The sequence below is a fragment of the Mytilus galloprovincialis genome, chromosome 1 (assembly GCF_965363235.1).
Source record: "Mytilus galloprovincialis chromosome 1, xbMytGall1.hap1.1, whole genome shotgun sequence".
Taxonomy (NCBI): domain Eukaryota; kingdom Metazoa; phylum Mollusca; class Bivalvia; order Mytilida; family Mytilidae; genus Mytilus; species Mytilus galloprovincialis.
Genome location: NC_134838.1, coordinates 38,790,255 through 38,929,370, shown reverse-complemented (window position 1 = coordinate 38,929,370; position 139,116 = coordinate 38,790,255). Strand labels below are relative to the sequence as shown.

Genomic DNA, 139,116 nt, shown 5'->3' with positions numbered 1-139,116 from the left:
TAAATCATGGTGTGAAATTTTAGATGACATCCGAGATGTAACAGTTAATACGAAAATCGCACGACATTATTTCAACGATCAAAATGAGAACGAAAGCAACGAGAAAATCACATTACATGTCTTTGTTGATGCCAGCCAACGCGCTTATGGAGCCAGTGCCTACTTATGTAAAGGAAACACTTCATCTCTCGTAGTTGCAAAAAACCGGATCGCTCCGCTCGCCAAAATGACATTACCAAAGCTAGAATTGATGGCTGCAGTAATAGGAGCTCGAATGGCTAAAAACCTCACGAAAACCCTAAAACCACAACGCACAGTACTATGGAGTGACAGTCAGATCGTTCTGCACTGGATTTCGTCTTTAAAATCATTTGGAAGATTTGTTCAGAATCGTGTGATAGAAATTAAAGAAACGACACAGCACTACGACTGGAAATATGTACCAACAGACTCAAATCCAGCCGACCTTCAAACTCGAGGAATATCATCAACACAATTCAAGGAGTCGACTTTGTGGATGCAAGGACCGTCATGGATATCGGATGAGAACAGTTGGCCTACATGGACCCCACAAGTTAAACAAGAGACTCTTTTGTTAACGACAACAGATGACAACGAAAAGATGAATCCGTGTGTATTAAATGGAATTTCGAAAATAATCGATATATCAAGATTCTCGTCATTGAAGAAGTTACTACGAGTTACATGCTACGTGTTTAAATTTGTGAATCTATGTAAAAGTAAGCGACCGTATAACTTGAGGAAATATGCTAGATACGGAAAATATATTACGAAAGATGAAATCGACCGCGCAACTCGTACATGGATTACAGATATTCAAAATGGAAAATTTAGTAGTGAAAAGGAGCAACTCGTGAACCCGTCAAAGGACAAGAATCTACCTTTAGTAAGACAATTGCGCTTGTTCATAGATACAGAAGGTGTTATTCGATGCGCCGGGCGCATACACAATTCACCTTTAGACGACTCCGCGAAGTTTCCAGTGTTACTACCGAAGAAAAATCAATTTACGGACTTAATTATATTGAACGCGCACCTGCAGATGTTACACTCAGGAGCTGGACAGACAATAACGCAAATCCGCCAATCATATTGGATACCTTCCATTAGACAGTGCGTAAACCACATCGTACAAAAATGTGTAAAGTGCCGAAAAGTGACAGGAAAAGCGTTTCCACAGCAAATTTCACCTCCGCTACCAAAGGATAGAGTCACCGATATGATTCCGTTTACGACAACTGGTGTTGATTTCGCTGGACCACTATTCGTTAAAGATAATGGACTTGTTACAAAATCGTATATTTGCCTATTCACATGTGCTTGTATTCGTGCCGTTCACCTAGAACTTGTTACAGATATGACAATCGAATCATTCAAATTAGCGTTTAGACGATTCGTTAGTAGGAGAGGAATTCCCAGTACTGTGTATTCCGACAATGCACCAACCTTTGTTTCCGCTTCACATGATATTCCGAAGGAAATGAACATTCAGATTAATTGGAAATTTATTCCGAAAGCAGCACCGTGGTATGGTGGATGGTGGGAGAGACTAGTTGGAATTACGAAAACGACATTGAAAAAAGTGCTCGGGAAATCTCAAGTAAATTCTGACGTATTACGAACAACTTTGATAGAAATTGAACGTGTAATCAACGATCGTCCGATTACATATGTGTCGTCCGACATCCGAGATCCAGAGCCGCTAACGCCGTCACATCTACTGCAGGGAAGAAGATTATCACAAGAGAACAATTCTGATTCAGAGGACAATAATTTAAATTTAGATTTCACAGAAGCAAACAAACGTTTTAATCATAAAGTAACTTTAATTGAACACTTTGCAAAACGATGGAGAATGGAATACCTCACCGGATTAAGAGAATTTCATCGCGTCGCCGGAGACCAAAGCGCACATGTGAAAATCGGTTCCGTCGTACAAATCATGGACAATTCACCGAGAATGATGTGGAAACTAGCTGTTATAGAAGATTTGATCACCGGGAAGGATGGAGTCGTAAGAGCAGTCAAACTACGTACACCAAATGGACTGATTACCACGAGACCAATTGTGAAACTGGTGCCACTGGAAATATGAACTTTAATTGTTAAAAGTGTTTTTTCAATACCCTTTTTATGACCAATACATGAACAGTAATTGCATTTTGCGGCCCCCAGAATGTTGTGAATTAGTTTTAGTTTCAGTTTAGCACTTTATCACTTTTATTTGTTTAACGTTTTACCGCCATTTACGTAACAATAGGCCCGCAACGTCGTCACTTGCCAACGTCTCTCTTGTATATTATAGACTCTAGTAAAGCATACGAAACATTGAAGACGCTTTTGTGTTTACTCGCCTTTATTATTGATACGTCCAAAACAGTCGGTATTCCAATGGTAAAAAAAACTGTGCCCCTCTACTTGCCGACTTGTTTCTTTATTATTATGAGGCTGACTTCATGCAGGAACTTCTTAGGAAGAAAGATAAGAAGTTAGCAATATCCTTTAACTCTACTTTCCGCTATATAGATGATGTTCTTTCACTAAATAATTCAAAATTTGGTGACTATATGGAACACATCTATTCCATCGAGCTAGAGATAAAGGATACTACAGATACAGTTAAGTCGGCCTTATATCTTGACTTACATCTAGAAATTGACAATGAGGGTCAATTGAAATCAAAATTTTACGACAAAAGAGATGATTTCAGCTTTCCAATTGTGAACTTTCCATTTCTAAGTAGCAACATTCCAGCAGCACCTGCATACGGGGTATATATCTCCCAATTGATACGATATTCCCGTGCTTGCATTTCCTATCATGATTTTCTTGATAGAGGGTTGCTGCTCACAAGGAAGCTATTAAACCAAGAGTTCCAAATGGTGAAGTTGAAATCATTCCTTCGTAAATTTTACGGACGCCATCACGAGTTGGTTGACCGTTATGGAATAACCGTTTCACAAATGATATTGGATATGTTCATTACGTCGTAACTACAATCCCCTTCCCTTTTATGAATGTGACCTACCGAATTAGACTATTTACCGGATTTGTTATCACATAAGCAACACGACGGGTGCCACATGTGGAGCAGGATCTGTTTACCCTTCCGGAGCACCTGAGATCACCCCTAGTTTTTTGTCGGGTTCGTCTTGTTTATTTTCTATGTTGTGTCATGTGTGCTGTTGTTTGTTCAATGGACGCAACGTCAGATATTGCTACCATTTAGTGTAACAGAAAAATGACGTTAAATTGGAAACGCGCACTATCTAATTCTTCCTGCTTTCCTTTTTGGGTAAATGCAAAGTATAACAAACATGTATAAATGCCGTGAGAATCCAATCCAATATGATTTTATAATTAACATAGGATATTCAATTTTAATGCTAGTAATTATGTGTTTTTGGAGGAATATTGCTGCATTATATATTCAACCCGAGTATATATATGATTTTATTCAAGCAGTGACATACAATAGATTATTGTTATGATACTGACGTTTTCTTACTTTTTGATCGTCTTATAGATGTGTATTTTTGTAATGTGTGTATCATTTCGTTTTGTTGAAAGCAGGACATTTATATTTAGTGGAGGAAGGAACACGCGAATGCAGTTCATGCCGTCCCTAGCATATTACGCTTGTGGCGACGTCAAATTATGATAACGGACAAACTTGCAAGACATTTTCATTAATCCGTATTTTTTATAGATAACCCTGTAATCTTAATGCTATTTGGTGTACCAACTTCAACTTTAAAAGCACTTTTTATTGGTATAGTTATCAAAGCCGAAAAATAATCTTCACGAAATCAAATCTCTTTTTTTTTTGGCCGTAAAAGTTTTGTGGAGGCATGAAAGTTTAACTCAGACATTTCCGCAAGACATTGCAAATCTATTGTTTTGAATTGAATATGTAGCTCAATTTATTTTTCAATTCGAATTTTGGGAGCTTACACTTAGTACAAAACGATCGTGCTTACAATTTAATGAATTATCTGTCAAAATTTTATTTTTTAACTGAAATGTTTCAAGTTTCCAAATTAACTTTCCAATGTGACATTTCCGTACATCATATTCTTTTGAAAATATGTATGCAAATCTTAAAAGGAGACAGCCATGTTAACCAGTACTGAAATATATCACGTCATAGAACATTCATGCAAAATTTCGAAGAGTTGCGTGGACATTTCGCGAATTGTTCGAGTTTTATGTTTCGAGTTTGTTACATGGGACAACGCTAAGTAAACGTTTTTTCGGATAATCTGTGTCTTCCTAAGACTATGAATACTGTATTTTTATTCTTTCTCTATCATAATGTGAAAATTCAAGAATCAATCTTTATTTTCATGTATAATTTGAAATATCTATTTCAGCATTTCTATAAAAATTTTCCCGTCAAATATTTACTTAACGCAATTTTTCGTGGTAGTAGCAATATCTAACGATGCATCTTGTCTTTTTCATTTTAAGCCATGGCGTTGTCAGTTTGTTTTAGATTTATGAGTTTGACTGTCCCTTTGGTATCTTTCGTCCCTCTTTTTTACTTTTCTCTTGTTATGTTCTTGTATTTGGAAACAATGCTGAATATGCCTTTTTCAGCATTCTAACTTTACTTTACCTCAATCAAGATACACAATGCATATTACCACCAAACACAGATCATGTTCGTTTTTTTTTTGTGGCATCACTTTTACTGTTTTCCTGTTATGTACCTGTATACGTGGATTTGTTGTGGTAATTTGTGGAGGAAGCCGGAGAACCGTCGACCTTCAGTAGCAAAACTTAAAATCTTTGTTTATTAATAAATGATATAACTTATATGTCATTACATCTTTCTTCAGGCAGGTCCAATCGTGTCGACCCTTTATATAAATGCATAATTCCATTTTGACGTCTCATTCAGAAAAACAAGTTGCTTTCTTTAAAAAAAAAAGAAAAGCAATACATGAACCTAAGAGGTCACCAAAAGATTGTTGCTGAATTTGTGTTTGCTTTTGAATTGAAATAATTGACTGTGAATAGAAGAAGCCAGTTGAAAGTATATATTTACAGCTTCTATTTGAATAGTTATTTTAAAGCTCGATTATTTTATTTATTACTTGGGAATGTACATAATTTTTCCGATTATAACCCTTTGGCAAATCCTAATTTCTACTAACCGGATGACTTATGCAAATTGCACAAACCTACTCAGTTTGTAATATAATGTGGAATTCTGGATGCATTTATTTTATCTATCATATCTTTATATTTTGTTTCCTACATGAATGCCTTTATATTCTCAACTCGTATTTGAAGCTGTCTTTACTCATGGTAGATGTTGTATGCGGTGAAACCTGTGGCATACAATTGATTGGGACCTCTTAAGAGACTGATTTTGGTCTCATAAAACATCTCAAATTTTTTAAAAGGATTTCCTGATTTTACGTAAATCAATTCAAACATTCTACAGTGAAACTTAGTTTTGCCGAAGAATTTCTTAATTCAGAAGTTTATGAATACCTGTACACACTTTCAAAATAACCAATTTATATAAAAAGGTATGTAGATATAAAAAGATACCAGAAATAAAATGATATACGCCAGACACGAGTTCAGTAGACACAAAAAAAGCACCATGCCAGTGACGCTCGACTGAAAAAAGTTAAAAGGCTAAATACATTACAAAGTTAAGGAATCTATTCATTGTGTAGACAATCCTTAGCTTTTCGAAAAGGTCAAAGTTTATAATAGGACAGTGACTCAAAAAAGAAACAAAAGAGAAACAACTCGAGGTCAGAATACCGTTAGAAATGATGACCGTGCTTGAAAGTCATATGTGAAGCTCTTTCTTCCGTGTCCTGAATTTAGATAACAAAAACGAAAATAAGCTTTCACGAGTGAATTTAATAGTATTGCATGCAAGTAGTATCTTAGCGCACGAAATAGTAAATAGAAAGCATCTCACTGATACTAAGGAAAAGAATACGCATTTGCATCATCACATATCTTAATCTAATAGTTGAATTCGAATGTCAAACGGCCTACATTAAATGTTTTGACTCCGGATTCATTGACATTTTATCCGGAATCTTTGAGAACGGAAACCGATAGTGTGCATGCTTTTGAAATGTGATCTATAATGTGAATGCATCAAGAGGTGTAGGATAGTTGGTCAACACATTGAATACAATTTTCAAAACCGTACCATATAGTACAAATATGTAGATGCTATACGGTTAAGGCAGCAATACACAGTTAGGAGTTTAGTTTCGCATTTTGGCCCCTGTGGATTTTTCAAATAGGAAAGTTATTGTGTAATAAAATTCATTTTTAGACAGATGAGTGCTAATTTAGCCTTCAAAGATGGTTTATAAGTGCACCAAGATTATTTTTTACATGTTTTATGGGCTGTTTTCTGTTTGACAATCCGTATTTTCATAGCTAGACCGGCCATCGGTCCAGAAATTAATGTACTGTTTACAAACACTCTTTTTCTACACGAAGTTTTTGACGCAATTTTACAAAAAAATGAGACGAAAGACATATGATTTTCATTGGATTTGCTGAATGATATATGTACACAGTTTCAGAAAAGGTATTACTTCAAGCGATTGAAATTCTACTTTTAGCCAAATTTTGGGGAAATATGTGACATCTTTCCCCCCTTTTTTGCAATATTTTATAACAAATACATGCAGATTGTTGCCATGGATACACCGAAAAGAAATTATATTTTACCATTTTATATACTGGATATAAAATCTATGGAAGATTCTGATTACATACATATGCCCATATATGACACAAACAGTAAGCTTGATATTGCAAGAAAGCAATGAAAAGGGGATGGTAAAATTCATGAGGGCAAATTTTAGTATTTTTTCCTAACTGTTTATTGCTACCTAAATTATTAAAACAAACAAAAATTGAATTAAAATTTTATAAAAAACTAACGTTCCTGTTATTATTTTATTTTCAAATTCTTTTGAATATACATTGTATATAATATCAATAAACACGAACGTCAAGTATTTACGGATGGACAGTTTATTTATCGAATGAATCTACTTTTAAATTCTAACATTCCACTATGTGAATAATATATTACTATACAAAATATAAGCAAAGACTTCTAAATCCATACTAAAACGGTATGAAATAATCAACATTATGGTTGTAATTAAATTTTGTTGTGATTATTGTAAATTATTTTTACGGTTGTTGTGAGTTGCAAGGATTTAAAATCATGCTTTATGAATTAAAAACACACAAGTATTTTTATTCACGACCGTTTAAAATTTAAATATTTACTAAATTTATCGTACTTTCCGTTTTATGGATATATTACAATACAAAAAATAAATAATAATTACTCATTAAACCTATATACTGAAATGGTATGAAATAATTAACGTAGAAATATAATGATTATTGTTTATAAACATTTCTTTTTTGTAGGATGCAAGAATTTATTTAGATTTAATTTTTATGTTTTCTTTACAAATGAATATTTAAAAATACCAAAGCAGAGTATCTTGTAATATAAAATACTTATTTCTTAATTGCAACTCTGAAAATATTCTGATTTCAATCATTGTTAGTTTCTTCAGAAACATAAATACAGTATATATTTTGTATATATTTCTTTGATTCCGATTGAATACTTTTGATAAGAATATTATGTTTTTTTTTTTTCCGATCTAATATTAATATGTTAACCAGAATTAATCTTATATCCCATAAGTATATGATGAAATACACAATCAGTATCCTGTGGTTAAATCTTCAAACATAATTAGTTCACATGTTATCGAGACAACATACAATACCACGTTATAATTGACCCAGATACACACAGTGTACAGTGGTCGTTTTAAAACAAATATAATTGCATCGCCAAGGGCCATCAAGGGACCATATCAAAGACGTAGATAACAACCTGTATAATTCAAAAAACGATTTATCAAACTACAGCTTCATCCTTTTCCTGACGTTTGTTGCAAGAAAAGATTCGCAAAAATGCCTGAATGTTTGCTGAAACTGAGTTTTTCTTTCCGTCATTATCAATGTTTTCCATGGTTTGCGACTCTTTCCTCTTTTCATCTTTGTTTTTCTTTGCCTCTTTCTTTGTTTTGTTTTTCTTCATAGCCTTTACACCATCTTTATTGCGTGCCTCTTTCATCTCCTGACCCTTATTATTTTCTGTCTCTTTCTTTGTTTTGCTTTTCTTTGTATCATGTTTTTTGTCCTTTTCAACCATAATGGGGGTCTTTTTCTTCTTTTCATCTTTTGCATCTACTTTCTTTATCCTCTTCATTTCTGTAAACACAAGTGTTAGTATATCATGCATTTTTAAAATCATAATATTAAACTAGGGAAAATATTAACTGAGACCACTTATTGATTAAAGACCAATAAACAAAAATGTATTTTTTTTTTATTTTTGCATTCAAAATTTTAGTTAAGTATTAACTTGGTATCAGCTATGTAATCCTGTTTTACTATACATAAAGTCATGTTTGATAAAGAAAAAGCTGCTATTCAAAGAACATGAAACACTACAATATATATTGCACTAAAAATGAAACTGGACAAGGAACTGAACTTTTAACAATTTAATGTGCTTTTGTTGTACTTTTTAAAATTTATTAGTGTGCAATAGTAAAAAAAAAATACAGCACACCAATTTTTATTTCAATAACCGCTTAAGAAACTTGCACAATCTTATTATACACACGGCGACATATAAAAAATCGAGGAGCAAGTGATGCGAACTTATTTTAATAAGATTGAAACATGCAAAGATGTGATTATATTATGATTATATTTCGTATTTACACATGTAAAACATGATGGTTGAATTAAAAATAATAAAAAAATTCTAGTTTGTACTATGTTTTTTTTTTCTTCAAATATCATTAGCATGTCCTTACATTTTAAAATATTACTCGTCCTGTTAAAGGCGTCCATATAGAATCGTTTAAGGAAAAAAAACCTGGAAGTGTACATTTCAAAAAAATGAATACCTTTCTCCAACATCTTTTGAGCTTTTATCTCAATCTTGTCAATCTTCTTTCTCCTTTGTTCTTCCTTTTTTCGTTGTACTTTGATGTCCTTGTTGTACCTTTTCATAATTTGATCTACCAACTTAAAGTGCAACTGTACAACTTTTTCCTCTTTTTTAGCAATTTTTTCTCTTAATTTCTCGTCTTTCTTAATATTTCTTTTTATCCTCTTTTTGTCCTTTTTTGATTTTTGGCTAATAGCTCCATTCTGTTTAGAATTCTGGACAATATCCTATGAAAATATCACAACATGTATATATAATTGTTATAATATAGTTGTACAACATGTTACACTTTCACATGTATTGTGTTTTGGGGAAAATATCTATAAACCATATCTCATCAAACATTAAAAGCATAACAGGAATTATACTAAACATATTGGACAGTATACAAGATCCCACCAACTATGCATTCCGTCTACGCCGAAGAAATAAGTTGATTGATTGATGGTTGCTTAACGTCCAGTGGAAAATATTTCATGCATGTTCTGGACGAGAACGAGTTGACAATAAATACAATACTAGATAGGTCTTGTAAAAGAGGCCATCCGTAATGATGGTCGGCGAAATTTGGATTGCCATTGGAATAGAGGGTATTTGGATAGGGACAGAAATTTTGACGTGTAACAGGCCACCTACGGACCCTCAAACAGTTGTTGTTGTTGCAAGGATTCTTAACGTGCAGAGAGCATGTCACTTTCTTTACACAAGGCATCGGATTTAGTGTCCCCATTCTGATCGGATGTGGCTGTGTACTTGATACATCCCGCACAGCCAAACGGAAGCCCCACTTCGGCAAGCGTTTTTACTGCCGGTCGGAAGAACAATAAGCGGCCATATTTCTATTCCCCAGTAACCCTTGTGGCCCGAAGAAGTAAAAGACACAATACAAACAATAGAGAACAGCACTGTCGCTCGTGGTAAAATATTAAGAAAAAAGTGCAAAACCGTGGACAGATCAGAATAGCTCAAACCCCCAGGACTTATTTCTTAAATATTGTATTGTACCTGGAAAAGATATCCGGCATTCTTTGGCGATTTTTCTGTTGGTCCTAAAACATCTAAAAATAAAATACCCTCATGAATATAACTATATTGTCATTTTCATTTTAAAAAAAAACTACAAAAAAAAACCTGACAAAATAACATAAGATTTACAGATCCAGCCAATGATGATAAGGATTTTCACTCTCTAACGAAAACACCGAAAACGACTTAACATTTTTTTTAAATATACTAACAGAAAATATGCTACTAATCAGGTAAGAGTAAAAAAGATCAACAAAAACACGGACATATTAAGGTAGAACTGTTTATGAAGTTAAAGTGTAAAACAAATCAGAATTAAAACTATTAAAATAAAACAAGTGGCAATGGAATTAAGAAATTATGTCATTACCTGCTAATTTCATGTATGCCTCTTTTTGTTCTTCTACACTCATAGATTCCTCTTGTTCTGCTGCACTCGCAGATGCCTCTAGCTGTTCTGGTGCACTCAATGATTCCTCTTGATGTTCTGCTCTAATTAATGCCTCTTGTTGCTCTGCTGCACTCATAGGTGCACCTTGACGTTCTGATCTTATAGATGCCATCTGTTGTTCTGCCACGTCTAATGCCTCGTCCAAGTCTTTCAATTCGTCAGATATATCACCGGTGTCGTCTTGAACTTTCAACCCATATTCTCCCCTTTCTAAATCTTCTTTTTCGGTTGTGCCATGTTCTTTTAATTTGTCTAAATAGAGCAACATGAGAGTGTAATTTTAATTTTCTTGCACATTTAGTGCTGCCAGAGACATATATTAATGCGAAAGCAGGTACATTTCAAAAATTAGACAACAACCTAACAACTCAAGAAAAGTATGATATCTGGGAAATTAACATTTCGTATAAATACGATTTTGACAGGATTTGGTCTACGGTTACGAGAAATATAAGTAGTTCGAAATGATTATAATAGACAATTTTGTATTACAAAATTCAGGGGTGGGAGATTACTGACATACCTAACTCCTTTATCAGGGCAGATTCCCTATCCTCAGCTGCTCTTATGTCTCCTTCTACATTTGCCCACTGTTCGTATGTGAATTCAAATGTCGCAACACAAATGATTGCTTCACTGAACCCAGCTACTACTTTATGTACTTTTTCTTCTTTTTCTGCTGTCCACTCCATACTGAAGTTGTCCTGTTGATTATCTTTTCATTATTCTGCAACCAAAGTATGGAATAATTTACCACTCGAAATAAAGAAATGTCCTAATGTGGAATTATTCAAGAAACATAGTTATAATCATTTTCTTGAAAATTATATGCAAGTCAACTAATTTGTTTTCCTCTAACAAAACTATATCAAATATTGTCATTTATTACCCTTTGTATATTTCAATGATTGAATTGTGTATATACTAGTAATATATATTGTAAATTAATGTATGAATGTATGAATGTTAACTGTATGCATGTATTTTGTTTGAGGGCCTCAATGAAAATTAGACTATTTCTAATTGAGTTACCCTCTTTAAATAAAGAATTTATTATTATTGTTGAGTCAACTGCAAATTAAAAAAGCATTATGAAATCCGTTTGAACCGCTTCCCTTTACCCCTTTAAAAATTTGAAAAACAAAACAAAGAACTTAAGAAAAATACTTTAAAGTAACTTACCACTCTCCGCTTACGAAGTCTATTTTCTTCAGAAATGCTGCACGAGATCAATTTAGACGTCTAAAAATTTATCCTTGTGCAATTTATCGACGATACATCGACGATAACGTTGTCAAAAGAGATGTTTATGACGTCGATGAATGGTATAGTCACTATAGGGAGCAACCAATATACGTTAAAAGGGGTGGGGTATTGCTTTTTGTTTGAGTCAGAAAATTTTATTTATTTTTTTAACGCTATCAATCAAATTATTTGCTTAAAATTTAACACTATAAAGTATGGGGAAAATCTGGATTTAGAATACTTTTTTTTGTTCTCTGATTGTGATTGAACAGAAGAATATTTGTTCCATCATTTTGGCAATACATGTAAGAATACCTTTTTTACTATCCCCCTCTTTTCGAAGTAAAATGGTTCCTCACAAGAGCAAAGTTTTTTTCGGACTTTCTCAGATTCCTATTTTGTGATATAAAGATGATAAATTTTCATTTTCATTTCATTTCTGAATTGTTAGTACATAGTTAATTATATCTCATCTTTTAGAGTGACAAAGGATTCCGTCTGTTTGTTTGTCCGTATGTTGTTGTATATCCGCATCTGCTGGACAAAAATTACATTTTTCCCCAGCAGATGCGGATATGAAATTTACATATAATTTTTTTACTAAATACTATTGAAATTATTTGTTTTTGCACCTATCATATCATTTTGTCATTTGAATACATTTTTGGTTTGATTTTAAATGACATCATATCTGCCCATAATAATAAAATGACGGTGTAGACACCTTTCCTCCTAAACCTCTATTCAAACTTAAAAAGAAATCTTAACCATATAACGATTTTGTATTCTTTCTACGTTTCTTTTTTTTTTTTTGGATTGTGGAGGGGCGCGGATTATTCTTAGTAAAGAACCTTGCCATTGCATAATGTTTGGTCTACCGATATTTTTTCATTCGATACTCCTCTTAAACCCCTTATAACAATTTATCTGGGAACAGTATATATATGTTCCTGAATTTATCAAACTCTATCACAATCTTAATCATAGACATGCGACCTCAATTGTTTCATCATAATGGTTTTGGGGTTTCCCTGCCAATTGTAACTTTTGCAAGCCGTTGGGGGTATAATTTTGTTAGTTCTGATCGCGCAGTACTTCTAGTTTTTATCAAAATTATTATTTTCTTTTCCCTGTTGTACATTGTATCTTTAATATTCTGTGTAGTGTTGTACGCTGGTAATCTTTTTGTCTTTGTGTTAGTCTGTGACGTGTGCAATCTCGTTGCCTTTTCTACTTCTAAACATTTACCCATAGAATTAAAATGTTATTCAGCAGTGACAGATTCATAGGGAAAGTAAGGGTATAAAGGAGTACGTAACTCTTCGTCATTTTCATTTCCCAAATATTTTTAAAAAGGCAGTGGCTATTTGACCGGCACCGGCAAAATAGCAAATTTGCTACTTAACCGGCTCTGATTAAATTATATCTTACTGGAATTAAAATGGAAGAATAATAATTAAATATCGAAATTTTATATGTAAAAAACTTTTGTTACTGATACTCAAATCAACACTTAAACTTTTAACTATCAAATTAAATATATTCTATGTGTTCTATCATATGTACACCAAAAAGAGTGAGGAAAATGTTTCAAATTAAAAAAAAAGAAGATGTGGTATAATTGCCAATGAGACAACTCTCCACAAGAGACCAAAATGACACAGACATTAACAATTATATGTCACCGTACGGTCTTACACAATGAGCAAAGCCCATACCGCATAGTCAGCTTTAAAAGGCCCCGATATGACAAAGTAAAACAATTCAAAGGAGAAAACTAACGGCCTTATTTATATATAAAAAAAAATGAACGAAAACAAATATGTAACACACGACAACCACTGAATTACAGGCTCCTGACTTGGGACAGGCACATACATAAATAATGTGGCGGGGTTAAACATGTTAGCGGGATCCCAGCCCTCGCCCTAACCTGGGACAGTGGTATAACAGTACAACATAAGAACGAACTATATAAATCAAAGCACAAAATACAGGGAGACAAAAATACTGTTACAGCAAATTGCAAGTCTTGCATCCGAAGCTACTGGTGGTGAATATCAATAGAGATTATATGTTATTCAGAGGGAGAGTGGAGTGTTCATAGCTGCTAAAAGTGAACTCATAACAACAGAGATCAATATACAAACTGATTGTGAGATTGTGAGATAGTCTGGGCTCTACTTACTGTTCAAGGCAGCTACCAAATTTACATAGGTTCCTACTACAGAAGACCTTCAAGGAAAACCGATATGATAGAGGAACTGGAGAAGTCAATCGAACAAATGACATTAAAGGTATTGTTTTACATTGTCATTTCGGGGCATTTTATAGCTGACTATGCGTTATGGGCTTTGCTCATTGTTGAAGGCCGTACGTTTACCTATAATTGTTAATATCTGTGTCATTTTGTTCTCTTGTGGAGAGTTGTCTCATTGGCAATCATACCACATCTTCTTTTTTATATATACCTATCTACATATGTAACATATGCACACATGACGCAGATTCAAAGGAAACCAGTGTAATGTGTAGTTCTTCCAAAGGGCCGGGCAAATAATTTGTTTTGTAACAATTGCAAATGTTAAGTCCATTTGAAATTCACATCAAAAGACTTTTAATATTGTCTGTCATGTCTGTTTTATGATGTAGTTTTACATACCACTTTTTTTTATCACATGACAGGATATTAAACCATAGATTTTACAAAGATTTGTGCCGGTCAAATAGCAAATTTGCTATTTTGCCGGTGCCGGTCAAATAGCCACTGCCTTTTGAAAACGTTAAGTTGCCAATTACTTTTTAAATGGATTGAAGCAACCGTAGGTCGACATAAAGTCTTCAACTGAGCAATTCTCGTACCATAAAGCAAGCTTAAGTGTTCCAGGAATGACAAAAATGAATCCCATTTAATAAAATTAACGGTACCAATTTCTTGCACCAGATGCGCATTTCGACAATACATGTCTCTTCAGTGATGCTCGTGGCCAAAATATTTGAAATCCAAAGCTTATATAAAAGATGAAGAGCTATAATCCAAAAGTTCCTAAAAGTATAGCCAAATCCGTGAGGGGAATCAGAGCTTTGCATGAGGGAGATACATTCCTTAATTTATAATAATTTCTATCATTTTGTAACAGCAAATTTTAATTACATAAAAAAAAATCCGTATTTTCATGCCAGTACAGAAGTACTGGCTACTCAGTGGGCTGGTGATACCCTCGGGGACTAATAGTCCACCAGCAGAGGCATCGACCCAGTGGTAGTAATAAAATTAACGGTACCAATTTCTTGCACCAGATGCGCATTTCGACAATACATGTCTCTTCAGTGATGCTCGTGGCCAAAATATTTGAAATCCAAAGCTTATATAAAAGATGAAGAGCTATAATCCAAAAGTTCCTAAAAGTATAACCAAATCAGTGAGAGGAATCAGAGCTTTGCATGAGGGAGATACATTCCTTAATTTATAATAATTTCTATCATTTTGTAACAGCAAATTTTAATTACACAAAAAAAAATCCGTATTTTCATGCCAGTACAGAAGTACTGGCTACTCAGTGGGCTGGTGATACCCTCGGGGACTAATAGTCCACCAGCAGAGGCATCGACCCAGTGGTAGTAATAAAATTAACGGTACCAATTTCTTGCACCAGATGCGCATTTCGACAATACATGTCTCTTCAGTGATGCTCGTGGCCAAAATATTTGAAATCCAAAGCTTATATAAAAGATGAAGAGCTATAATCCAAAAGGTCCTAAAAGTATAGCCAAATCCGTGAGAGGAATCAGAGCTTTGCATGAGGGAGATACATTCCTTAATTTATAATAATTTCTATCATTTTGTAACAGCAAATTTTAATTACATAAAAAAAAATCCGTATTTTCATGCCAGTACAGAAGTACTGGCTACTCAGTGGGCTGGTGATACCCTCGGGGACTAATAGTCCACCAGCAGAGGCATCGACCCAGTGGAAGTAATAAAATTAACGGTACCAATTTCTTGCACCAGATGCGCATTTCGACAATACATGTCTCTTCAGTGATGCTCGTGGCCAAAATATTTGAAATCCAAAGCTTATATAAAAGATGAAGAGCTATAATCCAAAAGTTCCTAAAAGTATAGCCAAATCCGTGAGGGGAATCAGAGCTTTGCATGAGGGAGATACATTCCTTAATTTATAATAATTTCTATCATTTTGTAACAGCAAATTTTAATTACATAAAAAAAAATCCGTATTTTCATGCCAGTACAGAAGTACTGGCTACTCAGTGGGCTGGTGATACCCTCGGGGACTAATAGTCCACCAGCAGAGGCATCGACCCAGTGGTAGTAATAAAATTAACGGTACCAATTTCTTGCACCAGATGCGCATTTCGACAATACATGTCTCTTCAGTGATGCTCGTGGCCAAAATATTTGAAATCCAAAGCTTATATAAAAGATGAAGAGCTATAATCCAAAAGTTCCTAAAAGTATAACCAAATCAGTGAGAGGAATCAGAGCTTTGCATGAGGGAGATACATTCCTTAATTTATAATAATTTCTATCATTTTGTAACAGCAAATTTTAATTACACAAAAAAAAATCCGTATTTTCATGCCAGTACAGAAGTACTGGCTACTCAGTGGGCTGGTGATACCCTCGGGGACTAATATTCCACCAGCAGAGGCATCGACCCAGTGGTAGTAATAAAATTAACGGTACCAATTTCTTGCACCAGATGCGCATTTCGACAATACATGTCTCTTCAGTGATGCTCGTGGCCAAAATATTTGAAATCCAAAGCTTATATAAAAGATGAAGAGCTATAATCCAAAAGGTCCTAAAAGTATAGCCAAATCCGTGAGAGGAATCAGAGCTTTGCATGAGGGAGATACATTCCACGAGACTAATTACCTGATTTATGTTTAAAAAACAATAAACGAATAGTACAAGCCTGTGCTATTCTACAATATTAATGTGCTATTGTTTAATCCTGTGAAATTGTTAAATCCTGTGCTATTGTAAAATCCTGCACTATTGTACAATCCTGTGCAATTGTACTATCCTATGTAATTGAACAATCACGTGCTATTGCACAATACTGTGCAATTGCAATCATGACTCTGTAACAGTGCAATCGAAGATTTCTTGCTCTTGCCGAATACAGTGCAATTGTAGATTTCTTGTGATTGGGCAATACTGTGTTATAGCGCAATATTGTGCAAAAGAAGATTTCTTGCTTTTGCCAAATACTGTGCAATTGAAGATTTCTTGCTTTTGTGCATTACTGTGCAATTGGAGATCTCTTGGCTATTATCCAATACTGTGCAATTGAAGATTTTTTTACGTTTTATCCGTCGACGTCCGTTCTGTCCGGTGGAAAATTTTGAGCATGTTCAAAATTTTGAATGGATGTCCAACGGATAAAGTGTCCGTTGAACGTCCGGTAGGCGTCCGTTTTGTACGGTACTCGTCCTTTTCGTTTCCCTTATACAGCCGTTGGAGGTCTGGTATACAACTTCAAAAACGGAATTCTACAGTACCGGAGGTTTATCGGATAAAACGGATGCTGAACGAATGTGAAACTGACTTCTACCGGACGTATAACGGATGATGAAATATCTGAAACGGATAAATGCCAATTGAAAATTTCGCGTCAGAATTGCCAATTATTGGTATGTCAGATTTCTTGAGTGTCATGAATTCTTGATTATTCATAATCGATCTAAGTAAGGACACGTCTTCACTATCAATCAGCTCTTATTCAGGCCAGACACTACCCTTTGGTGGCATTTTGAAGAACAAACCAAACCAGTTACACAGAAAATTTTCGAATACATATACGATCTACATGTATCATTATTGTCGCCTTTAATTTTCCGTATAGCATCTTGTTCATCCGTTTTATCCGCTTCGCTTCCGTTCAGTGTCCGTTTTATGCAGTACTGGTACGTCCGACATTCCTTCTGTCCGGTACGTTTCCGTTTCTCGTACGTTGCATCATATCCGGTGTATGTCCTTTGTGCGTCCGTTTTATGTGGTCAGTACATCAATATAACATTGTAGTTCAGGGGTTGTTTACATGTTTAGTCGTATCTTATCTTGATGATAACGTATGTACATTTTTCTACATATTTGGGGGTCCACTCGACAGTCCGACAGTTCGTTCAATGGTCCGACGTAGTCCGACAGTTCTATAGTCCGACAGTTCGATAGTCCGACGGTCCGATAGTCCGACATATACAACCAAATATGATATAGACTAATCACAGACACAAGACGTTCTACCTGGCTTTTGAGACGCAACAGACCTAAATTTTCCAAAACTGAATCCCCGTTATTGTGATAGGCGGATCCAGCCCCCCTTTTTTTCGTTAAATTTGGTTGAATATATATAGGGAATCACTGAAGCATGACTGATAACTGAAGCGGGTCCCCCTTAGGTCAGTCAGCGCCCCCCATTAAGGACAGTTCTGGACCTACGACTGATTGCTTTTAACTTATTTCACAAATAATACCCCCACGATTCCGCCTTTGCCGTCGGTTTTAATCTCCATGCTTACCTCAAAATGCGTTCAATATCTTTTCTATAAAAATAATTTTTTTTTTTTTTTTTTTTTTAAATCGTAGATCCTTATAAAAGTTATCATGAAATCGAATACTGTTTCAGACACGTATGCCGTGGACTACCCCCCCCCTCCCCCCTCATTTTTTTTCTTTTATTTATTCTTTTTGTTTAATTTTCATAAAAAAAATATTCTTTCATATTTCAACCTATATTTTAAAATACTTTAGAATTTCACTGTTCACATGTGAACACTTTTTACATGCAGTACTTGAACGATGCATAGTGTGAGTTACCAAGTTGATGATGCCAGCACAGGATTTGTTTTAAAATTGACATCTTTGTGTGAGTTAAAAGTTCCCATGAAAAGATGGTATATAAAAGACTCTGCTGCCCTTTTCTATCAAATCTCTAAAATGGCTGCTAGGGTCATTCAGTTGCTGATCGCGCACCTAATATAGCTTAGTATTCTACAGGCTTTCCCACATACACATGAAGAAGACGATTTGGTTATAGGAAATGATACAACATTAGTTTATATAAACAAATATGTCGATATATAACATGTACAACAATCAAACATCAACCCACACCACACTGGCTGTAATTGAAAGACATCTAGAGGTCAATATACAGTTTCAAACAACAAACCAAAAAAGGGAAAATGTAGTGAACTTTGGAGAATTTATATTATTTCATGTAGATATAGGAATATGTGGTATGAGTGCCAATGAGACAACTCTCCATCAAAATAACAATTTATAAAAGTAAACCATTATAGGTCAATGTACGGCCTTCAACACGGAGCCTTGGCTCACATCGAACAAAAAGCTATAAAGGGCCCCAAAATTACTAGTGTAAAATCATTCAAAGGGGAAAAACAACGGTCTAATCTATATAAAAAACGAGAAACAGTATAAATTTCAAAAACAAACGACAACTACTGTACATCAGAATCCTGACTTAGGACAGATGCAAACATTTAGAATATATTTTTTTCACAATTTTTTAGTTTTAGGTTCCACCTAGCTACAATATTAGAAACTTGGATTTCAATGCTAGTCTATTAGAGGGATATTCCAGTGGCAAATCCAGAATTTTTCATAAGTGGGTGCCCACTGACTGCTCCAGTGTTTCTCTATATAATCAACCAATTTTTTTCCCAGAAAAGGTGGGGGGCCTATAAATCCGCCTTCGATTTCATTTGTTGTAGATATGGAATTTTATTTCATCATGAAGTCAGATTCGAACACGACTTGGGGAATGAAGGTGTAGTAAAGACCGAATGTCATTTTTATTATTATGTATGTACTTCAATTTTAGTCTTACATGTACATATGTGTACATATATCGCTGATTCAATGGCGATGGTGAATAGCTATATATAGACACTGACAAGTCTTAGATAACATTTTATAGTTTTTAATGTTTCTTCATCAATTGACTAAAATTAGGTGGAGGTATGTTTTTATTTCCAACAGAGGGGCACTCATGATCAAACTATATCAATTTGTGCATGAAGCGATTGATAGTTGCTAGATACTGAATTATTATATCACAAATTTGTGAAAATTTCAACCTGTGCATATATACTTAAAATACGATAAAAAAAAATCATGTCTTTTTCAGGACTTCTGATCCAACCATGTAGTATGGCATGTTATTGAGATATGATTAGATATAGTTCTGATTGATGGATGTTCATGAAGGACCTGTAGTACAAAGTATATCACTGGATTGAGCTCTCTGTTTAAGTGTATTATTAAAGTGCTTTGCTTTGAGCTCGGTTCATTGTTATGCAATTCATTCTTTGTGAAATAAAGATTTGACAGACATCTCTCATGTACAAGGATTTCTCAAAGTAGTATCATTTCTATGTACAATGTAAGTAATAGGGAGATAGAGCATTTTATTTTGATTTAAAAAAAAAGAAAAAATTTACCCGACAATGCCAATCCCGCTACTAGCAATATGATGCTAGGTTGTATTAATACATCTGTACTGCCTACTGATGACTCGGTCCTGCGTGTAAATGGTCATTCAATTATGTCAAAAGTAAGACCAAAATTTATAAGGCCTATCTGGCCGAATTGATTTCAAAAACTATATTTCATTGTACATGTTCAACATTTTTCACTCATTTAGTTATTTCTTAATTTGTGTGAATTAATATTGTAACAGTAAATGTTAATTACAACAGAATTACAGTAACACTTTCATACCACAACATTTACTGTATTGGTATTGATCACTTATATTTGTATTTACATAACCAAAAAAAAAATGAAAAGAGAATAATTTTGCAATACCATATTGAATACTATAACTTTTTAAATATTTAGACATATTAAGTAAATGTTCATAATATCCACTTGACATGCTTGAAATTCTATCAGATAACTTTTGGAGCAGTTATGAGACTTCGAAGCATGCTCACAAAGGTTCTTTCGGTGATAACATTTTCATATTGGTCAAAACGGTTTTTTTTTTTGTTGCTTTGACCAGCTTTGAAGGAGATATCAAAGAATTGATAAAAAAAAAAAAACAGCACAGAAGCTTACTTTCCAGCTCATCAGGCCCAAGCATCATGTCAGGCATTGTCATTACTAAAAACCAATAAATGTCTTCTAATCTGAGGATCAATTCGACATTTTAACAAGTGTTTTACTAATGATTCTGACGATCCACCACGAAGTAATATAGACAGAACCATACTAATAGTTAGCAAATACATATAAAAAAGATGTGATATGATTGCCAAAGAGACAATTTTCCGCAACAGACCAAAATGACACAGAAATTAACAATTACATGTCACCGTACGGCCTTCAACAATGAGCAAAGCCAATACATCATAGTCAGCTATAAAAGGTCCGAAATGACAATGTAAAACAATTCAAAAGAGAAAAATAACTGGCCTATTTATGTACAAAAATAAACGAAAAACAAATATGAAACACATAGACAAACGACAACCATTGAATTACAGGCTCCTTATTCATGTTCTAAGATATAAGCTCCCATTTTAAAAAATCACATGAAAAATTGAACCTATTATGTTTTGCTCTCCTAGCTCTGTCCACACTTGTAAGATAAATAAAAAAAAAAGCCGCGAGGAACATGCATTGCAGTGACATGTATATATTATGATGATTGTATTATATGTATTGCATGTGGTGAGACTCTATAGACAATAACTGTTTAGTGTCTTTAAATATCAGCTGTATTTGTACTCGGCTCGAAACAGGTGTAGTAGCTCGCTTTTAGCTTTTAGCAAGCTACTACACCTGTTTCGAGCCTAGTACAAATACAGCTGATATTTAAAGACACTAAACAGTTATTGTCTTTATCCTGCAATTAATTCTGTATATTATTTGTGTTTTGAAAGACATAAAAACACATGTTTTGCATTTATTTTCGATTTGAAATCCCTTGAGACCCGTGTAGTAAGATAAGATAAGATAAATACGTTTATTGCAATAAGCACAATTATGCTATAGCACATTTAAATAACAACATTATCATGTGTAAGCAACATGAAATTTATATTAATACCATAGGTATACAAAACTGCAGAGAACATAATTAACAATATGAACATTTTGTTAATGAAAAAGACAATTAGATGCATATATATAACTACGTTAATATTAAGGTTCTGAGTTTCCAACTTTCACGCAAAAAACACATCAAATTGTAAATAACAGTTTTTGTTTGAACTTGTAGTACATGTAGTAGTGAATACAGTTTGTTGATATTTGGCCATGTATGATAATATTTTGAGAAGTATTTAAGTCTATACTGTCTATATGCTGGACAAACCATAATAAAGTGATATTCATTCTCTATACATTGCATAGTACAACATTTACAAATTCTATCCTCCCTTCGTTGTTTTATGTTAACGACCAGTTTCCATATTTAGTTTTAATACACCAAATCTTAATAAAGACAACATTTTAACATTGATATTTTTCAATATATATTGTTCCATCTTAAAATCTGTTTTTATCATTTTGTACAATATTAATTTTCAGAGTTCTCTACAGACTCACGCCAGCTCTGATAAAACTGATCTAACAGACGTTCATTCAAAATATCAAAGTTTACATTAACATTCTCCTGTGCATACCATAAATAATTAAATCCAAGTTGAAAAAGTAAATTACGAACATTTGTGGCCTAATTTTCTTTACCATTATTGCAGTCAGCAACTAGAACTTGATATATTTCATATACAATATCTGGTTTCTTGTTTATTATATTAACCCAGTATTTCAACAACTTTTGTTTCCTAGTAACATACATAGGTAAATGACCAAGATTGCCAATAATACAACAGACAGGCGTGTTTTTTTTTTGGGGTACTTTTAAAACAAATCTACAAAATTTATTATGTACAGTTTCGATTTCTTTTGCATGATGAAAACCCCATACTTCAGAGGCGTAGTTTAAAACAGACATAACTAGACTGTCAAACATAGCACATTGCTGTTCTGGTGAAATATAAGTAGATCTTAATGAGTTTAACAATGCTGCAAGCGCTCTACTGCCCTGTCCCGCTAGGCGTTTTTGAGTTTGTTGAAATTTACCGTTGTAATGTAGAAGAACTCAATACGATACAGTAATCACACATTCAACTGAAGACGGGTTCGCACAAAAAGAATCTCGAATGGTCAACAATAATACATCGTTCAAGGTGAATAATTATCTATTTTAACAGAACAACTAATTTCAACAATAAAAAACAAATAACAAAACATTGTTCATTTTGAAACGGGAGTGTACGAGTTGTCCTACGCTCCAACATTCACGAAACATGCATGCTGAAATTGACATGGTTGTTTTTGTTACACAATCATACACATTTCCTTTATCATTCTCCTCGCACAGAATCTATTTCGGACATCACATGTTTCACAATATCATCAGGTTTTACCACATGTTTCGGTAAACAAATTTCGTCTTTTGGAATGCGGGCGTGTGTGAATTCGTGTTCAAATTTTGAAATCGATAGTTGTCATCGTAGAAAGACTGCTGCTCATTTTAAGAATTGAATGCTTCTTTTTGTAACTTTATTGGGGTGTAAAAGCGTTGACCGAAGTACATTTTGTGTGAAGCGAGGAAGCGCTTCATTCTCAAAATGTACGCACGGTCAACGCTTTTACAACCCTATGAAGTTACAAAAAGAAGCATTCAATACTTATAATTACATTTTTTAGCTAGGATAATGAAAACACGATTTTTTAATTTTTTTTTATTTAATTCACTTGTGTACTTTATTGTGGGACCTCGTGTTATCATGAATGATAAGTTTTATTGAGTAATGCAATTGCTTAAGGAATAACACGTGATGTGCAATTAGCCAATCAGATGATAACGTATTCTAATGAAACATACATTTAATGTAATTATGTGTGTATGTTATCAGAAAATTGGTGTGATTCTTATTGCCCTAAAGAAATGTTTGAAAACAAACAGATGGTATAAAAGTAATCATTAATACGTCATTGGAATGCGATTGCAATACACATTCTGAGGTCACGCAGGTTCATACAATACTCAGTCCGGCAGTGGGCGGAGCTTTAAAGCGATATCTGTATAGTATACAGATACAGCATAGCGATATCTGTGGGGCTATATCTGTATAGTAGGACACCCAATTGCAGAATAAAATAAAATGTTGAATCTGAATCTGTAATATCATTCCTTGCATTTATTAGTTTTACAGTTAGTTATTCAATGTGATCTATGGGAGTTGTACTGTATCTTAATACCTGAAATAATATTTGTGATGCCAATTTTAATTTGTAAATTCATGGATCATTTACATAAAGTGAACTCTGTTTATGTTGGACAATTTTGAATACTTCTTAATGCTGCGATAGTCCTGATTTTCTAATTTTCAATGGCAGAAATTTTCCTTTTCTTCCATATAAAAATCCTCAAAAGTATGCTTTTGATCATTATGAATAAATTGTAACGCTCTTTCCATTTTGTTTTATGTTGTTTTATCAATTAAAGTGCCACGTAACCGGACAAAACTAAAAGTTAAAAATATAAAAGAATGATACACCATAAGTCAGTCTGATCTATTCAAGAAAAATATATTTCCTTTGACATTTGGTTGTCTTATATGCAAATATTAGGGATCTGATGATATATTGGTAATCCTGAGGAACGTTTAAGTCCATCCTCGAATATATAATAGAATTGTCTTTGAAATTGAAAGATTTTTTTTGCATGAGGTTGACTTCTGCAATTGCATAAAAAAGTCGAAATCATCAAAAATTGACAATTGTTTTTTTGTCTGTATCAGTGTTTTTGATAGAAATAGAAAATGTCCTCTAAATCCATTTGAAAAAAAAACGGGACCTAGATACTCAGAGATTAGCACACTTTAACAAATTGATTTCTGTTTGGTAAACTATTTTCCAATACTGAATTTCAAAGATTTTCCAGGCCCATCATACATTCTTAAGTCAACTAACAATAAATCTTGATGGAGACGGTCGAACTCTTTCGATATAAAGTCCGTTAGTAATTATATAATGCAGCTATGTATGTGTTTTCGTGTATACTGTTTTGCTGACTTGTTTGCCTTTTTTATCATCTTTTGTTATTATGCATCGTCAGTTTTATCTCGCCTTATGAGTTTTGGAAGTCCCCTTTGTATATAAGACAGTATACTGAATAGCTTATTTATATACAGCATTTTTTTTGGTCTCGTAAAACTTGGAACTTTTCTTTGGGATTACTTCATCATTTTAGCAATCTGATTGAAATTAAGATCATTACAATTAACGTGCTTGTATGTATAAGCTCATACGAAAATAGCAAAATCAGATAAAATATAGAATGGAAATGGGGAATGTATCAAAGAGACAACAACCCGATCAAGGAATAAAAATAGATATCCATATTTTAATATTTTAATTTTGCTCGGAATTTTTATGTTTCAATGCTTTTTATAATCAGCAAAGTGAATGATTTTGGTATGACTGGTTTAGCAATTCTAAGATATTTTTTTTGAAGAAATCCCATCTTTGCCAATTGCCTTTTAGATATTGATTATCATGTGTTATGTTACATAACATCAGAGACATGACTCTGATAAAACTCATCCATCCTCATTGACTTCATTAAATTCAAGTGCTTTATTTCATGGCTATTTCATGTATATTCTCTTTTGAATTATTTTGACAAAGCTAGAGCGGGTTTCTTTATTTTCTTTTGATCCATTGTCCCATTAGCAAACCTTATAAAACAAAATAGTTATTAAAAAAAATTAATCTCTGCTTAGTGAAAAATTAGTTTGTACTTTTCTATAAAGACTATATGATCTTTAATATAGATTTTTCATTTATTGAATAGACATCTTAACAAGACTGTGTCCGTAGTACATGGATGCCCCACTCGCACTATCATTTTCCATATTCAGGGGACCGTGAAAATGGGGTAAAAACTCTAATTTGGCATTAAGATTAGAAAGATGTGTACTAAGTTTCAAGTGAATTTGACTTCAACTTCATCAAAAACTACCTTGACCAAAAACTTTAACCTGAAGCGGGACAGACGGATGGACGAACGAACGGACGAACAGACGTACAGACCAGAAAACATAATGCTCATAAATGGGGCATACAAATCAAGAGTGAATCTGATAACAAAGATCCATAGCTTGGCTGATTAGAGACATATTGCATTTCATCAACTGGAAAACAAAACAAAGCATTTATCATTCAAGAGCTAAAAAGGGATTTGTAGAGTGAGTCGCACTATACAAATCGTTGACCTAATGCAATTTAGTGTTATTTCTACTTTTTATGTTCGCCATTTTACCTTTGAATATGCTATGAAGTTAGGCACACAACTCTTCAAATTGTTTTCATTTGTTATTTTAACCACTTGATTGTCCTGGTGCAGAGACTGTATGTCTGTCTGAAGTACCCCAAAAGACGTACATCTTCCTCTCAGAATTTCTAGATTCATTGTATACCGCCATCTTGGATTGTACAATCGCAGTACATAATCTGTCTAGATAATTGCCCAAATCTGCGGAGGCAGATCGGCATTTAATAGTTTAGACTGTTTATTTATAAAAAGAAAACTTGGTGGTTTATTGCATTATTCAAATTGTTTAAATAAATACCAAATATTTGTGTTTTAGAATATTTTTCTCAAATTGGCCTTTTAAGGGAGATAACTCTTTTAGTAAAAAATTATACCGGACTGATAAGGACATTTTATTTTTTTACTTGTAGAAAGAAAACAAGTTCGATGACACCATTTTTTATTTTTATTTTCTTAAAGCATATTATAAAACATATTTTCTCATATTTTATTTCAAAATTCTATCTCATAGATTTCTTTTTATGCACACAATTTTTTTTTTTCATGAGCAATCTAGGCAAATTTGGGCAATTTCGTACGACCCGTAGTTTGAAACAATCAAATTAAAATATAGATCTCTGATTTCATTATATGTAGTATAACGAAATTAGAGAGCTATATTTTAATTAGATTGAGTTTGAAAAATAGCACGGTGACCCATACTTTTTATTATATTTTTGGAAAATTCATAGAAAAAGTTTTGGTCTTTTGTGGATAGTTGTCTCATTGGCAATAATACCACATCTTCTTTTTTATATTTAATTTGGCAAAGTATAACAAAATTCTATCTGAGGAAATATATATCTATGATCTAGCTTAATGATTTAAAATTCTTACAATTTCTAGTGAAATGATAAAGATTTTATATGGACTTTCCCCATATCACTCTTTGTGTTATCTGTTTCATTGGAAATTTTTTTTGATTGCCCCATGTCGATGCTTTCTCTCCTTCTTTTAATAGAAATTGTATCAAAACGCAAAATAACATTTTTGGGTCAAATTCACTTATCCCTAGTTTTAATGATTATCTTGACATATTTCATAGGATTATGTATAATGAAGAAGAAACTAATTGAGACTGGAATATGTGTTCCTCGCACAATATGCTTTTATCGTACTACCATATTTCCAAGGACCATGTTTAGTAGCCTAAAAATCTAAGGAATTAAAACCCTCATTAAGCATATGTTTAGAAAAATGTCACATCGCAATGATAATGAGTATCAAGTTTCTTGTTGGTATTGCCAGAACTTCATGGTATGGGTAAACCTCCTAAAACCCAAACTTGAAACCTGATTAAGAATGAAGGAGTATACTGACGGACAGGGAGGCGCACACCAGAATATGCAATGCCCCGCTACAATCGTAGGCATACATGGTAATATCATTTTCATTACATTTCTGTTTTAAATGGCTGCAATTGGGTAAAAATCTGACGGAAAAATGTATTTCAACTGCAAATCATGCAACCTTTAAAGTAACAAAATAAATACAACTGCAATATAATGTTCGCCGGCAATAAAAATAATTATGTTATACATATTTAGGACATGTTTAACCCCGCCACATTATTTATATATGTGCCTGTCCCAAGTCAGAGCCCTGTAATTCAGTGGTTGGCGTTTGTTCATGTGTTACATATTTGTTTTTCGTTCATTTATTTTTTTTACATAAATAAGGCCGTTCGTTTTCTCCTTTGAATTGTTTTACATTGTCTTACCGGGGCCTTTTATAGCTGACTATGTGGTATGGGCTTTGCTCATTGTTGAAGGCCGTACGGTGACCTATAGTTGTTAATGTCTGTGTCATTTTGGTCTTTTGTGGATAGTTGTCTCATTGGCAATCATACCACATCTTCTTTTTTATATTATACATTTGCTTACCAGAAACATGCATTTTCAAAGCTTTCTGATTCAGTTTAACGACTGTAAGAAAACGCTGGATTTGGCGATGGGTGTATTAGAATATACAAGTGGAATGTGTACGTGTTGAAATGCATCTTTACCATGTCATACAAGCATTATATGTATATTGACAAAGATGTATTTTGGCAGATTACACCTGTTGTATACTTAATTTGGAGACTTAAATAACAAATTTAATAACCAAAAATAGACTATGGTAATACTTTCACTTAAAGTACATTAAAGGGGCACTAGCTGTCAAATTCATGGTCACCGATTTGACTCAAATTCTCATATTTGTTTCATAACAATGTAAAACATTTATCCAAACTATCAAAAGTCTAAAATAAACAGTTTACAGAGCATGGGGTAGATACTATATAGGTTCGTTTCGTGTGTATTTTAGTCCAGACGCCATCTAATTAACTATCGATTTGACCTCAGATGACCATACAAGCGATGTAAACATCAATAAAGATATGAATAGATTAAACCAACACGTGCAATTGGATTTTTATAGGTCTGTTTGATTTTGTTTTATAGATTAAAAATAGATGTTTCTCATTGTTTTTAACCGTATAAGAATGATTTTATGTGCATCGAATTAGTAATCAAATGATTTACCGTAGTTTCACTTTCATTGCTGACGTTCTTTTTTTTAAATAACCAGTACACGTACAAGGCATGCGTTGTCAATCTCTAGCTAGGGGTTAAATTGAAGTCAATCTAATTAAAAACCGATCTCTCATCGCTTCCGTTTTCTGATATATCGCGTGGGAGATCTAACGAAACCCGCTTTGAGGTCACATGTGAGTGAACTAGAAGTTACGAATTTACAATGATAATGCAAATGAGTTGACGACCTATTAATAAGCCAATCAAAAAAGTTTCTGAATTATTTAGACTGACGATTTCGTCGTATATAAATGAGTTACATCCCTTCACCTTACGATAAACTTTCAAGATCGTGGAAGACTCAATTTCATTGGTCGAAAAAGACACACCTACGAGGTCACTCACATGTGACCTCAAAGCGGGTTTCGTTAGATCTCCCAAGCGACATATCAGAAAATGGGAGCGATGAGAGATCGTTTTTAATTAGATTGAATTGAAGTTCACATGAATACGGATTTAAAGAGGTCGACTCATTCACTTGCAAGTGAATAACTAATTATCAATGTTTCTTAGCGTAATTTGACAAAATTGAACCTTTTTGGCTGCAAAAAGCGAATTGATATTCACTATTTCACTATCATTATTGATTGAACAGAAAAAAAAATCAAACTTTAGATTTTTTATATATCTCGTAGCTAGTGCCCCTTCAAGGGAACGACCATTTGGTTTTCTGGGGTGGCGATTTACTATAATATCCAATTGTGCGTTGTGACAGAAACTTTGTTCAAAGAAGCATTTTTTATCCAATATAATCCCCAATGTCTCGACCAGCCAAGACAATTGTGTTAGGACAATTTCATTTGACGTATAATCAGGGGACGACAATTTGATTCTCTGGGGAATGGCAATTTATTAGTTCATGGTGTTTTTCGTAACAGAAAACATTTTATCATTCAAGGTTTTCTCCAGTCATAACAATCGTGTTTTACAGAACACGTACACTTTTAGCATGAACCCCCTTTTCTCGGTTTTTTGTTTTAGATTTTGCCATTAAACTTTATTTAATATTTGACCTTGTTTTTATGTGTTCTTGCACTTTAATATTTATTCAAAATTACAAGAAGAGAATGTTCAATTACCATCTGTTCAAAAGACTTCGGTGCACATCCAACAACAGAACATATAGAAAACATGATGAAACAAATAGCTAGGGGGCTCTAAAGAGACTGTGTCGCTCACCTTGGTCTATGTGTATATTCAACAACGGACACTCTCCAACATTGTAAACAAAAATAGAATTATGACAAAAATCAGTTTAGATGATCTTGTATTGATTGTTATTTAGCCTGTTTAGTTTCTCTCCAACTTTAGTTTTTGCTCAGAACACAAAAGAGGATAAACAAAATCCTCATTTAAGGACAATCACTCCTAGAAAGAGTCAGTCTACTTAATTATTTCGGCAAAATTTGAATTTGAATTTCTATTTCTATATATCTTTATCAATTGTAAGTAGATCTTGAATTTCTGATCATTTTGTGATTTTTAAAAAGTGTTACAGTATCTTTATCTATTTTAATTTCTATCAATTATGACAAAACGTAAAAATAAGGTGAAAATCGTCCAAAAGGAAGTCGTCTGACCATTTCCTCCATATTGCCTTCATTGTAGATTTTATTTTGCTAATCTATTTTGCCTAGCTAATTTTCTATCTGTCTCATATAGTTTTAAGATAGAAAGCAAAAAACGCAAAGATTGGTCAAAATCATCATTTAAAAGCAATAACTCTAATAAGGAGTATATAGACAGTTTTGACCATGTTGACCTATTTGTAGAACTTGTCTTGCTCATCGTCATCCCCTATATATCTATTATAGTTTTTTAAATAGTAGACAAAAATAAAAAAATATGAAAGTGGAAAAATTATTACACCCAATTGCATTTCAGTGTGTAGATAATGGTAATATCTTTGGTTAGCTTGCTAGCTGAATCGTGAAGTTATCATTAGGTTAGGTAAACCTACTCCTTTAAGAGTAAGCTAGTCCGAAAGATAACCAATCTATCTGTCTATAGGAATAGACAACTTAATTAGAAAGGAAAGTAGCATACCTTATCTAATAATGACTTCACGCATCAACTAGCTGCACGCTAACCAAAGATATTACCTTTTTCTCTACACACTCAATGCAATCGGCTGTAATTCATATTATACAGTCATTTACTCAATAGTTATAATGTCTGTGTCACTGATACTATCACAGTAAAAAAGATTCCGAGTGAAAAATGTTTTTTTGTATGATAATTGAATTTCCCTTGCTTAATTTGAATTAAACTCGTACATACAGATGGAAATAACAAAAGTGAAAGAAGCTCATTGATTTTTTTAGGTCAACAGGTCAAAGGTCCAAGTTTCCATTGTAAATTGTCAAACTATTAATATTTCTAAGGCAACTACTGTGCAAACAGATTGCTTTAATCACTGTATGTGCTTCTTGTCATCATTGATGACCTCTACATGTCTGTATGCTGTGAAGAGGCTGGACATGGCATATCTTTTTGAAAGAAACCCTCTTGACAAAGACGTAAATAAGGCTACAGTTTATCTGAAACATTTTTGAAAATGTGAATTTGTTATTGTGAGCAGGAAAGATGATGAAGGAATTATTTCTTTACTTGAAAGAAAACAACCGTATGAAAAAAGCTATGCTGGCTTGAGCTTTTTTTCAGTTGGGCAATCTCTTCTTTCCTGGTGAGTGGAATTCGTGGGAATATAAACACACCACAAAAACATCGCTTATTAGAGTAAAGATGTCAGTTTCTGCGCCACATTCAATAATGGAACAGGTATGCATATTAAGTTGTGATACATTGGAAGACTACGAACATCACACTAAACATTGGCTGAGTTGAAGAAGAAAGTGTACCTGTGTGTTTGTACAACTTCCTAGGTCAAAATTCAAGGTCAAAAACTTTGGTTTCATTTGACAACCCTGTTTGCTATGGTAAAAATCATATCCGCTCTCTACTCAGAACCGTTATGATTTCAAAGTTTATGCTTGACAGGTATATTAACCTACACCAGAGGGTGTCACATAATGTTTTGTATAACTTCCTAGGTCTAATTTCAAGGTCAGTTGACAACCCTGTGTCCAATGGTACAGATCATGTGCTTATTCTTAAGACTACTACGTTATAGTAGTCTAAGCCTCACTGTTTCTTGGGAACCGTCATGATTTCATAGTTTATACTTGACAAATATATAACTAGTAACCAACACAAGAGGGTGCATCATAATGTTTGTACAACTTCCTAGTTCAAAGTTCAAGGTCAAAAACTTTGGTTTCAGTTGACAACCCCATGTCTTATGGAAAAGATCTTGTCCGCTCTATATCTTGAGAACCATTACGATTTCAAAGTTTTTACTTTACATATATATTAATCAACACTAAAGGATGTATAAACAACTTCCTAAATCAAAGGTTCTTCTGTCAGTCCACCCAATATTTTTTACCACTAAATATTTACAGCAGGGTCCACTAATAATGCTAGTTGTCATTGTTATATTTTCATTTTTTGTATGGTCAGACTATATTTTGTTTCTTTTTTTTTTGCATTCCTTGTCACATAAAATCAATAAAATTTACAAGGCTCAATTGAGAACAGAATTAGTGAAACTTATTTAGACAAAATTAGCACCACTTAACATAGCAATCATTATGATGACAGTTTTCTCCTTCTTGTAACCAGTCCTTGCAAAATATCAACTATTTTCTTGTACATCCCTGTAATGAAAATTTGAATTTAAATTGCTGGTGTTAAAAATTCCCCCCTCACTGGGTCAGTGGTGAAAATGGTTCTTCATGACATAGTTTTAGGCAAGAAATATAACAGCAAAATATATTTTGTGACACTTTTCTAATTTATTCCATTGCCATTTTCTAAAACATTTCTATGACAAAGAATATAAATCAAACACAACATGAAAATTATAAAATACTTAATGGATAGAGAATTCCATTTCCAATTCATTTACACAAAAGTACCTATTGTGTACATATAGCTAGAATTATCATGTCTGTAAGAAAGATTTATTCTTCCAGCAATTCATACCAGTTTGTCATGAATAATAAAAAAAGGGCAAACAATAAGTGAGCAATAATTTAAACTCAAAGTTATGTTTTTTTTAATTTAGTTTATCAACGATATCAATCAAATTATTTCTATCAATATTTTAACACAAAGGTATGGGGGAAATCTGGATTCAAACTAGATTTTTTTTACCAGAATATTTTTTTCATAAAATTGGGGATCAGAGAATTTTTTTTAGAAATTACAACGTAACCCACCCTTGAAGTTAAATGGTTGTTCCCTAATAACAGGGAAAATAGCCAATGTTTCATATTTCTTCCTTGTCTTTGCAAGAGAATAAATTAAAAATTTCATTTTGAATAAATATCCAGTTTTTTTACAAGTGTCAATCTGTCTCAATTATTTTCTTTAAACTAGCACAATGAAGCGCCATATATATTCTATTGTTAGTCTGAGTGTAATTAATAAAAAAAGAGAATTTGGCCACTGTGGCACTACCTCATGATACCTTAATAGATACATGTGTACCAATATACTGAATGAATTGCAATCTAATTAAGCTTGCAGCGACCAAGCATTAAAAATTAGCGAGTGAGAGATTTTAATTCGATTGAATGAATTGAAGAAGATAAGGAGTTGTGTGTACTATATTTCACTTGATAAACTTGATGAGGATTTATAAAATAGAATAGAGCATTTTTTTTAATGTAATTGAAGACTGAAAAGTTAAGAATGTTACTTAATTGGCTTGATAAGTTTTATATGATAATCAAAAGATATAACTAGAGTTGAATTAGTCTGAGATTACTCTGATGTTCAACGGCTGTTTTGCCAGACAAGCTGGGGCCATGGTCCCACGGCCCCAGCTTGTCTGGCAAAACAGCCGTTGGACGTCAGAGTCCCACGGCCCCAGCTTGTCTGGCAAAACAGCTGTTGGATGTCAGAGTCCCACGGCCCCAGCTTGTCTGGCAAAACAGCCCTTGGACATCAGAGTAATCTCGGAATAGAGTTGAATATAATTTCAATGTAAGATTAACAAATGTAAATCACTAATAGTGTTTGAAAAACAAACATGTGGATGTTAAAATTAGTTCTTATTGAACCATAGTTGACATACATTAGCCTCCATGGAAGTAATGAGGTTTACAGATGCCAAAAATATCTATTCATTTGCAGTTTAATCAATGAAGTGTATTAGGCCAGTATGACCTGCTTTTTCGTAGGTGCTCTTAGTGTATCCTTAAACAGACTAACAAAATAACTGTAGGTCACTTTCTATCACTAACTATGTAAATTTTGATAGACATTTGTCTGTAAGTCACTTAATACTTTAATACTTTAATTTTGTCATCCATGCCTGAATTATAGGTTACAGTGACCTATTTTTTTTGGAGCTAGTACATGGTCATAGATGCATTTTTAAACCAAATCTCATCTGAAAACTCTTATGAAACCTAACATTGAAAGTTTAAAAAAGCTTAATCAAAACCACTCTAATTTGAAACATTGACCTTTGACCTTGCTCTTCTGGCATATGGCCATTCTATATAACATACATGTATATCTACATTTAATAACCATGTGTTGATTAGTATTACATTTAATAACTATGTGTTGATTAGTTTATGTGTTTAACTACAAAAATGAACTTTAACAGTGTATAAGAATATAAATAAAATAAATAGTAATAAATATTTTACATTATAATATACAGGTTAGGTGGAAGTTGAACCTTGGAACTAATAAACAGAAAACAATTTAACAATACAAACATCGATACACACCATCACTAATTTTGTGTCAAGTGCTTTCTACAGATTAGATGGGTTGTTCAGGTAAAAATATTTGATTGAATATTCTGCTCAGATTGAATTATAAATTTTAATATTTTTTTTGCCGAAATGTATTTTTTCCATGAATGAATGCCATATCAAATTAAGCAACTATCATGGTGACCCATAATTATTTGATCTATGATCTAAAAAGACCAAAGAGACAAAGAGAAGCATAAAAAAAAGAAAAAAAGGTCAACAATGGACATAAGATAAAAGGGTTGAACAGCATTTTATATAAAACAAAGAATTCCAAGATGTTGAAAAAGATGAGAGTGATTTTATTGAGGTTGTATACTTATTATCACAATGGTAGCAGCAATTTTAATACAACTTTTTATTATTCTTGTTCATATTCATGTATAATACTGGGAAATCACTGAAAATCTCTATAGATGAGTCATTTTAATTGGGTAATTTAATTCAGCAGCATCATTTTTAATTTTGTCTCCAATCTTCAAGTTTCAATAATATTTATTCTAATGTTTTCCAATAAATTTTAAGGTAAAGCTAATTTGTTCCATAAACTGAACTATCCTGTTTAATACTTATTTACATGGTAACTTAATATATTTCAAATCAAAATTATGCATATTTTCTAAAATGTTAGGTTAATAGGTTTGATGAAATTGTTAATGTCACTGTCAAGATATTCATCAGATCAGGGTGACTGACCTTCAGAAAAATGAAAAAAAAAAATTGTTACATATATTGGTTAATTGTGTAATACTTTTATTGTTTTCAAATAATAGGAGTGAATCTCAAACCTCTATGGTAGTGGGAAACAGCTTAAGTTCACGAGAATAGTACTGAATCAACTTTCAAGTGCAGCCTACCTATGTATCCTATTGGAAACAAACTAGAATTAAAAGGAGACTGAAATTTTAAATCTAAATGTCACCAAAAATATATTCAGCTGAAAGTTATGATAAGATCAACAAATTTAGGGTCAAAGGATTTCCAAGTCATAAATTCTAAAATCATACAATAGTTAACATTGAAAATTAGTAATATTAAATTTAACATTTATAGTATTTGTCTTCATTAATTAATGGAATTATTTTCAGGTGCAGGTTTACATTTATGAACAATCGTATTTTCCCGTGCAGGTTGGCATTTATGATCCGTAGTATTTTCTGGTGCAGGTTCGCTGTCGATATCACTATCATTGCCACTTGACCATGAAGAATCACTATTTTCAAGTGATGAACTGAAACCTCCTAAATCATCAGGACCAGATGTTAAAGAAGATGATTCGGATGAGTGCACATCATGTACTTCCTGTGAGGACTGCGACCTAATTATTGTTCTACGTAACCGTGACAGTAATCCTTCACTTCGACTCCTTGGTAGACTGGAAATTTTATCTGGTTCTATAAAAATATTAAAACAATTAAAACAATAAATTTGATAAAAAAAATATTAAACACTTGAGTAAAAGAAAAGATTAACTACACTAATGAAAAAAATAATTACAGTGTAACCTGACTAATCCAACATCCTGCTTTAACCAACACATTATCCTGGTCCCATAGTATGCCTATCCTTGCAGAAAAACCCTGAGTATTTTGACACCCTGCTAAATCCGACATTTTTTTCTAGTCCCCCTGTGTGTTGGATTAGGCAAGTTACACTGTATAGACAAATATTTGAACAGCAGCTATTTTTAAAAGACATGTATTTGGCTGTTCTGAAACAATCTTATATAGTATCTGAGATAACAGGAAGACTATAAAATAATCAGTGAGTTCAATATTTGAGTTTTGGTGTAAACAATTATACCTGTATAAACCAGCTGGCTACAGGACTATGGGAAGGGGCTGATTCAGGTTTCTGTTTTGACCAGAAGTTGATGACTTGTGACGTCCAATGTATTGCATGTAAAAGTTCTGTCCGATTGGGATTAATTTCCTTTGACAACATTTTTGAATAATTAAAAACCATGCTTCAGAAGAACTCTTAGGTGACCTGAATGTGAAGCTTTGAAAATTACAAAAAGTCAATGAAAAATGTCCTGTCTCTTAGTCATAATACTATATCCCTTCTGTTCAATTATAATCAGAACTACATAAACCAGATGCTCCGCAGGGCACAGCTTTATACGACCGCAGAGGTTGAACCCTGAACGGTTGGGGCAAGTATGGACACAACATTCAAGCTGGATTCAGCTCTAAATTTGGATTGTGATTAAATAGTTGACACTGCATAGGTTTCTGACACAGAATGAATGTGGTCTAATGAACTTAAAATATTTTTTTTGCCTTTGAGCAATTCACTATGCTTTTGAATATTAATCCTCTTAAAAAAATGTTTGAAGAAATTTTCTTTTTATTTATGAAATCTGAAATGAGAACCCCAATTATTCAATTTTTGATGAAATCAAACAAAGTTTAATTTTGGACCCAGATTTGGACCAACTTGAAAACTGGGCCAATAATCAAAAATCTAAGTACATTTTTAGATTCAGCATATCAATGAACCCCAAGGATTCATTTTTTGTTAAAATCAAAATAAGTTTAATTTTGGACCCTTTGGACCTTAATGTAGACCAATTTGAAAACGGGACCAAAAATTAAGAATCTACATACACAGTTAGAATCAGCATATCAAAGAACCCCATTTATTCAATTTTTGATGAAATCAAATTCAATTTTGGACCCTTTGGGCCCCTTATTCCTAAACTGTTGGGACCAAAACTCCCAAAATCAAACTCAACATTCCTATTATGGTCATAAACCTTGTGTTAAAATTTCATTGATTTCTATTCACTTATACTAAAGTTATGGTGCGAAAACCAAGAATAATGCTTATTTGGGCCCCTTTTTGGCCCCTAATTCCTAAACTGTTGGGACCTCAACTCCCAAAATCAATCCCAACCTTTCTTTTGTGGTCATAAACCTTGTGTTTAAATTTCATTGATTTCTATTTACTTATACTAAAGTTATTGTGCGAAAACCAAGAATAATGCTTATTTGTGCTCTTTTTTGGCCCCTAATTCCTAAACAGATGAAAACAAAACTCCCAAAATCAATCCCAACCTTCCTTTTGTGGTCATAAACCTTGTGTCAAAATTTCATAGATTTCTATTTACTTAAACTAAAGTTATAGTGCGAAAACCAAGAAAATGTTTAATTGAGCCCTTTTTGGCCCCTAATTCCTAAAATGTTGGGACCAAAACTCCAAAAATCAATCCCAACCTTCCTTTTGTGGTCATAAACCTTGTGTTAAAATTTCATAGATTTTTATTCACTTTTACTAAAGTTAGACTGCGAAAACTAAAAGTATTCAGACGATGACCACGCAGACGAGGACGTCAACGTGATACCAATATACGACCAAAAAAATTTTCAATTTTCAATTTTTGTGGTCATATAAAAAATTTTCAATTTTTGCGGTCGTATAAAAAATTTTCAATTTTTGCGTTCGTATAAAAAATTTTCAATTTTTGCGGTCGTATAAAAATATAAAGAATAATGAACTGATTCAATAGACAATTTTCATAGAACTGACTTTTGACTCCTTATTATATAGTTTTCACACATGTCACCTACATTATGAATATGATTAAACATCCTGGTACTCGGCCAAGTAACATTTAATTTTTGCCGTTTGGTCGAAAGTTAGCTATTTTCCAATGATTTGTCATGTATAGAAAACATAAGTTTCCCCACAAACTGTACCAAATGAAAAGTATCTTTAAGTTGCTCTTGCATAACCTAGTACCAGGATGGTCCAATACAATCAAAGCATGATTGCTCTGAGGGATACGATTGCCATTGTTTTCATTGATACATGTAATAAGTATTATTCTCAAAAATAATTCAACTGCACATGTAAAATGTAATTTAAGTAAAATTGAGAATGGAAATGGGGAATGTGCCAAAGAGACAACAACCCGACCATTGAAAAAAACAACAGCAGAAGGTCACCAACAGGTCTTCAATGTAGCGAGAAATTCCCGTAATCTGAATAGTTATTCAACTTTAAAAATAGCCAATCCTCGATACAAGTGGATGGACAATGTAATTATTGTGTTTTATTTTGTACTTTCAATTCCAAGCAGTGGCGGATCTAGAAATTTCTATAAGCGGGGCCCACTGACTGCTAAAGAGGGGTCCTGCTCCAGTCATGCTACAGTGATTCCCTATATAATCAACCAAATTTTTCTTACAAAAGAGGGAGCTGGGCCCCTGAAAACCTCTCTAAATCCAGCTCTGCAAAATTTACTTTCCATGTGCAGCAGTCACTGAGAGTGAGAGAAGGTATCTCACTTAGTACCTTATCACTATTTTCTACGTGAATTCTAGGAGGAACCCCATTTCTATCTCTTTAAATATTTAATTTCCTTTGAGTCAGTGGACATGACTCCTTTCTGTACACATTTCTCTGTTTAAATTGCAATTGCTTTTAATATAATACAACGTCTATCATCAGAACGAGTTAATATTACTCAACGTGATGGAAGTATAAATAAGGGCGACAACTCGAAATCGATAATATTGAAGATTCCATTTCGGCTGAAGGGGTGTTCTAGTTACACCTTTACATTGTGGACTACATTTATTTTAATTCAAATGATGCATATGATTTAAAATTATGCAACAACAATAACCCTCAATAACAGACAGACAAAATAGATTAATCGGAAATCAGACAACTCTCCCATTTTAACAAAACTTGGGAATTCCCTCTGACGTGTTTCTAAATTTATAACCAGATGCTATGCAGGGCGTAGCTTTTTACAACCGCAGAGTTTAACCCTGAACGGTTGTGGCTAGTATGGACACAATATTCAAGCTGGATACAGCTCTGAATTTGGATTGTGATAAAATAGTTGACACAGCATAGGTTTCTGACACAGAATAAACCCCCCCCCCTCAAATTTTGTTTCACCTCCCCCTTTCCCTAATTCCAAAAATGATCTCAATTCAAGAGTTTGCAACTATAACTACTCATTTCAATACATCATAAAATATTAAAATATAAAATGTCATAGAGTCATGATTATAGGATTAAACGCCTTTATTATAAACTTGACTAATTCACTCACAAACAAATAAAAGTCGGAAGGACTTTTATGATATGTTTGTGAGTGACTTGGTCTAGTTTATTCACCACTGATGATAAATTCCTTTAAAAAGGCGTTTAGTCCTTATAATTCTTTAAAATTGGAAATAGGGAAACCATGTTTCCACACTCGTAACGGCTATCCCACATAAGTTGTATATTTGTGTCATCAATTTGAATAGACCTGCAGGCCATTTATTAGGAGGCGGTACCTGGTACTTTTACCCTCCTATGCTCTTGACAAGTACCGCCTAAATGTAGGAATTTTTATATAAGAAATTCATGGAATAAATTGAAAAGTACCACCTAGAAACGTGGAAAGTAACAGTCAACATGAAAGATAATGAAACCCCTGGACCTGGCGCATGAATTTATTTGTTGGCTTATGCAAAGATTTGTACTTCTTGAAATTTGCAATCTGATAAAAATAAACTACAAAAATTCTTATTATCATTCAAACGAATCTTTTTGTTTTTGTTATTTTATTCAACGATTTTTAAAACGTGCAGTGAAATAAATTTTGTTAACGTCTGTGTTATTGTCGCCGTCATCTTTTTTACATTGGTTACGAAAAGAAGTTTGGTTAAAGTCGTCTATCGAAAAATAACCAACGTCAAGATCAACTACCGGAAATCCTCTTGACCAATCATATCAACGTATTCCATAATATGCAAATCATATAAGAATTATTAATTAATAGTAACTTCAAAAAAAATAAATGGGGAATGTGTCCATAGGGACACAGATGATGCACCCGCTAGCATATAACATTATAAAGGGACATAACTCAAGAACTGTAAAAGTGAAGCTGCCAAAAAGTTAACTTAAACTGAGTTTAGAGGTAATAAGCATTATATACACATTTCATTAAATTTAGTTGAGACAAACTTAAGTTAAGAGAACAGAAACTAAAAAATTCTTCCATTTGTAAAGGGGCATAACCCTAGAATGGTAATCAAAGTGCTTGAAATCACTGAATGGTAAAGACTGCTTTAATTTATCCGTTGGTAGTAAAGTGAATATTGCATTGTATATTGTATATAGCATTGACTTAAGTTGATTCAACTACTATTCTGGACAAAGAAAGATAACTCCAATTTTCAAAGAAGATTTCATAAAGCATTGGTTTCAGGTGATTCAACAACCATTCTGGACAAAGAAAGATAACTCCAATTTATTGTCTTATAACTACAAAAATGCTTGTGTTTGGCCCCTTTTTGGTCCTTAATTCCTAGACTGTTTGCCCAATAACCCACAAAATATATCCCAACCTTCTACTTATGGTAATAAACATTGTGGTACAATTTCAGAACAATTGAAATACTTATACACAACTTTTTGTACTGACACTAGATAAATGCTTGTTTTGGGCCCCTTCTGGACCATAACCCCCAAAATCAATCCAAAGCTTCCTTTTGGGGTTATAAACATTGTGTTAAAATTTTATTGATTTCTATTTACTTATACTAAAGTTATTATCTGGAAACCATCTGTCTTCGGACGACGCTGACAACATTGTATCCCAAAAACGATAACCTGTTGCAAAAATATAAACTCCAGAGTCAAAAGTCGATAATATGAAAATGGTCTATTGAGAACAAATAACAAGACTACTGGATAATATAAGCAGATGCTCCGCAGGGCACAGCTTTATACGACGGCAGAGGTTCGACATCTTAACCTCTGGCGATACGTCATTAACTAATGTTGCAAATGACAGAATTGTAAAGAATGTACATGAATTTATTAAAGAGTCTAAGAGGTTTCTAATTGCGTAATATAACTACACTAGGCTGTTGAATATAAATCCCCTCAAAAAAAATATTTGAAGAAAAATTCTTTTCAATTCTGAAATCTGAAATGAAAAAAAATTTTACCCCTCATCCCACCCTTCCCCATTTTTGTTCACCTCCCCCAATCCCTTATTCCCAAAATAATCTCAATTCAAATTTCTAATTAAGTCGGCAACAATAACTACTCATTTAAATACATCATAAAGTATTAAAATATAAAATAACTTACAGTCATGGTTAGAATTAATATTAATTAACAGTAACTTCTAAAAAATTTTTTACAGCTACACATCTCAAGACAATTATCACTTCTTTTAACATAATTTTCAAGCAGTGTAAGGGAGGTAATCAAGTTATCAAACGTATGTATAACAGTATTCTTTAAATTTTAATTGGAATTTGATTACCTCCCTTACAACTGCTTTTAAATTGTCTAAACTGTCCTTTAACCAAAAAAAACCCTTGTTTCCCCCTTTTTGCTCCTAATTGCATAATAATTTGATCCATTACCCCTTATAACTCCCCATTTGTAGTATGGGTTCAATGTCAGAGAGATCCATAAAGTAAAAACATAAGTTATTGTCCCGAAACTTCAAAATAATTGTTTTTGGCCCCTTTTTGGCCCTTAATTCCTAAACTGATAACCCCATAACCCTTAAAGTGAATCCCAACCTTCTACTTAATGGTATGAACATTGTGGTACATTTTCAGAGTAATATAAATAGTTATATACAACTTATTGTTCTGAAACTAAATAAATGTATGTTTTGGGCCCCTAATTCCTAAACCGATGAGACCATAACCACCAAAATCAATTCCAACCTTCCTTTAGTGGTTATAAACATTGTGTTAAAATTTTATTGATTTCTATTAACTTATACTAAAGTTGTTATCCCTAGACCATCCGTCTTTGGACGACTCTGACATGATACCAATATACGACCGCAAAAATTTTGCAGTCATATAAAAACATGCTGCAGAAAGAGTGAAAAAAGAAAAACTAATGACAGAATAAATAAATGAAATAATAGCATAATAACCTGGAAATTGCATTTCAAATTGAGCTGAACTATGTGAAGTAAAAGTTAAATAAATGAAAACAAAGCTTACATAAATTAAATTTCCTAAATGTGCACAGAGAATATCTTCAGCCTAAAATGAGAAAACATATAAAAGAAAATACACATAAGAAAACAACATGAACACAACAAAAAAATTGAATATTCAAAGTATTAAAAAACAGAAAAGACTTTCTTAAAGATCTGAAAACTGCACATATATTGCAACAGCTCTTTACTGTCAAGTTGCTGACTTAATGACATAATAGCAAAACAAACCCCACCAATAATCAGGGGTGAGTTCAGGTGCTCTTGAACATTAATTAAATCTTGCTCCACAAAAGGCACCCATCATGTTGCTCATCAAAGTACAAACACAGTGATAATTCTAATTCGGTAGGTCACATTCTAGAAAAGTTACAAGCAAAAAAAAATCACTAACATTAGATACAGGGTGCAGAATGACATTTGTTTTCTTAAAACAAAGATAAAGGAATGTACTGTGCAACTGTAGTCTTTTCGACAACATCTTTAACATACGTTTTAAGTTGGATTTCTGGAATGCTTCAGCGCCATCACATTTGATCCACTTTTCCTTATGCAAATTAAGGATGGAGTCAGCAATTATTCTGGCTGTCGTCTTCTGGTATCCTCCACTGGTGACCATCAAAATAGGTATACATCTCGACCTAACCTTACTGAAAACTAGGTGATCTCTATCTATTATTCCCTGAAATATAGAAAAAGAGAATACTGATTTGGTTATAACGAATAGTCATATTCAAAAGGTGAATCATTTATTCATTGGATGACACCACTTTTTTCAGGACATTAGAAATTCAGCTAAATAATCTTGAATGTTATTATTTAATACCAGAAATTCATGGCTAATTCAATTATTTTTTGGAACACTGATTTATCAAATCTTAACCTCAAAAACTATGTTCTGCCTAATCATTGGGACACAAGACAGAAGCATCAAACATATAATTGAGTTATGCTGGTGATTATAAATATCATTTTATTAAAATTTCAAAATGTTAGGGGGTGAGGATGAGATTTTAAACCTTGGCTAGCTAGTGCAAACCACTGTCAAATACTAAAATACTTTACCTGAGCAGTTATAGATAAATTACCAAGTGGATCACCTTCCAGTATGTCAGTACCAGCATTATAAACAACAACATCTGGGGTAAACTCATTCAGAGCTCCTTCTAAATGTCTGAAATGAAAAAAAGCCAAGAATGTGTCCATAGTACACAGATGACCCCCCTCACACCATTATTTTCTATGTTCAGTGGACTGTGAAATTGAGGTTTGAATTTGACATAAAAAAATTAGAAAGATCATATCATAGGGAACATGTGTTCTATGTTTCAAGATGATTGGACTTCAACTTTATGAAAAACTACCTTGATCAAAAACTTTAACCTGAAAGGCCAAAAACTTTAACCTGAAGTGGAACAGACAGACGAATGAACGAACAGACTTACAAACAGAAGCACAAACAGAAAACCATAATACACATAAATGGGACATAAAAAGGATCAAACATTTAAGTCTTCTTTTTACTTTGTAAACAAACAAAAACATAAACAAACTAATTTTTACTTAAAATTTAAGGTTTTCTTTGTCATTTTTTTTTAAAGAAACCTTCTGTTCCTAACCCCATTGAATTCATTGTCTTGCGTTTAAAAAACTGAAGGTGGAGTCATAAATGATTTGAAGAGGTAGACCTAAGTTAAGGGAAATCACTCTTAAAATCATCAGTACGTTTATGTCAACCATTTTCAAAAACATATTCTAAGCTTCTAGGTTACATAGATTATTTTCAATCTGTTTCAGGTAAATGCTTAAAATACATTGATGAACTTGTCTTTTACAAACGCTTAACTGATTTAAAGAGTTATCTCCCTGAACCAAGGTCTACCACCTTCAGACTACTTTATATAGTGCTTAAAAAATTTACCTTTCAACAAGTTCTAAGTAATCATTGTCTTCTGTATAATGTTGAAGTTCTACTTTTCTTTTGATGGCTCCTGAAAGAAAATAAATAATTTATTAAAAAATAAAACATTTTACCCCCTTCCTCCAGTCCTCCTGCCAACATTGTATGGATGGCTGCAACTTCTGGTTCATATTTGCCCCTATAATCAGTACTATATCATGTATATACCTCTTAGCTTTTACAATCGTTAACCCATAATTAGAGGTAGTGGTGTACATCATTGTCTTTAAAAGAGAATTCGTACCAAATTTGTCACACATTCAGTTTTATGTTCTGTTAGTTATTATTACAGCAAAAATTAGAACCTTTAGTGTGTTCCAATCATACTTGAAAAGTTCCTTCTTTTTTTCATTATCTTATGTTATACAAACAGCATACTTACTTTTTGCAAACCCATCCTGTGGATATATTCCTCTGTTGTAAACATCCATTATGTATACTTTTTCATCATCCATAAAGTCACGCTCATGGCCATTTCCCTAAAAACATTCAAGCATGAAAATTACATAATACTAGAACACATCCGCGAAATCGCGGGCACATACAGCTTGTGACCTGTTGTAGGATAATTTTTTGTAAAAGATATTATCTATGGAGAATTTCATAAAAGGTATCAAAAGCCCTCTCCCTTTTTACAAAGTCTGATATTTGTTTCCTTTCTGTTAAATTCAATTATTTTCGAGTTTCTGGCCTCAGACCACAATTATTCTTCTCTTTTGCTACAATGCTTCTTTTGGTATAAGTCAAATCAAGTTAAAAATTTGCACCGTTTCAAACATAAAATAAATGTAACTGCTTATATATAGACCATTATAAGTCTAATAAAATATGCTTCAAGGTCAATCAATCTGCTTTTTCTTTTGAGAGCCTTACTAACATGCCAATGGTAGGATATGAATTTTGTATAAATGACTAAGACCGACTAAGGCTAATTTGAGGGGTGGTCGGAGGGGTCCTGATCCCGAAATCCCGAGATGCAGAATTTAAAGAAATTCATATTCCGAAATCCCGAAATCGAAAAATATATTCCCGGATCCCGTAATGATCAATCCCCAAATCCCGAGCTACAAAAACACCCGATCCTGACGCCCCGAAAAAGGTTCTGCCTCCCTCTAATCTCTACCTTACTTTCATTTTTGCCAAATCACTATTTTCACTTTCAACAATAAATTGTTATGCCCCATCTAGTCTGTGCATCCATGCGTTCGTTCGTTCGGTCGTCCGTCTGTCCCGCTTCAGGTTTTTGGTCGAGGTAGTTTTAGATGAAGTTGAGCATGTTTTACTTATTTTAATATATATGCAAGTGGTATGACCTCTTAAATAGTAAACATTTCAAAGAAAACAGTAGACAGAATCAGGGATTTTCTATACTAACATAGAAAGTCCCTGACAGAATACAGAGAGTCTCTATATATTAAAGTAGTATAATCGTAGTTTACATGTAGATAAACGCGAACAATAGTTGTCTTCTCTAAGGAGGTATAATAGTTGTGGTTCTTGCGATCTTTACACCATAAAATGAAACGCGAAAAATAATTGTCCTCTCTAAGGAGGTATAATAGTTGTTATTTTTGCTATCTAAACACCATGATATGGAGAACGCTCTGAAAGGCTTAATTTTTTATTTTTCATTTTTGTTATCTATCATACGATTGGTTCTTTAAAAATGTGTCACATGTTTTTCTTATTTTAATATATATGCAACCATAATGACCCCTTAAATAGTAAACAATTGAAAGAAAACAGTAGACAGAATACAGAGTCTCTATATATTAAAGTAGTCATGATAATCGTAGTTTACATGTAGATAAACGCGAAAAATAATTGTCCTCTATAGGGACGTATAATAGTTGTGGTTCTTGCGATATAAACACCATGATATGGAGAACGATTTTATTTGCCTATTTATTTTTCATTTTTTGTTATCTATCATACGATTGGTTGTGTTTGTGGATGTTTCAAACCGGAAGTCTTATCTATGACTGAAAGTCAGTCTGATGACGGAATCATATCCGGAATCCTTTTTTGTTGTTTTTCTCCCAAAATAACTCAATCTGAATAATCATAAGAATGGATGACAAATGCGACTATGCATGTTACCTATAGGACACAGAGGCATGATGATTGATTTATTGTGGAAGGAAGAGAAGCGACACACAAAATGAGGTCTTCTCGTTTAATAGTATAGATGCTAAAACTATTTTTGTAAAATATCGAAAGGAGTGCATAATGATTCATATTTATTTGACGACATTTTGTCCAAGGTAATGGTGGTCTTTCAAATACTGTTTGACATCTCACTCCTTTTTTTAAAAATTAATTTTCAATTTACATAATCATTGTGACATAGATCAAATTTATTTATTCAGGGTATGTTCACTTGTTTTTTAATGTCTTTGGATTGAGTTAAGCTTATTTAATTGATATTTTTAGTGTGTCTGTCTATGTTGTGATGTTACACTTTTGTTTCAGGTAACTGTGAAGGTTGGCGCCTATCAAAACGTTTGCACCAGCTGCATTTGTTTGCACGTCCTAAATCTGTCACCTGATGTTCAGTGATTGTCATTTGTTGATGTGGTTCATAAATGTTTCTTGCTTTTTGTCGAGCACCGACTTTAGTCGAAAAAGCAAGACTAAGCGATCCTACATTCTGTCTCCGTCGGTGGCGGCGTCGTCAGCGGCGGCATAGGCGGCGTCCACAAATATTCACTCTGTGGTTAAAGTTTTTAAAATTTAAATAACTTTCTTAAACTATCCTGGATTTCTACCAAACTTGGACAGAAGCTTGTTTATGATCATAAGATAGTATCCAGAAGTAAATTTTGTAAAAATAAAATTCCATTTTTTCCGTATTTTACTTTTAAATGGTCTTAGTTTTTCTGCCAGGAATTAATACATTCACTCTGTGGTTAAAGTTTTTAAAATTTTAATAACTTTCTTATACTATTTTGAATTTGTACCAAACTTGGACAGAAGCTTGTTAATGATCAAAAGCTAGTATCTAAAAGGAAATTTTGTAAAAATAAATTTTCTTTTTTTTCGTATTTTACTTTTAAATGGACTTAGATTTTTTGCCAGGAAACAACACATTCACTCTGTAGTTAAGCTTTTTAAAATTTACCTTTCTTATACTATTTTGGATTTGTACCAAACTTGGACAGACACTTGTTTATGATCAAAAGCTAGTATCTAAAAGGAAATTTAGTTTTCTTCCAGTTGACATTACATTCAGTCTGCAGTTAAAAGTTTTTAAACAGTATTAGATTCATAAACTATCCTGGATTTTTACCAAACTTGGACAGAAGCGTCTTACAATTTAAAGATAATATCAACAGGAATATTTATTGATTTATTTCCTCATTTTTGTTGAGCCTGCGATTAACAGAAAGAGTAGGCGAGACACTGGGTTCCGCAGAACCCTTACAAATTTTTATATAGATAAGACTGTTGGTTTTCCTGTTTGAATGGTTTTACAGTGAATTTACACTAGTCATTTTGAAGGGATTTATAGCTTGCTTTTCAGGGTGAGCCAAGGCTCTGTTTTAAAGGCCATACATTGACCTATAAAGGTTTGGCACTTATACCACATCTTCTTATATCTTTTCAGTCATGTTGTTACCTATAAGTTTTGATCATGCTATAATTTGAAATAAAAAGTTACTTCATATCAGGGTTTCCCCATGGTCAATTATTTTTTTGCCACCTTTTTCACCAAAACATTTTTAGTTTTTGCAACTTTCAATTTTTTTTAATTTTTCTGTTCAGGTAACGTCCGAGAGACCCCCAAAAATAAGATAAACATGATAGATGAAATCATATCATTCTATATATTTCTTTCCCCAAATGATGAATTTTAATTGCCAAAATTTTCATTTTTTTCGCCAAATGCGAAAAAACAGCAACTGCCAGTGGAAACCCTGCATCATATCATTTTCATTAGTTTGTAATCTTATTGCAAACTATATAGTTGGTCTGTGATTACATAATTGGGAGTATGAAATCTATGTAGATATACAGTGTTGGTGAGGGGTATTTAGAGAGAAAGTAGGTATGAATTTCATTACAAATATGAACATCTTCAATATAAAAAACAAGCATCTTTTCTGTATCCTTATCCAATAACAAAACGTTAACCCTGTTAGTTAACAACTGATAGATAGAGTGACAACTATACTATCGCCATCACATCCTTGCATTATGCACATTTTTTTTTAGTCTTTTTTTTTCTTCTTCTTTAAAAGATACCTACCTGATGTGCATCTAAGTCAATAATCATAGCTTTGGCTACACCCTCAACACGCTCAAATAGGAACTTTAATGATAATGTGATGTCTGCATATGCACAAAACCCTCCTCCTTTCTCAGCATGGCAATGATGAAATCCCCCGCCTATATTGATGGCCCATCCTCTTTCCATTGCTAATTTGCCGGCCTGTAAAAATTGTTTTAAAACATTTTTTTCTGGTGTATTTCTACTAAATTTCGTATGTTAATAATTTAATGAATGCAAGTTGAAATTGAACTAAAATTAAAATAAAGAGCTGTATCCAGATATACAACCAATTTGGGAAACTTGTGTATGTATGTTTTTTATAATTTTTTTTTATCTCCATACAGTAATTAAAGTGAGATTTAGTAAGTATATATAGATATTTCGGAAATGTTTCATGAAAACTGAATAAAATTGGTTTTTTATCACCATATTGCTGTCAGAGACTTCAGTTCATTGGCAGCAGTCCTTTGGCGCCAATTACTGTTTTTCGCCAATATTCGGAACTCATTTGCGCCAATTTACCTGTACATATATCTATCATAAATATTAATGAATACTATATATGTATTCTTATTTTTGCCCCAAAAGGTATCACATGTTAGGAGATATTTCACCATAAAGACGAGTTTCTGAAGAGTATTAAATGACTTATGCAGCATTAGACAGTCAATGTACAGAGAGAGAATAAAACTTATTGCTTTGCTTAACAAAGATATGCCAATATAGAAAATAGAAGTTTTTGCTCTTTATGTTTTAGCCACAAATGTTGATGACACAGAGCTTTGTTCCCACCATGCGTATGGGCTTTATTATTATTATGAACTATTATTAACTATTTTATGGATTTCATCCTTCAATGTTTGTGTTTTTGGACAATAAAAAGAAGTTAAAAGCTACTACATACATTAAATTGGGAAGTACCCATGCAGCAGCAGTAATAAAAACATGTTTTAGAAAAGGAAACATGTGCCGTGTTACACTGCCGGTTCCAAGTCCGAATAAAGAAGTAAGGAAGTAATTTTCTTTTAACTGGCGCAATCGTATGTTTTATTTTTGGTGCAAATGAAACCATCTAATCTTAAAACATGTGGCGCAAACGTAGCATTTGAGAAAAAAAGTTGTGGCGCAAAAGGACGCATTTTTGGCGCAAACGGATCTCTCCCAGTTCATTCATAAATGTATTTATTTGGATGGAGAGTTGTCTCGTTGGCACTCATACCACATCTTCCTATATCTATTAGATTATTCAACACCAGGCTTTTATAACATTTTAATAATGTAAATTTAGTAAGATAAAGATGGTTTCTTTTTAAAATAAGCTAACAATACATACCAATATAGTACCTCCTGTGTGATATCTGAAAGGTCGTAAGACTTTTCGTTGTACAATGAAATTAGGTAACAAAGCCACAGGTGGCACCTCTGTTATCTGAGCCACATTTAAACTCCACTGAAATTAACAAAACATGCCTTACTCTGTTATCAAGTGTTTTTATTTATATTAATATTCCATATAGCCTTTTTTATTCTATTAAAAATGTGGTTGCTTACAATGACAAAGAAGGTAGATTTAATAAATTTTATAAATAAATAAATTAAACTTAAACCATGTAAATTTCATCACTCTTCTGACTACCGTAAAGAGCTAAGGCAAAAATATCTTTATACCTCTGTTATGATTAACAAGCCACAAACCAACACATTACAAGTAAATACATACCGTTGATTGTAGTTGTGGATTAAAACAAATGCATTTTATCCAAAATGTTTATGAAACTGACAAATACATTTAAAGATGATAACCCCTTTTTCGGAATTGTATATTCATGTTTATATATTCATACATCAATTTAACTATAAGATGAAAATTCAAGAACATCTGTTATCTGTGCATTTCTCCCTGTCTCTTTCTAGAATTCCTAGAGCTCCCAGTGCTTGTATCTAATTTATCTATATATTAAAGGCATGCTTCTTCCACTACTTTTCAACAATTATATTATACAGATCTTCAATGTGAAAAGAAGTTAATAGGCAATATAATTACACCATCAAACATTTAACATAGAAGAAAAGATGACCTATGCATTGAAATGTCTTTCAGGGTCAATTTCGGGGTGTAATACACCAACTGTACAAAAAACTTTTTATCATAGGGCTAGACTTTTTAAACATGCATGTATACCTATCACAGTGAATGCAGGAAATATATAAAGGAACATTTTTTTTTATTATGGTTTTCCCTAATAAATTAATTACATTTACATGCAAGAGTAGAATGGAGAGTGAATTTCTTATTTATAGAACTTATAACCAGAATTGTTCATGGTAGTTTATGAACAAACAGTTATATTTCATTCTTTTATTATTTTAATACAGATGTTTTGAAAGTGTTTACCCTCAAAAAACAAATTTTAGCAGATAAGCTGTCATCGTGAAAATACAACAAACACCATGAAGAAATTTAATTGGTATAAAGCATAAAGGTTAAATAAATTTCTAATTTCGATTTCATTTTATTTCTTTTCAATTGTTCAAATTTTAGTGGTTGCAAACATGATACAATATTGAATTACAAGGAGTCTTGGTGTTAATTTTAGGTGAAATACTAGTTGATTTATAAAAATATATTCAAATAGTAAAACTTCAAATAAATTTACTCATAAAAATAGACTTTAAACAATTTCAAATTTGGTTCTTTTTTTTGGTTTACTGTGATGTGTTACTGTGTTGTGTTACTACATTTCAAAGATACTAGGTCTTGACATTTTCAGTTTTTAGCCATTAGTGTATTATGCAGAATAAATAATGACCCATACATGTATCTTTCCAAACACCTTATCATAACTATCATCAACTAAATATCAATCCAATTTTCCTGCAAAATTGCTCAAAACCAATGACAAATGACCATAAATTAACAGGCAACATAATAACACTGTTTTCTGTGTTTGATAAAAAAAAAATGTAGAATGAGAATGTATGCTCATATGTGGAAGGAAATTAAAAAAAAATATGACAGTCAACCTATGCTAACATTTTATAAAGAATATGCAAATGGGTATGGTTACTATGGTAGGAAGTTAGAGTGAAATGTGTACAATAATCAGGTACTAACAACATGCATTTAACATACTGACTGAGTACAATAATAGCTTATTTGTTTGTTTCTCTTAAAAAATATTGATGCTATACTTATTGTAAATGGCGGTACATAGATTATGCAAGTAAACATCCAATCTTGCTAATATAAATCCCTTTTATTCAAATCAAGACTGTGAAATTTGATGTCTGTATAGGTGCAAGGACATGTGAAACATAAGCATGCAACAAAAACTGTGTACAATATAATACCTCATCAATCCCCTCCACGAAATCTGATAGCTACATAACGAAGCAGAAAAACTACTTGAGCAAAACAATTTAGTATGTTAAAAAGTAAAATAGAGCCTGTCTCAATGATTCATAGAATTGGGTTAGAAATATTTTGAAATATATAAAACTGGTTCATAAGATGAAGAAACTTTATTATGAGAAGTCATTTTCTTTGTTTCAAAAGTTTTAAAACATTCAATTATTTCAGTCTTAAAGTATATAACTTTTGGTTAAAAATACTGAAAAAAGACATTTCAAAGATTTTTTTACATAAAACAATAAAAACTATAGCTAGTGCATATAAAAGGATGTTAAAATTGTTTTAAATATCAAAGCATGCTTTTAAAAATCTGAGACAGCATCTATCATCACATGTTAAACAATATATCTATAAAGGTTAGTAAAAGTGAATTACAAAAGTTGTTAATTACATGTTAGAAAAACATACCAAAGAGGGTACTGATGAGTAACTAGGACATTATGATATATATTGTCTAAGTACATGTACAACATTAATTACTCTAAGTTAATCATGTTAAAACGTTTTTCATATTATGAAAAAACTAGAGGCTCTAAAGAGCCGGTGTCGCTCAACTTGGTCTTTATGCATATTAAACGAAGGAAACAGATGGATTCATGACAAAATTGTGTTTTGGTAATGGTGATGTGTATGAAGTTTTTACTTTACTGAACATTCTTGCTACTAACAAATACATGTATCTCTATCTATAATGAACTTAGCCAATTAGTAACAGAGGAAAATATTTTGTAAAAATTTACAAAAATTTACAAAATTTATGAAAATTGTTAAAAATTGACTATAAACATGATAAAAAGCAATAACTCTTTAAGGGGTCAACTGACCATTTTGGTCATGTTGACTTATTTGTAGATTTTACTTTGCTGAACATTATTGCTGTTTACAGTTTATCTCTATATATAAAAATATTCAAGATAAACCAAAAACGGTAAAATTTCTTTTAAAATTACCAATTAAGGGGCAGCAATCCAACAAGCAGTTGTCTGAAAAATTAGGGCAGGGCATGACTTGATTATCAATTTAATCTCTTCAGATTTCTTCTAAATGCTTTGGTTTCAGAGTTATAAGCCAAAATCTACATTTTACCCCTATGTTCTATTTTTAGCCATGGTGGCCATCTTGGTTGGTTGGCCGGGTCACCCCACACATTTTTTAAACTATACTCCATAATGATTGTGGCAAAGTTTGGCTACATTTTGCCCAGTAGTTTCAGAGGAGAAGATTTTTGTAAAAGATAACAAAAAATTACTAAAAATTGATAAAAAATGACTATAAAGGGCAATAACTCCTTAAGGGGTCAACTGACCATTTTGGTCATGTTGACTTATTTGTAGATCTTACTTTGCTGAACATTATTGCTGTTTAAAGTTTATCATTATCTATAATAATATTCAAGATAATAACCAAAAACAGCAAAATTTCCTTAAAATTACCAATTCAGGGGCAGCAACCCAACAATCAGTTGTCCGATTCATCTGAAAATTTCAGGGCAGATAGATCTTGACTTGATAAACAATTTTACCCCTGTCAGATTTGCTCTAAATGCTTTGGTTTCAGAGTTATAAGCCAAATCTACATTTTACCCCTATGTTCTATTTTTAGCCATGGTTGCCATCTTGGTTAGTTGGCCAGGTCACGCCACACATTTTGTAAACTAGATACCCCAATGATGATTGTGGCCAAGTTTGATTTGATTTGGCAAGGTAGTTTCAGAGGAGAAGATTTTTGTAAAAGTTTACAACGACAGACGACGGACACCAAGTGATGAGAAATGCTCACTTGGCACTTTGGGCCAGGTGAGCTAAAAATCAATATGAAATAAAAGAATTGTGTTTTTTTAAACAAATGATACATAAAATAATCAAAATATAACATATGCATGATATGGTTTCTTAACGTCCCATTACCATGCATGGTAATTTAGTATCTTGGTTATTTTTTTACCAATTCAGTTTCACTGGAAAAGTCTATTCATATGACTCCAACATGAATATTGTTTTGACAAAAACACTGTCATTTAAACAAGTTAACACAAGCTTAAGAGAAGAAGAAAATAAACTGAATAACTTGTGTGTTATGTAATTAATAATATATATAATTGGTCAGATATGAACAAATTGCATAATGTGCTCAGAATTAATCATATTGAATGAAAAAAGATCCATATTATAACCACCATCCTTGATATGTTAGAAAGGCATCGGAATAAAAAAACTGAGCATGATTTTCTAAGATCATTCAGTGACTTAATCAAATTTAAATAATTTTTTCACAAGATTTGTTAATGTAAATAATGGTATTTATGAATTTTAATATATATTATGACATTTGTATATATTTAAAATGCATCTTCAATCATTAAGGATGACATTCTAACCATACTGAATGGCAAATGACAATTCAGGAAATAAGTTACTTTTAAACAAGTATGTGTCCCCAGTACACAGATGCCCCATCTGCACTATAATTTTTTATGTTCAGTGGACCGTAAAAATGGGGGAAAATCTCTAATTTTGCATTAAAATTAGAAAAATCATATCAAAGGGAACTTGTGGTCTAAGTTTCAAGTTGATTGGACTTCAACTTCATCAAAAACTAACTTGACCAAAAACTTTAACCTGAAGCGGGACAGATGAACGGACGGACAGACGCACAGACCAGAAAATATAATGCCAATAAATGGGGCATAAAAACAATGATTTTGCTAATGAAAAGATAATGATTATACTTATTGTTAACACTTTAAAATTAAAGCTGAGAAATGAAAAGAGAACTAGGATTATATCTTACTTTCAGATCTTTGAGGTATTGTGCAGTATGGACAACCAATAAATCTGCTTGCGTAGCTTCTTTTGGCTTTACTATGGTCTTCTCTTGAATCAACTTAGCCTCTGAAAATATTTATTATGTATCAATAAGTCAAAAAAAACTGGATAAGAAACATTAATCAAAGTGCTTGTTAGCACTTAAAGGGTAAAGATTGCTTTCATATTGCAACTTCATGAATTCAAAAGAAAACATTGAATTGAAAATAGCTCAGCAAATTATAAATTTGAGTTGAGCCTATTTTTGTAACAGATTCATACGCCATGCAATAAATTATAAAATATTCAATAGAGAAAAGTCTTCTTGACAAGTACAATAATTAAAATTCCTATTATGTTGTAACTTGAATATCTGATTATATCATATCATTAATAAATTGCTTGATATTGTCTGAATAAGATATAAAGAATGATCTCTTCATTGCACTATTTTTTTGAAACCTTCAAATGTATTGAAAAACAATGGACAATTTTTTAAATATCAAGTCAGTACCATAGGGTTTCGATCGCATTTTATGCATTTATTACACAAGAAGTCACTCAGATCAAACATTAAAATAGCAGGTGTAATATTGATAATTATACAATGAAAAGTGAAAAAAATAGGTCTACCAGTACCTTTTAAGAATTCATAAACCTTTCCCCATTTCCCAGCATCAAAGGGATGAAGTTTTTCTAGACCAAGAAATCCAATGTTGTATTCAGGTGTATATATTATAGGCCATTGTGTGTCAGCAATCTTAATGTACAGCTCTGTTGACTGAGGTGCAGAACTGCAAAATATAAATTCATTCCATTTATTCTATCATATTAATCTCTTAAAATGAATATATAGCATTAAATTTGATTTTTTAATTTCATGACTGTAATTTTATGTACAGTGTTACTGTCTTATTATATAATAACTGTGTGTAATCTTTAACAGGAATTTTATATTTTTACTTTGAATATTTTTCTTTCAGCATGTTCAGTATTTTAAGCAAAAAGGTTAAAATAAAGAAGGTGCTGTCCATAATATTGACTGAAAAACATTCTTGGGGGGTTTCTGCATGTTTTTTTTCTTGTTCAATTTGATGTGTATTTGAGATATTGGATAGTTGTAATGCATGTTTTAAGCAGTTGAGTATCTTGCATGATCATTGTGTTTTTACTGTGTGTTAGTGATAAAAGGGACTCATAGTTTTCCCTTTGATTGAAATTGCTACTAATTTTCTTATGATTAAATGAAGTTATTTTCCATGATAACTTTTACTTTGAATTTCAGGGAGATTTTTATTTTATTCAGTTCACACACAGAATAGCTAAATAAATATTTACAGTCCAATGGACCTATAAAATTTAACTCATCATAATGACTTATTTAATCGAATCATTAGTCTATAATTGGCTTGTTTATTCAACAGTTGTCTGATGATTGTGAACTAAGGTAATGCCACTCGTAATCACTTAATTCAATCCAATGCTGATTAATTAATGTTACGTAATATAATATCAGCACTCTTTTATAGAAACGATTCGGCAAATCAAACAACATTACCCAAGTTGAAAAATTTTAAGAACTTAAAAAGAAAAACAAAGTTAATATGTATCAGCTTGGGGATTGGCTTGTACCGTTCATGTATGTAACTATTTGTTATTACATGTTACACAAGATGAAAGACTTGTTAGGATCACAATTGAAAGAAAATGCTAATTACTGCTGATTAATGTTGATGTCTGAATTCTATTATATATGTTTTAATATAATTATACCCAATAATCTTGAAAACTTGTAATAAAGACATAATCAACCTAGTCGTTTTATACTCATCTAAGGAAAATATTTTTCAAAGGCCTTTTTTAATTTGTTTACCGTACACCTTTAACATTATAATAAAAATAATAAACATTTATGAATTACAATTAATATATATTTATTTTTATTCCTTAGAAATATTTTTTTTATTGGGGCCGGATCGACTTTACATATGGGCCAGATCGACGTGGGGACGGATCGACGTAGGACGGATCGACTTGGGCCGGATCGACCCGAAAGCGTCACAAGCCTAAATGCTAAATTGACTATCAATTATTCAATAGGTGCTGATTCAACCAGATCCAGACTAGACTTTTTCTTAATAGGAGCTGTAACCCCAAATCATTAACAAACACTTGGTTCATGCATTAGTTAATACCCTCCTCTATCTTGCTTTCAACATAGAAAAGTAAGAGACTGTGCCATTTTTGCTTGAAACAAGTTCCTATAGGACTACATGTTTCAAGTCACTGCCACTGTCAAGGCACTTGTAATTACTAATATATTAAATACAGAATACTATAATTTCAAGCATTTTAGGGGGCTATTGTACTTTCTGTATAGTAGGTTGAATAATTGCTTCCGTCTGTGGGCGAACCAACTCTGACATCGACATATTAATTAGGCTGAGGACAGACTCGAAACACTTTGTAGTTTTTTTCTTGTAGCAAGCATGTATTTGTCTTTTTTTTTTAATTGTATAAGAGTCTAGTCTAACATTTCTTTCTGGATATTGTTATCTTCGTTTGTTGTCATTCTGCATGTTTACGGAAGTAAAAATTAATAAATGCAAATAAGGATAAGAAAGATTTTAAAATTTTAATTGAAATAAGCTGATTGGGAACATAACAAATAACAAATATTTCAATTGACCAAAATACTCAAATAAAATAAAAAAATGAATGAAGTTCTGAAAATATCTTTTCACTCATGTTGTGTTATTTAATATGTTTATCCCATTGTTAGAAAAATGCTGTCATTTATTCAAAATATTGAAACTTAATTCAACCAATCACATCTTCCGTTATAAAAGTCTGTCGGCTACGAAAGGAAAATGGCGGAAAACTTAAATTTTTAGCACACAGTGTAATCATAATTTGTTACAGAAGTGTTCAGAGGTGTCAATACAGTCTTTTAAAATGACATCTGTAAAAGGTAAAAACAATGATCAAATCTAGAGCAGGGATATAAGCATATGTGACCTGAATGATAATTAAAACAAATATTTGCAATAAAACAAGGAATCCGGGTCCGTTCGCGCCCATTCACGTTCGCCCCCTATCACGTTCGCCCCCTTTCACTTTCGCACCCTACACGTTCGCGCACATTTTTTATTGGTTTTGTGTTTAATAACTTTGTAATCAAGTTTTGGCAAGTGTATTCCTATAAGTATATTTGTTGTCATTGTCCTAAATTAAAGTGAGACAACATGTTTTTGTGTTGAATAAATTTGAAGTGTATTGCTAACTTTTATTTCATTGTTTCAAAATAAAGAGTGACTATGACAACATATTTTTTTGTGTTGAATAAATTTTAATCATGTTTTGGTTAGTGCATTGCTATGATTTTTTGTTTCATTGTTTCAGATCAAAAGGCCTATAAGCTGTTTTAATCAAATCTTTTGTGTTTTTCATTTAAAAACTTCAATGTTTTTACTCATACCAAGCTCACATCAAATCAATTGAAAACAACAATCTTGATTTTCTAATTATTTAACTGGAATTTTATTTAAAATTGGGTACGAACGGACCTTGAGCGCGAACGTGCGAGGTGCGAACGTGTAGGGTGCGAAAGTGTATTAGGCGCGAACGAACCTGATACCTGAAACAAGAGCCAGTTCAAAAAAAAAAAAAAGAAAAAAAACACATTTTACATATTTACAAACTGGTTGGATATCTCAGTCTTAGCGACAAGAAGTGACGCGAAAAATAATTTAGCGACAAGATTTATTTCTTTTTAATTAAAGAATTACTTATTCCAAATAAGTATTAAATGAATATACAAAAGAAAACAATTTTAGCGACAATCATGACAAGAAAGTTTATATTCTATCAATAAGATTTTTTTGAAACATAGATCTAATTGCTATTTATTTGTTGAATTATGAAATATGAAGAACTGAAATCAAACACATAGTTAGAAAGTGAATATTTTTCAACATTTTAATTTGTGTATTGCCTCATTCAACGATATTTATCAAGCATAGTTTAATGATTGTTGATTGAAGATTAAAGTCATAATAAACGAGTGACCGTTGAAAAATAATGTTATTCCAATTCTTGAACCAATGCATACTAACATCATAAACTTAGTCTTCTGTGCACGTTTCTATAAGTTTTTTCGCATAATAGTTGTATAATTGTCATTTTTTTTTCAATCCGTCAGTGTTGTTTTGAATATATGGCAGGTAATTAAAGTTTGTGTTTTGAAGCCGAAGTTTAACAATTGTCACCTGTTTGTCAACAATCAACAAAAAAAGCATGGATATTGATCACATGTTTAACATGTTTAATAACATGTACAATCAGATAATAGTTTATTTTAAGGACATCAATGCGTATCGCGATCACCAGATTTTTACTACATTTTGTAGATGGGTCACATGGAGGTCACTTTGCATACAAAAAATATGTCGGGGAATTGCTTCAGAAAAAAGTATATGAACATAAGTTTTATAATGAAAAATATCCATTGAGGTATAAAAAACATATGAATTATTTTTTTTTAATTTGAAGTTTCTTATGACTTTAAAGGAAGTTAATGACAATCTTGAGTTTTTAACAGGTGTTCTCTATTTTCAATGATTGTATATTTTGGTGCGTGTAATTGTATAGTCTGACGCATGTACGAAGTTGAAGGTGTTAATTGGATGTTATTGTAGCAATAAACCAAGGGGCTGAAAACAGTACATTTATTATCTTTAACATATTTTTTATATTTAATAAAAAAAATACACAATCCCTTTCTTCCTCACAAATGTTTGATTTCTTCATCTATCAATATAATTATAAAAAATATTATCAATTCATTTGTGCCCATATATTAAAAAAAAATTAAATGCATATTTTTTAATATTTATTTAAATAAGTAATCTTAATAAAAAATATGTTTTCTTGTCGCTAAATAGTCTTCTTGTTGCTTCTTGATGCTAATAAAGGAGACCAGGATATCTAAATATGCTGACTTTGGTTCATGGCCAAAACTTCTCGAAAGCTTTGCAATATCATTTGAATATTTGCATAATAAATCATTTGTTTTCCAAAGTTTATTTGAATAAAAAAAAATTACTTGATTGTCTATATATTGTCCTGATAAATAAAAGGTGCACTTGGACATTCAGGCTGACATTGTTTGAAAGTTTTAATTTCCCCCTTATAAACTAAAATGTGTCAGATATTTGAACTGACATTATTACAGCATACTCTGTCTGACATTTCATATTTTTATTGGTCAAGTGATTCAAACTAACACTTTTCAAGAATATGCATTACTTAACTTATATTGTAATGATGGTTTTTACTGTATGATGCATGTAAAATGTCATCATTAATCATTTCGGTTAAGATATTAAAATGAAATACAAATAAATGTTTTCTTTATATTTCAGGTGTTGCAGAGGTGAGCTCTGCAAGAAGTAGATTAGATGCAACATTACAGTTAATGGTTGATAAGAAAGATGAGGGGTAATTCAAAGCATTTTTTATGACAATTTTTTTCTTTTTTGTTTTTTTTTGCACTACAGTACAGTAAAAGTGATATGACAGCAAGTTGTGATATACAAATAAGTCTACATTTAAACACAATTGTTATTCCACTCCTTAGACATAATTAGTGTCTTAAATGGCAATTTTTATTTCTTGGAATTTGAGCAAATACTATAGCAGACGGAGAGAAAATGTAAACAGCTATCATGATAAGTAATACATGTACAACATAAAAAAAAACAGTCATGGAGTACATTCTAGTCTATAATAGTGTAGAGTGCCTATTGTTCAAGATGTTCATACATCCAGTTCACTCAGTTGAATTGCTGGCTTAAAATCGAAAATATCTATGAAAAGTCAAATGCATGTAGACCTCATAATTAATGTTGAGAAGTTTGCGCATGATTAATATGTGTTTAAAATTTAAGCTTAGAATATTCTTATTTTTTATCTGTCTTATCAAAACAGTAAACATTTAATTTATGACCAATTATGCAAATAGTGATTTTTTTTTATAGGCATGTCTCGAGTGAAGATGAAATATCCCAGTCAGAACTAGCTACAAGGTAAGTTTATTTGAGTCACTTACATGAAAGATCTCATATAGTCTGTAAGTCATTAAGCATAAACATGTGAATGTGTCCTATTTTTATATAGATGTAAGAAGCTGTGGTATGAATGCCAACTCTCAATCCAAGTCACTATTTGTTAAAGTAAACCATTAAAGCAATCCAATTCACTATTTGTTAAAGTAATTTACTAAAGGTCAAAATATGGCCTTAGACACTGATTTACTTATAGATGGGTCCTAATGCGAAGTTACATGAATTTATGAAAAATTATATATTTGAGAATAACATCTCCTTGATAAACATATTAATCATACAAGTCAATCAGATTTTTTTTCATTTTGAACATTTTGCGGTGAACCTTTATTCAATGAAATTGACACAAATAAATCCCATGAATTAAAATAAATCCACAGTAAAATTTTGTTACTATATTTGTACATGTAATGTATGAATTAATTTGACGCTGGATTTTTTATTTGCTGTTTTTCAGTTTGTATTCAATTGTTCATACTTGCTACAGTGTTTCATCACCAGTTGTGTCACCAAGTATTTAATTATTCATACTTTTTACAATGTTTCATCACCAGTTGTGTCACCAAGTATTTAATTATTCATACTTGTTACAGTGTTTCATCACCAGTTGTGTCACCAAGTAAACGAGCAGCAAACAGATCAGCTAGAAAACGTAAAAGAAAAGAAGATTTTGATTTCAGTGATGGACAGGTTCATCGTAAGTTTAAATTCATATTGCCTGTTGTAAAAAAAATTATTGTTTGGTTGAAGAAGCAACAAAATTATTTCCAATATTGATAAATATTTAAATTAAACTGAGGGGTAATACTGTAACACATCTGGCCATGGCGAATTGTAGATTAAGTGTTTAGCAAAAACCAAGACAACATCACATATTTCATGAAATGAACAAAAATGGATGTCAATATTAAACATTGTTAAAGACTTTAAATAATCAGGTTCTCTGATGCTAAAAATAGTAGTAAGATATTTCAACATCCTTCCCTCCTTTCTAAAAAAAATATTAAAGCATTGGTTATTGAGAAAAAAAACTGTATTTACTATTCCTCAAAATGTCAAGGGTTTCTTCAAAATTATGTATCTTTTATCTCATATCAAATGATGCTTGATCTCATATCAAATGATGCTTGATCTCATATCAAATGATGCTTGATCAAAAATCATAAATGCCTGTAAAGCATATTTTAAAAAACAAATATAATGAGGTGAGTAAATCTGTATATATATATTATTATTACAGGTGTATTTTATCTTTACAGATCAGTACATAATGAAGTTATTTGACAGAAGTGTAGATCTTGCCCAGTTTGATGAAGATTCACCATTATACCCTATCTGTAGATCATGGTTAAAGAATCGTCCATACGACAGAGATGCCAACGACAAAGACAAGTTATCATCTCCAGAACATGAGGCACACAGTGATGAAGAGGTATATTGAAAATGCCATTGGGCACATGAAATTTATAATATTTCGTCTTTATTTTGTGGTCTTTGTTCATAAACTCATATAAAAATTGTAATGACATTCTTTTATATTTTTTTTTTGGTATACGTACTTTATAGAGATTTGTGATAGATGGATCTAGGTTTTGTTCTAATTTTAGTCCTAAAGAAATATAAAACAGCTTGAAAATGGAGTAGTCCATTTATTTGAATTGCCTGAAAATATTGAGTTCACTATGGTATCATGATATGCAACTGTATAAAGAGGCATTAATACAGATACATTTATACAGTTGGTTTCTTTCAATCATCTACTTTTAATAGATTTTATTGTCTTTCAAACCTTAAACTGTATTTGTTCACTATTGCTCACACATATTTGCTTTGACAGAGTCATTCATAGATTTTTCCAGACATGGGAATTTATGTATTTTCATTTATATTTTATATTTCAATGGTCATTTATAGGTATAGACTTTTCTTCAATTTTTAAGAAATATTTTGTGCAAACTGGAATTTTGAGTTTTATCCATTTTTTGACTGCTTATTTTAAGTAGCACAAACTGTAATGTCTAATGAAAAATCAGATATCAGGTAATCTATAATTGAAACCTAATGTTAAACCCATGTTATTTTGATTAGCAAATATTATCAATTAGAAAGATTTTCTTTGTTTAAAGATAGATGGCATACCAAATGTATACCTGATGCCAAAGCCAATAAAAGCTGAGCCAGATGATACAAGAGACTACAGAATACCAGAACCATTACCAAACACAGATGCACCATTAGATATAAATGCAGTAAATTAATAAATTAGGTTTAATTGTCAAAGAGACGTCTCACCTGACCAAGGAGCTGAAAACAGCCCAAGGCCACCAATGGGGTCTTCAACACACCCAGAAAATCATGCACCTGCATGTAGTTAAATTAACTGTTATTTTTATCTTTTTACTATATGATCATTAATATATTTTTAACATTGCCATTTCAGTTCTTTAAGTTTTAGTTAATGAAATAACTATTTTCCTGCTAGCTTGGTCCTTTGAAATTGATGGAAAATGATGTTGAATGAAAATTATCTGGCTATAAACATTGGCGTTAAAAACTAACTAATCTGTCAACACTTTAATTTTTTTCAGGATCCAGATACTGCACCACCCCCTGAACAGTTACTGTTAGGACACATGTCCAGATGGAAAGATGTCAGAATAAGGTATTATCATCAGTGGTACCATACTGCAATATAGATATAGGTAGCAAAATCCTTCAAAATTTTTTGTGCTATTTATGGACAACAGGACACATAGAATTATTAATACTGGTACTTTAAAAATCTATTTTATGGTATTGTTGTCATCTAGAACCAATGAAGAATAACAAGTATTGTTGAATCTTTTATTTTTGTGGATTGCGGGAAACTTTGTTTCATGGTTTTCCCAAAGTTTGCAACCAACCGGATAGAGTTTGTTCAATATTTAAATTTGTGGTTCACCTGTACCCACCAAAACCACAAAAATTGGTATCCAACGAATAATAATGAATCGACTGTAATGGAAAATAAAGGAGTAAAACCAGATACAGTTTGTTCAATATTTAAATTGTGGTTCACCTGTACCCACCAAAACCACAAAAATTGGTATCCAACGAATAATAATGAATCGACTGTAATGGAAAATAAAGGAGTAAAACCAGATACAGTTTGTTCAATATTTAAATCGTGGTTCACCTGTACCCACCAAAACCACAAAAATTGGTATCCAACGAATAATAATGAATCGACTGTAATGGAAAATAAAGGAGTAAAACCAGATACAGTTTGTTCAATATTTAAATCGTGGTTCACCTGTACCCACCAAAACCACAAAAATTGGTATCCAACGAATAATAATGAATCGACCGTAATGGAAAATAAAGGAGTAAAAATACACCAAATGAAACAGCAATCCAAAGACACAAACATCCAAAAGACATTTGTTTTTTGACACTGTAATAAAATGTACGTCTTGCAGTTTCCTCCTGTCTCTGAAAAATTTGTCCAATTTACACAAATCTTTTAACTGCCCACCAATGAACCAATCCTGTCTAATATTGATCTATTTCAATCTGTAGAGATTTAACATTTACCAACTATCCAGTATGCAGAAATGTTTCGTCCAGGCTTATAAAATTATACTGTTAAAATGGTTTTGTTAGGACATTTAAATGTGTGTACATGCAGTGGTCTCGTTAGCTCAAAATAGAAGGCGCCGCACCCTGGGTGTCCTCAGCCTTGTCCTTCTGCCCTGACGCCTTTTGAAAAGCTATGTTTGTAAAATTGCCTTTTGTATAATTGATTTCTAAACAGAAAATTAAATTACATTTATGACACTTGCCAGAGGTTAATCATGTGAAGTCAAATGTTTAGTCCAGGCTTATAAATTATACTGTTAAAATGATTTTGTTAGGACATTTAAATGCATGTACATGTTCATCTAAATATTTGGAAAAACATAAAGAAGATACAAGTCATTTTTATGTTAATTGGGATCCAGTGAAAGTAATCTGATACAAAAAGTCTTTATATTTTCCACTTGCCAAACACTGTATAACTCTTCCAACCAATCATGGATACATTTGTTCACCAGTAGCCTCTTGTTTTGAACTTAAAGCTATACATCTAATTATGAGCATGTATGTTATCCTAAATTTTGTTCATTTATGAAATACTCCTCAGTCCTGAAAACAGTTTGCAAACAAATAACCTGAATCACCTTTATATTGATGGTACATAAAATATTTTTTTGAGATATTTACATTTACCTATTATTTGTTTTTTCTTCAGAAAATCTACCAAGTCACAAAAGAAAATATATAGCTGTGAATATTTAATTTCTTTCATATTCTGTGTTGATATAATATAATGTACAAAATTACAATTTCAGCAGTAATTTAATTTAATTCTTTTTGTTTTATTTAAATCAGATGGAGAGAAGCAGGATTCCAAAATGAGTCTAGATTTGCAGACAGTATGAACTTAATCAGGGAAATATTTGAAAATCAGATGAAAGAAGGATGAAGAAACCAAATGGATAAATTGTTCTACATATCTTGGACAATGAATGTTTGGCTTTTAACCTGTCATATGAAGGAAATAGCGCCATTTGATTTGTATTGTAATCTGAGAAATAAATACCAGGAAACTGTTGTGATGAAACTGGACAATAATAGAAGTTTGAACATGAAACAGATTTTTATACATGAAAAATGATATTGTGCATAATGAAAACTTGTGATCAGTTGTAGAATGTTCATTGCTACTTCAACAGGAATTTAATTTCAATAACATAATGTATGTAAAGTCTATCAAGTTTTTGAAGTTCTTTTTATTCCTAAATATTCATGAAATATTTGCCACTGAACATAAAGGATTTATTAATTATATTCATTGCTTCTCCTAAGCCAATCTGCAATTAAAAATCTATGTACGAGTATGATGTGCTATAACTTAAGAATGGTACTAATAAATCATGTTTGAAATACCTTACTGGACATCTTTAAAGTATAAATATTGTAATGGGAAGCAGATATTGTCAGAAGATTATGAAAGTTTACCATCTTGTAGCACTTTTTTATGATTTGTAACAAATGTTTTCAGAACCAATAAATGAAAATTGTAAATAATGACACCTTTTGTTTGTTTTGAGTCAGTTTATCAAGTGACATTAAAAGGTAGAATAGTGGCTGCACATCAGATGTGAAAATTGCTTTCATGCTTCCACTAGATCATCATGAGATGGTTAATCACATATAAATTATTCTATTCTATAAAAGCCAAAATAAACTTTGACAAAGGTTTTTATACGACCGCAAAAATTTTAATTTTTTGGTTGTATATTGCTATCACGTTGGCGTCGTCGTCGGCGTCGTCGTCCGAATACTTTTAGTTTTCGCACTCTAACTTTAGTAAAAGTGAATAGAAATCAATGAAATTTTAACACAAGGTTTATGACCACAAAAGGAAGGTTGGGATTGATTTTGGGAGTTTTGGTCCCAACGTTTTAGGAATAAGGGGCCAAAAAGGGCCCAAATAAGCATTTTCTTGGTTTTCGCACTATAACTTTAGTTTAAGTGAATAGAAATCTATGAAATTTTGACACAAGGTTTATGACCACAAAAGGAAGGTTGGGATTGATTTTGGAAGTTTTGGTTCCATCAGTTTAGGAATTAAGGGCCAAAAAAGGGCCCAAATAAGCATTATTCTTGGTTTTCGCACAATAACTTTAGTATAAGTAAATAGAAATCAATGAAATTTTAACACAAGGTTTATGACCACAAAAGGAAGGTTGGGATTGATTTTTGGAGTTGAGGTCACAACGGTTTATGAATTATGGGCCAAAAAGGGGCCCAAATAAGCATTATTTTTGGTTTTTGCACCATAACTTTAGTATAAGTAAATAGAAATCTATGAAATTTAAACACAAGGTTTATGATCATAAAAGGAAGGTTGGGTTTGATTTTGGGAGTTTTGGTCCTAACAGTTTAGGAATAAGGGGCCCAAAGGGTCCAAAATTGAACTTTGTGTGATTTCATCAAAAATTGAATAATTGGGGTTCTTTGATATGCCGAATCTAACTATGTATGTAGATTCTTAATTTTTGGTCCCGTTTTCGAATTGGTCTACATTAAGGTCCAAAGAGTCCAAAATTAAACTTAGTTTGATTTTAACAAAAATTGAATCCTTGGGGTTCTTTGAAATGCTGAATTTAAAAATGTAGATTTTTGATTATTGGCCTAGTTTTCAAGTTGGTCCAAATGGGGGTCCAAAATTAAACTTTGTTTGATTTCATCAAAAATTGAATAAATGGGTTCTTTGATATGCCAAATCTAACTGTGTATGTAGATTCTTAATTTTTGGTCCAGTTTTCAAATTGGTCTACATTAAGGTCCAAAGGGTCCAAAATTAAACTAAGTTTGATTTTAACAAAAATTAAATTCTTGGGCTTATTTGATATGCTTTATCTAAATATGTACTTTGATTTTTGATTATGGGCCCAGTTTTCAAGTTGGTCCAAATCAGGATTCCATATCAAGTATTGTGCAATAGCAAGAAATTTTCAATTGCACAGTATTGCACAATAGCAAGAAATATCTAATTGCACAATATTGTGCAATAGCAATTAATTTTCAATTGGAGTTATCTTTCTTTGTATAGAATAGTAGTTGATAATATATGTTGGAAATTTGCCAGACATGACTATGATGTCATTTTCTATTTTTATTTGCCAATAACTTTATGTAAATAACTTCATTGGAAATTTGCCAATATAAAATGTTGCTGATGAAGCTTTTTTTCCTTATCTTATCTAAAATGTTTTTAGATAATGTATGTTGGACATTTGCCAGACATGACTATGATGTCATTTTCTATTTTTATTTGCCAATAACTTTATGTAAATAACTTCATTGGAAATTTGCCAATATAAAATGTTGCTGATGAAGTTTTTTTTATTGTTTTATACAATAAACAATGTATATTCACTTTTACTACCAAACAATCTTTACCCTTCAGTGATAACAAGCACTTAATTTTACATTTTAATATTTTATGATGTATTTAAAAGAGTAGTTATTGTTGCAAACTCCATTAGAAATTTGAATTGATATCAGTTTTGGAAAAAGGGAAACGGGGATGTGAAAAAAAATGGGGGGGGTTAAATTTTTCTCATTTCAGATTTCATAAATAAAAAGAAAATTTCTTCAAATTTTTTTGAGAGGATTAATATTCAACAGCATAGTGAATTGCTCTAAGGCAAAAAAACTTTTAAGTTCATTAGACCACATTCATTCTGTGTCAGAAACCTATGCTGTGTCAACTATTTAATTTTAGATTTAAAAAGTTTGAAGAAGAAATCTTTAATTGATTTGTAAAATCTTGACATTTGTTTTGTGTAAAAAAAACCCATGTAATGTTAAAAATTTGATCACAATCCAAATTCAGAGCTGTATCACGCTTGAATGTTTTGTCCATACTTGCCCCAACTGTTCAGGGTTCGACCTCTGCGGTCGTATAAAGCTGCACCCTGCGGAGCACCTGGTTTATATTGTATAAAATGATACAATGCAATAAAAATATTTTTGTTGAATGCGTATTGTTATGCGTTTACTTTTCTACATTGGCCAGAGGTATAGGGGGAGGGTTGAGATCTCATAAACATGTTAAACCCCACCACGTTTTTGCGCCTGTCCCGGGTCGGGAGCCTCTGGCCTTTGTTGGTCTTTTATTATTTTTAATTTTAGTTTCTTGTGTGTTTAGTATGGCGTTCATTATCACTAACTAATACATTGTATATATATTTGTTTAGGGGTCAGCTGAAGGACGCCTCCGGGTGCGGGAATTTCTTGCTGCATTGAAGACCTGTTGGTGACCTTCTGCTGTTGTCTGTTCTATAGTCGGGTTGTTGTCTCTTTGACACATTCCCCATTTCCATTCTCAATTTTATTCAAGGGACAAAGATAAAATAATAGATTTCATGTTGAAATTGTAATATGGAGGTTTTACTACAAGTATCACATGAACATAACATTATCAATATTCTATGAAAATGGGGCAACAGTCAGATGAACCATGCATGGCAGACAGACATGTACACATTGCAATCATTTCATACACCAAATAAAGCTGTCCTATCACTAATAGTACCCAAAAAATTGATCAAACAACAAAATCCTGTCATACAGACATTTACACCTTTGAATCATTCCATACACCAAATAAAATTGCCCTAGTGCTTATAGTATCTGAAAAATGACAAAATAATGAAAACTAATCACTGACCATTGATAAAAAGTAGCTATAGGAAGATGTAGTACGAGTGCTACTGATCATTAAGTCTTGTAGTCTTGAATGGACAATTGGGAGTATGTGGACTCTCTTGCTGCAGAAAATTTTTAATTTTTCACTACCCAGTATCTAATATCTTAAAAAAATAGCATTTTACCATGTTTACGGCAACAACTCTTATAACGATTCATCTGATAATTTTCTTTAAAATGGACAGTAGTTAGATTTTGATATTCTGAATGTGCTGAAGCTGCCAGATAATCTCTGTATGTACGTCATTTCAAAAAGACTATTGGTTTCACCATAATTTTAAATTTTTAGCCTTTGTTGGTTTTGGTTGCAAGGAAGAATCATTTAAAATATTTATAAAACTAGATACCACTGTTGAGATTATCGCAGGAACAGAACATTCCTTCTATTGTACTTGTCCATAGTTGACATGTTGACATTTTGTCAGTGATGTTGCAATGTGTGTAAATAAGTTAGTTGTATATCTTACATGTAATGGCTGAACATTGCGCAGAACAGTTCTCTTTAAACACTTTGCCTTTAATATTATCTATAACCACAAGGATGATTGTGTCCAAATTTGACTTCAATTGACACAGCAGTTTCAAGGAAGAAGATTTTTGTAAAATTTTACAGCCAACAGATATGGATGCCAAGTGATGTGAATAGCTCACACTGGACCTTTTGCCCAGGACAGTAAAAAAAAGAGGATTGATGTGATATTCAAATAGAATATTGGTCAAACCTACATTTCAAATAAAGAATGGACAGAAGATATAGAAGAACAATTAATCGATTAAAATATTTTTATTCAAACATTTGGTAAGCAGTTCTCTCTTCTTCCTCGTCTTCTTCTGTTTCCATTGTATCAAGACTGAACTCATTTATAACAGGAGGGGCATTTACATGTGGGTTGTAAGTCCATTTTGGGAACACCCGTTTGTATAAGTTCATTAACACAGTGTCTTGTGATTTTAACTGTCCATCAAATACACACTTCATATGTCCATGGGTACCTGGAAAGTGAAATAAATACAAAGTTTAACAAAAATGTGTACCAAGTACACGGATGCCCCGCTCGCACTATCATTTTTTATGTTCAGTGGACTGTGAAATTGGGGTAAAAATTCTAATTTGGCATTAAAAGTAGAAAGATCATATCATAGGAAACATGTGTACTAAGTTACAAGTTGATTGGACTACAACTTCATCAAAAATTACCTTGACCAAAAACTTTAACCTGAAGCAGGATGAATGGACAGACGAAAGGATGAACGAAAAAAGGAACAAATAGACAAAAAAACATAATGCCCCTTTATTATCGTGGGTGGGGCCAAAACATAATAACATTCACATTTTTGTGTATAGAGGCAAAATCAACCTATATTTTCCACTGCTTCTTTAACATGAATGTAAGTAAGACTAACAGCTTTTTAAAGGTAACTCATATCATCCAATTTTTTTTTTAATATGAATCAGACTTCTAATCTATGGGTATGTTTAATTTTCTGAAGTCTTGTTTCCATCTCCTGATTGACCAGTTCCTCAGTCATAATGAATAGTTTTTGATTGTGTGAGTTGGTTGCACAATAATAAGAAAATCAGGTTTGGATTATGCACTATGATTGACCAGATTGAATTTATTGTTAGGCAATATTATGACAAGGACATATATTTAGAGTGTTAGTTATAAATCCTTGATTACAACAAAAATGTTTCACCTTCTAATTGGTAACCTACCATTGTACCTCATCCCTGGCAAATTCATATCTAATTATATGCAAAGTAGTGACGTCCTTAGTTTGCAAACAGAACATTGTATTTAAATTGTAGTCTTATAAGTACTATCATAACCAAAAGAATAATGACAGCAGAATATGAATTATAAATATATCCAACAGTTTTCTCGGTTAAAACATTCCTTCCTGTTTGAAGTTGCCTAGGTGTGCTATTATGCAATTCATTGACTTCCTATTAGCTGACATTTTAGTGCTGAATATACAGTAACAGTATTTGCAACAGGGTGGACAGGCACCTTGACCACAAATTTTCTATCAAACTTATATTAGAATAACTACTTCTTTGGCACTGCTATAACTATTTACATGTGAGACATTTATAAATAGAATAGTTAAATTATTTACCTAAGGGTTCTTTTATGTGTCCTCTTTTCCCCCATTTAGTTCTCAATTCTACAGGTTTAAACCAATCTATGTCCTCTGAAATACAAAATGTTTTAAGTTAGTAAATAACTTATATACAAGATGTACCTTTCTATGAATGTACTGTAAATCTACAATACATAATGTACATCAAGACTTTTATAATGAATGGTCATGACAATAGCATGAACCATAAATCAATTTCAAGCCTAGAAGGTTAAAGTTTACAAAAAAACAAGAATAAGTGAAGTTATACAGAATTTTAAACAAAGATATGGGAAATATCAGCAGTAAAAAATATAACTCCTCTATAAATATATAGACTAATGAATGGGAATCCTGCATGTTTTGTCATGGAAGTAATTGTTTACAAGCAGGATTGAGATTTATTTAATCTGTTGATTTCAAATAATCAGGATAACTGTAAATTTAATATTTGTGTTTCTCATTCTCTATTGACTAAAATTTAATATTTGTGTTTCTCATTCTCTATTGACTAAAATTTATCATTTGTGTTTCTCATTCTCTATTGACTAAAATTTATCATTTGTGTTTCTCATTCTCTATTGACTAGAATTTATCATTTGTGTTTCTCATTCTCTATTGACTAAAATTGATCATTTGTGTTTCTCATTCTCTATTGACTAAAATTTATCATTTGTGTTTCTCATTCTCTATTGACTAAAATTTATCATTTGTGTTTCTCATTCTCTATTGACTTCTCATTCTCTATTGACTTCTCATTCTCTATTGACTTCTCATTCTCTATTGACTAAAATTAATCATTTGTGTTTCTCATTCTCTATTGACTAAAATTTATTATTTGTGTTTCTCATTCTCTATTGACTAAAATTTATTATTTGTGTTTCTCATACATTATTGACTAAATTTTAACATTTTACAGATTTTAATTTATTTTTTTAAGCTCAATATATATGAAGAAGCATTAAAGACAGTCCATTGATATCTGTTATGCTGGTTCCCTTTTAAGCAATATATGAAAATCCAGTTCCACAGACACCTTCAGTGTCTACACTATTTCTACCTTGTCAAAATGTTCAATTTCCTGGTTAATGTATTTGATAAGGTTTTCAATTATTGTCAGTACCTTGTCAAAATGTTCAATTTCCTGGTTAATGTATTTGATAAGGTTTTCAATTATTGTCAATGCATGTCAGTTTAAAGCAATAACTAGACCATTAATATTTTTAATATTTATGCATTAACATGGGAGGATTACAGATTTAATCACAATCTTGAAGTCATGCCAAATGATGGATTTTCTGATAGGTGAATTTATCAAGACGTACTTACAAAAGACCAATGATTCGGTTTAGATTTTCAGATTGAGATTTTGAATGCTCTAATATAAACATTCATCATCCAGAGATTTCCTTATTTTCTTTTCTTAAAACTGTATCGACTTGAGAGTTTAATGAATTAATCATCTCAAATATGTTTTGATAATTGCTACTCAGCACTTACCTCGATTAAAAAACATAAATCTGACAACTGCAGATCTCTTGTTGATTTTAAATGGTAATCCAGATAAGACAGTTCTTTTGGTTACAATTCTGTTAGGATTGACTGAGTGCAGAGAACCAGTGGCTACTAGTTCATGTTCACCTGTTTAAATAGAATATATTATTCAAAATTCTAAATACTGGATTTCCGTAGTATTTTGTACTAACATCCCACAACAGCTGTTTAAAGTGTTATTCAGAAAGAATTTTGTTATTGCAAAAGCTGTAAATGAATAAATAGAACTATTGTGTATCATATTTTATATATTCCTTTACACAAAACTGCAATATACATTTGTACATGCAAATGTAAAGCATTGGTATTTTTATTGTACAAAAATTTCAAGTATTCAATTAATTATCATTATTGACCTATTCATATTAAAATAAATGGGGAATGTGTCCATGGGACACAGATGATGCCCCCACTTGCATATATCATATAAAGTTATAAAGGGAAGTTAAAATTATCGCTACCCAAATTTGTTCTTTATCCTAGTTTGGTGGTAATAAGTATGGTGTATAAGTCTCATAACATATGGTTGAAGCAAACTCAAGTTAGAGAAAGGAAACAATTGATCCATTTGTACAGGGGCATAACTCTAGAATGGTTAAAGTGACACCATCAAATTCAAACTTGATATGTGTTTTGTGGTTATAAGCAATGTGTATAGTTTCATAGTATTTGGTTGAAGCAAACTGAAGTTGAGAACGTAAAAGAAAAAAAATCAGCAATTTTTCCATTTGTAAAGGGGCATAACTCTAGAATGGTTGAAGAAACTCCACCAAAATGTGTTTTGTGGTAATAAGCATTTTGTACATGTTTCATAACATTTGGTCGAGGCAAACTAAATTTAGAACACAGAAACCAACTTTAGGAAGTACAGACAGACGTATATAGAGGGACAAGGGTAAAACTTAATGCCCCCTCCACTAAGGCCAGGGCATAAAAAGTTAATCATGGGTTAACTTCATACCTGAATAAGTTTCTTTAAACACCAAAACTGATGCTGGAGGAAACATGGTTGGTGCATATACTGTTGCCATAGTAACTGTATCTGCTGGCAAAAATCTGTCCAACTAAAAAATACAGTAAACCATTATTTACCATTTATTTAATGTATTTCAATAAATGTCTTCATTTACTTAAAGAGAATCATAAGACTGCAGTGTTCTCAACATAAATTCTGGATAGCATTCCCCTAAATAAAGTATTCAATTTGCAGAGTTTTAATTGATATCGATTTTGCATTGATGCCATCTTAATATTTGTAAAATAAACTAATAACATGTGACACATTATAATGTGTACAGGATTATGTTTTTTTTTCCATCTTGGTGATTAAATATCAATGAAACAGCTACACATTGACATTAAACCAAAAACACATCTAGAAGGTACCATACAATTGTTTTAAATTTTTATTTTGGAGTCTTTTAAAGCTGACTATGCAGTTTGGTCTTTGCTCATTGTTGACAGCCGTACAGTGACCTATAGTTGTCAATTTCTGTGCCATTTTGGTCTCTAGTGGAGAGTTGTTTCATTGGCAATCATACATACCACATCTCCTTTTATATTCATATACAGAGCAGACAAAAGTTTGTATAATATGCAAAGCACTAAACTGCCTTCAGACTAGACAAACAGTGAAAATTTGTAAAGGCATTCAAATTAAACCTTGATAGTTTTAAAATACATGTATATCAAAATGGTATTTTAAAATAATTAGAAAGACTTATAACTATTCAAATTCTATACACAGATTTTGAATATCACTAAGAACCTCCTGATCTGGAGTCCTATTTGGCTTACCTTGTGTTTTGAACCATTTGTATGTTGTGAAAACACAGGACATGCACTGAACCTCCTATAACCAACATGAAAGATCAGTCTTTCCTTAGATTTAATTGGTTTAGTGTAAAAACTGTTCTTCTTGATCATGAAGTTTAAAACAGAGATTTTCTGTTCATGTTTTAACAGACCAAATACTACTACAGGGTTCCCTGGTTTGTAGGATTCTGAAATATTCAGAAATATTCATGCAGAAAATTAAATTAAAAAATTCTGAACATGGCATTTAAAAACTATGGATGGGGCATAAACATACAATTATCAGTTAATTCAATGATAAATATTCTTTTTAAACCAAAATTATCAGAAAGAATGTAATTGATAACTTTTAAAACTAATCTATTATTTTCTAAAGTATTTAACCTCATTTCAATACTGAATTTAGTACTGTTCTTTATAATGCAATATATCCATAAGCACTGGGGTAAATGTGATCTCCATAACTGCAGTTACGTATATCCGAAGATGGCGGATGATGTTTCTGGTCAATATTTCTTTTGTCAATTCTGTAATAATTCTGTATTATTCTTCGGTATTTCGTGTCTTATTAAAGAATTACTAAGTTTGAAACTGAAATGCAAAGCTTCTTTTCATAGTTCAACCGCTAAATGGAGAAATCATCATTTCAAAAAATCGCGAGGATATGGGTAACTGTGTAGACTGATATCTGTAACTGTAATAAATGTTTAAAGAAGGATATCCGTAGCTGTTGAGTTACATTGTTTCTGCTTCATTCATTATACTTGATTTAATAGTTCAGATCATCATTTTTTTCGGAAATAAAAATTCATAAATTCGTCAAATTATATGCCCACAATGTTGTAACATCTGTCATCATCAGAAAAAATCCACTGTTTATGACATCTTCACACTAAATCATTTGGATGTTGGATGTGTAATAACGGATAACTTAGGATAAGATGCATAATTTTTTTAATAAGTTTTAATTGGCTTTGAACTAGCTTTCAGTACTTGCGATTACTCTCAGATCTGTATTTAGTGTCTGTTTGTTTTTGGGATGTACAAGTACCCTCCCACGTTCACTTTGTTTGTGTAAACTTTATCTTTATTTGTATCCGCCAGATGAGTTAAGCTTTTTTAGCTGATTTTTAAGTCTGCTTTTAAGTTGTACTGTAACACCACTCTCCAAGGTTAGGGGGAGTTGAACGCCAGCTGACATGTTTAACATCGCTACATTATGTATTTGCCTAGGCCTGACCCATATCACGGGAGCCTGCAATTCAGTGGTTTTTCCTTTGTTGCTGTGTTACATATTTGCTATTCGTTATTTTTTCGTCAAAGAGTTGTTACAAGAGTTATTAAAGTACAAAGAACACGGAATTCTCTCTACATGAGGCAACTGATTTAACGTCCCCATTCTGACCGGACGTAGATGTGTACATGTACATCCCGCACAGAAAAACCGACGCCCTATTTATGCTACGGTTTTTGGGGAGGTAGTCCAATGGTGACCATTTTTTCCAATCCCCAGTCACTCTTGGCGGTCTTGAAATGTAGTGTTTAGGTACTTGTTGATTATGATCTGCTGTATGTGATATTGTGCTATTTGGTTTTGTCTTTGTATATTGTTAACCTTTACTCTATGTTACTGTTTGAATATTTTTTGGGGGGTTACTCAGTATTCATACATACCGCCATTTTTACGGTGCTATGGTCATTTTGTACTTGTGCCTTTAAATTTTGCTTATGAACTTTACCCTTAAAGTGTGTGATTGCCAATTTGTGTTTCTCTGTTGAAATAGTTTTAAATTTTGTTTTATAGGGATTCAGATGTTAAAATAATGTTGACTGTGATACATTGTACCCCCAATTTTGATATTTTGATCTATCATGTCTGTTGGCTTTGTCCAATAATTGTTTTTAATATAATGGAATTCTGTGTGACTCTCATACAATTGAGAGGCTTAGCTATCTATACAGCCAGGTTCAATCTATCATTTTCTATATAAGGAAATGTTTACATTTACGTTTACTTTTCTACATTGGCTAGAGGTATAGGGGGAGGGTTGAGATCTCACAAACATGTTTAACCCCGCCGCATTTTTGTGCCTGTCCCAAGTCTGGCCTTTGTTAGTCTTGTATTATTTTAATTTTAGTTTCTTGTGTACAATTTGGAAATGAGTATGGCGTTCATTATCACTGAACTAGTATATATTTGTTTAGGGGCCAGCTGAAGGACGCCTCCGGGTGTGGGAATTTTTCACTACATTGAAGACCTGTTGGTGACCTTCTGCTGTTGTTTTTTTCTATGGTCGGGTTGTTGTCTCTTTGGCACATTCCCCATTTCCATTCTCAATTTTATTGTACCAAATCAAGAATACAGTTGTTATCAATTTGAGGTTTTAGATTTTTTTCATTTGCTAAAGGACTGTCCGTTTTCAATTTTTCTTTATATTTTATCTGTAATAAGCTTCATAATCTCCGTTCTCTACCTCGCTATGCATAGAAATACAGAATTGGTAGCCTGATCAAGATTTTCACATAATAATTTTAAGACTTCGAAGACCAATTCTGATTCATATTTATCACACTTTAAATAACCGGAGACATTTATTTCATTTCAAACACGATTGAATTGTGTTGATATAAAATCAGTTACGGATATCAATATTTCCAGTTACATATATCATTGACAATTTATTTACTTCAGTTACCCATATCATCACGATATTTTAGATGGCTGTTTTCTCCATTTTAGCGGTTAAATTATGAATAAAACATTTAGTATTTCAGTTTCAAATTTAGTATTACGTTAAAAAAGACACGAAATACCGGAGAATAATACATTATTATTAGAGAATTGACAAAAGAAAAACTGACCAGAAACATCGTCCACCATCTTTGGATATACGTAACTGCAGTTACGGAGATCACATTTACCCCAGTGATAAGGAAGAATTTAGCAGATTTTTCCCCTACTATTTGCAACATAATAGACAAATCTTGTAAATTATTTCATTCATTCTTACCCATAAATTCTTTAGGGACATTTGCAATATGAACTGTGATGTACCATCCAGGCTAAAAAAAGAAAATAATTATGAGTTTAGTCATCTTAAAATAAAACAATAATGCTCTATAATATTCAAATGGTTTTGAAAAAACAGTAGTGTGTCATAGAGGGGTTCCTCCCTCCCATCTCCCTTTTGTCCGTTTTCTTTGATTTTCTTTCTCCCAATTCCAATTTTCTTATAGAAATGCATAACATATTTATTATCTGGACATTTCCTTTTCCATCGATATTAAAAAAATTGACAAATTTACATTGATTAGAAAACAATAATGCAGCATTTTTTACAAATTCTTCAACAAAATGTATAAAATCAGGACATTGGTTTTCTCATTTAAATTCTTTAACATTTTTTATGTCAGGGCCTTCTATAACTCACTAAACATTATGGATTTTCTCATTGTTGAAGACCATAAGGTGACCTATATTTACGTCATATCACATCTTCTTTTTTTTACACATATTTTTCTTTATCCACAACACTTAATCATAGCTCACCAAAGCACCACCATCAGATTCAATATTCATCACACGTTTCTTAGTCTGACGGAAATTTGCAAACTGGAAAATCCTGGCATAATCTAATGGTAAGTTTTCCTTTGGATCCCAAGGGGAAGTTCTGAAACTTTTCAATCCACGATACCGAGAAAATCTTTCCCTAGCGGTCCTTTCCATTGGGGTATCTACTTCATCAGGGAACATTACATGTAATCTCTCTTCCTTTATCTTTTTTAACCTTAAATTTAAAGTACAATTAGAAATGATTTTTTTTTTTAATCTTAAATATAAAAGGCATTAAATGTGATTTTTAAACTAATAATCAAGGGATTATATTGAAGTCAGAACTTTTTACTTATAGGGGCACTATCTGCCAAATTCATGTTCACCGATTTGACTCGAATTCTCATATTTTATTTATAACAATATAAAACATTTTTCCAAACTATCAAAAGTATAAAATAAACAATTTACAGGACATGGTCTCAATAAGATGTAGCTTCGTTTCGTGTGAATTTTAGCAAAGACGCCATTTAATTAACTATCGAGTTCACCTACTATGACAATATAAGCGATGTTAACATAAACATAGATATGAAAAGATTAAGTAACTCGTGCAATTGTATTTTTATAGGTATGTTAAATTTTGTATTGTAGATTAAAAATTTATGTTTATTGTCGTTTTTACCTTTATAAGAATGATTTTGTGTGGATCAAATCAGTTAATCAAATTATTTACCTAGTTTCAATTTCAATGTTGACATTCTTTTCATTTAAATACCCATACACGGACAATGCATGTGTTATTCTATCTTTTTCTACGGGGTGAAATTGGAGTTCACATGAATACGAATTTAATGAGGTCGAATTATTCTCTTGCAAGTGAATAAGTCATTATCAATATTTATTAGCTTAGTTTGATAAAATGGAACCATTTTAGCTGATAAAAGCAAATTATTATTTCACTATTTCACTTTCATTAATGATTGAACACAAAAAAAATCATACTTTTAAATATTTTTATATCTCGTAGCTAGTGCTCCTTTAACTTAGTAAAAATAGTTAAAGAAATAAATGGTTAAGAGCTTTTGAAACATCTTGAGTTTTCGTTTTATAAGTGTTGATGACTCTACTCGACTTTTTCATTAAAGTAACAAGAATATAAGAAAAAATTGTCCTTTGTTAAAATACTGCAATAATAAATGCAAGCAATTATTTCTGAATTTACAGTAGAGTATACAATTTTATAAATAAATCATTATTCTTACATATTTTTCTCTTCATCTAAATCCATTGTCTCATCATATTGAGCATCTTCATCAGCCTCTGTCACAGTCAACTGTAAACAAGTAAGGTTCAAACTCAGAGTTTTCACAATCACATGGTTAAAGATAAAAGTGATTGAAGCCATCACAAAGGGTCTCGCTAGGAGTGTTCAATTTAAACAAACTACTGTAAAAGCAGATATTTGAGTGTAGGATTTGATTTTGTTTATTTCGTGGAAAGAATATATCCACGAAATTTAAACCCCCACTAAAATTTCCCTACATAAGATATCACTTCCATCAAATGGAAACCAAAAAATTAAATCCCCATGAAATCTTATATAGAGACAAAACCACGAAGTTTAAACCCAACGAAAAATTGTTTCTACCATGCAAGTCACACACTTTATAACTGTGTTGAATAATAATCATAACTTTCATCCCTGAGCTGAATTGAGGTATGTATGTACAGGGATAGTTAAGTTTTTACCACAATTTATAAAATTTTCAGTATTTAACAATGCATGCAACACATAGTCTTGTATTGATGGATTATTCTAAGATTCATCACTGAACTACAAGGGGTGTTCAATTTAAAGAGAAGAAACAATTTTTGTATATTAGACTTTACACTAAGTTGAAACTATGATTGTGTCCCTATATTTCAAGGCATTTATTATCTCTTGTATGAAACAAATCTTCTACTAGTGTTGAATAATCAGCCTCAAGATACAGTGACATATGTTTAAACTTTTACTAATATTTTTTATATAAATAACAGAATCTAAGAGATATAGTATCAAATGTTTTATTATACAGTCAAACCTGCTTAAGAGATCACCTGTATAAAGCAAAATCCTGTGTCAAAAGACCGTTAATTCAAGATCCTTCTGTAGTGCATTTCATATAGATTGAACCGGTATTGAAAGACCACCTGTAGTATGAGACCACTTTTTTGCTCTCCCTTGAGTGGTCTCTTAAAACAGGTTTCACTGTATAATGTATCCTACTTACAGTCTCAAATTCTTCATTGTCACTTTCATTGTCAGCTGATTCAACTTCATCGACTCCTTGCATTTCATCATCATCTTCATCACTTTCTTCATCTAACTGTGACTAAAATAAATATGTAACTTTTATACAAATACTGTTGTTTGATTGGATAATAATATTCTTGTCCTCTACAAATCAGACAATTTATAAAATGTTACTTTTTAAGTTGAAAGCATTTTTAGTGGTTTCTCAAAGTGTTCATTTAACTTCGTCTTCAAAAGAAAAAGGACCCAACAGAAACCTGACCTAATTTTAGGAATTTGGATATTTCATTAACAAGATATATGCCTTGTTGAATCATTAGTCAGCTATATATATATGACTTTATCGGACCACAGATGAATTATCACGTTGTGATTGGTTAAATGCCGTCACGTGGTGACCCCCTATGAGACCGTATGGGGTTAGTAAGTTTCATATGGGGTTCATGACGCGTTAATGGCGACGTCATCTATTAATGTTGTTGCGTTTCATTGTTTATTTTTCAACAAAACGCCGCAGAAAAAGTCCAGCGTCCGATAAATTTGTTATACGGTTAACTACTGACCCCCTACGGATCCATAGAGGGTGAATAAAATTCATAGGGGACTCGGCCTCCGGCCTCACCCCCTATGGATTTTACTAACCCTCTATGGATCCGTACGGGGTCAGTAGCGAACCATATAACTTATAATATTTCAACTGAAGGTTGCTTAACATAAAGCACATTACGGGGACAATCTCAAGTTAATTATTTGCAAAAGGACTGGAAATTTTCATTATAAACAAGAATGTGTCCTTAGTTCTTCGGATGCCCCAATCGCACTTTCATTTTCTATGTTCAGTGGACCGTGAAATTGGGGTCAAAAGTTCAAGTAGATAGGACTTCAACTTCATCAAAAACTACCTTGACCAAAAAAATTTAACCTGAAGCAGGACAGAAGGACAAATCGATGGACAAACGGTACAAGGAACAAAAGAACAGACTCACAGACCAGAAAACATAATGCCCATAAATGGAGCATAATAAAACCCAAAACCCAAACAGCTTATCAAAATGAAACTTTAGCCTTCTCACAGAGAGTTAAATTTTGGGTCTTTGACATGTGAAGAACTTGGCTTTCTTATAACCTGTTTTAAATAAAAGTTGTCCCATAATTAGACAGGATAGCAGGCTAGTCAAAACAGACTCCACCATGAGACAAGTTCTAAAGTTATAGGGTAGAATCCTAGGAAGTTATATTGTTACAATATCCCAGGAAGTCATAATCTTGCAATAAAAAAATATATAACTATGGATTCATTATTATTCGTTGGGTACCAATTTTTTGTGAATTTTCTTGTGCATTGGGGAACCACAAATTTTAAAGTTCAGCAAAATATAAATTTTCTATATAAATATATGCAGACTTTGGCAAAACCACAAATCAAAATATCCATGAAATTGCAAGTTTTCTTGAATCCACGTAAATTGGTACCCACGAAAATAAGTAAATCCACAGTACAGTCTTTCAGATATATAAAGAAACTTACATCATTATCATCATCACTATCGACAATCCATGAAGCCTGATATTCTGAGGTACCTTTAGGGACTTTCTTTACAACCTTCTTCTTGGCATTCTTGTCAGCTAAAAAACAAGCGTATTCAATCCATATGAATCTCTTACTCTAATGTAAAAATTTTCAGAAATAATGAAAGCAGTTTTTATTCAAGTCTTTACTCTTGGTATTTTTTTTAATTGTTTTCATAGAGGTACGTAATACTTAGAATTTTTGTAATTTTTAAATTTTTTTTTACTTCAACATTATAGCTAACTAAAATACAAGACTATATATTCATATAAAACATACCTTCAGCTAATTCTTCGTCTGTCGGCCATGTTTGTTCTCCTTCCATAGGGTCAGGGACATTTTCACTTTCTAATGACTCTTGTTGTGAAGGATTTGCTTTATCTAACACAGTCACATAGCCTTCTGATTCTGACATTTCTGTATCCTAAAAACATAGCAGTATGTCTCATTATGCCCCATGTAAATCATTTAATCTGAATCCAATGATGTTACACAGTATTGAGTAGCTATCCTTAAAACTTACAGCCACTTAAAATGTTTTTTTTTTCTTCAATAGTATTTGACAGAAATTACACTTATGCATTGAAATAAACCTAAATTCACTTTTTGCTTTCTTCTTATTACATATTTTCACTTTAACTTTAAACATGAAGTGAATCAGATTCTTTCATCTTAGGTAACATTTGCTACTATGTTCAAATTATATATAAAATTAAACTGAGAGCGGTGCATATTTCTGTTTAATATAAGCAAAATAAAACTAATTCCAACTGTATGTGTAATTTTTATTTTGAGTACGGAAGCCAAAACCAACAAAAACCTTACCTGACCAGCTATTCCTCTAGTTTTCTGATTCTGTGTGTATGGATCTTTAGCAGCATCTATCTGTAACATCTGGAAGTCGCCCCAGCCTGGTATGTGGACTAGACTGTTTACAGACAGATTCTGACATCTCAAATATCCACTTACTTTCAATGTTCCTAACTCACTCTGAAAATGAAAACACACAAATTCTTAGAAACATATCATAAATCAATCAATGAAAGAAGAACGTGTCTGAGGATAGGAATACCCCCACTGTAGCATTGCAATTTTTCAAATTAAAAAGGGCCATAACTCTAGATCAGTAAATGACTCACAACCCAATTTCGAACTGTCTGCTTGTTTTGGTTCTCGTCATTGTGTATGAGTTTCATATAATTTAGATGTGGAAAACTTTAGAGTGGGGACACACAAAAATTTGCTATTTTCCAAGTTATAAAGGGACATAACTCTAGAACAGTAAGTGACTCAAGTTTTTGTTCTTGCATTGCATTTGCAGTGTATGAGTTTCATAAAAAATTGCATGAGTTACAGTGCAGTAACGAAAATGGGACAGATGAGAAGCCAGACAGAGGTCTAAGGCAACACTGATAACACCTCTGTTGCTTACGATGGGATCACAGAAATACATATACAATTCCTTTTATTATAAATCTAAACTAAATAATGAAAAATATGAAGAAAAATACATCTAGAATTCATTTATTGTCATAACTTATTATGTTTAAACTGATTTAAAGAATACATTATACAAGAAATATTCATTCTATGCCCAAAAATACACAATCATCTCCATAAAATCTATACCGACCTCTTCATTAGGCAACTCAAACTGAATATCCTCTGCAAGCAAATGTGGACGATATTCTCTATTGAAAATAGGACGTAACTTCTGATTGGTAATTAATCGTAACATCAGCAATGCATCCTGTGTACTGTCAATAGAATGGTACTTATCTCCAGGAAATCTATAAATAAAGAAAACTTTTAATTACCAGTATTTTTGTTATTTATAAAAGAAATATTTCTTTGAATTAAATCTTTTTGCTATAGGTATTTTTGTCAAAATTTACAATTTGTTTTCCCTGCTAGCTTCCAAAAGCAATATCATGTTACCCTTGTGGTCCAACATTTGCTCTCTTCATATGTAATTTCAATTTTAACATTCCAGTTTTCTATAAAAATATTATATATGATATCCTTCAACCAGTTGCCTTCAAATGTTTTTCAATGAGCAATTGGAATACAAGAAACATCAATAAAGACTTTGTTTGGATATTGTTGCAGTTAATAGAGAAGTGTCTTTCTTTAAGACAAAATAAAAATCCATTCCATATCTAAAAGTATAAACTTTATACAGCATAAATTAACTAAAAATATCAAAGCTTTTTCAACTTTGTTCTTTTAAGGGTTCACTGATTTTATTGTTTCTAGAAATTGTTCTGTAATGTCATAGTTTGAAGTATCTCTCATTAAATGCAATTATAACCATTTGATTTTGTTCAAATACCATTTTTAAATAAGCAGTGATCAGCTGTAAATGCAAATCTCTATATGAATGGATTTTTCTTACAAAATGACAGGATTTGACCATGAAAAAAATTATTCTACCATTTACCTCTTATCTATTCTTTTTTGTATTGATTTCTTTACATCACTTTGTTTTTTATGTGGTATCAATTTCAATCCCTGAAATTAAAGGTATATGTACTCATAATTAACATTTTTTAATGAAATTGTTATACAATTTTGTGTGTAAAACCTGAGATTTTGCACAAGACACATCATAAATGTTTATTTCTTGACAAGTAATATCCATTCACATTAAATGTCAATAAAAACTAGAGGCTCTTTGTAGTATCATTTTTAATAAAGCAAAATTAAAGGGAAGTTAACCTTCACGAAAGAAACAACTTTTTAAGTCAGTTATTAATACTAACCTGGACACCGAAGTTCACAGCGGGTATGCCTTGAGCACATAAACACGTCAGACAATAATCTCCAAAATCATCTATACCGCCATCTGTTGACAAAAGACATAATAGGGAGTCAGCAACCTTGACAGCGTCCAGTAAAGCATGCATATTACCATACTCTGGTGTGTAGATAGATACCCTCTGTTTAAATCGGGGAATACTGAAATATAAAGACATAATAGGGAGTCAGCAACCTTGACAGCGTCCAGTAAAGCATGCATATTACCATACTCTGGTGTGTAGATGGATACCCTCTGTTTAAATCGGGGAATACTGAAATATAAAGACATAATAGGGAGTCAGCAACCTTGACAGTGTCCAGTAAAGCATGCATATTACCATACTCTGGTGTGTAGATGGATACCCTCTGTTTAAATCGGGGAATACTGAAATATAAAGACATAATAGGGAGTCAGCAACCTTGACAGTGTCCAGTAAAGCATGCATATTACCATACTCTGGTGTGTAGATAGATACCCTCTGTTTAAATCGGGGAATACTGAAATATAAAGACATAATAGGGAGTCAGCAACCTTGACAGCGTCCAGTAAAGCATGCATATTACCATACTCTGGTGTGTAGATAGATACCCTCTGTTTAAATCGGGGAATACTGAAATATAAAGACATAATAGGGAGTCAGCAACCTTGACAGTGTCCAGTAAAGCATGCATATTACCATACTCTGGTGTGTAGATAGATACCCTCTGTTTAAATCGGGGAATACTGAAATATAAAGACATAATAGGGAGTCAGCAACCTTGACAGTGTCCAGTAAAGCATGCATATTACCATACTCTGGTGTGTAGATAGATACCCTCTGTTTAAATCGGGGAATACTGAAATATAAAGACATAATAGGGAGTCAGCAACCTTGACAGCGTCCAGTAAAGCATGCATATTGCCATACTCTGGTGTGTAGATAGATACCCTCTGTTTAAATCGGGGAATACTGAAATATAAAGACATTATAAGTAGTCAGCAACCTTGACAGTGTCCAGTAAAGCATGCATATTACCATACTCTGGTGTGTAGATAGATACCCTCTGTTTAAATCGGGGAATACTGAAATATAAAGACATAATAGGGAGTCAGCAACCTTGACAGTGTCCAGTAAAGCATGCATATTACCATACTCTGGTGTGTAGATAGATACCCTCTGTTTAAATCGGGGAATACTGAAATATAAAGACATAATAGGGAGTCAGCAACCTTGACAGTGTCCAGTAAAGCATGCATATTACCATACTCTGGTGTGTAGATAGATACCCTCTGTTTAAATCGGGGAATACTGAAATATAAAGACATAATAGGGAGTCAGCAACCTTGACAGCGTCCAGTAAAGCATGCATATTGCCATACTCTGGTGTGTAGATAGATACCCTCTGTTTAAATCGGGGAATACTGAAATATAAAGACATAATAAGTAGTCAGCAACCTTGACAGTGTCCAGTAAAGAATGCATATTACCATACTCTGGTGTGTAGATAGATACCCTCTGTTTAAATCGGGGAATACTGAAATATAAAGACATAATAGGGAGTCAGCAACCTTGACAGTGTCCAGTAAAGCATGCATATTACCATACTCTGGTGTGTAGATAGATACCCTCTGTTTAAATCGGGGAATACTGAAATATAAAGACATAATAGGGAGTCAGCAACCTTGACAGTGTCCAGTAAAGCATGCATATTACCATACTCTGGTGTGTAGATAGATACCCTCTGTTTAAATCGGGGAATACTGAAATATAAAGACATAATAGGGAGTCAGCAACCTTGACAGTGTCCAGTAAAGCATGCATATTACCATACTCTGGTGTGTAGATAAATACCCTCTGTTTAAATCGGGGAATACTGAAATATAAAGATACATATATATATATGGGTTTATCTATGTACTCAAAACAAAAGCAAAGAGGAAAATCTGTTAGTGTAAAATGTGTTTTTTATATGATGAAGTGCCTCTTTATATTGAAAAATAATCGTCTAATAACCATGGCTTAATGAATGACATTGTCAGATTAAAGTAACAAAAATTTATAAACATGACACCTTTACGCCAGCTCAAAGAATAATAGAAATCTCAAATGGGATCTAAAAGAACAAGAATGAGTTCATAGTACAGGGATGCCCCAATTGCACTATCATTTTCTATGTTCAGTGGAACGTAAAATTTGAGTAAAAACTCTAATTTGGCATTAAAATTAGAAAGATCATATCATTGGGAGCACGTGAAATAAGTTTCAAGTTGATTGCACTTCAACTTCATCAAAATTTACCTCAATTAAAAACGGTAACCTGAAGTGGGACAGAATGACGAACGAACAAAGTGATATACGAAAGGACAGATGAACTGATACACAAGACCAGAAAACATACATTAGAAAGGCTTGTATAGTTTGCACTTGTACATAGTCTGCACCCCCTTCTCCCCAAGAAATTTTAGGTAAAAAAACTTTTTGTAACGACAAGAAAAGGTCTAATGAAACTCTGGTAATTTCAAATACCTTTCGGTCGTTTGCGTTATTTTCTTAGAAAAACCTGTTTTCCATCATCAAACAGAAGCTAAAACTGCTTGTAAATGATTCTCGAAAGCTTCATGATTGTTAAAATAAGTTTTATTCACTTAAAAAACAATTTAGAAACTTGTGTATGTTTGAACATGAAGTTTAAAAAGCATGTGTAAAATAAGAAATTATCAGGTGAGAGTCGAAATCTGTACATAACAGATATCACTATAATACGACTTTGAAAGTAAAACAGTTCCTTCCTTTTGTAAAACAGTCTTTAATATATCTATCACATTTATGTTTGAAGGGTCTTAAGCTAATACAAACCAAATTAGTCAGTATGAAACACCAAAACAGAATGAACAATAACTGATTACATTTTGTAGTTTACAAATTCTAAGCTGGTTTACGGTTGTCTTTTTCACTATATTTGGATCGTTTCAATCAAGCAGATACCAGTTTATTTCAACCAATGCATTGAATTGAAACAAGAAATTTGTAATGAAAGGTTTAGTTTTTATATTTATCAGTATTAATTTGATATTTAATAGAAATAACATATTAATATGGATGAGTTAAAATTATTAGTTTGAAAAATGATGAGCGCCGTCTACAATATCAATAACAAAGATGGCGGAAGGTAAACAAACCACTTTGCCCGCGAAATTGAAATTTTTCTCTTATTTCTTGCTTATTGTACTCTCTAGTCCACACCCCATCTGGGAGGTCCAATTTTGGAGAATAAAACCGCAGACTATACAAGCCTTTCTACAGTAATGCTCATAAATGGTGCATAAAACTGTTTTTCACTGCATCAAATATTGTTTAAATTTTTCAAAAAAAAATTCTCTTTTTATCGATGCCTTGTACACAATATAAACAATGTAGCCATGTTAAAGATTGCAATATCATCCACTGATTTTTAAAATATTTTACATTTCAAGAGAAATCCCCCTACTGCTATAATTCAGTTCAAGTGCACAGTGACAAATATTAGTATGTCTATATCTTTTGATATTGATAATGAGTGAAAAATTTTCTACTTTACCTAATATGACAGATTCCCTGTTCATTTAGATTCACTGTGGCTTCCTCATCACATGTCTTCAACAAAGACAACACTGAACTGATATCTACATCTTTATGTAATTTCAAAATAACCTGTAAATAAGAACTCATATTTAATTTAACAGAATATTTTTATTTGAATCTCGACCAATGTACCAATGTAGAAATACTATCATGACTGTGTGCTTCACCATTTCTAAATTAGTACAATATATATTATAGATCCATAACTGAAATGAAAGAAATAAAAAAATAATATCAAACGAAAATTTTGAATTTGTTCCCATTTTTCATGTCAGGGCCTGGTAAAGATGACAATATGATATGGGTTTATTTTATTCTTTAGTTGTCATTTTGACAATCATACCACATCTCCTTATTTCTAAATAATTATGTGTATATGTTAATTTTTTAAATCATTTTAAAGACATTTGTTCCTTGTGTCACAAAGCTGAATTCTGTATTTGTGTACAAATAAATACATTTGTTTTATTCTTTAAATAATGGGTGTTTTATATGTGTTGTACAGCTTAACAAATATTTCAAGTCGTCATTATTTCATTATAAATTTGTTAGACAATGATTTGATTTGATTTTTGGTGTTTTAAAGCAACTTTTAAGCACGGCTTTTGGCCTATTTTGTGGCATTCAGTTTTGAATGGTGGACGAAATTGGAGTGCCCAGAAAAAAACATCGCATTTGGATAGGAAAACTGCCAATCCTTGTCAATTAAGATTGGAGTTGAGTGCACCCACTTGAGCAAAGTTTGAACTCACAACCTCAGTGTTGACTGGCTGAGGCCCCTGTTTAGATATTGTATTGTGACCTTAAACTGTTCATCTGTTTGGCTTCTATATTTTGGTTTGTAGTCTTTATCTCAATATCACATTGTCATACATTTACTTACTACAAAATGAGGAGGAGCTCCTTGCCCTCCTCTGCCTCTTTTCTTTGCCAAAACTTCATCTCTCTTGGTTTTTCTGATTTGTGAAGCCTGATGAATCGAAATTAATAATATTGTAAAATATGATCACAATTGCTGAATTTTCTTTCAAATCAAAAAGCACTTTTTTGTTTTGATGCAATTCCATGTCCTTACAAGATTTCAAAAATTATCTTTACCATTTGATATTATATATACAACTTCTAAAAGGTGCCTTATCTTTTACAGTGTAATCATTTATTTTATTTCCTATAACATTATTTTTACCTGGTGTCTTCTGTCTGCTCTGTTCAGGGAACTTTTCTTCTTCTTTGTAAGCACTTTAACATTGACTTTTCCTGCAAGTAATTAATCAATTAAAATTATTCACATTTTACACACAGAACCAATGACTGGTAAATCTTAAAAGTAATATATAGAAAACCTAAAGTTCATTCTACAGCGGTGCAGGTTGTTAAGACTGTTCTAACAACAATACTTCAGAAATTGCTGCAGTAATTAAATAAGATCTAAATGCACCTCACCTGTATAAAAACAAAACAGAAAATTACACTTAAGTACAAAATTGGGAGGTGATTAATTGTACAACAATATTACCATGGTCAGTATAAATAAAAATTTGTAAGGGTTCCCCGGAATCAAGTGTCTCGCCTACTTTTGCTGTTAATTGCAGGCTCAACAAAAATGAGGAAAAAAATCAATAAAAATATTCCTTTTGATAATAATCTTTTGATTATAAAAAGCTTCTGTCCAAGTTTGATAAAAATCCAGGATAGTTTATGAATCTAATAAATGTTTTAAAAACTTTAACTGCAGACTGTATGTAATGTTAACTGGAAGAAAAACTAAGTCAATTTATAAGTAAAATACAGATACACAGGTACAAAATTTTAATAAAATTTCCTTCTAGATACTAGCTTTTAGTCATAAACATGCTTTTGTCCCAGTTTGGTACAAATTAAAAATAGTATAAGAAAGTTATTATACATTGTAATTTAAAATCTTTAACCACAGAGTGAATGTGTTGTTTCCTGGCAGAAAATTTTAGTCCATTTACTTCTTGATACTATCTTGTGATCATAAACAAGCTTCTGTCCAAGTTTGGTACAAACCCAGGATAGTTTAAGAAAGTTATTAAAATTTAAAAAAAACTTTATCTACTTTATCTAACTGTAAATATGATAATTTAAAATAAATTCAGAAATGGTGTCTGGTACAGGTGGTTTGTATAATTCAATAAGACTTTTTAGGGAGAACATATCTGTGATTTCACATCTAGTTATAAACCAGCATTATTTTCAGTTTATAATGGGGTTAGTGATAGTGCTCAGTCTTTAGTCTGTTATGTTGTGATTTGTGTCTACTGTTGTTTGTCTGTTGGTCTTTTGAAGCCATAGAGTTTTAAGGTTTTGTTTTCGTCTTGATAGTTTGAATGTCCCTCTGTATCTTTCACATTATAAATCTATATACCAATCACAGTTGACTTGTAATTATCAGTAAATGAGCAACTTACTTATTCAATATTTATCATAGGACCATGCAAATGAGGTTTAAGTCAAGTAAAGCCATGTATACACTAACAATAGTAATCAAAAAACCTTTGAGAGTGTGTTCAAATAACCAAAACCCTACATTGTCTCTAGGCAAACATAATGTCACCAGAATCCTAAGATACAATGTAAGAGTTTTATAACTACTACAAAAGTCAACTGATAAAAATTTCTAGTGGATATGTACTTCTACATATTATGTCCTTATTATCTACATGTACCCAGTTACATGAAATTCTGTTGCATGCAAGTTGTGATGACAAACTGTTGCAGTAGTATATTAAGGCCAAATTTGTAATTTTAAAGGTGCGTATGTAAATGCTCTTTTGTTCCGACGTTGGAAAGTTCCGGGCGGAAAGAACTAACTAGCCGAAAAGTTCCGGAGGAACTTATTAACTAGTTACTTTGTTCTTCTTCTGGTTTAAAAGTTCCACCGGAACAAAGTGACTAGTTGAAAAGTTCCAACGGAACATATCAACTAGTTAGAAAGTTCCTTTTTTCCAAATTAGTCAAAACCGGAACTAACAAACTAGCCCAAAAGTTCCAACGGAACTTATCAACCAGTCACAAAGTTCCATTTGGAGAATTAATGCAAAGTAAAAGCGCAACATATGATATTTGAACCTTTCAAAGGGGAACCAAGATACTGATTACAAAAGTCAAAAGGAACTTATCAACTAGTCACAAAGTTCCTCTTTGGCAAATTAGTCAAAACCGGAACTAACAAACTAGCCCAAAAGTTTCTCCACATTTGGGTACTTTTAAAAAATCAAATTCAGGTTAATTTATAACAATAAATTAGAACTTATTCCGTTATGAAGGCAACATACTGACCGAATTAACTACATGTAGTTGTTCTGTTCGGCAAGAACTATTCAACTAGCTACATTGGTCCGGGATTTTTCAACTAGCTACTTTTCCCCGGAACTTTTCGACTGCATTCGGAACAAAACAACTAGTTGGAAAGTTCCATCAGAACGAAATAACTAGTTGAAAAGTTCCGCCGGATATGTATATAACGCCTAGAAAAAAATTGATTCAAGAATTTGAGATTCATAAATTCCTGTACATGTAGATATACACATCTACATAATATGTCCTAATAATCTTCAAAATGTCATGAAATTCTGTTGTTTGGTTTCAGAGGAGTTGTGAGGACAAGAACAGGACTGACAGAAATACTGACTTTATACCCCAGATTGAACTTTTATATGTTCTAAGAGGAAGGTATAATCAATCATACCAAATCTTCTTTTTTATATATGATTTCCTCAGCTATAAAAATTTGATATGAACATGAAAACTAATCCCAGATGTTGAAATTTCTGTCAACTGCAAATTGAGATCAATTTCAGATCAATGTTTGGTTTTAGAGTAAGGTTCCTAAGATGCATTTTGACAGTACATGCATATTGGGAAGAGTCATTGTGATATAGATATAAATCCTGCATGCTGCTTTGTATTAAATCAACATGATTAATATTCCCATTGGTTTTTTAATGTGCTAGATAATGTGTTCACCTTTTTACAGTTTTTGGTTTTCGCCAGAAAGACACAACACCCTACATGCACACACCATTGGACTTCAAGAAGACCATGAAGACAGGACAATACTCTTACTCCTAAAATGTCCATAATAAGTGGAGAAACAGTAAATACAGAATACCAAGTTTCATTAGTATTCAAATTGAACAACTTGGAATAATTCTTGGATAGAACATAGGGTACCAACACTCCAGATGGAGCTTACTCCCAGGAGACTACTGAAACAGCCATATAACTTGGAAAAGACTGAGAGGAAATTGGTCAAAGCTGACTTTTTTTTTTAAGATATTTTAAATAAATAACTAATTTAATTGATCATGCTGATTATTCAATGAAGTCCAAGGACCATAACTCTGCACAAAATCATCAGACCAGAACAAAATTCAAACTTTACCTGTAACTTGTCATGATAAAACAATATATCAAATATCAAATCAATATCTTTAAATATAAAGAAAAATGTGTGGAAAACTGATTTGCCAAACTGACAGATGGACGGACAGCATGCAGTGTAAACCTAAGCCCCCACCCCTCGACTTTGTAGGTTGGGGACTAATGAATGGTTGTATAACTAGAAACTAAATATTTGCTAATTCTAATTCATTCCATACAGTGGATAAATATTTATAGTAAAACAATCATCTATCATGTCTATAAACAGATAAAAGCACATTTTTACATGTCAAGCACAGTTTTTCAATGTTTTAGGTACAAGGAGCATCTCTACTAGGCATTGGTAATGAACATGTCAATTACTCAGTATGGTTAACAGTCAATGACAGTACTATAAAAAGTCCATATTGAGCATATTTTTTCAATAATGTTTTCGTACAACATGTGAAAGAAGCATCTTTAAACGCACTAGTTTTCAAAAATGTTTTGGGTACATTTAGAACATGTCTTTTTTAAGCACTAAAATCCATATGAGCAGTTGTCTAATAATGTTTTAAACAATGAACATGTGTCTCTCAGGATCAAACATTTAGTCATTCACTTTGTAAGTTAAATTCACAGGAGAACTTTTGAGCTATCTGGGAATCAGGAAACATTATCTTACAAAATCTGGCTAATTCTGTAAGTTATATTCACGGGAGAACTTTTGAGCTATCTGGGAATCAGGAAACATTATCTTACACAATCTGGCTAAGTGATCAGCTGCCAAGGAATCCACATTATTTTCTGCAATAAAGTTATTAAACATTTCTTCTGCTTTAGTAACTTTACTTTCTTTTTCACTAACTTCATCTTCTGGTTTAGACATTTTATTTTCTATTTTTCCAACTTTGTTGTTTTCTTCTTTGGCATTGTTCTTGGAGACTGGTTGCATAGTCTTGTTTCTCATCTGGCTTTGCTCCTTGTGAGTAGAAGAAAACATATGTTGGGTAACATCATTCCTCCCATCCTCTACAATACTGAAGTGTGTACAGCAGATGGTGCAGTAAGCTGAAGTAGGTCCTTTATCACTACTACATAACCAGCTGAAATGTGAAATCCATGAGGTCTGGAACATGCACATCTTTCCTTTGTTTTTCTCTGACAAAGAGTGACTGGATTGAGGTTGCTCTGCCATGATGAATTTCTGTTACAAACTGAACACCAGTTGTGATTATCAGTAATATGTAAAAAAAAAAAACCACAGGATCATTCAAGCATGCAAATATTTTAAACTTGGGATATAATGACCTGGGGAATCAATTGTGAATTTTACTCACCCAAACACAAGTGAGTAAGTGTTACTAAATAAATAAATAAACTAGTTGTACATAGTAAGAATCTTTACTATAATTTTATGAATTTTAATCAAATCAAATTTATTCATCATCTTAGATTTGATTTTTTCTTATACTCTATTTTTGCCACACTAAGAAAGATAATGCATATACATGTATATGTTTATAAATGCAATCAAAATAAATTGCTTCGCCAAACGCAGCTGGATAGGACCACAGAGGTCCAACCCTGAACCGTTGGGACAAAAAAGGACACAATATTCATGCTTGATTCAGGTTTGAATTTGAATTGTAATTAAATAATTGACAAGTATTAGCTTTCTGACACAGAATTACTGTAGTCACCTCTCTCCAAATGTTTTTTTTTCAAGTCCTCCACACTTTTTCCATTAAAATATTCTTTCCCTCAAGATATGGTCATAATTTCCATTCAAATTTTCATTGAAGATGAAACCATAATTACCCATTTAAATACATCATAAAAGTCTTTACCCTTTCAATGCTACACAAAAAAAAATAGAAAAATGGCTGCTGCTGCTGCATTTTTTTGTGTTCATTCATTAGAACAATTATATTCCTTTTCAGACTGTTGTATCTTTTTTGTTATAAGAGATACAGAGAAGGTTATTGCATGAAAAATGCTCAGGAGAGTATGAACTGTAATGTTAGACAGTTATTTCAGTAAATTTTTTATCAGGTTACCTGCATTTTCAGGTAATTAACAGGTGAACATGGTGAAAGGTGTAATTTATTACATTTGTGTTGAATTTTGAATAAAAACTACTTTTAGTCTTCATCTATTTTGTTGTTTTATCTGACATACAGTACAGCCTGTGACATTCTCTTAATTATGTCCACCCTCTTGCATGGTCAACATCCAGTGGTGGCCATTTATTGGGGTATTCAATCTTGAGATGTTGGCCATTTATTGGGGTCATAAAACATAGGTTGATATTAATGTTACCAATTAGGGTTGAAGTTTTCAACTTGTATGTTTCTTTAAAATTTACCTGTACAGGTAACTTAGGTTTCTTTCAAAATTGACATTTCACCTTTTTTTGAAAATGTAAAATAAGACATTGTTTTAGTCTTTGTTAATTGATATTATTTTTGATTTTTCTGTCTTTTGAATTTATTCAAATTTATTTTTTTATTTTTTTATTTGTTTTTATTTATTTTTGTATGATTTTGTTTCTTATTCTTTTAATGTCTTCTTAGTAAGAATCTTGAGAAGCAAAAAAGACAAAAATGTCAAAGTAAAGTTATTGACTAGCATTTGAAAGAAAACAAATAATTTTCATTATTTTTTTTTGGAAGTAAAAAAAGAAAATAATGTACATGATGTTCATTGACATTGTATTTAATTGTTTATTTGCATTATTTAATGAATTATCATTAATAATAACTAATAATCAAGCAAATGATATTTTAAAGAAACCATGAAGGAAGTAATTTTTAGCAAGCCTGTTTCTTAACAAAATAAAATGATCAGACAATATCAATCCTCTTATAATAAATTTTTATATCATCTATTATTATTCAGGAAAACTACAAATATCATTATACGGTTTTAATAGGAAAAAAACATTTTTGTCTATCTTTTTTTTTTTTAAATATGAAATCAGGAGTTAACATAATGGACATGTTGAAGAGACTTATTTTCCAAAAAGATATTTAAAAAACAAAAACTGTCTTGCTTTGCCTTTTTGAAACAAATGTGAACTTATTAGATATGACATCTTCAGTTTGGCTAGCTAATATCTGTCAGTTAAAAGCCAAAATTTGACAAAATACACTTATATGGTTTCACTTTTATGGTCTATTAATTAAATCATTTTTTTTTCTGTGTACATTTACATTGTTTGAAGTGCTAGACTGGTATGATACATATTCTTGGTATACATTTGCAAATATTTCCCTTAACCCAGGCCTTTAAGATAAAGTTAACAATTTCAGGGACTTGAGTGAATTAAGACTTTAAAACCCTTGACGAAAAATCAATTTAAAGAAAAATATAAGAACATTTTTGAAAATAGATTTAAGAATAAAAACATTGGTAAAAATTGTATACTCAAATAGAGAGTTAGTGGTCATAATTTACAATGATTTAGAAATAGAAAATAGTGGACAATATAAAATTCCTAGAAAAGATAGAATATGTAAACTGTGCCACTTGCTGGACAATGAAGACCAATCCTTCCTTAATTGTAAAAATTTCTTATAGAACTGTTAATTCTTTGCATTTTATTAATTGTTTTTTTTTTTGTTTGTTTTTTTTTTTTTGTCACAAACTAAATACTATATGACAATACAAATATTATCAAATTTTGTTTAATTAATGAATATTTTGAATATATTTATTCAATAGAGAAATAAGGAATTTCCTAAAGGCAATCTTTAACATTTGTAAAACAGTATTGAATGCAGATAAGTCTATCTACTATGATTTAAGTATAAATCATTTTGATTTAAGAAAATTAATTTGAGAAAAAGACAGGCATTGGGAAAGTTTGCATTATATTAGAAGATGATATTCATTTATTCTTCACTTACCATAAAGTACATGTAAAAAATAACTTAAATTGATTAAAAAGGTATAATGTCAAAACAAATAGTCATGAGTCAAATTAAAAAAAAAATCAGCTATTTATTCAACTAGTTATATTATTTCATTTTATTTTTGAATTTTCTTGTCATAATCACAGTAATTAAATTTCGCAAAAACATACATGTATATTTTACCTGAGACACATGACCTGTAAGTTATATAATTTTAACACTTCAATGCAGTCAAGATTTCCCTTTATCCTTGACTAGTTTTTGATTAATACCTTGTGTATTAATTAAGCGACAGGGGGTATAATGATGGACATATAGGGCCACCATGGTGGACATAATTTTTATGGCCACCATGAATAAGATAATGTCACAGGTAGTACTGTATAATAAAGAAGACACCAATTGCTCGATTCCGTAGCGTATTGCACCATACACAACGTATTATGTAATCGTGGTACAAATCAGTGGCTCCGTCCTCAAAATTTTCAGTCAACCTCGGTTTTCCCCCCTTTTTCTACGTCTCGTAATGATCGATCAAATCATATTTCCCATTATTGAATGTAATGAACACATTGAGATAACAAGAAATCTTTTAACTAATCCTCATCGTCAGTTTCGCCATAGAAATTCTGAAATATTTCCATATTTACAGCTTCGTTTCAGATTTCCGCCATTTGCATTTGTCAAAATATTTGTTTTTATTTTCCTTCAATTTTCCTTCTACTGCATGATTTTACAATAAAAATTGCCGGGATTTCAAGCGCAAATGAGACCTTGCATATCCTCGATTCATACAAGGGAAAATTAGAGAGGACCCAAATGAAAACCAAATGGTTTAAGAGTCCTTATAAAAAATCCGTTGTCATCGCGGCATTTGCCGCGAATAGCAGTGGCAGACGGCGTATGTCATCGCGGCATATGCCATGAATAGCGTTGAAAGGGTTAAATAGAAAATTAATATTCCTTAATCAGCAACTAGCAACTTCTTAAAGCAAATTGACAGCTAATCACCTCAAGAAAATACAATATTTCTTTAAACATAATGTTAAAGCAATGTAAGGGAGGTAATCCAACATATGTTTGAATTACATTTGGATTACCTCCCTTACACTGCTTTAAAATTTGTCTCAATTGTCCATTACCCAGGAAAAACCTTTGTTTTCCCCCTACGGTTTGAGCCATAACCCCCAAAGTCATACCTAACCATCCCTTTGTTGTATGAAAACTTGTGGTAATTTCAGAGAGATTCATACACTTTAACACAAGTTATTGTCTGGAAACTACAAAAATGCTTATTTGGGCCCCTTTTTTGGTCCCTAATTCCTAAACAGTTGGGACCATAACCCCCAAAATCAATCCCAAACTTCTTTTAGTGGTTATAAACCTTGTGTCATAATTTTATTGATTTCTAATTACCTATACTATAGCTATTATCTGGAAACCATCTCTCTTTGGACGATGCTGACGACCACAACGATAAAAGATACCAATATACAACCAAATTGTTATCTGCCCTTTAATAGGGTTGTTGTCTCTGGCATATTTACCATTTCCATTCTCAAACAGACAGAAACTTTTTAAAATATATTACTCTTTGTAAAAATTATTACCATATCATATATATAATATACATGTCAGTATTACCAGAGACATTTTGTATATTTATGTCTGTAGCGATACATTTGTTGTACTTCTATAAATGTCTGAATAAGGTTAACATAAGGATTTTAAAACAAAACTATGATGAATAGTGGGCTGTCACTGTGACTGTGTCAGAGATCTGACTGACCATACCTTTTGTTTCTCTTTCTAATGAACCTTTGCTTCTATGTTTGCCATGTTTGTGTCCTTTATTTTGTTGTTTAAAAACGCCAGGTCTGTGGGTTTGCTGTGTATCTGCTGCCATTCTCAGCTTTTAATTAGAGTACCTGTCAACACTATGAACACGTGCTAATGGAATATTGATACTAAATTTAGAACATTTTAATGTTGTAGGGGGCTTTAAATAAAAAATAGTACTAGACAGATTCATGTCACTTATAAAAACGTAAATAGGACAAGCTTAAATGTAGCATGTGCCCTATCTGACAATCGAGGATATATAAGACGATTAGAAGTCAATATTTTATCAGATTACAGACTAAATATAAACAAAAACCTTCTTTGTTATCAATATTAAAGATAAAAAAATTAATGCTTCTTTTTGTAACTTTATTGGGGTGTAAAAGCATTGACCGAAGTACATTTTGTATGAAGCGCAAAAGCGCTTCATTCTAAAAATGTGCACACAGTCAACTGTTTTACAACCCTATGAAGTTACAAAAGAAGCATTCAATACTTATAATTACATTTTTTAGCTAGGATCATGAAAACACGATTTGTATCAAGTTTTTATTTAATTTATCTGTGCACTATTGTGGGACCTCATGTCATCATGAATGATAAATTTTATTGTGTAATGAAGTTGATTAAGGAATAACGTGAGATTGCAGTTATAGCCAATCAGAATAATGTATTATAATGAAACATACATCTTATGTAATTCTTAATCAAAATTTGTCCGCACAACTCGCTACAGTTCCCGAGTTTTCAATGATCAAAACTATGAGGTCGTTTTTGCTGAAGCAAATGTCAAATTAATCCCGGTCAGGCAAACGGCTCGTGCAAATAAATTTCGGCAAGGGAATCCTGTGGAAAAAAAAAATTCAGAGAACTTTTCAAATCTTGAAAAGATATTCAAATAGAAGAAACATGTCTGGAAAATAATAAGAGTCATATACTAATGTTATAGATTGCTGATCATATGGCCAACTTATTTTTTTTTTTTTTTTTTTTTTTTTTTTTTTTTTTTTTGTATAATATGTCTCTGGTCTTATAAACACCAAAATAACTTCATTTCAGAAAATTGTGGTGCGTTACTGTAAAAAACATTTAGTTGTGTTAGGTTAGATCTTTTATGTTTCTGTAAGTTTGTAGTCATGAATAGTGATAGGAAGCTGCACAGTACTTTTTATTTTCAATGCTACAAGCGTGTGCATAAAAAAATGAAACAATAAAACAATGAGCGACGCAAATTCTAGCGATCCACTTCAAAATGGAACAGATTTACAGCAAACAAACAAAGGTCCTACACAGTCTACGACAGGCGAAATGTCTAGACCGAACAATCTACAAAGAATTGCACAAAAGAAAGCTATGGTTCGGGGATACCCCAGGAACAAAAAATTGGAAAAGCTAGCTGTTTATTCGTCTTGCAAGGTCCGTTTAAATATGATTTTTAAATTCAATGCTTCATGTATATCGATTGGTACGGGATGTCAAAATATATAGATAATTGAGGGTTTGGTCGATTTAGGGTCCTACATCTCTATACACCTTTATGTCGGATAAAAGCTCTACAGAGCTTTTGTTGTATTGTTATACATAAATTTGTACTGTTGTATGTACAAATGTATAACCGACTTTAAATAAATCTTTTATGCTTTATGCTTATCGCTAATCACGGCTGAATTGACCACTTGAATTTTTGACATCATACACGATCACTTTTCCATTGTGGCGTCAGATATTTTGTTTTATGACGTCAAAATTTTACGGGAACCTGTGTGATATCCAGTAATGGCGGACAAATAGCGATAAGGTTAGTCCAGCCCTGGCCTCAGTGACTTATTTTTTTTTTTGTTTTTTTTGTTGTTGTCACTGAGTCCAGCTCGCCCTCCATTACCTTCAATGGTGCAAGCTCCCGGGTAGATTACCCGGGGACGATAGAGACAATGCCAGAGCGCTCAAGTACGAAAAATGTATCACAAATGGTAAAACTTGATAAAATAAACAAGTTACATACCTGGAATGCTAGTACACTATATGGAAACTCATCTTAACAGAAGGAAATCCCTTGTAGTCGGAGCTGTGGACATCTTGTTTACATCAGTAACGCTATATTACGGAACGTGACGTTTCTACGCTATAACGTTAGACGAAACGAATTCAATGTATCGATATAGATTTTCAACGTTTAACTCGTTAAATCAACTATTTTGCACCTAAAACTATTTAAACGCGGACCTTAGGGCACTGAATGCTGTTGGTAAATTATGACACTTTAAAACATGTTTATATATGTGTACCTTCTGTTGTTCAGATGAAGTTTACTGCATGATTGTGTTTTTTTCTTCAGTTCCCGGCAAGTGACAGAAAGTTCAAACCAAATTAATCAGTTTTAACTTTCCACATATCATGGTTTCTTTCAGTAAATGACCGGACAATTATTATAATAAATTTCTTCATTAATTTATCATCACACTTTTATTTTTTTAACAATTTTTTTATCCCGAAATTCCATCAAAAATCCCGAATATTTAATTTGGGGTTGCCGTACGGCCAACAGGCGGCTCTGTCCATTTCCCTGCGATAACATATAATATATCAACCTTTTTGAATGTGAATTAATTGTTACTTATGACAAAATGAAGAACAACTTTAATACTGACGATTTTCATTTTCTCTCATTTTTTTTAAAGTTCTTGTTAATAATTTAACGCGGTAAGTCTTTTTTTTCTTAAGCAGCGAATGATAAGTCTGAAATTGTTTTTTCTTTTATTAGTGTATTCAATTTAACATTGTAATTTAATGCAATTTAATACATTTTTCTTTCTTTCAAATTAAAGAAACACATACCCGCTATAAACATACCTATGGACCAAAATAAAGTATTTTGGATGGTGATTAATCATTTTTCAAAATCGTATCAGGGCCAGACCATCTCCGTTAGCATTCGGATAGAAAAATTGTTAAAAAATAAAAGCTAGTGTAATGATTAGTTGATGAAGAGATTTCATATTGTCCCGTCATTGACTGAAAATTTATGAAGAAACGGAATAATCGTTCGAGTTATATTAGATTCTATTTTTTTAGTTCTAGAAAATATGGCCTACTATGAAAACATTCCTTTACAGGTGTGAATGTTTTTTTTTACCCGAAGAAAACGTTCATACATCCGAGTTAATGCAGCAAGTTCTTTAATTATGAAATCATTAGAAAATAAAAATAATTTTTGTTTTGGTAACTATGTGAAATTTTTAACTGTTCATTTCCCTAGATGCAGAGTGCCGACAGATTTGTTGCAAAACGTAACGGTTATTAGACATTGATTGCTTTATCATTTTCCCCGGAATATTCTGCTCATTGTTGACCTTCAAAAATATCATTTTTGAAAATTCTATTGATACCTAAGCATCTGCAAGATTTATCTATATATATATAACATATCTTCTTATGCATTACGGACTGAGTTTTAACACTTTATTTTTATTCTTGCAATAACTTCTCATTTATATTCTTGCAAAAACTTCTCATTTATAATGCACGCCGTATCCCTATGAAATTTAGTTTTGGAAGTAGGAATTTAATTTATAGAAACTCAAGTTGATGTATCAAAATCCGGGAATTGTAACCCTATTAATGCAAAATCGTTAATCCCATCCGTTTGAATATGATCACAAAAAACACCATTAGAAAAATAGAAAAACGAAATTTATTGGACTGAAAGAATACGGATTGAATAAGGAAAAAGCAAAACACAAGCAGACGTTGAAACTCATGATCATACAAAAATTAGTTTGTCTGACAGCATGGAATGAGAAAAAACATGGTTATTGTTTGAATAACTTTCCCTGTATTCCAAGTAAAAACAGTCTCTGAAATTCATTGTTCTGTACAGAAGAAATCCGATATAGAACCGATATGGTTTCTGGATTTTTTTTAGTGTTGGTGTTTCTTTGTGTGAATAAATGTAGATACGGGATATACAATAAGATAGTAAAGGCTATGCAATTAACGACATCAAAACCATAGAAATTTTTCAGTTTCCTAGTACATATTTGTTTAAGTCCTTAAACTTCTAATTGAACTTCTGGAGAAAAATCAAACCATAATGAAATCAGGAGATGTGGTATAGTTGACAATAAAACAATTGTCCACCAAAGACCAACTGACGTACATGATAGCTTGCTAACATTGGTACATTTGATAACACCAGTATACCATTTCACTACACTGCATATTCACTGATACATGAATTGTCACCACATTTCTTATAAAATAGAACCATCATATTGTTTAACCGTTCGGCAGTCCAATTTGCACTGGGTATATATATAGGTTTCATATATACGGCTTATCTATTAGGACGGCAGTCTTTTAAATTGTATACCTGCTTGCATGCTTGTACTAAAGCTGCGTATATCGTCAGGTTTTATTTTGGAAATGACAGGTTGCTTGTTTTGGCATTATGATACATGATATAAAATAACATGCAGAATACAGATTCCGGCTTACATGTCGTACATGCACAATTTCAAACTGGAATTTTTGCGGGTAGTGTTTTACTTATATGTAGGGTGCATATGTTAGCATAACTTCATTCCACCGTGTATTTATTCCGGGTATCTGTTTTTCACTAGAGAATATTGGAAGTAAAAAGTGTCACGAGCGTCGATCTTGGTATCGTTGTTTTGTTTATATTGACAGGTTTATTGTTTACATAAACATTTATGGGTTGAAATTAGAATAATTTTCAGGGAACCAGTTAAATAGGTCCTTCATTACTGAGTAAAAATATAAATTTTTGGTCAATAGACAAGTTATAAAATTAATCGTTATGTTTTACTGCTTCATTATACAATATATTTCGAAGGTCTTCATATAAAGGACATAAAGTAACTACCTGTTTCTCATCTTCAATTTCGTTTTTACACATGAAACAACATCTTTCGTTTATTGGTTTTTTCTCATAACGTCCTGTTTCTATTTTAATTGGCGCAACGCCACATCTAAATTTTGCATAAGCACTTCTAAATTTAATAGATATATTTTGTTTTAAAATATAACTCTGTACAATATTGTGATTTATATCGCTTATAAGTACGAAGCATGTTACCATTACTCTGTTACAAAATTTTCATTTGCCATTCTGCAATATATTTATTAAATAAAACATTTTCAATTTGTAGAACAATTTTCTTTATGCAGCACACTATCAATACTAGTATACAAATCAAAGTTACAATATTTAAGTTTTTTTCATGACTCTATTACACTAGTTTTTCTTATTATTTACAGCATTTTTATGTGACCATTTGAAAACTTTATAATTTATTCTGTCATTGGTCATGGCACTACATCTTGCCCAATGCCTAAATACACATGTCCATTGTTTTACACTAGGTCTCTAGCCCATGTCCCCGTTAATTTCATCATTTGGCGTATACTTGCCAACACCTATAAAAAAACTGATAGCTCTGTTCTGGACAGCGTTGATACAAGAAAAAGAACGAGTGCCCCAAATGGATGCACCGTAGCTTATTACTGACCAGACCAGAGTATCAAATAATGTTTTAAAGGTACTGTGCTAGAAACCACAATGTGCTTTACATTTAAGAATTAATAAACTTAGAGCTCGACTGGGAGACATGGCTACAGCTTTAGCCATATATATATTATGATGAGTGGTGGATATTTGGAACTGGATTCGGATTAACCAACCTTTTAAATTCTGTTGATGGATAAAAAGCTATAGAGTTGTGAATTTGTCGCAAAAATTTACGTTTTCCTATAAAATTACAAGACCAAAAATGGTGACCAAAGTTTATATACATACAATGACTGATACTGATGTAACTAGATTCAAAATACAAGTGTGCCAAAAAGTTTAGAAATCGGGAGATATGCCATTCGGTATCGTGTTACGAGTTTAAACGTTGAAAATCTTTATCGATACATTGAATTCGTTTCGTCTAACGTTATAGCGTAGAAACGTCACGTTCCGTAATATAGCGTTACTGATGTAAACAAGATGTCCACAGCTCCGACTGCAAAGGATTTCCTTCTGTTAAGATGAGTTTCCATATAGTGTACTAGCATTCCAGGTATGTAACTTGTTTATTTTATCAAGTTTTACCATTTGTGATACATTTTTCGTACTTGAGCGCTCTGGCATTGTCTCTATCGTCCCCGGGTAATCTACCCGGGAGCTTGCACCATTGAAGGTAATGGAGGGCGAGCTGGACTCAGTGACAAAAAAAAAAAAACAAAAAAAAATAAGTCACTGAGGCCAGGGCTGGACTAGCGATAAGGTGTATTGCTTTTTGGGCCATTTTTCCACAGGCACATTGGAAGACCCACTATCAATGTATATTTACGATATATATACGTTGATAGTGGGTCTTCCAATGGATAGAAACAAGTGCCTGTGCATTTTCAGAGACATATATACACACATGTGTATATATGTCTCTGGCATTTTTCTCTATTTGTGATTCTTTCATTTGTTCATACCTGCCAACTTTCACGATTTAGGCGTGTACTACAGTATTTTGATCCTTTGTCACGATTGCACGATCGTGATCGTGAAAAAATCTCTAAAACACGATTTTGTGAAAATCTACACGAAAAATATGATTGTTCCCTATTTTGAACTGTTTAAAGGTAGAAAATCGTGTTCATCCAATCAAATTCTGTGTTTCTCATGATCAAATTAATAAGCCAATCAAAAATGTTTTCTCTAAAGATTATTCTAACATGCTAGATTTTGAACTTGTGTTGTATTCCTCGGTGTCAGAAAAGTAAATAAACTCATCAAAATCGTAAAATGGCAGGTGAATTTTCATCTGCTAGGAGGTTCTTACACATCTTAAGAATAAAACCATGGCTGATTGACAAAATTTAATGATGCAGTACTACCATAAAGATAATAAAAAGTAGTTAATTCACGTATTTATTGACATTACACTTGTTGTAACATATGTTATTTTTGTATCCAATTAAATTACCAAATTTACTATTCTTTATTTTTCACCAAGGCCAAAACAAACAGGTGGGGAACAACCCCCCATATGGGGAGTGTCCCTAAGACAAGGGGTCATTTTACTGTTGTAAAAAAAAGAAAAGATTTTTAACTCAAAAGTGGGAAAATTCAATATATTTGGAACATCTTTTCTAATGAGGAGTCCAATTATTTTTATAAGATAAAGATGATATAAGTTTAGGAACATTACAAAATTCTTGGACATGTTTTGACCATTCAATATGGATGCATAGATCTTTGGGAAAAGTTTCTTCAAATAATATGAATATGTGCACATTTGTGCTTTAAAGTGGGTTTTAATGTCCCTTCATTGAGGGGTTACCCCTCATTTGGAGTGTTGTTCCCAACCTGATAAAGGTCCGTCTTTGTGCATAATTTAAAATTGGAAAATTCAACAATTATTTAATATGCTTACACAAGAAAATAAATCCTGGTCTGCTAGCTACATGTTCATCTTTTCTACTGATATAATAATTGGAATCATGCAAATAAACTTAAGAAAAAAAGGCATCTAAGCTCTTCATACAAATATGACCCTTTTTCTAGAACACAAAACAGCACGCGGAAAATACGTCCCTATGAATTGTAACCTTTGAAATTGTTGCCGCACTAAAACCCCCATGGGAACTTTCAAAAGTTGGCAGGTATGTTTGTTACTAACATAATTTCTCTCTCATCATGCTGATGGCAATGGCAAATATAGGCAAGATGCAAGAAATGTTGTCCATATAGGATGAATCATCTATGAAACAAATTCTATTTATAAAGTATTTGGATATTATATATGATGCCCACTAGCAAAAAGGACCCTTATTATGCTTATGACAAACATTATTTAATATGAGGCAGGCATAACCTTTGAAAGGGGATGAAGTCTGTATGAATTATTTTTTTTTTAATTCAAACATATTTTTATTTAAAAATCTGTTTAAAAGAAACGGAAATACCATAACGTTTCCGATTTTGTTCTGTTGTTTGGCATTTTAGTTGTGACGTTATTTAAGTGATGACGTCATATATTCAATGTAAAAAAAAGAAACACTAGCATCAGGAAACGTTTTCTCATATCAAAGAATTATTAAAAATGAAATTGGTATTTTGATCATTCCTATATTTTACTAGACTGATAAACATATAATTTACTCAAAGTCTCATGACAAACGAGATGAAAATAAAAAAATCTGAAAATAAAGTTAATGCTTTTGAGTTCATTAGTAGCAAGAGTTTTTTTCAGGATTTTTTTTTGTTAATTTTTCTAACGTAATAGTTGACTTTGTCCCATTATTATCAAATTTTGTATTACCTAAACAAATAATACTTATGTTAACCCAAAGCAAAAAAATTGATCGTTGAAAAACTAGCTATGTAATTTTAATCTTGACTTATTTCATGGATCAATCAGTGAACAATGTTAAGTTTTGGGAGTCAAGTGCATATCTCCGATACTAAAAGCAATAGGTCTAATATATTTGGTGTAAGGAAGAATTGTAAGGTGTACATGTACATGTCCAACTGGCAGGTTTCATCTGACCTTGAACTGATTTTCATGGTTCAGTGGTTATAGTTTTGGACTGTTTTTGGTATACTGTACTCATACAATGGTTAGTAAAGAAGGGGAGACATTTCAGCATGTGCACTTTTGTATAAATATGGTTTTATTTGCAGTCTGAATCCTGTAAATGTAATGGCTGGAAGAACCCCAATCCACCACCAACCCCACCAAGAGTGGATGTGTCACAACCTCTTGCCAGTCTGACAGATCCATGCAGGAGTTGTGGACACACATTAGGTAAGTTTCTTTATATTAACATGTATAAACTATTGAAACTAATATTAGCTTTTATTTTCAACTATAAAAATATGATTAAGGTTACTAGTGTTGCGACCACTATTACCCCTGTCATGCCTGTGTAATTGACATTATACAATGCATATATGTAGTTGCACCTTCAGCAAGCGACTACTCTTTCAAGCCTAGTTCTAACTAATTCCCGCTTTATGATATTTTGAATTATTGCATCAACAGACAATCAGACTTTATCTAACATACATTTTATACTATTATTTCTAATTAGACAGATATCAAAACAGTATTAGTTGATACACAACCAATAGTTAAATATTTGTTCTTTTCAACATTGTTACTATCTCTGCAAATGATAAAATTAACATGACAAACTGTTGTCGATGCATATTTGATCTTACTCATTTAAGTTTATCTGGAAACTTTGTTATAAATAACTGCTAAATGCTACACTATATGTTTCTGTACGGACAACTATACCCTTTATTTCATCAGGAACAAACAGTGTGATATTTCTTCCAGTGAAAATAATGATCCACAATATTTCTTCTATTTGAAACTTATATCACTACAGTGTTCTAGTCAGGATTTGAAAAGGGCAGGGTGCCAGTCAGAAAAAGGGCAATTGTTCGCGTGAATGTCATTGAAAAAAAGGGCAATTTAACGCGTACATTTATATCATTGAAAAAAGGCAATTATTTAATTAATTAGCACATAATATTTATTATGCATTATTCATTTATTGAAACATCAAGTTTCAGTTAAAATGAAGTTACATTGTATACATGTAATTTAATTCTTTTGGCACATTTTTTTGTATAGTTGACTTCATAAATCTATGGTCATGCATGATGTTGAGACATTTGGGAAACTTTTGTCTTACAGTGTATATTGTTCATATTTTAAGCTGTCTTACAGTAGCTGTCACCATACCAGTCTGATTATAGACTCAAATTTGTTTATTGGGAATTATTCATTGCACTTGATAGATCAATTAATGGAAGTAAAGATGCAAAACATAATTTTCAAAATATTTAATTTTGAAGTGTATTCAAGAAAAAAAAATTCAAATTAATATTCTAATATTCATTTGCATTCAATTTGTATTATATTTAATCTTTTTACGAAAAGTAACATAAATTTTAGTAATATATTATGAACAGGTGATACATAAGTGGAAATAATGAAATTGTTTGTCAATCTTTTTTGAAATAAACAAATTATTTATGACCTAAAGCTAAAGTAATTGGTGTTAATTAACAATGTGTTTGACACCAAAGCCGTCCGGTGAAGCCATAAACTTAATGGGTCACTTAACTTGACAGCTTGCACAGGTAGCTGAACTTCTTGTTCATAGAACAATAACGATTTTAGCGGTATTTAAAGGCAGAAAAATGCTGATTTTTCAGTGATAAAAACAGCAGGGCGCCCGGGCAAAGACAGAAAAAAGGCACGGGTGTCAATGAAAAAGGGCGGGCGCTGAGCCCTGTTGAAACTTTGTAGCTAGAACACTGCACTAGAAAAACTTAAGATAAAGGAACCTGTTGTCTCACGGTTGACTGCATTAATTTTTGTGTTTAAAAGTTATTGATTTCAGATGGTAGCAAGTGCTTTAAACACTATTTATTTTCGCATGAATTTCTCTGTTATTAAGAGGAAAAAGATAATTACATTAATGTATGAGATTCTTGCAAAGTCAACAAGTCTGCAGACAGGGTTCAACTGACCTTGACCTTATTTCATTGATCAATGAACAGGTTTATAAAGTTTCATTGTCAAAACCATATCTCAAAAAACATAGGCAATAGGTAAATTTTATTAATTGTAGAGAATGTTTGTTAGTGTCACATTCATCTCATCTTGACCTTATTTACATGGTTCATCTGTCAAAGTGATGTTTTCCTGTTTTGAGTTTTTTGTCGAGCCTGCAACTTTTGTTGCAGAAAGCTCGACATACATGTAGGGATAGTGATCGGGTGGCGGTGTTAGCTTATTTCTTAAAAACTTAATATTTTAGAAGGTAGAAGACCTGGATGCTTCATACTTTGTATATAGATGCCTCATGTTACAAAGTTTCCGTCAGTCACATGTCCAATGTCCTTGACCTCATTTTTATGGTTCAGTGACTACTTGAAAAAAAAGTTCAGATTTTTTGAAATGTTAAATTCTCTCTTGTTATAAGTAAAAGGATAACTATATTTGGTATGTGCCTACCTTGCAAGGTCCTCATGTCCGTCAGACAGTTTTCACTTGACCTCGACCTCATTTCATGGATTAGTGAACAAGGTTAAGTTTTGGTGGTCAAGTCCATATATCTCAGATACTATAAGCAATAGATTTAGTATATTAGGTGTATAGAAGGACTGTAAGGTGTACATGTTCAACTGGCAGGTGTTATCTGACCTTGACCTCATTTTCATGGTTCAGTGGTTATAGTCAAGTTTTTGTGTATTTGTCTGTTTTTCATATACTGTATGCACAAGGTCTACTATATTTGGTGTATGGAATGATTGTAAGGTGAACATGTCTAGCTGGTAGGTGTCATCTGACCTTGACCTCATTTTCATGGTTCAGTGGTCAAAGTTAAGTTTTGAGTTTTGGTCTTATTATCTATAACTATATGAATAAGACAACTATATTTAATGTATGGAAATATTTTATGATCTATATGTCAGTTGCTCAGATTTAATTTGACCTTGACCTCATTTTCACGGTTCATTACTCAGTGTAAAGTTTTTTTGTTTTGGTCTGTTTTTAACTTTATTGACTACACGTATAAGCAATAGGTCAACTATATTTGTTGTATGGAAGAATTGTTAGCTGTACATGTCTGCCTGACATGGTTCATCTGACCTTGACCTCATTTTCATGGTTCATTGGTAAATGTTTAGTTTTCTAAGTTAATGTTAAGTTTATGTGACAGTTGTAATAAAGCTTTATATTTAGGACTATCAACATAATATCAATGATTAGCCTGTGCACTGTAGTTCTCATATATAAATTTAATATAAGCTGAAGATCAACTATATTTGGTGTATGTAATAATGGAAGGTGGATATTTTACATCTTCAAGGTATCATCAGACCTTGACCTCCTTTTCATTCATTGGTCAATACTCAGTTTTGTGGTTATGACTGTTTCTCAGACACTATTAGCAATATATCTACTACCGTATATATTTAGTGTATGGTGTAAATGTCTGTCAAGGTAGTTCATCTGACCTTGATCTTATTTTTATATTTCATCAGTTGACATTAAGTTTTCTTTGCTAAGGTCTGTTTCTTTGAAACTATATTAAAGCTATACATGTGGCTCAACTATAATTTGTCTAAGGATTTGTTTGACCATCATCTGACCCTAACTTATATATGGAGGACTCTTAAGTGTGATGGGGACGCTTATGTATGATGGTCTACGCTAAAGTGCGATGCTTCAATACACTAAAGTCTGATGGTCCGCGAAAATATAGACGTTAGAAACGTAGTTTGATAATGACGTTAACAGTGGTTCATACAAACCAAAAATGAACATGCCGGAAGGTAGATTAGGAATATTTGATTAACAACTTTTACACCAAATGTTCATGACTTACTAGTAATTGATTTAAACTTTTACTATATAAATACATAATAGTAGACGCATACTTATCCTGCTTCTATTTGAAATGTTAAAATGCTGTTGGACTTTAAAGAAAGTAACGTTGTTAAAATAGAGATACATGTTTTCATGCGTGAATTATAAATTTATCTGCTAAAAGTTAAAACATAAGTTTGTTCTGTTCATTATAGGTAAATAATACATGTATTTGTACTCGCTACAAAAGGAGAAAGCTAACATTGCCTTTCTCTCGCATTCAAATTATAGCTCATACTGATAAATGTTGTATAATTCAACAATGAATGAATTTTGTATTTGTTATTTACTATGACAACTGTAAGGTTAGGTTGTAACATTAGTGTGAATGACAATATTCACTATTTATCTAAATATGCAATATGCTCCGAATTGTTAAAAATTCATTTTACAATGTACATGAAATTTAATATTTTGCAACACATAAATTTCCTTTTAAGCAATTATTATGTGGTCCTTCTCTAAATTTAGAAACAATCACTTAGGCCTACCGGTAAATTATAAAGCCTATCACATATGTTATACCATAGCATATTAGCTTTTGCAAAAAGACTATTTTTAACCTCGATGTTTTAATCCCTCAATCTTACCCTTTTGGTCCATCATACTTTAGCTTGATATACCATCATACTTTCGCGAACAAACAACCATCGCACTTGTGCTTGAGACACCATTGTACTTTAGCGTTGACCATCTTACTTAGCGTGGCCATCGCACTTTAGAGCTCTTCATATTTATATATATATGCATGGATTATTGATGCCCCGGTAGCATGAAGGGAACTTTGTTTATGATAATTGTAGCTAAAACTTTATCATATATACTTTCATCATAAATTGAGGCAAGCAAGACATTTCAGCCTGTGCACTCTTGGTTTTACTCCTGTTGCCATATGCAAAGCAGGTCTCAAAACTGCTGCCTGTCATTCATTCTTAAGAAAGACCGAGGCCAGTAAATGTTCCTTCAAGTTTTCACAGCTCTTATGGAGAAGAATGACTGTGCATGTGTGGTCAAAATCATTGTACACGAAAAACTTTAGTCATAGTTTTTTTTGCTTTTATGAAAGGAATTTATCAGTTGTGCTTCAGTATACATGTTGCCCCAATTAATAGCAAAGCTTGTTCAGAACGGTATTGATGCTATTAATCAAATATATATGGAAAGAAATGAATGTTAAATTTGTATGAAAGATGTAAAAAAAAAAGTATTAATTAAAAGTATGATGCATTGTACATGTTGAATATTGAGAAATAGAGGATTTGTTTTGAAATTATAAAGAGAAATCAATATGAGCAGCAGATGTTTTATTCATTTAAATTTAACACCTGTCAGAATAACATTAACGGTACCAATTTTCCTGCACCAGATGCGCATTTCGACAATACATGTCTCTTCAGTGATGCTCGTGTCCAAAATATTTGAAATCCAAAGCTTATATAAAAGAGGAAGAGCTATAATCCAAAAGGTCCAAAAAGTATAGCCAAATCCGTGAAAGGAATCAGAGCTTTGCATGAAGTTAGAACATAAACTTAACTTTGGAGTCAGTTTTTTGTACTAGTACTGAAAAATCAACCAATCAAAATGCTGGATTTCATGTTTCGAGTATGATTTTTGTGTTCCAAGCACTGAGCAAAGTTTTATAACTTCAACCACTTCAACAATTTCTCCGTCTGATTCCGTAATCAACTTAAATAGACATTTTTTTAAGAAACAAAAATAGCTCAGACCACCTGTATATGAAACATATATATACATGTAGCTTTCTGTAAATTTGTGATGACTTTTGCTTTATATAGTGCTGTACAGTGTGCATGCTTGGAAATATAATGTCTGCAGTTTATTCTAAAGAGTTTGCAAAACTTAAACTTTCCCACCTGCTTCAGCCTGTTCAGAGACAATTTATTATAAATGAAGAAAAAAAACCCATTTAGCTGTGTAACATTTTGTTTCAGTCGTAATAAATAACAATAAAAGTTTCATGAAAAATCCATTTATAGATTAATTAATTTTGTCCAATGTTTTATGATAGTTGGTTGTCATGATCGGAGTATCAGATTTCAATTTAATTGAACATTTACTGGGAAAACAATTTTCAGGTTTCAAGATGATTTTTATCATCATGTTTATGGGAATAAAATTTCCTGAACTGTTTCTCAAGATTTATTAATGGCTGCAAAAAACATTTTATTGAAATAAATTTTCAGTCTTCTTCCTCATGTATAAGGAACTTGCTTGAATCTAATTTAGTACATTTGCAAAAAACATGAAAATGTTCAGTCTGGCCTTCAAAATGATCAAAACAATAATTGTTACGTTTTAATGATAAAAGTTTATTAAATTTCAATCTTAACAAATAAAAATTTTCATTTAATTTAGCAAATAAGTGATTAATATTATATTTTGATTAATGAGTTTAATAAGATATGTCTTATTTTGAAGTAAGATCAAATTAAATAATTATAAGAAGCATTTTTAAGTAAATATATTGCAGATGAAAACCAATGTGATGTTTGACAATTGTTCCTACAGAATTTTCAGTAAACATTCTATAATTATTTGTTGATTAGGTAACCATGTGTCACATTTGGAGACCACAGCTGAGGAGGAACTGAATAGACTACTGAGGATAGTCGTGGACGTGGAGAATCTGTTTATCTGTGTACATAAAGAGGAGGACTCAGAAACTAAACAAGTCTACTTCTATTTATTTAAGGTATGCTTTCATTTCATGTTTTATTGTGATTAATATATTAGTACTTAACAGTGATTTTAGAATCATATTTTGTTACACCATTTAAAACGATTCATGTCAAATGGTGTCACTCATCCTATATTTGTATATCATCTCAGAGATTATTGAAAATACAGTCTATATGACATGTATCATTAAAACGAATTTACAAGTGCAATGATAATATGTGTCTACTTACTCCTAACATAAATTGTACTCAAATGAAATACTTTCAAAGTCTTATCATGAAGTGTACTGTTTCTTTAATGAAAAACATCCTAATTATGAGCGATCCTCCTCCAATATGATACTGGTAGTCAACACCATTGTCTGTTGCATGCCTCGAGTCTGAGGGGTAAATTGTTTTTTATATGACCTAAAAAAAAAAAAAAATTGGGGTCGTATATTGCTATCACATCATTGTAGTTATTGATACCTTGTGAGCTAACACATCAATGATATGGCTAAGCATATTGTTTTGAAAGAAACAGGATTTATATTTATATTTAATCATCTTGTTTGTCATCCTAAATGTTAATGTACATCTTGGGCAGGATACATCCATCTATCTATTTATCCAATAACATATAATCTGATTATTGTATGACCATTTGTAGTATGCATTATAATCCATTAAGACAGTTTTAACTCTGTTTTACATGTACAACACATAAAGCTCAGTAATTACTATTTCCAGAGAACACCTATTTTCATTTATAACATGACACCTTAATCATGCTAATACTTCTGAAGTAAACAATTTTTAAAAATATATGTATGAAAAGCAAAAAGACATGTACAAAATGTAATTCTATTGTCATTGATTTTTGTATGAATAGAAAGTAATGAGAATATCATATCTATATTGACATTATGCATACATTTGTTTTTACAGTTATTAAGGAAATGTATATTGAACATGAGTAACCCTACTATAGAAGGACCATTAGGAAACCCACCTTTTGAAAAGCCAAGCATTGCTAAGGTAAGATTTACTTCAAATTAATTTTTTAACTGGTTCTGCTTGACATTGTCAGTCTTCACAATGAACTTTTAGATCTACAGGCCCGGAAGTCAATTTTTGGAAAAAATAAGTTAGATTCTGTTGGCCTGTAGATATGACTTATACAGGCCCAAGATCAATTTTACAAGCCTGGGCTGCTTGGCCTTTGGTTCAGCTTGAAGACTGCATTGTTCATTTTGTAGAATATACCATCTACAAGAGATTGAAATTATGACAATGCTTGGTACATGATGTTTGAACATGCAGAAATATTGGGTTTGTCTCTTTGATAATAACAGCATAGGCATATTCTTTTTACATTGAAGATTTGATTGTAAAATTTACAAGGGTGAATTAGAGCATTCATATGAAAGACAACAAATGCCAATATGCAGGCAGATACAGCAAAAACATACATGAATAATCAAATCATGGAACCAAGTCAAAATTGTTCACATTTTTGTCCTTTGGTCTTGGCGGATAGTTGTTTAATCTAGAATGAAATTAATCACTGTTAAATTTAAATTGATATTTCTTGTCTTTCATATGAATGCCCCAATTTCCATTTGAAAGTTTGATATTTAAAAATGGACCATATATAACTTTAGACATGTTAGATTAAAATATATTTGGCCGAGGGAGAGAGGGGCATGATTTTTTTTGGAAGGGGTTATTTATTTTTTTTTAGATGATTAACATTTCAGGGTTTGATTAGCATGCAAATTACCTTTAAATACTTTCTAATATAAATGCCTCATTATGATTGCTAGATTACTGCTATTTGAAATTGCAATCATTACGACTGCAGAAATATATATATATGTGCCTAAAGGTAAAACACCAAATAAAATACTGAAGTCTAAACATGAAATCAATAAATGAAAACATGTTGAAAGACGTCAGATCTGTTGTAGTTTCTCTAAAATTTACCTACATAGCTAGTATTGACTAAGGACGTAGGATTTTTTACAGCTTGATTTATTGTTTGGATTGTTGTTGACATTGTATAATGAAAGATGATAGGTTGACTTCTAGATTTCTTTTAATATTTTTGTTATTTTTAATTACCATCCTATTTATGTATACCCAAAATCAATTTATATTTAAAGATATATTACTTTTATTATATGTAGATTTAGGTCTTTCTATATAAGCAAAAACCAGTGTTATGATATTATTGTGTCTTTGTATCGCTAGCAAGGCAACCATATTGAGTATGAAATCGGAAATTTCATTTTATATGTTGAACTACTCTAAATACACAGTTGATTTTACTTAAAACGTTGTAGGCTTAATTCTTCATGTGTATTGATGATACAACTTCAATATTTTTTCATAATTTTTAATAGTAATTAACATATATTTCATTAAAAATGCAACCTTACTATTATGTGGGTGCTATATTGCATGTGCCTTGTTTGTTTATCTGTCTGTCCGTCCGTCTGTTTGTCCTGTCCAACCAATATTTCCATCTCTATTAGCTTGTGTACTGTACTACTGTCTATTGGTCATTAGTTGATAGTTTTCTCATTTGCAGTCATATCACATCCCTTCATTTTAATATTCCCAGTATTCCATTCACAACATGTTATCAATCTGAAATTTTATCTTCATTTAGGGTGTGACAAATTTTGTATTGTATAAGTTTGGACATCTTGCACAGAGAGAATGGCAAACAATGTATGACCTAGCAAAGATGTTTCTACATTGTTTAAACCACTGGAAATTAGAAACACCTACAAGTCGACAACAGCATGCTGGATCTGAAGATATGGCTACATACAAAGTTAATTATACAAGGTAGGCTATCATATTTCTAGCAGGTCCTGTTTTATTTATCTAAAGGTAAAAGATGATATGATGTAAATAAATGTCATCAGGAGATGTATTACAGAATTTTTTATTTATTAAAATTTCAGATGAAGTGTCTGAAATTTGATGGTGTCGATAAACACTTTGGTAGCAATCTTTAGAAGGCTCAGTTTGTCACTCTTAAATGTTATTACCTTAACGCTATCGCTAAAGTTTCTGTCTGTCAAACTTGCAAACAGCCTATTTTTTTTCAATTATTAAACGGGTATTCAAATAAGCTTTTGTTTTATTTGTATCTCCACAACTATCAAACTGAGAGGTTTTGTTCTTGGTAACTACCTGTCAAATGTAAAAAGGGACAAATTTGGTCAGTTCAGAATAGGCTTTATATGCTTGGTAATAATGGAACAAGACGATTTGTAATTGATTATGTAAGACAATCCTGTAGTACTATGCTTTTATCTTCCGAATATGATGATGAATATAAACAGCTGTAGAAACTCAGTGAATTTGAGGTTGACATTTTAGATCATATACTAATATCGTGTCTTTCATATAAATGCTTTGAATAGATACATGTACTATTATTTTTTCCAGGTGTTAATATAAAGTTATTGATTTCTAAATGTCAAGTAACAACAGAGAATAGAACTACATAACAATAATTATTTAAATTCTAATATATTTATCTGTTAAGGTGCTAATTTCTAATGCTCATATTAACACATGATTTGGATCTGCGAAGTAAATCAGTTGTAGAAAAAAAGAATAGCTCAACTACATTACCATTAAAGACAGAAAACATTTGATTTGCGGCGAATTCTATTCAATGCTGTTTATTTAAAGAGGATTATTTAGAACTGAAAGGTATAAAGGATACAATTAGACTCAAAAGAATCCATAAAATTTCTTGGTTATATACATACAGATGTGTTTTCAAAAAAAATACTTACATCAAGAATTATGTTTTGTTTTTGGGATGAGTATTGGTTGTGTTACTGCCATGTACCAGCTTTCTGTAGTAATTCTGATAATAGAATAAAAAAAAATGTTTTAGATGGTTGTGTTACTGCCATGTACCAGCTTTCTGTAGTAATTCTGATAATAGAATAAAATTTTATTTTGTTTTAGATGGTTGTGTTACTGCCATGTAGAATTCTGATAATAGAATAAAATTTTATTTTGTTTTAGATGGTTGTGTTACTGCCATGTACCAGCTTTCTGTGACAGTCTTCCAAGATATGAAACAACTTTGATATTTGGTAGAACATTGCTGAGATCTGTATTTCAAACTATGAGAAGACAACTCCTAGACAAGTTTAGAGCTGAGAAAGAGAAAATGCCACCAGAGAAGAGGACACTTGTTTTAACACACTTTCCAAGGTTTTTACTTTTAAATTTTATACTAATGTACAGTTGTCAGTCTATCTATCTGTCTAATTGTCTAAGATGTTGATAATCTTGATTTTTACCAATTTTCAAGGATTTCAAAGTGTCTAGTTTGTTAAATACATTTTTTTTATAAAAGAATATTTTAATATTACTTACTTTTGTCTCTGAATTATATAATTTTTCAATAAGTTACCCATTCTGTGGTAGGACATACTGGTACTCAGCCAAGTAAGAGCAACCAAAATAAGTTAAATAAAACATATAATCAGTTTGATTTGAGGGGAAAGTTTACTGTCGTGTAATTAAAGTATAAAGCAGTTAATCCCCCCCCCCCCCCAAAAAAAAATGTACCATTTAAAAGCTTGATTTTACTTCTTTACCTTGCTCATACTTGACTTGGTAAAAGTTATCAAAGGTACCAGGATTATAAAGATATTCTACCACAGTAAAGTTACATTTCTCAGCCTATCATAGGCGGATCCAAGGGGGGGCCCTGGGGGACCCGGGCCCCCCCTTTCATGGGAAAAATTTGGTTGATTATATAGGGAATCATTAAAGCATGACTGGAGCGGGCCCCCCTTAGGTCAGTCAGCGGGCCCCCTCCTTAGGAAAAGTTCTGGATCCGCCACTGCCTATGAACCTGTAGTTTTTCTGAATTAATGCTCCTGATTGCTTTTACCATGACAATAATGAATAGAAGCAGTTTCGTAGATGTGCATCGATCCTTAATGAATATTTATTATTTTCATGAATTTGTTTCAATGTTTCAGCCAAAAATTAGAGGTTCCATACTTATAGCTCTTTTTCCATCAAATTAAAACTGCCAAGGGACAGAAGCAAGTTTGAAAACACATCTTTATTCTCACCTGCTCTTTAATTTATTTTACGATTCAAGTTATTTTATTTTATGATTGTCAAACTTAAAAAATTTATATGAAGATACATGAACTATAGATTTCAACTGTGATGATAGTGATTAAGTAAATGTCAAGTTTTATTTTTTTAAGAAAAAGAATGATATTTTATTGCTTAAGTCATGCTTATTGAATTTCAGTTGTTTTATTAATTTTACATATAGCATATTCCTTTTTGTGTAGATTCCTTTCCATGTTAGAGGAAGAAGTTTATGGTGCTAACTCACCAATATGGGACGTTGAATTTTCACAGAATGCTGCAAACATGGCAACTTCTCCACCTACCACACGTAAGAAATGATTACAAAATGTTTTAGAGTTGATACACTAATATTGAGGAATATTGCCCTGTGCAGTATATCATATGGCTTCATCTTGGGATTTCAGTATGATATACCACAAGGGACAATGTTCCTGGAGATAAGTGCAATAACCCTTTTATAATTTAGTACTAGATATTCTGCAACATTGATGTCACTTTGTCCAATTCCTGCAGCTTTAAAGCCTGCAGTAAGGTCTCAAATGTCCCATTCAGCCGTTTTGTTTTTCTCTTTTATTGATTGCTTAAAAATCTCATTTTACCCTGGACATTTCTAATGCATACCCAACTTGAAGGAGAAAGTAAAAATTTCAAGGTCAATTCAAGATGCAATGTTTTTTATGCATCATCAATGCTAAATTTTTTAGGAATATTTTTTAATAAAAGAAGACCAGTAAAAGTATCAGCAAATTTTACATACTGTATTATAACATTATGAATAATACAATGAAAGTTAACATTAAAGGACAAATCATTTGATGTTTAATTCTTTCAAGTTATAAGTAAGTATTTGATTAAGGCATTCTCAAGAATTATTGAAATTTGAATCCAACATTGATATGTAAATAACAAAGAGAATAATTGTAACAAAACAGGTTACCCATGAAAACCCTTAAAAAACTGCTAAATATTGAAACAATAATTACATTAGATGTATGTTTCATTATGATACATTACTCTGATTGGCTAACTGCAATCTCGCCTTATTCCTTAATCAACCTCATTACACAAGAAAAATTATCATTCATGATTACACGAGGTTCCACAATAAAGTGCACAGGTAAATTAAATAAAAACTTGATAAAAATCATGTTTTCATGATCCTAGCTAAAAAATGTAATTATAAGTACTTATTGAATTCTTCTTTTTGTAACTTCATAGGGTTGACTGTGTGCACATTTTTAGAATGAAGTGCTTCTGCGCTTCATACAAAATGTACCTTGGTCAATGCTTTTACACCCCAATAAATTACAAGAAGAAGCATTAAATTCTTAATTAAATCCAATTGTTATAAATGTAAACTGCTTATGATTTTTTAAACATTATTTGGCTAGACAATTCAAGGGGTAGAATATATTCACTGCTTTCTTTCTTTTTGAGTCCAAAATTTTCCATCATTAACAGAGATGATTTTTCAGGTATTTTTGAAGTTTTTTCATCATCATTACTTAAAGATAAATACAGGCATACATACATTTACATTTTATGTTGACAGCCACACAAAAACATTTACATTTTATGTTGACAGCCACAAAAACATTTACATTTTCTGTTGACAGCCACAAAAACATTTTCATTTTATGTTGACAGCCACAAAAACATTAACATTTTCTGTTTACAGCGACAAAAACATTTACATTTTAAGTTGACAGCCACAAAAACATTTACATTTTCTGTTTACAGCCACAAAAACATTTACATTTTATGTTTACAGCCATAAATACATTTACATTTTCAGCCACCACACCTACACAAGCTACAGGAATGAGTGGACTAAGTCGTTTCACAACATCTGGTACCCTGCCAACCCAGTCAGCTTCCATAGGAGAAACATTTACTGCCATCACCTCCCCTAGCTCTACACCAGGGAGAAGGTCCTCTAGATCTGACACAGGTGGTAATGTATATTTTTTTACAAACCTTCAGAGTAATGGGACTTAAATTTTAAAAAGGAAGAAGCTTGTCATAAAGACATACTTTTAATGTCCTTTAGGAAGAAATATTTTGTAGTATATCATAAACTATAAGTCGTTTCACAACATCTGGTACCCTGCCAACCCAGTCAACTTCCATAGGAGAAACATTTACTGCCATCACCTCCCCTAGCTCTACACCAGGGAGAAGGTCCTCTAGATCTGACACAGGTGGTAATGTATATTTTTTTACAAACCTTCAGAGTAATGGGACTTAAATTTTAAAAAGGAAGAAGCTTGTCATAAAGACATACTTTTAATGTCCTTTAGGAAGAAATATTTTGTAGTATATCATAAACTATAAGTCGTTTCACAACATCTGGTACCCTGCCAACCCAGTCAACTTCCATAGGAGAAACATTTACTGCCATCACCTCCCCTAGCTCTACACCAGGGAGAAGGTCCTCTAGATCTGACACAGGTGGTAATGTATATTTTTTTACAAACCTTCAGAGTAATGGGACTTAAATTTTAAAAAGGAAGAAGCTTGTCATAAAGACATACTTTTAATGTCCTTTAGGAAGAAATATTTTGTAGTATATCATAAACTATGAATGATACATAAATAAACTGAAACTCATCAAGCATGAAAGAAAATGAATCGCATGAAAACAGATATTACTATGAATTCATTTATTTGCATGGATGCCAATTTTCTTTGATCAAGGAAAAATCTTATTGTGGACTATTGATTTTGTTTTTCTGTCAACTTCTACGAACAAGCATAAAAAATTGTTTACTTAGTCAAACGTCTAAATTTATGGTTTACCATTACCAATAAAATTCACAGGAATGGGAATCAGAAATATATATTGTAAAATCAGAAATGATTGCATGCTTTTATTATTGCTATTTTGTCATTTATGACTATAATGCGATTTTAATGTTAGCGATATTGAGAAAAAATCCTGTTTAATTCATTTAAAAATTTGAAAATGTCAGTTTAAATTATTGCGATTATAAGCCTGTTTTTCGCAATAATAAAAACATCACAATAATTTCTGAATTTACAGTTATGAATACACGGTATTTCAGGAAATTATTTTATTGAAGTAGTACATGTACATTTCTCCTTGATTTAGGAATGAATGTTAAGACATTTTGTTGTTTTATATTTTAATATAATCATTAAACAAATATTCATACTTTCAGGCAGTGAACTAAAGAGAAAATTAGAAGAATCTTTTACGATAGAGGATGTAAAGAGAAGGAGGATAGATGGGGATGTATTACCTGAAGTAGTGGCTGAGATTGTGGCTACTATTACAGAACCAGAAAAAATGTTAGGACCAGATGTAAGTTTTTAAATAGGACTTGAAAAGATATTTTCATGATATTGTTTTTTACCTTGTATTGTATTATTCCTCATTCATAATTGTCTTACATCTATTTCTTTTTCAGTTAAATTAAATCACTACTATAGTGTTTCCCCCAAGCATGTTTAGCATGGATAGACGCCATGCCATTTTTGGTTTAAATTTCACTTCTTTGGATGACGCCATTGTCTCCAAAATTGCATATTCCAAATATATATTGAACCGGTTGTAATTAAATGATTGATTGAAAAGGTTAATATTGAATGATATAAGGAAATCTGCCTTCAAGGTCAAAGTAAAAAACTCATTCAATATTAGAGTCAGGGATGTAAAAATCTTTCAACAACACATACATCATGTTTATTACGCTTTAAGATAGACATAGATAAAAAAAAAAAAAAAAAAAAAAAAAAAACACCTTAGGAACGAACATGGGATGAGACACTATTCTGGTCCTGGTTTAAGACTAGGTTCAAATTCATCAGTTGTTTTGTGTGTATAACCAAATGAAGAATATCAACTATACTTGGTATGATTATTCACATACACAACATGGTGTGGTTTAGGTTTTAATATCAGCACAAGGTCAAGGTCATCAAGTTAATATTTAGACATTAGTGAATAAAAAAAAACAAACAACAGTCAATTCTGATGTATTCTTTATTTTTACCTTTGTATGATATTTTTAAAATGCTTGGCAAAGTTGGCATAACATTTCATTATAATTATAAAATAAATGCAAAAATCTGTTCTATTTTTAGTCCTCCATGTTTCCTGCCCATGCTGCCAGAGACGAGGCTGCCAGACAAGAGGAATCTAAAGGTGTGATAGAATTCCACGTTGTAGGAAACAGTCTGAGTCATAAACCAACACGACAGACATTGATATGGTTGATTGGGTTACAGAATGTCTTCTCTCATCAATTACCCAGAATGCCCAAAGAATATATTACAAGACTGGTGTTTGATCCGTAAGTGTTGCTGTGTTATATTTCCAAGGAGGGTAAAATTTATGCTCATCTGTTCATTCATAAAAGGATGGTCACAGACAATTACTTTTATTTTTATGCCCCCTCCATAAGGCGAGGGAGCATTAAGTTTGATTATTTTGGCATATTTGAATACTGAGAGCTTTACACTTGAAAATATTGAAAATATTACAGGGAGAACCCTTGCATATACATAACTGTCATAGGAACTTTGAACTGCATTTTTTTTTCCAACACCTTACCATTATTACTCTTCAACAGGCAGAATGTTATATAATTTTATTTAAGAATTCTCTTAAAAGTTATAACTTATATTTAAAAAAGAGAAGAAATTGAAACTGTAAAATTTACACTTGAAGCACTTTTGATTTGATAGTTTCTAATTCTACTTTCAATTAGCTGATAATTTTATTTTCAGGAAACATAAATGTTTGGCTTTGATCAAGGATATGAAGGTTATTGGAGGGATTTGTTTCAGGATGTTTCCATCTCAAGGTTTTACAGAAATTGTATTCTGTGCAGTCACATCAAATGAACAAGTGAAGGTATACTAAAATGATGAAAACATTAAGCAGGAGATCATTGTTTTTGCAAAGTAATTAGTGTGTTTTGCTTAAGTGAATCCTTTAATGGAGACTTTATAATGATGCGATATGAAAGATAAGTATAAGTGGCAGATGACATTTAAGTAAATCTGTTGCTTAAATCGATTGTTAAGAGTTATACCATGCATGCATTTAGAAGAGCTATTATTTCATAGATTTAGAAAATCAGAAGATTGCTAGATCACTCATTGAATTGTTTCCTGTCACAGTTTTAAAAGAGGGACGAAAGATACCAGAGGGACAGTCAAACTCATAAATCGAAAATGAACTGACAACACCATGGCTAAAAATGAAAAAGACAAACAGACAAACAATAGTACACATGACACAACATAGAAAACTAAAGAATAAGCAATTGATCTGATCAAGAAAAAAGAAGAAAAGAAAGAAAAAAAAAAGAAGAGAGAGAGGGGGGAGAGAAAAAATAAGAATGTTTCTTGATCAGAAGAATAATCATTATCTACTGAAAAGTTAAATATCTTATTATTGTCTAAAAAAAACAGTCTATATTAATGTATACCGGTTTAAATGAATTTTATGATATATGAGCCAAAGTTAAAACCAATATTTGACAAATAATTTTGTGACTTTACTCGACCCTATTTCAAATTAAGACTGTTCAATCCTGGTAGGTGTTGGGTTATTACAATATAGTCCTAAGTTGTATTATTTTCAAGTTGAAAGTATTGAAATGTTTTTGCAGATTTTGATGTAAAGTTTATTAATTTTAGGGATATGGAACACATATGATGAATCATTTAAAGGACTACCACCTGAAACACAGTATTATACATTTCCTGACATTTGCTGATGAGTATGCAATAGGATACTTCAAGAAACAGGTAAGATGTTAACAAAATATCCGATAAATGCATTTACATGTATTACATTGGTTGCAACCGATAATTTCACATGTTAGATAAATGTGGTTATTTCACTCCTCAGACGTCATATAACAATAGGCGTTGTCAAGACTTTGATAACATCATGAAAACAAATTGTGAAAAGGTAGAAAAATATAAAGTTCCTTACATTTTCTACTTTAGTTTCAATAAAAAAAAAACATTTGCCAATGTAATAAAAAGAATAACTAATCAAAGAATTCAAATATCGAAAAATAGTGAACTCGTGACTGAAAAACACTGATGATTAACCCGCATTCATGAATTAATGTGTTGTTCGATTACATGTTGAATATTTTTCTCTTTTTGAATTTTTTATTAGTTATTTTATGAGTATTAAGAAGAACTAGTGCTTAGATACAGGAACTGTATTTCAAGCAAATTTCTAAGAACCAAACTTTAAGTAAAAGAGTTTATGACCTATAAAAATCTAATGGTATATAATTATAAATTATAATGAAAGTATTATTTATTATTTCAGGGATTTTCCAAGGAGATAAAGCTTCCAAAATCTGCATATTTAGGTTACATAAAGGATTATGAAGGAGCCACCTTAATGGGATGTGAATTGAATCCTAAAATATGTTATACAAACTTTTCTAGTGTCATCAGAAAACAGAAAGAGGTAGCCATATCTTGTTTGTTTACATTTATTAAACTTTTTAGATTCATATGTTTAAAAGAAGAAAAACATGATTTGTTATCTGAAGATTGTATGCAATTTTGTGAGTGTAAATACAAGATGATAAATATTATTTTGGTCAAGTTTTTACTAACTTTTATTGTTAAAATTTATAAGATTAACATTTATTTAAAGATCAAAACTAAACTTTTCCTCTTAGTATTGACTCAGAATTATTCTATTACACTAGAACAAACATGAGAGCATGTACTGGTACTAGCTATTTATTAAAATCTTTAATAGATTGTAAAAAAGATTATAGAGAGAAAACAGAAACAGATGGAGAAAGTGTATCCTGGTCTGAAATGTTTTAAAGAAGGTGTAAGACAGATTCCTATAGAAAGTATACCTGGTTTACAGGAGATGGGATGGAAAGCTACACCAGAAGAAAAGTGTGTATTCTACAACCAGCAAAGTGTTGGGATTGCTAATTTTCACTAAATTTAAAAAATATGTTTTTTTTGAAATAACTGATTTGATAATTATGCATATCAAACAGTATTATATATTTAAGATTGAAAATGAAAATAAGGAATGTGTCAAAAAAACAACCACTCGACCAAAGAGCAGAGATACAGCTGAAGGCCACCGATGCATACAGATTCAACACCATTACAAATGATTAATGCTGTAAAAATTATTCATATAAAAAAATGATAAAACAAGGGTGTAAATTATGCTTTATAATTACTGTGTTTTCGTGGGTATCAATTTTCGTGTTTTGAGCAATATTTTTATGTTCGTGGGTTTTTAAATTCGTGGATTTTAGTGTTCTTATAAAAAAAATGAAAAAAATAAAGCCTTTAGACACAAAGGTTACAAATAGTCTGAATTGAAGGAAATTGCAAAGTAAACATTGAACCATGTTAATCGTAGTGACAACACTAATTAACCCAAGATAAAGTGATTAAAGGCCATCAAAGGTGTTAATTAGGCCATAAACATGTCACATAAAGAAAACAGTAACACAAACAAATGCTATAAACGTATCTTGAATTGTCAAGCCCATCATGAAATTATTATTTCCCATGTGTACGAGAACTATGAGGATATAAAATGAACACTTTATCATACCAGCATATCAATACCGGAAATCTGACTTTCATCGATCAAAAATATTTTTTATGAGAATTGAAAGATCAAAAGTTGTACAGTTTAGGTTATTTAAGATTAAATGGGTATAAACCTGCATGCAAGTGTAGTTTTGTGACTGCTATTAAAGTATTCTATTCTCAGATTTGGCGTTATTGAAAACATTCTCTAGATCATATCAGTAGTCAAACCTACATGGGAATCTTTCCATGTCTTGATTTGAACAATGGTTGTTTTATTTCGTTGGATACTTAAATTCGTGGATAAAGTCATCCACGAAAACCACGAAAATTGTTACCCCACAAATATAAGTACTTTCACAGTACTGTATCACACAGCCACTTTTTTTTTTTTTAACATTGTATGAAATTTGCTCACATGAAAATAAGTAATCAACACCAATAACACATAACGTCAGATATATCAGTAGACTTTTAAAGTTAGATGGAAATTGTAAATAAGTTATTATATGGAACTATTTTATTTTAGCCCCGAGCCACCAATGGACCCTGACCAGCTGTTAACGGTACTGAAAACAATGTTAAATCAAGTCAGAGTAAGTTTGATCCATTTAATGTAAAAATTTGTTATGTTATTTGTTCAATTTTTTATATAAATATTTATTGTTCCACACAATAATTCTTTTTAAGGTTAATTTTACTTAATTATTAATTTTATGTCAAAGATATTGAGTGATAACTATCAAACAACAAAACTGTTTTCTTTGAAATTCCCATTTTATTATTGAACGACTGCAAAAACATTTGCGGTCGTATATCAAGTAAATAGAAATCTATGAAATTTAAACATAAGATTTATAACCAAAAAAGGAAGGTTGGGATTGATTTTGGGGGTTATGGTCCCAACAATGTTTGAATTGGGGGCCAAAAAGGGCCCAAGTATGCATTTTTCTAGTTTCCAGACAATAACTTGTGGAAAGTTGTATGGATCTCTCTGAAAGTATACCACAAGTTTCCATACAACAAAGGGATGGTTAGGATTGGCTTTTGGGGGTTATGGCTCAAACAGTTTAGGACTTAATGGAAAAAAGGGACAAAAACAAGGGTTTCTTGGTTAATGGGCAATTACTTAAAGTACAATGTTGTGTTTAATTACCTCCCTTAAACTACTTTTAAATTATTTATAAAGAAATATTTTGTTGTGAGGTGATCAGCTGTCAATTTATTTTTTGAATTTACTGTTTATTAAAAAGCAACAAAGAAAGATGGGGTATATTTGGGTTTTTTTTTTTTTTGTTGGGGGGAAGGGGGTAGGGTTAATTTGCAACAGCATGGTGTATTGCCAAAATGCACAAAAGCAAAAAACATGAATATAAATTCAAATCATATAACCTAATCTAAGTTCTTTGACTACACTTATTCTGTGTCAGAAACTTATTATGTGTCAAATATTTAATCACAATCCAAATTCAGACCTGTATCAAGCGTGAATATTGTGTTCATTTATGCCCCAACTGTTTAGGGTTTGGCCTCTGCGGTCATATCCAGCAGCGCTTGGAAAAGCAATTTATTTTTAATTGTGTTAAATACCAAATATCCCAAATACACCCAAAAGTATGTCTGTATTAAAACACATTTTAAAAGTATCGAGTGAGTTGAAAGATTTTTCAGTAAAAGCAGCAGTTGTTCTTTACATGACCTCATTATTAACAAATCTGTCTCAGACTTTATATATCTAAATTTTTGAATCAGAACTATCGTTCAGATTCTTTCTTAATGGCTTCATCCTCACCAACAAGAATGTTGCTGTGTTAGCCACTTAATATAAATACACTTAAATATAGTTCTTGTATCTAAATGAATATGCTTCATAAATGAACTTGGTTATTCTCTTTGATATACTCCCCATTTCCTTTTTCATTTTCATCGGTTGTATCTTTAGACCATTTTTATTCAAGTATTTATGTCAGTAGTTATGTCATTTATATGAAGTAAGAGTACAGCTGTAATGCTAAAATGATCTTCAACTGGTGGAGTTTAAATTGGAAGCACCACCTCTTTAATACCAGTCTATAATTACCATATGATATCACTTTTAACTTTTATAATTTAGCAGACACTTTATTACACAACTCAATACTGATTTAAGTAGCTTGTTTATTTCATGAATATAGTCTGGTAGCTTATCTTCCCACAACATTTAAAAAAAAAATAACAGAAAACTCTGAATTTCATTGTCTCATTAGTGTCAAACAAAATATTTTATAAAATGAAATAAAAGTATAAATCTGAAGATAATAGTAGTAAGTCTTATCTACTTAACATATATGTCATTGTATTAAATTCCAAGGGACAATAACTGGTAAACAAGGGCAAGTTGTCCTTGACCACTAGGGTAGCCATGACAACGTATATATAATGTTTGTATAACTTTTGGCTATCTGTGTGTTTATCATTTAAGTATATCATGTACATTTAGGAGATAACTGTGTTGTATTTTAAGCTCCAACAACATCAAATGGTGATTGTCGCAAATTAAGTTTACTGGCGACATGTTAGGGGAGCCAGTAAACAGGTATTTGCGACCATCAAATCACCAAATGATGCTGTCAGAGCTGAAAATACAATATTGTTATCTCGATTCTAATGAAACTGACAGATAAAAACGTCAAAAAAATCTGGCATTCATCGTCTGCACTTGCATGTACTTTTCTTAGCATTGAATTGATGCTTGAAAATTGGAAATGTTATCCAATCAAAATTAATGTTACAGTCGTGTTGCATTAAAATATTAGTTGTTTATTTGTTTGTACATTGTATCTGCAAATTTTATATATATTAAACACAGTACTTGATCAATCAAATTATGATAACTGGCGTCTTACTTTATTTTATATATTAAGTCATAACATTTTGATATAACCTTTTGATAAGACCCAAGTGGCTGGGTTTTACAACGTTCCATAATAGTGTTTGAAATCTAATACAATATACAAAAATTTTGTAGGCTCATTCCAGTGCCTGGCCATTCTTAAAACCTGTGGAGAAAAATGAAGCCCCAGACTATTATGAACACATAAAATTCCCAATGGGTAAGTTACACTTACGTAGATATTGACTTAACTGATGCATTTAGTCTGTCGGGTATATTTTTTTTATTACATTACCGGTATAATTTGTAAAGGATATTAGACATTTCTATGAGTGCTGTCCTATTTCTCTTAATATAAGTGCCTCTTTAGGTGATAATAAATTGACATCTAATGGGAACAAATTTGCGTTTTAATGCAGAGCTAAGAAATAATGTGATGTTAGAAAGGGGGAAAAGTTTAAAGTTGTTTATATATATTGTTTTAACTGTTAAAGATGATTATTAATGATAACTAAATAAAGAATTATTATCATTCAGTATTATGTTCTTAGAATGCTTACTCGCTGTTACGTTAATAGATGTGGTATGAGTGCCAATTAGACAACTCTCCATTTAAGTCACAATTTGTAAAAGTTAACCATTTTATGTCAAATACGGCCCTCAACATGGAGCCTTGGCTCACACTGGTTAGCAAACTATATAGGTCCCCAAAAATGACTAGTGTAAAACAGGAAAACCAATGGTCTAATATATATTAAAATCTAGACACAAGAAACACCTATGAACCATATTAGCAATGACAACCTCTGAACCGAGTTTGTAATAAAAATGAGCAACATGATGGGTGCCACATGTGGAGCAGGATCTGTTTACCCTTCCAGAGCACCTGAGATAACCCCCAGTTTTTGGTGGGGTTAGTGTTGCTTAGTCTAGATTTCGATGTTGTGTCTTTTTTACTATTATTTGTCTGTTTGTCTTTTTATTTTTTAGCCATGGTGTTGTCAGTTTATTTTCGATCTATGAGTTTGCTGTCCCTCTGGTATCTTTTGCCCCTCTTTCCTGACTTAAGACAGGCACATACAAATGCAGCAGGTTTAAACGTTTAAACATACACCAACCTTGACCCTAATCTGAAATAATAGTGTAACTCAACATAGAAAGACGCACTAAAATATCAGTTGAAATGGCTCAACTCAATCAAAAGACATAACAAAAACAAGTAAAAAACACACTGAACGAATAAGTTTTATCTATGACACAATGTATATAGTAATATTTGTTTATTGTACTCAATTTTGTATTCTATACTGTTAATCCATAACAAAAATATTGAAACATTCTATATTTATTTTTAGATTTGAAAACCATGGGAGATAGAATAAAGAATCGGTACTATTGTCATAAGAAATTATTCATGGCAGATATGAACAGAATTTTTACTAACTGTAGATCTTACAATAAACCAGATACAGAGTATTATAAGTGTGCCAATGTTACAGAAAAATTCTTCCAAACAAAATGGAAAGATGCTGGATTAGGAGAGAAAACATGAAAAAATTTAAGAAATTTAGTTGATGGAAAAACACAAGATTTTTTATAAAATCAAGTCATTTCTGATGTGAACATGGTCATCTGATTTGAAAACAAGGAAGTAAATTGTAGAAAACTAATTAAATGATATTTCTATGTTCCTGTTAGTATATACCAGTCTCAAACAATGATACAAAAGGACAATGATCATGAGTATTTTTCTGAATGTTTCTGTTAGTATATATCATAAACAGTCTCAAACAATGATACGGAAGGACAATGATCTGTTTTACTGGATCTGCAATAAAGGATGTTAATGTTATTGATGATAATGTAAAATGATGTTATGTTACTGTATAAACATGTCAAATAAAGAAAAAAGCCTATGTGGTGTTATATTTCTCCTAAAGCTGTTCTGTCTTCTGAATCAGTTGGTTGCATTTTGCAAGAAAAATTTAGCTGTGTGCAACATAGCCTGACATTCCAGTAACTGTAGAAATTCTGCCCTTCATTCTTGTTTACAAACTATCCAAACCTACCTTTTGATTCATTGAAAATTTGTTATGGTCCTGAAAATATCAGAAATATTTGTCACTGGATATGATGCAATAGGCACTTATAGAGTTGTATTTGTTAATCTTTTTACATGGTCACAACAGAAAATGTCCTAATTTCATTATGTTGGAATGATTTTGATAAAAAAATCATTGTTTCTTAACAAAATAGCTTCATATTTGCTCATAAGAAGACAGAGAAGAAAGTAACAATTGAAGTACAGCTCTTCATAAGAATCAGGCAGAGTGCCATATACACGTGATTTATGAGGGTTTCAGATTTTATCTATAAATGGCCTAGAAGAAGCAGTAACCACATACTGCTCAAAAAATAAATTTGAGTGGGAAAATATGAGTGGTTGCCATGGTAACGGACACTATTTTTTTGGGGTTGTTAAGAGTGGTAAAATCTTTCAAAAATCAGCTAAATCACTACAATTCAGAGCCTGATTACGAATAGAATCAAGCATTTTTCATTAATTATCATATGTTACATAGATACAACTTGGTTTAAGCTTCATTTTAGTTAAGATTGCATGTAAACCAAATTTGTAATTTTTTTGAAAAATTTTGCCAAAAAATGCATATTTTCAACTTTTCTGAATTTGGGATTTTTGCAAAATTATCAAATTTTCTCGGGTGTTTTTAAGAAAACTGCAAATGTGTACAGCATAGTTAGCACTGTAGTTATGAAGTTTGGATACTACTTTACCAAATTAAATAAAAAATGCTTGGGACCTTTTTCAGTTTGATCACCATAGCAACCATGTTTTTCCTTGGAAACGGAGTTATTATTTGCAGAATATAGCAGTTTAAGAGCTTAAATGTACTGAATTGTTTCATAACCGATAAAAAAAATACATAGAAGCATACGCTAACTCTAAATCACCATCAGTAAGAGTTGCTGACTTCAATAGTTACCATGGAAACACATATTATCCATAGCAACATCTATTTTAAAATCTATCAATGGATTTATGTATTGTAAAAAAAAATACATATATAGAGAGTTAATATTCAAATTTGAATATGACAGCATGCTTTTCTTCACTCACAATCTCTTCTGTTCTTTTCAGAAGGTTCAACAAATGTAATATATAATGTAACATTGGGGTTGGAAGGTTGGGAAAAAACGGGGGGTAGGTTTAGTTAAAAAAAAAATCATACATGTAGATTCTTGAAACGATAACGTTTGGTCGTAGAACCTGATTATGAATAGAATCAAACTTTTTTTCAGAAATTTCATATATAACATCGATATAACTGGGGGTTTAGCTTCAGAGCTTAGTAAAGATAACAGTTTAATCGACTGTTAGATTTTTTTGTAAAAATATACTAAAAAGCACATATATTCATTTTTGTTGAAATATGGAGTTTTTATGAAATTATCAATTTTTTTCGTGTGTTTTTCCGAAAAGTGCAAATATGTAAAGCATATAAAAATGCAAGCATTGTAGTAACAAAATTTGAATACTACTTGACCAAAATAAATAGAATATTGCGTGTTGCTCTCTTGAATTTTATCACCATATTAACGTATTTTCCCCTTGGAAACACAGATATTATTTGTTGAATTTTGCAGTATAGGAAATTCAATGTTCTCAATTGTTTCCAAACCTTTATAAAAAATACATAAAAGCATATATATACTCTAACTCTAAACTACAATCCTTAAGTATTAAAACAATAGTAGCCATGGTAACAAATATCACCAACACCCAATCAAAAGATATATAATATAGTTTTATGTTAAAAATTATATATAAATAAGTTTGATAATGTTAATTTTTCTAATGGGAATATAACTGCATGCTTTGCTTTGTCTCACTCTCAGTCCTGTCTTTGCTCCTTGAGAAGACTCAACAAATCTAAATATATACACTGTGGCATTTTGGGGGAGTAGTGGAGGTTGGGTGGTTTTTGTTTGAATCTTTCATAGATCCTTATGAGGAAAATTGAGAGGTTTAGCTATAAAACTAGTTTTAATCTACCATTTTTTATATAAGAAAATGTTTGTACCAAGTCGGTAATATATGACAGTTTTTATCTATTCGTTAGATGTATTTAAGGTTTTGATTTTGCCATTTGCTTAGGGATTTTCCATTCAGAATTTTCCTCAGTGTTCCGTATATTTGTTATTAGCTCACTTGACCTGAAAGGTCAAGTGAGCTTTTCTCATCACTTGGCGTCCGTCGTCCGGCGTCTGTTGTCCTGCGTCCGTCGTCTGTAAACTTTTACAAAAATCTTCTCCTCTGAAACTACTTGGCCAAATTTAACCAAACTTGGCTACAATCATCCTAGGGGTATGTAGTTTAAAAAATGTGTCCGATGACTTGGCCATCAAACCAAGATGGCCACCATGGCTAAAAATAGAACACGGGGGTAAAATGCAGTTTTTGGCTTATAACTCAAAAATCAAAGAATTTAGAGCAAATCTGACAGGATAAAATGGATTATCAGGTCATCTATCTGCCCTGAAATTTTCAGATGAATCGGACAACCCGTTGTTGGGTTGCTGCCCCTGAATTGGTAATTTTAAGGAAATTTTGCTGTTTTTGGTTATTATTATAGATAGAGATAAACTGTAAACAGCAATAATGTTCAACAAAGTAAGATTTACAAATAAGTCAAAATGACTGAAATGGTCAGTTGACCCCTGTAGGAGTTATTGCCCTTTATAGTCAATTTTTAACCAATTTTCGTAAATCTTAGTAATCTTTTACAAAAATCTTCTCCTCTGAAACTACTGGGCCAAATTTACCCAAACTTGGCAACAATCATCTTTGGGGTATCCAGATAAAAAAAAATGTGTCCGGTGACCCGGCCATCCAACCAAGATGGCCGCCACGGTTAAAAATAGAACATAGGGGTAAAATTCAGTTTTTGGCTTATAACTCAAAAACCAAAGCATTTAGAGCAAATCTGACGGAATTTAATTGTTTATCAGGTTATTATCTTGAATACTATTATAAAGAGAGATAAACTGTAAACAGCAATAATGTTCAGCAAGGTAAGATCTACAAATAAGTCAACACGACCAAAATTGTCAGAGAACTCCTTAAGGAGTTATTGTCCTTTATAGTCAATATTGAACAACTTTTCGTCATTTTTGTAACTTGTACAAAAATCTTCTTTTCTAAAACTATGGACCAAATTTAACCAAACTTGGCCACAATCATTACTAGGGTATCTATTTTAAAAAAGTGTCTAATTACCCTGTCTGCCAACCAAGATGGCCGACATCAGTAAATACAGTAACAGGTGAGCGACACAGGCTCTTAAGAGCCTCTAGTTTTACTTTTTCCTACAACGTTTTGTCAGGTTTTGTTTCAATCTGGAAATCTATAATTATTCATAAAATTTTACTAACAGATGATGGACTTCATGGGGATTGCAATAGCTCATTCTAACTTTTGTCAAGGTCCATATAATTTTTGAAAGTATAGCTCTTACAATATAATGTCCTTTACCACTGGTAGGAAATTTTCCTAGCGCAATATCACTCCCAAGTCAAGAGCCTGTATGTATGTGTTTTAAATTTTTTTTCGTTCACTTTTTGTACATACATTAGGCCGTTAGGTTTTCTTGTTTGAATTGTTTTACATTGTCATTTTGGGACCTTTTACAGCAGACTATGTATCATGGGCTTTGCTCATTGTTGAAAGCTGCATGATAACCTACAGTTGTTAATTTCTATGTCTTTTTTGTCTTTTGTGGAGAGTTGTCTCATTGGAAATTATACCACATCTTTTTTTTATATTAACAGAAACGATAAAAAATAATCTACACTAAAGTCGAAAAATATTATATGGTATGTATGACAGAAAAAAAAGGTTCTCCTAAGATGAAAAAGTTACTTTTAAAAATTTCGTCAGTTAACCAGGTCATTTAAGGCAAACTATACAGTTCTAACCTTGTCTGGTTCTGGGTTTTAAACATTTTTAAAGTATCAAACAAAAAAGTGACGGCAACAAATTCAAACTTGATATCTGTTTTGTGTTTATCAGCATTGCGTATATTTTTCATAACATTTGGTTGAGGCAAACTAAAATTAGAAAATGGAAACAAACTTTGAGATGACTACCGTACTGACAGACATGGGTAAAACTTACTCCCCCCAACATTGCGGCGCGGCCATAAAGTGTATATTTTAGTTTTTGCCCTTGTACCTTGAATAGATAAAATGTTTGCAATGCGCGAGACACTGAAATTTGTTCTTTTATTTTACATGGGACGTTAAAGTCTTATATTCAACTTGTTAGGACTAGAAAGCATTGATATTTACAAAGACAAATAAGATTGGTATTTACTGCGCTATTTCTAGTGTTGCTGTTAATTGAATAATACCATGTGTGTATTTTGTCTTGAAATTAACTGTTATTAATCTTGTATTTCTTCACACGTTCTCAGTTTAGTGGTTTCATTCCAAATCTCGGGATTACTGCACAATCTTTTATAAAGGTTACAGAGACAGATACAGAAAATAGGGGCGTAATTGAAGAAAAGGTTAAAAAAAGACTTTGAGAGTAGCATAACGATTTTTTTGAAGATTCAACCTAAACAAATGATACATTTTTACATGTTGACTATCTTAAAGGAGAAGAAGGGGATTTCAGAAGGATTAGAAGTGTGCTTCAGCTGACCCCCCCCTGCACACACACACACACACACACACACACACACACCACATAACAAGATATAATGTTATCGGAAGCATGAACATATGAGATGTTACAGTATGTAGTACGGTGCATAGTAAGAAATGATTCATAATTAATACAATTATTTTGTACAATAATTTTGTTTTGATAATTTTGCCGGTAATAGCATAATCATTTTATCCGGTAGCACAATTCTAACTTAGCAGATGTATCTATTCATCTTTCTCGGAGATCCTGAATTCCAATTGCGGAATAGTACTACAACAAAGGAGTTATTTCATGATATGCTAATAGCTATTTATTAAGAGGATTCCATTATACTGGACTTCTAATATCAACGATTACCAATTGACTATTATTATTTTTTAAGTCCCCACCGACTTAATATTTGTTCAATTTGTCTGTCCGTCTACCCACCCGTCCATCACACTTCAGATTCAGTTTAGAAATGCTTTGACCAAATGATTCTATTTTTGGTTTATAAGCTTATTATTATGTTACAGGTCAAGTTTGTGAAATATGCTTGTGGGATAACATCTCAAACTTGTGTGTGCTCTAAGAAATTAAGAATTTTCTTACAACTGTTAAGGGCCATATTAATCTTGCCTTAGGTTTGCCCGGCTATTGCAATCCAATGAAGTTCATCATCTGTTAACTTTTAAAAATTGATTATCAGATTATGATGAACTCGAAATTAATTCCGACAAAACGCAATTATCTTTTCAAGGATCAACTTGTATGAAACATTTGAAAAAAATAATATACCCCCCTTTTTCCCAACTCTCCAACCCCAATGTTACATAATATATCACATTTATTAAACTGTCTGAAAAAAACATCAGACAAGACTGCGAGTGAAGCTAAGAATAAAGTCATATTCCAATTTGAAAATAAACACCCCCAATTTGTGTATTTTTTTACATAAATTTCCATTTATGCAGTTTTTAGATGGATGTTGCTATGGATAATCTTTGTTTCCATGGTAATAATTGAAGGCAACAACACTTGACGATAGTAATTTAAAGTTTGCGTTAGCTTTTATGTATTTTCTTATCGGTTATGAAACAATTCAGGACATTAAACTGCTATATTCTGCAAATAATAACTCAGTTTCCAAGGAAAAAAATGGTTGCTATGGTGATCAAACTGAAAAAGGTCCCAAGCATTTTTCTATTTAATTTGGTAAAGTAGTATCCAAACTTCATAACTACAGTGCTAACTATGCAGTGCACATTTCTCAAAAACACCCGAGAAAATTTGATAATTTCACAAAAATCCCAAATTCAGAAAAGTTGAAGATATGCATTTTTTGCCAACATTTTTCAAAAAATTTACAAATTTGATTTACATGCAATTTTAACTAAAATGAAGCTTAAACCAAGTTGTATCAACATTACATATGAAACTTGATAAAATATACTTGATTCTATTAAATATCAGGCTCTGAATTGTAGGGATTAAGGTGATTTTTGAAAGATTTTACCACGCTTAACAACGGCGTGACTTTTTACCCCAATATACCCCAACATACCCCAATATACCCCAATATACCTCAAAAAACAGTTTCAACATATTGTTATTGAATAATATTATTATTTTAAGCATTTTCAGCTTATTTTAACACCAATAATACTTTATTTTATATATATATTTAATTTTAAATCACTTTTTCATCGTAACTTGTCCAATTCATGTCAGCCGCTTACGATCACAAAATGACTTTTTACCCCAATATACCCAAATATACTCGAATAAACAGTTTCAATACAATTCCAATGATAAGGAATTATATAACATGCAGATATATGAAAATTTAACACAACTGTTTACAGTTTTTGTGCATTTAGAGGTTTTTAAAACGTTCTTTATTCATCTATTGACGAAGGTTTCACTAAAAACCAGAACGAACGAACCTAAAAATATACTGTGTTAAATTTTGCAATTTTTTTTTCTCCCTTAAAATATGGAGATAGAAAATGCATTTTGTGTTTTATTTTCTCTTTACAGTAAGATATGATATTTTTTTTTTTAATGTAACTCGAAAAAAATTTCTCAAATTTTGAAAAAAAAATCTCAAATTTTTTTTTTGAAGTAATGATCCTTATATGTTTAAGTTAACATTGAAAGTTTTCTTTTTATGTTAATAAAATGTATGTATCTTTCACTCAGTGTGGACATTGGTCAGCAGAAATTCAATGTTGATCAGGTTTCTGTGTTCACGTTTCTCGGACCAACATATTTTTTGTTACGCCAAGAAATCCTTGCTCAATAATTTGTCCTACATGTACGTTTAGCTTTGAACACAAACATATACCAAATGGCCAATATGAATCATCAATGGCAATGCTCTATGGCAATTTCTTAAAAATACCGCTATTATATGACAATAAAAATTGTATTTATGGCGAATTATACACTATAAAATCTTGGAAGTACTTATGGCAAAGATTTTTTCATTATTATTAACGAACATATCAAAAGTATTAAGCAGAAAAAGTCGACACCTTACAATCTTTAATTAAGAACATACAATTTTATGAATTACATTAAGATTCGTGACATTGATGAACAGGTACCCCGGTCTAGAATTGAGAAAAAGAAACTTGATTATTTATTTGAGATGTGGGCGAAATACCCGTCAGAACAGATAACA

At 31.9% G+C, this 139,116-nt stretch overlaps 5 protein-coding genes across 7 annotated transcripts; 2 read left to right on the top strand and 3 right to left on the bottom strand.

Annotated features, from left to right (window-relative positions):
* Window positions 1-7,950: 7,950 nt before the first annotated feature.
* Window positions 7,951-11,840, bottom strand: LOC143073723 (uncharacterized). The gene is made up of 6 exons (XM_076249491.1): window positions 11,733-11,840; window positions 11,074-11,277; window positions 10,470-10,802; window positions 10,079-10,131; window positions 9,030-9,300; window positions 7,951-8,322 (listed from the first exon to the last, which is right to left on the bottom strand). Exons 2-6 carry the CDS (start codon window positions 11,240-11,242, stop codon window positions 7,967-7,969), a joined length of 1,182 nt encoding a protein of 393 aa, XP_076105606.1. The 5' UTR covers window positions 11,243-11,277; window positions 11,733-11,840; the 3' UTR covers window positions 7,951-7,966.
* A 23,060-nt stretch (window positions 11,841-34,900) lies between these two features.
* Window positions 34,901-57,723, bottom strand: LOC143073701 (histone deacetylase 11-like). 3 transcript variants are annotated; one of them, XM_076249481.1, is made up of 12 exons: window positions 57,626-57,723; window positions 55,731-55,885; window positions 55,078-55,178; window positions 52,227-52,256; window positions 50,209-50,325; window positions 48,852-49,034; window positions 44,985-45,081; window positions 44,564-44,633; window positions 43,708-43,816; window positions 43,135-43,324; window positions 42,647-42,688; window positions 35,911-36,049 (listed from the first exon to the last, which is right to left on the bottom strand). In XM_076249481.1, exons 1-11 carry the CDS (start codon window positions 57,661-57,663, stop codon window positions 42,684-42,686), a joined length of 1,095 nt encoding a protein of 364 aa, XP_076105596.1. In that variant the 5' UTR covers window positions 57,664-57,723; the 3' UTR covers window positions 35,911-36,049; window positions 42,647-42,683. The 3 variants fall into 3 exon arrangements, with proteins under 3 accessions (XP_076105582.1, XP_076105589.1, XP_076105596.1); XM_076249467.1 differs by lacking the exon at window positions 42,647-42,688 and having other exon boundaries at window positions 34,901-36,049; XM_076249474.1 differs by lacking the exons at window positions 42,647-42,688; window positions 52,227-52,256 and having other exon boundaries at window positions 34,901-36,049.
* Window positions 57,724-57,940: 217 nt separating this feature from the next.
* LOC143073700 (protein lin-37 homolog) lies at window positions 57,941-66,325 on the top strand. The gene is made up of 8 exons (XM_076249454.1): window positions 57,941-58,062; window positions 60,515-60,590; window positions 61,130-61,177; window positions 61,810-61,913; window positions 62,476-62,648; window positions 63,343-63,465; window positions 63,805-63,878; window positions 65,627-66,325. The coding sequence occupies exons 1-8, from the start codon at window positions 58,047-58,049 to the stop codon at window positions 65,718-65,720; spliced, it is 708 nt and encodes a 235-aa protein (XP_076105569.1). The 5' UTR covers window positions 57,941-58,046; the 3' UTR covers window positions 65,721-66,325.
* Window positions 66,326-70,286: 3,961 nt separating this feature from the next.
* Window positions 70,287-99,117, bottom strand: LOC143073693 (pre-rRNA-processing protein TSR1 homolog). The gene is made up of 19 exons (XM_076249440.1): window positions 98,931-99,117; window positions 90,020-90,090; window positions 89,717-89,803; window positions 88,790-88,902; window positions 85,195-85,390; window positions 84,873-84,943; window positions 84,066-84,222; window positions 83,258-83,422; window positions 82,712-82,856; window positions 82,391-82,488; window positions 80,840-80,941; window positions 79,829-79,899; window positions 78,561-78,798; window positions 78,022-78,073; window positions 74,993-75,198; window positions 74,157-74,259; window positions 73,142-73,282; window positions 71,639-71,713; window positions 70,287-70,510 (listed from the first exon to the last, which is right to left on the bottom strand). Exons 1-19 carry the CDS (start codon window positions 99,040-99,042, stop codon window positions 70,302-70,304), a joined length of 2,412 nt encoding a protein of 803 aa, XP_076105555.1. The 5' UTR covers window positions 99,043-99,117; the 3' UTR covers window positions 70,287-70,301.
* Window positions 99,118-100,154: 1,037 nt separating this feature from the next.
* LOC143073685 (histone acetyltransferase KAT2A-like) lies at window positions 100,155-131,634 on the top strand. The gene is made up of 17 exons (XM_076249428.1): window positions 100,155-100,394; window positions 107,665-107,788; window positions 114,004-114,149; window positions 115,063-115,152; window positions 116,789-116,970; window positions 118,174-118,365; window positions 119,472-119,578; window positions 121,067-121,225; window positions 122,454-122,596; window positions 123,379-123,587; window positions 124,024-124,150; window positions 124,942-125,052; window positions 125,594-125,737; window positions 126,038-126,186; window positions 127,376-127,442; window positions 129,854-129,938; window positions 131,074-131,634. The coding sequence occupies exons 1-17, from the start codon at window positions 100,197-100,199 to the stop codon at window positions 131,268-131,270; spliced, it is 2,430 nt and encodes an 809-aa protein (XP_076105543.1). The 5' UTR covers window positions 100,155-100,196; the 3' UTR covers window positions 131,271-131,634.
* Window positions 131,635-139,116: the final 7,482 nt, after the last annotated feature.

Excerpts from the sequence above, each read along its gene's own strand:
- LOC143073723 (XM_076249491.1), bottom strand. The coding sequence starts at position 11,242 with ATGGAGTGGACAGCAGAAAAAGAAGAAAAAGTACATAAAGTAGTAGCT. Across the intron at positions 10,132-10,469 it reads GGCATACATGAAATTAGCAG|ATGTTTTAGGACCAACAGAA; the intron begins GTAATGACATAA and ends TTTTATTTTTAG. Across the intron at positions 9,301-10,078 it reads ATGCCGGATATCTTTTCCAG|GATATTGTCCAGAATTCTAA; the intron begins GTACAATACAAT and ends ATATTTTCATAG.
- LOC143073693 (XM_076249440.1), bottom strand. The coding sequence starts at position 99,042 with ATGGCAGCAGATACACAGCAAACCCACAGACCTGGCGTTTTTAAACAA. Across the intron at positions 83,423-84,065 it reads TTGAGTTGCCTAATGAAGAG|AGTGAGTTAGGAACATTGAA; the intron begins GTCGGTATAGAT and ends TTTCATTTTCAG. Across the intron at positions 78,799-79,828 it reads TTAGATGAAGAGAAAAATAT|GTTAAAAAAGATAAAGGAAG; the intron begins GTAAGAATAATG and ends TTTAAATTTAAG.
- LOC143073685 (XM_076249428.1), top strand. The coding sequence starts at position 100,197 with ATGAGCGACGCAAATTCTAGCGATCCACTTCAAAATGGAACAGATTTA. Across the intron at positions 114,150-115,062 it reads TCTACTTCTATTTATTTAAG|TTATTAAGGAAATGTATATT; the intron begins GTATGCTTTCAT and ends TTGTTTTTACAG. Across the intron at positions 123,588-124,023 it reads ACAAGACTGGTGTTTGATCC|GAAACATAAATGTTTGGCTT; the intron begins GTAAGTGTTGCT and ends TTTTATTTTCAG.
- LOC143073700 (XM_076249454.1), top strand. Across the intron at positions 60,591-61,129 it reads GTTGATAAGAAAGATGAGGG|GCATGTCTCGAGTGAAGATG; the intron begins GTAATTCAAAGC and ends TTTTTTTTATAG. Across the intron at positions 63,879-65,626 it reads TGGAAAGATGTCAGAATAAG|ATGGAGAGAAGCAGGATTCC; the intron begins GTATTATCATCA and ends TATTTAAATCAG.
- LOC143073701 (XM_076249467.1), bottom strand. The coding sequence starts at position 57,663 with ATGACAACAAACGAAGATAACAATATCCAGAAAGAAAT. Across the intron at positions 55,179-55,730 it reads GGTTTATGAATTCTTAAAAG|AGGCTAAGTTGATTCAAGAG; the intron begins GTACTGGTAGAC and ends AAATATTTTCAG. Across the intron at positions 49,035-50,208 it reads ACACAGGAGGTACTATATTG|GCCGGCAAATTAGCAATGGA; the intron begins GTATGTATTGTT and ends CAATTTTTACAG.